Here is a 144,179-nt window from a genome sequence, read left to right on the forward strand (position 1 = left end):
GTCGCCCTAAATTGTGTGTGTATGCCAGAAGGGCTGCTAGTGGTGTTTGGCAAAAGGGCATAGTGTGTTATAAGTTGTGCATATATTCTGTATAGTGGTTTCTGTATTATGAAATATATAAGTTTGTGTAAACAGAAATATATACTCTGTTGATTATGTGCTGCAATAAATATGCTTTGTGCTGATTTTTTGGTGTGTGTTTTGTTCTGGGGGTGTGTGTAGACTGCATACAAGTGTGTTTATTCACTCTCTCTTGATCTGTGTGTGTGTGTGTGTGTGAGGAAATCTAAACTAACAACCTGTCTGCTCGACCGAATTCCAGCTAGACTGCTCATTGAAGCTTTACCGTTAATAGAATAATGTAAAGGCGATCTTACTCCAATCTGATTGTCCAGCAGGTATTTCACTCCAGAGATCGTTGTATGACGAACATTTAACATTTATTGTATTTGCTTCTCAACTTAGCCAATGACGGACCAATTGTACATACAAATTTAAGAACAGTAATCTCACAAACACATTCAGAAACAGTTTCATACATGCAAGCTTTTCAAATTATGGCTGAATCCACAGAACTCAATAAGAAGCCATGTGCCTCCAGAGCTGCACACTGAACCTTTCGCTTCTACCTTGTTGCAGTCCCAATTACCTTGTAGTCAGTCCCTGTGCTCCAGTTACAGTGTCATGCTTGCTCCCTTCAGTAGCTTAGCTGAACTGCCTCTCTTATAACAAAACCTTTTTTTACCTTTATCAATTGTTCCCTTGACCACTTCAAAGGCAACCATCAAAGCCATATGATGTCACTAATGACAACATCACTACACCTAAACGTAACACAATACATTACGGTACACAATACACAACATAAAAACAGAGGAGACCCTGGTTAGCTCATACATAATCGGGCCCCAATTGTGCTCCAATATTAGAAACCTTCACAAACTTAATGTTGGAAATAATTACTAAATTACTTATGCACAAAACACAAAAACACATCAACCAATAACCTAAAAACATCATGACTATTCTTCTATGGTGTTCTTTCTTCTTGTGTCATAGGTTACCAGCACTTAACACACCGTAGGAGTATAAGAGTCTTTACCACTGTCTCATTCTGATTCCTGGAGATGACAGACCTTAGTTATGGGTCTATTGAACTCGTTGATCCTCGTCTTGATATGCACCTGACGGATTCGCTCATTGTTTATTGCATGGATGATTCTACAAATCACCCAGGAGTTCGGAGGCGCTGACTCATGAACTATCAACACAATGTACCCAGGAAGAAATTGCGTGTGTCCTTTTTTGCCACCTTTGGAGCTCAGATAGATATTCTTTAACCCAACAAAGGAGAGGACAAGCTCTTCCAGGGCCAGAGTTTTTAGCCTCTTTAATGTGTCCTTTCACATTGTCAATAATTAACAAGGCCAGCAGGGTGGGATTTGGGTGAAATAAAAGCCCTGAAATTTGAGATTAAAATGTGATGACTGGCTTTGTTCCATGCCAGTGTCAATATGCTTCAATGCTCAAAAGAGGGGAAGATAAATCGTTCCTGCCATATACGTGACTTCATCTACTGCAGGCGTTAAGATCATCTTTATGGAAAATTCCTGGAGGAAGAAGGTGATTTGGTATCAAAGCCTCCAAGTCATTTGGTTCGTTGGATGTGTAGTTATTGGCCAACTATTTATAATGACTTCCACCTCACAGAGTAATGTCTGCAGACCCTCTTCATCCAAAAGTTGTTCTTTCAATTTAGCACCAAGAACCTTTTTAATGGGAAGCAGATGGAGGATTAAAGATCCACCTGATGCCATGCTGAGTCAGCATATTTTCTACTTTGAACATGTTCGATTCTTCTAGAGACCTTTTGAGCTCTCGCTCAGCACCAACAAAGTTTGTTCCATTATCTGAACTTAATTCCAAAACCTGACCTCTTCTTGCAATAAAGTGCATTAATAAACGAGTCCATGTCCAATGACGCTGCCACCTCTATATGGACAGCTCAGATAGCCTGACATGTAAATATGACACCATATCTTTTTGCACTGGAGCAGAGGAACTGACTACAAGAAAGCATGCAGTTCAGCTCAGCTACTGAAGGGTGATGACGTGACACGGTAGCTGGAGCAGAGGAACTGACTACAAGGTGGTGTGGACCACAACAAGGTAGAAGAAAAAGGTTCAGTGTGTAGCTGTGGAGGTACACGTTTTCTTACAGAGTTATGCGAGTTCAGTGAGTTCAGCCATACTTTGAGAAATTTGTGTGATGAATCTCTTTGTGAATGTGCTTGTGAGATTACTGCGCTTAAGCTTGTATGTACAATTGACCCATCATCAGCTAAATTGAGAAGCAAGTACAATAAATGTTCAGTGTTCATCATACAACAATCTCTGGAGTGAAGTTTTTGCTGGAGCGTCAGATTCGTCAGTTTTGAGTAAGATCGCCTCTACGTACTTAATCCAGTGATTCCAGATGATGTACATCCGAGCTGCTCCTGCTATTCTGACTAAAGATCATAGAGCACTTAAGCCTATACTGTGGGACATCCATGATCGGATACGCCATGGTGGTCGCAACCATGTCTTGTCCACTTTGCGTCAACGAAACTCGATACCAAATGCAATCTCAGCAATAAGAAGGATTGTATCTAGGTGTCGAACCTGTCGAAGACTAGATGGAGCAACCGGGTGGCAACAAATTGCAGAGCTCCCACATAGTAGAGTCTTAGTGCACCTCCATCCTGTAACTCCATTCTGTCACCATCTGGCCACCATAGGAATCTGAGTAGGTCAGCGTCGGCTGACGAGACCTTTACCTGGTGGAACATAGTTTCACATCTGCCATTATTGCCTGACGAAACCTAGTCAGAACACCAATTATTGTACTAGTAAGATTTGGTCCTTGAAGGAGCTGCTCAATTAATGCGCTGCTGAACTGCCTTTCTTGCCCAAAACCCTTTGCATTGCATTGTTCCCTTGACTATCCTTGCTTACTGCCAGCTGTAAGCAAGAACATTCATTCTGAGATTTCTTTTGACCTCAGGATCCGCTATATTAATACCTTGTAATTCTGGATTCCTTCGGCACTTCTCGACTGCCTGTATAAGGAAATCAGGTCCAGATACCCAAAGCTTATTTCACAGAATGGCTTTAACGTTCTGTCCCCTTGTTGCATCATCTGCTGTATTAAGCTGAGAGTTTAAGTGCCACTGTGAGACTGTATTTCAGCAACACTATACTGTCAGTCCAATACACAGATTACTCCAGTGGTAGTTCCAACTCCTTCCCTAGCATTTTGTCCATACGAACTGTTAAGTTTGCTGCAGTAAGCTCCAAACGCTGGACTAAGTATGTTACTGTCGCGTAGCCATCTTCGCTAGCGTCTGCAAAACAATGCAGTTGAGAAGACAGGGTCTGAACAAAGGCTTTTGTTTTGAAACATCTCTCAATTCTAAAGTCATTTAACTGCTCTAGGACCCCTCGGGACCTTTACCTGGTGAAACATAGCCTCCACATCTGCCACTATTGCCATGACGAATCCTAGTCAGAACACCAATTGTTGTGCTAGTAAGATTTGGTCCTCGAAGGAGCTGCTCATTTAATGAGGTTCCCTGATAAGACACGCCACAGTCAAACCCCACACGAAGCTTACACTTTTTAGGATGATAAACCCCATGAGGAATGTACCAATGTAAATCTTTCCCTCACTTCGGCTAAGGTCCTTATTTGGAACCTTCACTGTTTTTTTTTTTTGGTGATCGTATCATTCATGAAGGCAATATAATTCCTAAGAAACTTCCTCTTCAGAGTTGTAGCACGTTGTTCTGCTAAGGCACGATTGTTTGGCATTTTAAGTCCAAATCCTTTACTGGGAGATTAAGGCAGTAGTGTCCATTTACCAAGTTAGCAGTTCATAACGCTCTATCAATTAACAGACGATCTGCCTTAGACATCTCACACTCCTCCTCTTGACCACCCTCAGGAGGGTCATACTGTAGGTCATACATACCGATTTGAGGCAACTTGCGTTATTTCATCTGAGGCCAATTGTTGACGCTAGGAATGACTTCCTCTGGTTGCCCTTTTTGGCCTTCACTCGGATGGGAACTATGGCAAGAATGCCCTCAGACCTGTCATCAAAGGTTTGATTTAACCCAACGGACAACATCATCACGAAATGATAGAAATGATGGAAAATGGAGGAAAGTGGGTATTTGGAGGCTAATTGGAATTAATTTGAGCAGGAGAGTCACAGATGGCTTAAATTAAAGAGGAGGATGAAATAGAAGTCTATGATAGAAAAATAAGAGAGTTTATTAGGACAGCAGCACATAACTATAACGAAGAGCAAAAGATTAATCAAATGCAAGATTGTAACCCTGGTAGAATGCTAAATGCAAAGAAGCAGTGAAGGACAGAAATTGAGCTTTTAGAGTAGTGAAAAGAACTCGGGGCAGCTGTAGCTCAGATGTTAAAGGCAAGGCACTGAACCCCTAACAGCCCATTCCCATCCCCAGCTGTGCAGTGCTGGTCCAAGCCCGGTAGAAATTGGGGAGGGTTGCGTCAGGAAGGGCAACCATCGTGAAAACTGTGCCAAATCAACATGTGGACAATGGTCCGCTGTGGCGACCCTAAACTCACAGGATAAGCTGAAAGGACAAAAAAAAAAGGGTAGTGAAAAGAACTCATAACTTCCAACATATGTTTGGTTGCAAAAAGGCACAAGCTATAGTGAATCTTACAATAAGGGAATCAAAACTGGACTGGTACCAAGGTTTGGGTTTGGGATTTGAACCCAATGCTTTACCACTGATCCACAAGGCCCCCTGAGAAAAGAACAATATATTACTTAAAAAAACGACATATTGAGCAGCTGTCAAAGGTGCTTTAGGAAAGGGAGGTGCACGATGGACTCGCAGGTCAATAAAGAATCTGTAGCAGCAGTGTTCTTTGATGTAGAAAAAGCATGCGATATGTTGCTGAAGGAGGGATTGATGATAAAGTTGCATTTGTTAGGAATTAGAGGGAAAATGTTTCACTTGATAACCGACTTTCTCGATAAGAGAACTATTCAAGTTAAAGTATGAAAAGAGATATGGAACTCCCTAAGGAAGCATAATTAGGGGCGACTGTGGCACAGGAAGGTAGAGCGGCTATCCACCAATCTCCCAGTTGTTTGTTCAATCCCCGGCTCTTCCGGTCACATGTGGAAGTGTCCTTGAGCAAGACACTGAACCCCGACTTAGTTGCTCCCGGTGAGTGTTGGCCAGCTGCAAAGCAGCTTCCCCATCGGTGCATGAGTGTGCATGTGATTGTGAGTGCGAATGTATAATGCGAAGCAGTGTAAAGCGCTTTGAGTGCCAATAGGTAGAAAAGCACTGTATAATTCCAGACCATAATAAGCCTAAACTCTATTCTCAATTGTAATAAATTATAATTTGATAGTGTAGCACCAGATATGGGAAGATCCCTATTTGCAGATGTTGAAGCGTTCTGGAAAAAGGTAAGAAAGGCCCACTATATTGTTCAAAAGTTGCAAGAAGGAATAACTAGAGAAATGGGGGATGAAGTGGGGCTTTAGGTTTTCAACTGAAATGACAAAGGTAATGGTGTTTATAGCAATATCAATTTAAGTTGTATGGAAGCAACTTAGAACAAGTGGATTCATTTTATTTTCATTTTAGAACAAGTAGATTCAACATGGACAGAGCATATTTCCCTTATTATGGATAAGTGCAAAAAAGTGTTAGCATAAGCATATGGCTCTGCATCACAATCCAAATTAAAAGTGCTAGATATTATTTATGCCCAGGAAATGCAGCTCTGTTTGGGAGCAGTTAGGACATCTGCTATACGGCAGTACAAGTAGGAAATTACCAAAGTTTTGAATGGATAGGTGAGGCGACCGTAAGAGATTTAAAAGTGTTGGAAATGGAACTGGCGACTGTGGCTCAGGAAGATAGAGCGGTTGTCCACAAATCTTGCAGTTGTTGGTTCAATCTGCGGATCCTGTGGTCACATGTCGAAGTGTCCAACCTGGCTATAGTATGCATAGAGAGAGGACATGATGGGTGAGTGGAGAAAGCAAGGAGTGTTGAAAGTATTGTAAAAGAACATACTGGAGCCAAATAATCAATGACAACAGAAAATTACTGTACAACCAGTTCCCACATAGGCTCAACATTGTCACTGGCAGAGTTTATTATCTAATTATTTAGTTGTTTTATTTATTTAATGAGTTTGCTTGCTGGGGAGGTGGGGAAGGTAAAGCCAGTAAGGCAAAGTGAAAACGAAGCCATACAAATGAATACAGATATGGGTAAAAACTTTGTATTTTCTTCTCTAAACAAGCTCACATTTCTGATTTCATTTAAATGTCCAAACCTTAGCAGATACATCAGAATGAAGTTAAATAATAAGAAAACGAACGTTCTCCAGCAGAGGGCAGATTATGTTCACTGAAAACTTCCTCATTTATTCTTGGGTACTGCAGGCTGCAGTTTATGCAACTGTGCTTTGTTATCTATCTGTCTTTGATGATTATGATTTTTATTTGTAAATATTTTTGTAGAATTGCATATGAGCTGCTTTTTAAATTTACATCCTCCCTTAATACTTAATGTGAATGAATTATAAGGACAAGGTTTTACAAAATTACATAATTTGACATTAAAAATTAATAAGTGATGTCATTATAATTATAATAATGGGTAAGATATTTACCCATTATTATTATTATTATTATTATTATTATTATTACATTACCTACAAACTCCGTCCGTGGCTTGTTGACAGTCCAGCAGTCCCATGCCCCGATTTTTGTTTTTTAACCAAAACAAAGTAAACAATCGCTGCAATGTGTGCATGGCAAACTCAATAATTAGCATAAATAATATGTACAATAATAAACATGTGGGCTGCACGACATATATGTTGGTTTCTACATGCGGTCCCTAAGTAATTCAGTGTACAGCCAAAAAACAGAAGAGCACTGACATAAGTCTAATGTATTCAAACACGCACTAACTTGTCGATCTCTGATGAAGATGCTAATAAAGCAGGAACATTACCATTTAATGGAAACAATCGATTTAGAAAATGTAAACTTAGGTTTTAGAAAGCTCGACTAATTTGTATTAAAAAAATAATCTCTTTTTCAGACTTTATTGAGGTCATTACATTAAATGTACCCAGTGGCCGAATAAAACGCTACCGCAGAACACTTTCCCCCTGTCTGTAAACACATGAAAATATATCTGTTACGTGTCATCTTCTGTGTCCTGTTGGGGTCTGTGGTACTGTTTCTGGGATGGCTGAGTGACGCAATAGCAGGAGTCAGACTCGCCGCAATAAAGAGGCGGTAGCAGCTGTGGAGTATAACAGTGGAGCGGAGAGGAGTCCTAGCAACTACACCTTCCAGAGTGCCTACTCAGCCCAGCCTCATTTCTGAGCTGACACCGGACAAAAGTTCCAGCAGCGGAAAACATGTTGCCCCAAAGGCCGTCACCTTAACTCTTCTACCAAGATAACGGCTGCTCTGCGTTTTTCACAAACTGCAACACCGACGGGACCCCCAAGCTGGAGAAGGTGAATTTTTAAAATATATTTAATTGATTTATCGTCAGTTTGTTTCTTAATAAAATGCACATGCTTCGTAACGTTCAGTGAAACAACCAAAGAAGACCTGAAAGATTTACTACAATAATTTACTAGGCTACATACTGTATCTACTGTCAGAGTAGGTTTTTCAACAGGTGTAAGTTAATTTAAATGAGGTACATTGCATTGTTAGGCCTACTGTTAATATTCGTTAATACAGCCCTTGTCAAATCAGCACTAATACATTTATGTAGCCTATAAGTTATACTAAATAATACAGGAGTTTCAAATGATGTGGTTAACGAGGATATAGATAATAGTGAGACTTCCACTTTTAGCCTTACTTTTCCCACAGAACTTTTGTATTATCACATTGGCTATATTAATATTGATTCAACATTTAAAAAAGCACAAAAGACGCCTAAATGTGTTTATGCTTGTTATTTCCCTTCTATACCCTGTCAATTATCAACACATTATTACATACATTATACATCTCTCTACAGAATGACATGTTGTCATGGCTGTTCAGTTTGATCAATTATCTTCGTTTGCAAATGCTCATTAACCTGCTTTGATGATAATAATATGCATCAAATAGGGAGTCTGTGAAGGAGGTATGATGGGAGTTTCAGTGGTATTTTCGCATCACTTCAGTTTATGGAGATTATACTGTAGTGAATGCAGTTGCACAGAGCGTGAACACTGTGGCTGCCCACTGGAAAAACCCAGTTCTCTAAAATAGCTGACAATGTGTAAATACTCAAAGGGTACTCCGATTAGGGGTGGCTGTTGCTCAGTTGGTAAAGGCAGTCGTCCACAGGTTCAGTGGTTCAATCCCCAGTCCTGGCTATATATGTCAAAGCAAGACTTCCAACCCACCCAGTAGAAATTGGGGTGGGTTGTGTCAGGAAGGGCATCTGGCATAAAAATTGTGCTAAATCAACATGTGGACAATGATCTGCTGTGGCAACCCTGAACTCAGGGATAAAGCAGAAATGGTACAAGGGTACTCCGATTATTCACTTTAATAGCAACTCCAGGACTCCACTAAAGTCTCATTTAACCTAGGTGAGATTTCATTCGTATTTTTACTTAAAGAACCCTGTTTAGCCATTAAAACCATTGTAGAATGTTATAATTGATATTTTAGTCAAAAGTGGCTAGTAAAGATATTATCAATTTTAACCCCTTTTATTCCTATTACTGGTTGCTTCATTTTGGAAATGTGTAACTCCTTTATGGTGGTGTGGGAGAGTTGATATACCATGTTTGTAGGTTAACAAATCATGCAAAGTTTCACTTACACTAGCTTAGTTTGTTTTTATTATATGTATTTGTAAATATGATAAGACAATTAAGCAAAAATCACCCAAAGTTTAGGTGGAAGTGAAATGTAAAAGGGATCACAGATAAAATTAAAGTTGGTGGACTTGAACATCCAGAATGACAATATTTCCTACTGTATATACAGTACCTTTTATTTATTTCTAAAACTAAGGTGTTGTCTTTACTCATTCATCTGATGGCCAACACATGTTTGTGTTTTGTCTATTTGCATTTGTTTTCTCGATTTGCAGTGCCATGATCTCTCAGGGTCAATGTAACAAGATTAGTGAACACATGCATTTAGACAGGGAAAAATAATGATTTAAAATCAATGTAATACAGTGTATAAATTAGGTATTACCAGTAATACTTTTCGAGCATATGTTTTAATTCGCATTGAGGATGATTAATTCCCTTCTCAAATTTGCTAGTAAAAATCTTAAGCAGTGCAGCACTGATCTCGTCTAATAACCTCAACTAAAGAAAATTAGTTCTAAGTCATGATCAGAAAGGAACAGACAATAGTGGGTTGTTTTGGGTCTCGCTCTTATCTATAAAACCACTTTACTGCAGTTTGTTTGATGAGCAACTTATCCTCAGGCTTACGGTCTCTATTACATATGTAATGCTGTAAAAATTTAAACTTTACTTGTAATGTTCAAATTGCTACACCCACACTGCAGGACATTGTTATAATAATTGCAAAGAACTAATCAAGTGGCAAAAAACTCAGTATTTATTTGGATTTTTTTTTAGAAAGTGTCTTTTAGGGGCGACAGTGGCACAGGACTTCTTTGTGGTCTTCCACAAATCCCACAGTTTTCGGTTCGATCCCTGGCTCCTTCAGCCACATCTTATAAAGTGTCCTTGAGCAAAACACTGAACCCCAAATTTGTTGCTCCCAGTGAGTGTTGGCCAGCTGCATAGCAGCTCCCCCATCTGTGTGTGTGATTGTGAGTGCAAATAGGTGAATGAGAAGCAGTGTACGTTTTAGTTTAAATGTTGCCTGATAAAATCATTAAGTGTGTTAAAAATACTTAAAAACAGAGGAACAGTATTCAAGTATAGAATTTGGGTAAATGCATGCATGCCACTTGTGATGGTGACTTTTTAAGGGGGAAGTGAAACACTAAAATCTCTTTTATGAGATTATGACGTAAGAAGAGTGGCTTGTAGTCTTCACTGTAAGAACAGAAACTTGGAGCTGCTATGGGTCTTGTCCATCAGAGTGTGCGTCAGACAAAGATACATTATTGTCTATTGTTATTCCTGCTTATCAAACCTGATTCAACAGCTTGCAGGTATGTCTCTTGCTGAATGCTGTCATTATGTTTCTCTGGCCTAAACAGCTGCAGGCATGTTCCTAGGACCAGGAAAAACCCAATCCCCCCCCCCGCACACACATGCATGCATGCACACACACTGCGTCTAACCCGTCCTTCAACAGTATTGTTTTTTTTTTTAACACTACTACACTCTTAGCATGCCAAATGAACAAAATGGAAGAATGATTTCAATAAAGTCTGACTGTATGAATACTATTTGCAAGTCTGAGTAGCATTATCAGTATTTGTTAAAATAGATTTTTCATTCAGAGTTTCTTGATGAAAAAATAAGTATAGCTTTTTAAAAATAGAATGACATTTCCCCCCAAAAAGCATACTGTCGTTGTCATGTGCTGCAGCAAACTGCTAGACTAGTTTCTGCATACTACTGCAGAGTTTCTCTGATTGAGATATGCTGCAGGTGGCTTTTATTGTCATGCATTTTATAGTGTTGATCTAACAGCACAAACTTTTCACATGCACATCCTTAATTTATTCACATGCAACTCCACTTGACTTGGACTTAATGACCAAAGACTTGATACTTGACTTGGAAGTGACTTGTAAACATCTCAACAACTACGGTAGTTTGCAGTAAATGTTTACAAAAGCACAGAAAACACAGGGCAGGTTTTAAAGGACCATGTACACTATACTTGCAATCTCAATGTAAGGCAATCTAACAGTCAGCTAGAACAAATGTTTATCAGAAGTAACAAAAATGGACAGGGAGTGTATATGAAAAAGTTTTACGGCTAATGTAGCTAGAAGGGTGGGAGGAACAACCCATATGCTCATTATATATACATACATGTAACTTGCAAAACATTGTAGAGTCTTAGGAAACAAACCAAGCAACTAAAAAAAAAGAATGGTAAAAAGGAAGTGTAATTTTATGTTTTGATTTTTTTTACTGTCTCTACCAGAAAGTCTGCAGCATTTCAAGTAGCAGCCATGGGCAGCAAAACTCTACCAGCACCAGTCCCTTTTCATCCATCCCTCCAGGTGGCCAACTACTCCGTCTTCCAGAGCTCCTCAGGCCTACAGCTGCCAGCAGATCAATTTCACAGCATCTACAGCTTTAGTGCCTTACATGCAATTCATCTACATCAGTGGACTCTTGGCTACCCAGCTTTGGCTGTGCCCCGTTGCACCTTTTCTAAACTGCCTGCCCACTTGTCTACCATGGCATCTTTACCCATAATCCCTCACCTTCTGCCGGCAAAGCAGGACTCAGCAGGGCTTCTGCAGTGTTCCAACAACAAGCCCCGCTTTGACTATGCTAACCTGGCTGCTGCAGCCACCCAGGATGATCATCTGAAAGCAGAGGATCTAAGTATGACAGATTCTGCCAATGCAACACAGGCTTCAACTCACCACCCTAACGTAGCTGGCCTGGGGTGCCTTCTGGATATGACCAAACTCTCCTCGCCAGAGCGCAAGTCCAGTAGAGGCCGACTGCCCTCCAAGACCAAGAAAGAGTTTGTCTGCAAATTCTGTGGCCGCCATTTTACCAAATCCTACAACCTTTTAATTCACGAGAGAACCCACACAGATGAGAGGCCGTATACTTGTGATATCTGCCACAAGGCCTTCAGAAGACAGGACCACCTACGGGACCATAGGTGAGTACCAGGCTTTATCAAAGGACGTAAGGTCCAAAAATATACAAAGAATATCATTGTGTTCGTGGCATTAATACCGTAAATCCTGCAACCAAGCACACCTTATGCAGCACCCACATGTGTGGAAATGAATGATATCTGAACTTCCCAAAGCTCTTTTTAAAACAGGATGGCTCTTCCTCCTCTCATAGTAAACAATTTTTACACAGCAAACTTCTTTATTGTCCAACATCTGAGTTCTGGCAGCCCTCAGATTTCAAGACAATGAATGTAGGTACTAGAGTAAAAAAGTATTAAAAGTACTCTTCAAGACAAGTTTACACACAAGTTTAACCTAAATGTAAACTAATTATAATAGAAGCTTAACTGGGCCTATGAGAGATGACAAAAATATTTCTGAAACACACCCTCATTAGGTGTGTAAAGAAAGGTTGTTAAATACTAATACTCCGGTGTAATAGTGTAAAGTTTAAATGTTCTACAAAAATTGTGTATTTGATTAACAGAAAAAAAAATGTATACTGGAGAATTTTCCAGTATTAAAAAATGATTCGAGTACGTCTTTGTTTAGGGTGTGACTGGGTTGGTAAGAGATTTTACATGTAGCAGCTTTTTGTGTAAATTTGTCGAGGTTGTTTTGTCACTGTAACAAAGGTTACAAAATTGGATACTTTTAAGACTGCTCAGTCAGCAGTAACAGGAGCTTTTACTGACAGCACATTGTCTAAATGTGTAATCACATGAATGGATAAACGTTAGTAAGCGCTGATTTAGTGTAAAACAGCAAGGGATGTTTCTGAAATAAGGCTGGGTATCCAGCTTTGATACTTTCACAGCACAAATCCAATAACTTTCATCCTACCTAGTATTGAAAATGCAAAGGAATAATTTCAGCTATCCCCACGGTCTCCCATCCACCTTGGGTATGTGTCAATATAGTTGTTAGCTTGTTCACTAATCTGTAATTTACGTTGACCCTGAGAGATCACAGCACTGCAAATTGAGAAAACACATGCAAATAGTCAAACACAACCAAATTAAATAACCAACTTCCATTAATTTGACAACACAGGTGCAGCATTAAAAAAGGCACTGCAAAAGCCACAAAAAACAAACAAACAAACAAACAACTGTCATAGCAATGTTTACAGCCTTTCTCAATTTGGTTGTTTTGTGGCTTTTGCAAGTGTGTTTCTTATAGCTGCACCTGTGTTAATAAATTGATGAACTTGTTTTATTAATTTGCTTGTGTTGTCTATTTGCATGTGTTTTCTCGATTTGCAAGTGTGCTGCAAGCTTTCAGGGCCACCATGCTAAAATCAGAGCTGTATGTACAATCAGGTTCAGTCTGAAACTGAAGTTCTAGTGAGTTTGTCCTCCACACAGCAGCTCCCACACAGCAGATCCTCCTTACTGACAGAGGATCAGTAATTGATTTGTATAGTTTTAAAGTTCACCCAGGTCTATTTCTCATTTTAGTCAGATTCTAAATTTAAGGGAGTCTAATTTTGGTGTTTGTGAAATACATTTTTTGCTGTTGTCAAACTAAATCACCTAACTATGTAACTAAAGAAACTTCTTAGAGTGAAAACTGCTTTCAGATAAAATGCCAGTGTGCTAAAAATAAAACTAAAGTCTTGTAGCATAGTGAAATTTTAATTTTGTTCATTTCAAAAATAGGTATCAATCATTTAGGAGCTGGTATCGAAGTTTAGATTCCGTTTTGGTATAGCTTAAAAAATTTCAGCAATACTCAGCCTTATTCTAAAAATAATATTTTCCTTGTTTTGTTTAGAGGACATGTTGGATCATTCATGAAGGATGATTACAATTACTCATTTAGCAGATGCTTGTATTCAAAGGAACTTACAACTAATCAGCATACACAAGGAACAACTTGGGGTTTCAGTGTCTTACCCAGGGACACTTTGACTTGTAGCCAGGCGACCAGGAATCAAACCACTGTAATGTGCTAGTTTTAGGGTTGGACCCAATAAGGTGCTTGACACAACTTCTCAGTTCTAATAAAGTATATTAGAATGTTATTGTTGGCAAAGCACGATGATGATGTGGTAAGTCTTCTGACTTGCTAGATCTCGCTGATCTCCAGTCTATGAGGGAGGAAACAGATGAGTACTTAGCACTGACTTGTGGGATATGGAATCTAAACAAGAGACAAGATTTACTAGAATGCGTGAGGAGACAAGCCAAGTCTGGAGGGGACAATGGAGTATGGTCCTGGCAGTGTTGTAGATCCGTAGATACAGCAGGGATGAGTAGCTTGAAGAAAGGGTAGGGTCCACTGGGCAAGATGTAGTGGTCTGGGTCCCTAATGCAGAGATCAGGTCTGGTAGTGATTGCGTGGAACATAGCTGTGGTGGATCTTCAATCCCTGACGTGAAAAGAACTCCAAAATCCTCTTGTGAGACAATATCAAACTCCAATGATACAAGGTGCACAAAACCAAGAGCAATAACTCAATTCCACAATCCCATAATCTGTTCATGACATCAAAGTGATTCACAATATTGGTGTGCATGAAAATTCTTTTCAGTACATATATTTTTGGTAATACTGAAGAAGACTGTGACGCTTGATTCAATAAGTCAGTGTAATTCATTACCACATAGTCAAACATTCGTCTGAGCTTCACAGGCAGGTAGTCAAATGGATTGGCAAATACATATGCATGGCATGAATCAAAGCACAGGTGTAGCATTGAAAACATTCTCGTTACAATGGGTCCATTATGATCTTGATTCCTTATGGGCATTTAGCATTACTCATAATTTTTAGTGTAATTTGTATAGTCAGCAACAAAGATAGGGAGCTGTTACTCACTAAACCAGAGTGGCAGGCAGAGTCAGGTCAACAAACGTACCTTGGTCCAAACCATGGATAGCAACAATAAACTCTGATAAAAGCTGGAAAGTCACTGTGACAAAGCAGACAAATTTGGCAGCTTGGTGAGGCAACTGAGGAGGTATATAAGCAGCGTGGTGAGAGCAGGTGAAACTGATAACCGGGGATTAGTAAAGCGGAAAAAATGTGACAGGACTAGGAAACAGGAAGTGGCTGCAAAATAAAAGTCATGAGGGAGGAACTGAATTTGGGGATCCTGACACACTGACCCTTTTGGTTTATGGACAACTGCTCTATCAACAACCCTACATCCTCCCCATCACAGATTGACCAGCACAAATGAGGATGTTATGAAATCTGAGATGGTTCTCACAAAACACTGACTATGTTGTGTTACTCCTGCAGGTATATTCATTCCAAAGAAAAGCCCTTCAAATGTCAAGAGTGTGGAAAGGGCTTCTGTCAGTCCAGGACTCTGGCTGTCCACAAAACATTGCACATGCAAGTCAAGGAACTGAAGCCAGCAAAAATCAAGTGATTCACTCTACCAGCAAGGAAGTGACAAGGACACTGGAATAATATGACTAAAGACAACAAAATGCAAGGAACAACCAAAGACTTGGCAGAACCTTCAGACCACTTCCCAAATATGAAACATTTTATTAGCCAATTTAAAAAGTAAACACATAATAAAAACTCTTAGCGTAGACAACTATACTTAGTTATCAAAATCTTACTTGCAAGAGAAAGAATTGGATGTGTGGAATATGAAATTGACCTAAGGAAAAAAAATCTGAAATGTGAAAAGACTTCACTCTTAAACTTATAATTCAAAGACTCTGAAAGGCTCATTAAAAACTGAAGATGATCAAAGCCATGTTAGAATACACGCATTTTCCTCCTTTTCAATGTTGCATTCCAATGTTATTTTTATATAGATGCATTATATCAAAATGTATTTTTGCACTTTAACCTGATGATTATTTACATTATATCACTGGATTTTCTAAACTTATTTTAAAAATCGATAATCATTTATTAATAAAATATTTTACTGTAATTATTGGTGGTTGTGTTTCTAAGTGAAATGTTATAACAGGGTGCAATTTAGGTAATAGTCATTAGAAACTTCACTACACTGATGTACAGTTTTAACCACTATCAGGATAGTAGGCGGTCTTAGCACTTATATTGTGCTTTACTACCTTATCAGTACCCAAAGCACTTCACACTTTACACTTTGCTCATTCACTCATTCACACTTAAACACTGAGAGGGGAGCTGCCATGCAGCTGGCATGCACCTCCATGCAGCCTACGTTGTCCAAAAATTATTACAAACACATCAGACATACATCTCCACTGGTTGACACTGGGTGTTTCTTTATTTGAAAAGCAGTGATTGCTGCAGATATTGCCTAAACTGATGTGAGTCATAATTCCACCAAAAATTTTGTGTGGTACAAGAAAATGTTAATTCAGTACATGTTGGCATGTTGTTATGTATACATGATCACAGCTTATGGAATGAAGAAACATATCACCCAGTGGAGTACAAGTTGTGTGGACTTAATACTGTAGTCTTCGCTACTGCACTGATTGCAGAGTTAAGACACTCATTCATTCACTCATTAGTTTGGTTTGGTCCTGCAGCTTGACTGTCTGCCTACCGTTTGTGTTTGCATTTTTAACATCATTAAACACAGAATCAGTGGTGGTGGACTGCTGGAGCTTGAACACAAAACAAAGACAAGCCAGAGACAAAAAGTCAGTACTCATGTACAGGTGTAAGTAACATACTTGCATGAATAAATAATAAATAAATTATATAAGTAGGCTAGCACATCAAATTCTGCACTCATAGTCATATACATATTAAGTGCTCTAAAAGTCTACATCTACCACTACCACACTAAGAAAATGAAATCTTGGAGCATCAATCTGACTAAGAAACTAATTTTTTTTTAAAAGTAAACATTTGATGCTGTTGATAACTGGTTGACATGTGTTTGTGTTGTTTAATAGGGGAAAATATTTGTTGTCATTTTAAATTTGGGCTGTAAACTGTCAAAGGTGGAAAATATGACAAAAAGACGGCACAAACTCAGGGTGTACAAAAACAGCTCGGGTAACAGTGAAACGGATTTTAACCACTCTGTGCTTACTAATTCATCCATAATAATTGTCAGTTTTTGTTACTTGTGTGTTGAGTCTGAAACATCATTTTTGAGACTTCTCATTAGTTTTGGTGGGCATGTCTGATCCAAAAGTCAAGGGCCAAATTTTATTTCCACTCCAGTCCCGCTTCTGAGGACAGAAAGAATGGGACTTATACAAGAAGATTTAGAAATAGTAAAAATGTTGGTAGATGTCAAGTCAAGTCAAGTCAAGTGGCTTTTATAAGCAAGTGGCTTTTATTGTCCTCTTAAATTTTTCATTTCCAGTTAAAAAAAGTGTTTATTAATAAACATGTCCACAGTCTGCGGGATTAAGGGCTTTATCTATGGCTCTGATTTGAATCAGTTGACCAGTTTTTACTGTATACTTAGTCTGTTTGCGTTTAGTTCACTTTCCTTTCACACATGGAAAAATCAAGTGAACCAAAATGCATCATGAAGAAGTCATGCAGGTATTGTCTTGCCCATTCATTGGTTAAACGGATCGGGGGTGTGAACATGAAAGTAGGGAAAGGAAATAGATCCTGTTGAGTACTGGTGACTATTCTGTAATTACAAAATGCTCGACAACATGAAACAACTGTACAGTCAGCATTTGTTTATAACTGTTGTGATTATCAGGGCAATAAACCAGCACAATTTTTCATCAGATGCTGAATGCCCTTAAAAGAAAAAACAAAGAACACAAACAAATACATATGTATTTTGTAAAGAACATGAGCTGTCAACTACTTGTCTAGCTAAAATATACAATTTTGTGCTGGATTGATGTCTGATCAGGGTTTCACCGCAGAGAAAACCCTCCAGAGATCATTTGGTATCGATCACATCACATCCAGTTAAAGGTCTTTGTGTTGTTGATGTGCTGGGCTACTTTCCTCTTTTGGACACTGTGGCGTAGGAAGGTAGAGCGGTTGTCCACCAATCTTGTTGTTGTTGTTGGTTCAATCCCCGGATATGTCCTGGATAACCAATCACAACTTCATCGTTATATATAGAAATGTTTGAATTTCAAGAATTTAACCTTGTACTCTTGTAAAATTGTAATTGTGGAGAGTGTAGAATCCCTAAAAAACTTCTGTTATCACATTAGTTGCCTTCCCATTGAGGCCATTAATGAAGGTAACAGTCTGTCTGCTACTTAAAAAAGATGTGTAGAGTTTATTCTTATTTCTTGTGAAGCCAAAAATGTATTTTAAAAAATCAAGTTTGTTGATTTTTGTTGCTCTGTGGGGTCAGTCAGAAACAGATGGATGCTGTGTATGTGTTTCATGTCTACATGGGGATTGACAGGATGTTGATAGCTTTAAAGGAAGTGGGGGAGTGTATGTGTGTATGCACAGGGTGGGGGTAAGGAGAGGGTGCACTTTTGGAATGTGTGATATTATTCAAAACGTAACATATTGTAGTTTTGATTTGTGTTTATAAAACTATGATTCGATTGTTTCAGAGACGGCAGATGGAAACTGGCTATTAGCTAGCTGTGAGGGATCTTTTCTCATTGTGTGAGAGTAATGTTACCTGTGCATGGTCTCTGAAACAAAAACAAATAAATAAAAAATAAGTCAAAGTAATTTATGGTGCGTGCTTGTCTTTCTCTGGTGGTTTGGAAAAATCTGTTAGTTCTTGGCCATTGATAGGATTTTGGCACTTTAAGGATACTTTGTCCGGGCCTAACAAGTTCAAAGGGCTGGGATTGGGCTGTGGTTGGGATTTGGAATTTTGTTATAGTGGTTAACGTTAGGATAAGGGGCAAAGGAATGCATTGTGTTAAAGAGTGTCTTCACAACTATAGTAAAACAAATGTGTGGGTATGTTTATGTGTGTTGGCATGTTTAGTGTGTCATGCAGGAAGAAGGCTCTGGTCCAGAAGAGCTGAACGGATGGTTGGTTTGTTTCACTGTTTCTCTCTGTAGTCAGGAACTCATCAGTCTGTCATGAACTCCCTGAACAGCCAGGGAAACACACACAGAGGTGGCCAACATGAGATGACAGGGGAAGGTATACGTGACATTAGGCTTGTCACATTTGTGAGAGATGAGACACTTCTGCTCCATGACCTCTTGTCCTTTGGCTGCTGGCTAATATTACAGACAAAGTTACAGTACAGAGGCAATAGGGAACAAAGAGGACCACTACCAGATATTGGCTCTCATTGTAACTGAGAACACCTGTTTACCTGCCTTTTGTTCAATACTTTGCCAGATTGTCTCCTGTTTTCACGCATAGTGATGCTCCAGCAGTTTGTGTGTTTTTCCAGATTTTCCAGACTTGGCCTGCCCCCTACTTAACTTTGATTTATTGAACTATTGGATTTTTGGCTTTTAAACATTTAAAGACATCTCATGGTTACTTTTGTCATGGATAGATTATTGGATTTCAGGATTGGATGTTGGAAATTGTCTTGCTTACTGGAATTTTGGACCTTAAAATATATTATTAGACTTTGGGCTTTGCTACCTTTGTTGGACATCCTGACCTGGCTCACTGTTCCCTGAAGTCACCTGTAGTTATGGGGTGACTGTGGCGCAGGAAGGTAGAGCGGTTGTCCACCAATCTCACAGTTGTTCAATCCCCGGCTCCTCCGGTCACATGTTGAAGTGTCCTTGAACAAGACACTGAACCCCAACTTAGTTGCTCCTGGTGAGTGTTGACCAGCAGCTCCCCCACCAGTGTATGAGTGTGTTATTGTGAGTGCGAATGGGTGAATAAGAAGCAGTATAAAGTGCTTTGAGTGCCAATAGGTAGAAAAGTGCTATATAAGTGCAGAACATTTACCATTTACCTGTCACCATTTACACTATGTAGATTACCTCTGCTTGTATATACTTTCCACCCCCTGGATAAAGATCCCATTCAATCACCTTTAAGCTTTGTTTAACTCCTTTTTTGTTCTCAAGCTCGCTCTGTCTCCCTAGTCTGATCACAAGATATTCTAACACCTCCCTACCAACTTCATCACTCCTCCGGCACTGCCACCTTAACTGTTTCATCACCCCTCCCAGCAAGTATTCCTACCTCCAATGCTCCAGACCACCTGGAAAGACTGACTACCTTACTCCCAGTAATTTTCCCTGTTTTAAATTATGCCTACTTTATTATTGAAGTATTAAAGCTACAGCTATTAAATCTAAGCCTGTTAAAGCTACAGTGTAAAACTCAAGCTGAAGCTAATGTGAGACCTAGTCTTGCCCAGCACTTCTGAGCACTTCACTCCTCCCCCTTCCCCTCAGTTTTTCTACATGCCATTATACAGTCATGTCGTTGATAACATTACCTTGGTGTCTTCTTCACCCCATAGCGGTTCTTCTGCCTCTCCTTGTACCTTTCTGCAGGTATCCCAGTACCAAAACAACATCTGAGGTTACATCAAGTAAGATTATGAAAAACAAAATGTCTGTGGGAAACTCAATGAATTTAACACTAACCCTTTAGCCCACTAACCCTACCATATTTATTATTATAAATATAGTTATCATAGTTCAAACTAGCACTTTTGTTGTGATAGTATAAAACAATTATATTATATTATATATTTTATATATATTTTAATAAACAAAAAGTTGTGTTTTTAAAGACAGTGTGGCTGCCCTCATTCACCGTCTCAAAGGGGCCCTCTTAGAGCCTCATTTTTCGGATACTATTTTGTTGTTTATGTGAATGTTTTAAATACATTTGTTTCGTGTCGTGATTGTGGCAGATACGAATCTCAACCACTGCCAAAGGGTTTTTATCTAATGCCCTGGGAGTAAAAACATGTGACCAGATCTCATCCACTCCGTAACCCCTAATAGCGCTTTTGTAACAAACTGAAATGTAGATTAGAATGTTTCTGTAAAAAATTTAGAATCAAGAGCTGACTCAATGTCTTGTTGTCTCTCTCCGTCTGTTTGTATGTTTGTATGTAGATCATTTACTAAAACATGGTCTCTGACTCTCTCTGACTTTGAATGTTTATTGTATAGACTCCCTGAACATTTTGGGGAAATGTATCCCACCCCGATTCTTTGGCATTACCTCTGTGTCCTCTGGGCTTAACGGAAATTTCATTCACTGTAAGTGTCCTAGCTGAATGATTTAGAGGGGGCTGCCAAAGGGCATGAAGCCGGTAAGGTGATTCTTCACACAGTAGACGTTCTGGGGCACTAACACATTTATGGTTTCCGACCGACAGAATGAAATGGAGGGTGGAAGGATGGACACACAGTAAATTGACAGATACAGACCTGAAGGGGACCAGCTAACCCCCCTCCATGCTTCCTCTAGCAAGGGAGGAAAGGGCTAGGGAAAGCCCCCTTACTCCCTACCCCACTCCTTTCCAATAATTACGGAAAAGGATCAGAGGGATCACCATTATCCAGGAAATTGAAAGCAGGTTTTGAAAGCAGGTTTTCACATTTTTCTTCACTCTATTACACTCTGTTTAGTCAGACTTAATGGCAGAGGACTCCTGTAGTTACACCTGCATCCATGGTTGACCATAGCAAACAGACTGAATAGGATTAAATAGGTGATACAAATTTGTTAAAACTAGGCCCTGGTAGTAGTTTATCAATTATTTTACAGTCTATAGATACTGGCCACTCACATTCAAAATACACAGAAAATGTTTCCCAAAGCCTTAATACACTTTGTTTAAGTTATCAGATTATATATTTAACAGCTAAAAGAAGCTTTTTGGTAATTCTCACTAATGCTGTTTCTGTACTAAATCCCAATGGGAAATCTTCAAACAAGTTATTCCCCAGGGATCACATAATTGCTTTACAACAATTTAACATTTTTTTTAATGATTTTATAAATAAAAGGGACATTGGGTATTGTCTCTATTTGGCTAAAATGTCTGGATCAATACAACGTTTTTTAAATTTTTTAATGATTCTTTAGTACCAGAAATGAATGTTATGTTTAGAGGTCATGTAAAAAGTTACTATAACATGTGTTATTGAAATGAACTAACTTTACTTAGACAGAATTACAACACTCATGATAAGATGGCCTGTATACACGGTACTTAGAAGACATTCGACTACTGAAATTGTTTTTCAGAATAGCGAAAAGATTTTCAATGTTCAAAACACCACAAGAACATTTTGGTGCAGTACATTATTACCATAAAAAAACTGACTTGATCTGCAAGTTTATGAATTTATTTATTCTTTTACATGTAAACAAAGCTTAAGATTTATGATAATATGTTATGATAAGTCTTAAGATATATCTTGCAGTATGTGTTACCAACGCAGAGGACTAGTTTTCTTCTCCGTTACTGTGAAGAGACAAATTTGTGATTCTTTATTATTCTTCTACTTCTATGTAGAGTTGGTCATCTGGTCCAGGATTTTGTTGTCTTTCTAATTTGAAGGAACCTCTGGTCAGACACTCTTTCAATTCAATTCAATTTAATTCAATTCAATTCAAATGCATTTATATAGCTCCAATTCACAACAAAGTCATCTCAAGGCACTTTACAGAATAAGATTATGAAGATGTATAGTGAGAACCCAACAATTCCCCCTTGAGGAAGCCCTAGGCAACAGTTGAGAGGAAAAACTCTGTTTAACGGAAGAAACATCCAGCAGAACCAGGCTCAGGGTGTGCGGCCATCTGCCTTGAGCGGTTGGGGTGAGTGGAAAGTGAAGAGAGAAAAGAAAAGGAGGAACAAAAGCAACAACAAAACATCAGGCAAGTGGGTGGGACCAGTAGCTGCAAACTGAAAAACACACAGCTTCAAAGCCTGGGGACACCTGCAGAAAGGGACAGAGAGAGGGGGACAGAGAGAGGGAGACATAGAAGGAGAAAGACAACTACGGGGGAAAACACAAACTGTCACACTGTATGACATTAACACACAGAGTTAATGTCATACAGTGGTGACAATTGTGGGGTGAGAGGAGAGGAGAGAGGGACAAGCGGAGGAAAGCAGCTCAGCGCATTGGGGGATGGTCCCCCAAGCAGTCTCAGCCTATAGCAGCATAACTATAACTCCCACTGGAATTGCACTGAAGTCCTGAACTAATTAAATAATGAGGAATCGCAGAACCACTACACAGTGACCTTATGGCAAACTGGCCATAATCCTCACAAACAGAATAACTGCAGAGATAAATTGTCCCAGCTGATAAATGTATATAACTAAAACACACTGTAGGATAAACTAAATTCATTCTCCTCGAATCCTGACAAAAACCACATAAAATCACACTTCTAACATTAACCCTAACTAAACATGATGCTTATTAGCACAGAGCATTAATGAGCTTTAGTTTAATACATCTCGCTTATATGTATCAAAGTTATCCTTAGATATCAGTGTGAGATTAATTTTCAAACAATAAATACCTCAAAATTACTACTCTTTGTTTGAAATCCATATTTTTCAGTTTTTCCAATACAGTAGATACTGTTTCACTGTTTAGATTGTGTGGCTACACAATGCATAATCAGCTAGTATTAATAGCCCTGCTGTTTTTAATTCAGCATTTTAAAAAAATTCAAAACAAAGTTTTTCATATCCCCACTGGCAAAGTTACACCATGTAAAGTTCTGTGTTTTATTAGAAACAAGCTGCGGACATGGAGAGGAGGCGTGGTAGTTTCACCTATAAAAAAGGCAGGGATGAGCAGCATTGATGGGAGGCATACAGACAGGAAGAGGATGGAAAGTAAGATTGGGGTGAAACAGAGGTAAACAAGTGAAGGATGAGCAGAAGGATGTCTCAGAGACAGCTAGAGAACTGGCCTAAATAGAGGTTTGTTTCTGCTAATGTACTGTTAAAGCTTTTGACATCTTAAGAGCTTTATAACTTTACCTTTTGCTAACTAATCTGAAATAAGTCCCATTTGTCATCAGAACTTTTTGCATACTTGACTACAGGTTATGTAAAAGAAGAAACTATCAACATTATGTGAATGGATTTGGCCTGTTCATTCACATTTTTAGCAAGATTTCACTTTGGGGCACCTAAGTTAATAATTATGAAAATGCAGCACCAGAGCCAGTGACACCACTAAAAACCTTCAGAACTTACTACAGCTAGGAAAATAGAACCCAAAAGTTTAAGAAAACAATTGTGGAAATAATCTTTATTGAAAACCAATATGTTGACGAGTGGGTGAATAGGTGGGGCAACAGGCAAGGGGTTAATGTAATTCCAAGTGAGTAGTGTCAAGGGAATGGGAGAAGGATTCTGGAACACTTGAACAGAAAAACAGGTGAGTGTGAGAACAACACTGAGAAGTAATGCAGTCAGAGATGTAAGCAGGGTGGAGTAAGGGTCAAGCCAAGTTTTAAAGACAACTGGTCATCCATGATTTCGATGTCCACAAAAGATGGTTGACTGATGGTTTGAGTGGGAAGGTGATTTTGTGCCTGAAGATACTCTTGACAACAAACGTTCAGATGAACACTCCTCTTTTTCTTTTCAGAAAAGGTGGGTTCTGCCAAGCTGCATGGGCTTCACCTGATCAGCATGTGCTGAAGGGAAGGAACAATGCCCAAATAAGGACATGAGTTAGTGGAAAGAATAACAAGGGTGAATAGTGTAAGAGCCTTATTCTCCCTGCCTCTGTTTGAATCTGCTATTGTGGGGGAATCGAGTAAATTTAGTCAGATAGTTAGACAATTACCAAACAGGCAACCAAGATGGGTTTATTGAAGGTTACAGAGAGGACAATAAGTTACAGGGTGTGTCATGTTTAGAGAAATGTTTAAGAACTGTGTTATAAGCACCAAAACAATGTAGTAGATAGTGGGTCCTGGGTTTACAAGATCTACAAGAAGAGGAAATAAAAGGGTTTTACAGCCACAGTTGAAATTATTACCATAACATATGAAGTCAAAGTGCTTCTCTAAGTCTCTACTAGGTTTCTCTGTCTGGTAGCCAGAAAAACACCCAGACTTGTCAGCAGCACCATCAAATCAGCAATATTAGTCTAGTTTTTATAAAGTGTGGTTCATATGCAAAGACAGATCTTTGATGCAGAAAAACTAAGTTTCAAAAGCTGTGTCTGGCACATAGTAATATCCTAAAAATGCACTGTTGCGGCCAGTGCTCATATTTAGTGAAAATAAAACTTTGCAGCTCGATAGACTATTTTGCAATGAACAGGGTGCACAAAACTTCACAGTATTTCTTTATATTTACTGTGACATCCAGTAGTCCATTCTTTGCAGAACCCCCTGTAACAGTTAGAGAAACTTCCCAATGATATCACTTCCCAGGCTAAAACTTTAATCAACCTAAATACCGGTCAGTTACAGCACTTTGTTGCTGTTTGGATACCATGTCAGAGAACAAAGCAAGTTATTAGTGCTGTGCTTAGCATACAAAATACATTATGAAATCTACCTTGTTGCAAAATGTACATAAATGTAGACCAATAGCATTATTTTAATATACTACTCAAAAAATTAAATGCATTTATTGGTTTGTCTTTTTATGTTAGCCCTGAGATAAACTGGTAACCAGAGTGTACACTGGCTTTTCGCCAAACACTGCTGGTGTGTGCTCCAGCCCCAGAACTCTGAACACAATAAGTGGTTAAAGTTAAGGGTTGAATGGACATAGGACTTACTTTACTCTGCAGGGGGCTGTCATTGCTCATATACTGTATCTTAAGAGATCACATTTCCCATAAACCTCATTGCTTCCTGTCACATTTTCTTAGCCTTTAAAAAAGATTTTAAAAATGTTAAAAGTCCACCATTTGTCATTGTCAGAAGTACTGGATTGTTTGGGTTTGGTAGTTTTGGGAGAACATGGGCCTGCTACTGGTTAATATCACTCTTTTCCCAGAGGTAATGTAAAGACATTAGGAGGAAGAGTAGGAAATCATGTGATGACAACTGGAATTAATCACTGCTGACATGCATAATACATATAATTTAACCAACTCCAGCAGAACAAGGGCCATTGTTGATTACATCTCAGATCTAAGCATATGTTAATTTTAAATTGCTATCCATTATCCCCCAAAAACCAGACATAACCTTCTTGGAAATGTTCCCACTATGGGACGAATAAAGGTTTATCTTATCTTGTCCATTTCCTCCTCATATATATTTCAACACTATTATTATTATGTAACTGAAAAGTGGAAATGGTCAAGACACATTTAGATAAAATACAATAGTTGGGATGAGATTAGGGAAAAATTTAAAAACATACCACTTTCCTTTAATGTTTTCAGCCTAACTTAGATTTTTGTTTGCCCCGCACTTTGGATAAAAGTGCCTGCCTAATGACTAAATACAAATGTAAATGTAAGATGACATATATCACTACAGTCTTCCTTATAGAAGTTACCAGCAAATATCTATGTGTAAAACAATTTGTGGTAACTGCTAACTACTAGAGACATATAATATTTGACAATCCAGCAGTATAAAGGTGTCCTACTTGGATGTTACTGTTAATCCGCGATGGGGTAGCTGCAGCTCAGTTGGTAGAGCAGTTGTCCATGAACCACAGGGTCAATGGTTCGACTCCTCTTTCAAGTGTCCTTGGTCATTGAACTCCTAATTGATTGAATTGACTCCTAAGTGTTTCTTCATCATCACAAAAAAACTAGAAGTCAAGGAGTTTACCAAAAGATAGGTATATTAAAATATTGAAAATTATAATAGTGCAAAAGTTGAAAAGTCAATTTCTGTCTAACTCAATAAAATATTATATTAATGAAAAAATATTATTTTTCTTTCTCTTTTTGTTATTTAAAAGTAAAGGGATGCAAACATTTGCATTATCGTTCATTAGTACTCTTTAGATTCTTTACATCACCCAGAAGCTCAGCATTCCTGTGCAGTGCCAAAGAACCTACAGTAAATACAAGGGTGTAGACATCCCTGTTTCTTTGAGAAAATCACGTTTGTACGAAGAGAAAAAGAAATCCTATTAATGTTACTGACTATTGATAAAGGTAGGGGACCTCTAAAAATGTGTCTGGTGGGTACATGTTGTACAATGCATTTATTAAAAAAGAATAAACTAAACAAGACAGGAGAAGGCAGCTATAGTATCAAAAATCTGTGATACTATATAAGCACATGCTCATGTGAAAAGAGAATTTAATAACAAACACTCTGTGTGGCTTATTTGCACTACAGGCTTGTTTGCTGACTCTCTCTTCCCTGCTGTGAACTCAGAGCTCATGTTCCAATTCAGCTGGGACTTATGCTATGCTGCAAAGAGATCAGATAAAGCAGCCTTATCAAGGTCCTCTTTTCCACAGTAGTCTGTACATTTACTGGTCCCTGGACTGGTTGAAGAGATCACAGTTTCATGCACCATACATGCTGTAGGTGGAGGTTATGTTCTGGAGGTGGCTAAATGCTTCCTGTAACCAGGGACCCGAAGAGATGAAGCAAAGTTCAGCAAAAAAAACATAGGTCTCTCCATATTCAAGTGTTTTCTCTAAAAACCTCAGAGACACTTGAGATAAGTTTTCACCCTGAAATGCATCACAATGTCTTCCCTGTGCCTTCCCTTCATGAGCCCAGCAAGCAATGGCTACAGGAAACTCCACGACCTGAGGAGATAGTGGGTGGTGGACAGTGGACGCACAGTAATGCTCAGGAAAAGCATCCCCAGAATCCTTTAGACACTGCCAAAGTTAACATACACCAAGGGATTTGGTATCAAAGTTTCCAATATTTGGCTCCACAAACACAATAGTCACTACAAAAACACAAGCCAAGGAGTGTCCTGCTGGCTATTCAAATAAAAAATGTTTAATTATGAACATTGGGGAAATCAATCTTGCTATGCCTTGGGTACTTTGCACCAGGCTCCCCCCATGCATGAAAGCATAGCTCTAAGTCTTTCACCAACATCCAAATTCCACCTAGTTTCACCATGGTCATCCCACTCCATAGGGTTTTTTTTTGACTTCATTTATGTACTTAAGATGAAGCAGAGCCTGTTGAAAGACCCACTGTGTACAACTATGAAATTTTTAGCAAAGAAAAAAAAAGTCCTCTAACTCAAACTGATCCGTTAACTGGATTTACTAACCATACTGACTTACTGACAGAAAACATACTTAAAAAAAATTAAAAGCTAAGAAGTTTTACAAAAGTATTAACACTTTCAATTAAGACAAAAATTAAAACTTGAGTAAATCTCAACAACCATCTCAAACCCCAGCCTCAGGTCTCAGGCACTTTGGCGCTAGTTTTCTTAAAAGAACTTTACTCTGCTTTCAACACTGATCACAGCCCTGTCTCTGTCACTGAAACTGCTTTGAGTTTGTCCTTTAAGACTTTAAGACTTCTGTTTCTATGTCAGAATCTGGTTTTGTGTTGTTATGGTATACAGAAAGCACTTGCACAGCATCCACAGATGGCCTCTCCTTAGCCAAAGACAACAATGGTCAGGCCTATTTACAAGCCTATGTGCAGAAGCTTCTATAGTAAAGTGAGTTGCTTGAGTGTACTTGGGAACACCCAGTGTACCATGTTGATTTGTGTAGATGAGGTTTTGATTATCTGCTCAAGTTGCAGATCCCTTCCATAATAACAGTCATCTGTCAAATGAAGACAAAGCAACTGTATTTTGGTTCTTTATATATTTCACAGTTAAAAAGGCCTCTGTGATTACAAAACAAATTTAATAACTTCCATTCTGACCTTGACAATATCGAAAACTAATGCAATATATTAGCATTACTTGTCCTTTCATTTTTAGTAAATATAATAAACACTATTGCAGTAAAACAGCAGTCCTGCAATGATTTTTACCATCTTATGGTCAATATGGTTATTTTTTGTTAAGGCTATTGTGGTCTTCATTTATGAATGTCATTCATGCCACTTAGGATCCTGCAGTTTGTAATGTTGTTGAATTTTATATATATATATATATATATATATATATATATATATATATATATATATATATATCCTCCATCCTCTCTGCAAAGTCTACTACAATCTGTCATTCTGCGTTCTTGTCCTGAAGACCAAACCTGCCCATCACATTCTAATCACCTCTGTTCCATTCACCTACATGTCCATTGAAATCTGCATCAATCACCACTCTCACTTCTGGGGATGCTCTGCATCACTTCATCTAACTCACTCCAGAATTTCTCCTTCTCTTTTAGCCACATCCTACAACACTGAACATCACGCCTTCAATTTCTAGCTTCAGATTCATCATCCTGTCTGGAGTAGGAATTACAGGATAATTCCTACTACATTTCTTTTCCTATCTGACCCATGGTAAAACAACTTGAACCCTGCTCCTAAACTTTGAGCCTCGCTACCTTGCCACCTGGTCTCTTGGACACACAATATATCCACCTTCCTTTTCTGCGTCATGTCAACCAACTGTCTAGCCTTCCCTGTAATAGTCCGAACATTCAATGTCCCTACTGTCAGTCCTACACTCTCACAGGCTTTTCTCTCTGCCTACGAACACACCTTCCTCCTCTCCTTCTTTGCCCAATTTCCACTGGTACCAGGTAGGTCAACAGCACCGTTGGCAGTCCACCAATACTGCAGTTGTTGATTTGAAAGTATGAAAGTAATTTTCAGTCTGAAAATCGTGATTCGCATTTTTAATTTGGCATGTGTTTAATGTGGGATCCTCTTCCTGACACAACGCTCTGCATATATCCAGACTTGGGTCTGGCACAGGAAGACACTGCCTTGTGTCCCCTTCCAGTTGCATTAGAAACAGCAATGAGTAAGGTCAATCATTTCCACAGTTAATAAAGTTGGATAGAAAGATACTATTGGCAATATGTGATAAGGTAAGTATCAACTGCAAATAAGAGTGAGGTGACAAGCAGGTCTGCAGAGAAACAGCTGGTGGCAAAACTGGCTGATGAACAGATGGGTGAAAGAATTACTACAGGTAGCTAAAGAAAGTACATACCATAATGGATGGCATGATGATTGCCCAGAGGGTAAGCTCTTGACCTAAAATAAATAATCACTATAGATAATCCGGAAACAGGTAAGTGTGATTGCTGGTAAACACAGAAACAACAGAGTAACTTAGCTTTTCAAGTCTAACACTGGGTTGACTAAAGTCTGCATTGGGAAAGGACGACCAGGCAAACAGGTAAATGGTAAAATAGTTATAATTATAATAATACTTAATATTACTATACTATAATACTTATAGTAATACTTATATAGAGCTTTTCTACCTATTGGTTCTCATTCACCTATTTGCACTCACAATCACACACACTCACACACCATTGGGTGACCTGCTATGTCTCACCGGGAGCAACTAAATTGGGGTTCAGTGTCTTGCTCAAGGATACTTCAGCACTTCACTTCACTTCAGTCGGGGATCAAATCAACAACTGCAGTATTGGTGGACAACCGCTCTAACTCCTGCACCACAGTCACCCCACAGGGAGTTCATGATGTCAGTATGATGTCTTATAAAGTTACGGTAGTACAGTACAGTAGTGTTCACTCTGCTGTTTTCTACTGTGTTTAGGAGCTGCCCCCACTTTCCCAGACAGAGAGCAGACACACGCTCACATGCACGCACACACACACAAACACACGCACACACACACACAGGTGGAACACTAGTTTACTTTAAAGGGCAACTTCACCAATTTTCGACTTGCTTTCTATGGCTTTAATTTACGATGTAAATGTACATTAGTACTTTCAAAATTTCCCCTGACTTCCCTATATTAAAATATTTCTCTCCTTATACCTGAATAACTCCAAGTGACATCATCTGGAGGAGTTTTTCATCCTTCAGATGATGTCATCTGGTTCTGGAAAAGCAGGTTGATTATAAAACTCCATTGCATTAGCAACAAGATGATCTTTAACTGACGTAATCTGGAAGCATTTTTATATTAGAAGTAGAGAGATATTTTAAAGTAGGGAAAGTCAAAGGGAAGGGAAGTTTAAAAGCATTTATGTATTTTTACCCAAAATAAAATAGATACCAAAGAGGGTGTACTACCTTTTGAACATTATTGTATGTGTTAATGACAGTGTAACTGCTAATTGTTATAAATAACAATACTGTTATCATACTCTAAACAACAGTTGACAGTATGACATGCTAACCGCTTAGCCTGTTGTGTCACATACCTTGATAACTGAGCAGGTTCTGGTTGAGGATATTAGCCACATCCAAACTAAACCTGTACCCCTTCCTCTACCAGGTGTACCAATAAACCACATCAGTGAACCACAAATTATTAATATAAATATATAAATATAAATATATAAATTGGTTCATTAGCTTGGAGAGGCACATGACCAAAAATCAATTAAAATAAATTAATTTTAAGTACATACATTACTGTATGTAGCCATGGTCATTTGGTTGTGATACAGTCTGACAGGACTCACAGTGAAAATTTAAAACAGTTGCATAGCAACACAGTTGGGCTGCACAATATTATTAGTCATCAAAACGTGGACGAGTGACAACCTACTAAATACATAGTGGCGTATCATCAAAGTGATGAAAAAGCATTATTTAAATTAATATTAACAAATTGGTAATGCTTTTGTGACCCTTATTGTAAGGTCACAAATGTGTATTTCTTAAGCAGCATTATATAAATGCATTACAATGGTGAAAAAGCATTACGCATAATAAGCATTTTCTAATGCTTTTGTGATAAAGATGTGCAATACAAAACATATTTTTTATATCTATAATTTGCAAAATATAGTTGTAAATAAACTTATTGTGTTTAACATTAAACATGTGTCAGTTAACTGACACATAAATGAACTAAGGTTAGTACCACAATTATATTTCCAAATGAATGGGAATTGATTTATATCATCCGTGACTCACATGAGATATGCTTCCCTTGTTGTCCTACTAAACAGGATGTTGTGACTTCAGTAGAATCACTAAATAATCACCACCTCTATGTAGGTAAACCCCAATCTGGCATATCTGTATTTAATCCCTTATTGTTATAGGGTTAATGGTGGTAAATAGAAAATAGTTTGAGGTCAGTGTTGGTAACTCAGCTCAACTGGATGCATTTATTGGCACTTGATCAGACTAGAAATATTAGTTTACCTGAAAATATAATTCATGTTGCATATCCCGTCACTGAGCGGATAAAACATGCAAATGATTTGACATTTATCGTGATTAACTTTGGACAGTCTAAAAGTCTTCGATCTATTGACAGCCTTAGTTGTAACTTGTACTGTTGTTGTTGTCGTTGTTGCTTCATTCTCAAATGAAACAGCTGTGCTCAATTCTGTGGTGTATTCACAGTAATAAATGTAGCTTAAGTATGTTGAAAAATATTCTTTATCAAAAACAGAAACAGAAAAATTTTTTTAAAGGAGTTTTTGTAGCTTGGTCCAGATCCTTTTGATTGACACATTCTGTTAGACTGCAGAAATGTTCTGCACTTATATAGCACTTTTCTGCCTATTGGCACTCAAAGCACTTTATACTGCTTCTCATTCACCCATTCACACTCACAATCACACACACACACCGATGGGGGAGCTGCTATGCAGCTGACCAACACTCACCGGGAGCAACTAAGTTGGGGTTCAGTGTTTTGCTCAAGGACACCTCCTCTGATAGAGAGACACTGGAACAAAGGCAAGCGACATGTGTGAAAATAGACAATGTAGGATCAGCAAATATATACTCAGTCTCAAGCTGTTGATTGGTGGAATAGTTTGTTTTGAATGCAGACTTGACCATCAAATACAAATTCTTTGTCACTTGTAGCCAAGGAGGGCCACCAGAATTGTTGTTTCACCATGGCTTGGGTCCTACCAACTCCTGCGTGAGATGCATGTGTGACAAATGTATATAAGGAGTACAATATTTTTTCAAATGCCTGAGAATGCTACAGATTTTGAAAAAATGAAAATGTTGACATAATGTGTGATGCTTTTTAGAATTATTTGCTACTACTGTTAGCAAAACTGACTCTTCATATAACAGCTACTATAATATTCAGGGGAGTTTAAGATTTAATGTGAAGTGTATATTAAATATAGGATCATGGCTTTTTTGGACTGTTCCTGATGCAACCCTCCCCAATTTCTACCAGGCTTGGACCAACACTGCACAGTGTGCACAGATGGCTCTTAATTTCCTCCATTGTAATGAAAAAAGAAAGAGGTTATTGTGTTAGTACCCAGCACCAGCAGTGACATTTGCTCAAGGACACTTTGATATGAGACTGGAGGAGTCTGGGATTGAACCAACAACTACAAGATTGGTGAACAACTACCTTACGTTCCTGCGCCACAGTCACCCCAACCTGGCTGCAGTGGGGGTATAGAGAGTGCTGTATCATGTGTTTTTCTAGAGACATGGCTGGCTGCAGTGACACCTGACTCTAAAGTTTACTTAGAGGGATTTAAACATGCGCGGGTGGACAGGCAATTGAAAGAGTGCAGTAAAAAGAAAGGAGAGCGACTGGAAGTGTTTTTTTTTTTTTTTTACAAGAGATGGTGCAACCAATGCATATCTCTGTTAAGGAACACCTCTGCACTAGCAATGGGTTACCCTGAATACACAGTCAGGGTAAAAGGAAAGCCTGCACAGAAAAAGAACACATCTTTGAAAGTGTGGACTGACGAGGGAAGTAAGAGACTTATAGACTTCTTCCAGACCACAGACTGGGAGACACTGTAGAGCTCTCATGGTGATGACATTAACATCCTGACCCACTACTCCAAGGACTATATATACTTCTGTGCGGATAACACTGTGGGTTGGCTGTAGCTCAGTTGGTAAGGCAATTGACCAAGTTCATCAAGTTCCCCGCTCCTGGCTACAAGTCAAAGTGTCCTTGGGCAAGACACTGAACCTCAAGTTGTGTCAGGTGAGCACCTTGCATGGCAGCCACTGCCATTGGTGTGTGAGTTTGTGTGAATGGGAAGCCACATTGTAAAGCGCTTTGGATAAAATAAGTGACTATTTACCATTTAACACTGTGGCAACATCATTTGACAACACACAACACATTTGTCTAATAATAAACCCTGGATGACCTCTGAGCTTAAAGCCCTACTGGTTTTTGTTTCTTTGTTTTAGTAATAAATGCTTTAGGATATACCAGGTATATTCCACTTTTCAAGTTCTTTAAATACTTGAAAACTGCTGTTTGTACTGTACACCATCCTTTAACAAGTGAATTTCCCTGCTGCTGGATATAAAAAGTTTGATTTTATCTTATCTTATAGTTCAATACTCTCAATTTTTTAGGTGCCTCTTTTTATTCATAAAAGGGATATGACTTTGGAGGATACAAATCCTCCAAAAAAAAGACCACAAAAACTATTTCTCCAAATGACTCAGCAGAAGCATTTCCCATCTGCCTTGGCCAGTTGGGGTGAGTGGAAAGTGAGGAGAGAAAAGAACAGAGCAACCAAAGGCAACAACAAAACATCGGGCAGGTTGGTGGGACTAGTAGCTGCACGCTGGAAGACACACAGCTTCAAAGCCAGGGACACCTGCATAAAGGGACAGAGAGAGGGTAACAGAGAAGGGAAAAGACAACTACGGGAGAAAACACACAGAGTTTATGTCATACAGTGGTGACAATAGTGGGGTGAGAGGAGAGGAGAAGGGGTCCAGAAGAGGAAAGGAGCTCGGTGCAAGAGGAAGGTTTTAAGCCTAGACTTAAAACTTGAGAGGGTGTCTGCTTCCCGAATCAATACTGGGAGCTGGTTCCACAGGAGAGGAGCTTGATAGCTAAAGGCTCTACCTCCCATTCTACTTTTGGAAATTCTGGGAACCAGAAGTAGGCCTGCATTCTGAGATCGAAGTGGTCTACTGGGATGATATGGTGCTATGAGGTCTTCTATATATGATGGAGCCTGACCATTCAGAGCTTTATATGTAAGAAGCATGGTTTTAAATTCTAATCTAGATTTAATGGAAAGTCAATGGAGAGAAGTTAGTGAAGGTGGCATCACTTTGAGACAGGATGCTCCTAATTTTGGCAATGTTCCGTAGGTGGAAGAAGGCTGTTCTAGAGATTTGTTTTATATGTGACTTAAAGGACAGATCCTGATCAAAAATAACTCCAAGGTTCCTTGCAGTAGTACTGGAGGCCAGACTTATGCCATCTAAGGTAACAATATGGTTGGACATCATATCTCTGAGATTTTTGGGCCCAAATACTATGACTTCAGTTTTGTCTGAGTTTAAAAGTAAAAAAATTTTGTGGGACATCCAGGCCTTTATGTCTTGTAGGCATGCTTGAAGCTTTATTAACTGATTATTTTCATCTGGTTCCATAGATAAATATAGCTGGGTATCATCAGCATAACAGTGGAAATTTATGGAGTGTTTTCTAATAATGTTGCCTAAAGGAGACATATATAAAGTAAAAAGTATTGGTCCTAACACAGAGCCTTGTGGAACTCCATAGCTAACCTTTGTGTGCATGGAGGATTCATCATTAACATGAACAAATTGAAATCTATCAGACAGATAGGATTTAAACCAACCTAGTGCAGTTCCTGTAATTCCAATTTCATGTTCCAGTCTCTGTAATAAAATGTTATGATCAATGGTATCAAATGCGGCACTAAGATCTAACAGAACAAGTATAGAGATGAGTCCATTATCTGAGGCCATGAGAAGATCGTTGGTGACTTTTACCAGTGCTGTTTCTGTACTATGATGAACTCTAAATCCTGACTGAAACTCTTCATACAAATTATTCCTATGAAGGTGATCACATAATTGTTTTGCGACTACTTTTTCAATTATTTTAGAAATAAAGGGGAGATTAGATATTGGTCTGTAATTGGCTAAAACACCTGGGTCAAGACAGGGTTTTTTAAGTAATGGTTTAATTACAGCTACCTTATAGGCCTGTGGTACATAGCCTGTTTCTAAAGATAGATTGATGATATCTAATATGAACGTATCTATTAAGGGTAAAGCTTCCTTGAGCAGCTTAGTTGGAATAGGGTCTAGCAGACAGGTTGTGGGTTTAGATGAGGTAATAATTGAAGTTAGCTCAGTAAGATCTATGGGTAAAAAGCAGTCTAACAGGGAGTGGGGCCTTATCCATGATTCTAGCACTGCTGTACATGAAGATCTATCTGTAATTTTTGGGGGGAGGATCTGGTGAATACTTTCTCTAATAGCTACAATTTTATTCATAAAGAAGGTCATGAAGTCATTGCTGCTCAAAGTTAAGGGAATAGTAGGCTCAACAGAACTATGGCTCTTAGTCAGCCTGGCTACAGTGCTGAACAGAAACCGGGGGTTGTTCTTGTTTTCTTCTATTAATGATGAATAATATGCTGTTCTGGCATCACTGAGAGCTTTTTTGTACATTTTTAAACTATTTTTCCAGGCTAAATGAGATTTTTCTAACTTTCTGGAACGCCACTTCCTTTCTAACTTTCGTGTTTCCTGTTTTAAGTTGCGTGTTTGTGAACTATACCATGGAGATCACCTCTGCTGATTTACTGCCTTCTTTTTTAGAGGGGCAACACTATCAAGTATTGTACGTAGTGAGGCTGCAGAATTGTCAACAAGATAATCTACTTGTGCAGGAGTAACATTAAGGAGACTACTTCCCATTGTATTAACATATGGTGAAGCAAATGATGAAGAAATAATTTCTTTAAATTTGTTGACAGCTTTTTCACTTAAGCATCTGCTATAGTGGAATTTTTCCCTAACTGCTATATAGTCCGTTATTGTAAATTCAAATGTTATTAAAAAATGGTCAGACAGAAGAGAGTTGTGAGGGAATATTGTTAAATTATTCGCTTCAATTCCATACGTAAGGACAAGGTCTAACGTGTGACTAAAACAGTGAGTGGGTTTATTTACATTTTGGGAAAAACCAATTGAATCTAATAATGAATTAAACGCAGTGCTCAGGCAGTTACTGTCAGCATCTACATGAATGTTAAAGTCACCCACTATAATGACTTTATCTGTACTAAGCACTAAATCAGATAGAAAATCAGAAAATTCAATCAAAAACTCTGAATAAGGGACTGGAGGACGGTACACGATAACAAATAATAGTGGTTTTTGAGTTTTCCAGTTTGGGTGTGAAAGGCTAAGAGTAAGGATCTCAAATGAGTTATAACTATGTTTAGGTCAAGGGTTTATTGATAAGCTAGAATGGAAGATTGCTGCAACTCCTCCACCTCGGCCTGTGCTTCTAGGAACATGATAATTAATATGACTTGGGAGGTTTGACTCATTTAAACTGACATATTCTTCTGCTGCAACCAAGTTTCAGTGAGACGAGTCGAATTGATGATCGCTTATTAAGTCATTTACTAACAGAGATTTAGAAGAGAGAGATCTGATATTTAATAATCCACATTTAATAGTTTTGGGGTTTTGTTCTGTAAGAGGAGTAGTCTTAACTTTTATTAGGTTATTATGATTAACTCCTCTTGTTGTCATATTTACTTTAAGTAATTTAGGTCGGGGAACAGACACAGTCTCTATAGGTATGTGGGAGTTGTGGGGAGGTGACGGTTGTAAGGACACTGCAGAGAGGTGTGTAGGACTGGATCTCTGCATCCTAGGCTCAACTCTGGATTGTCATACTTTTGGTTGTCTAATAAAACCAGCCATATTTCTGGATAAGAAAGCTGCACCATCTAAAGTAGGATGGATGCCATCTCTCCTAATCAGCCTAGGTTTTCCCCAAAAACGTTTCCAATTGTCTATGTAGCCCACATCGTTTGCTGGACACCACCTAGACAGCCAGCGGTTGAATGACGACATGCGGGTGTACATGTCGTCACTGGTCAGATTTGGCAGGGGACCAGAGAAAATTACGGAGTCCGACATTGTTTTTGCAAAGTTACACACGGATTCAACATTCATTTTAGTGACCTCCGATTTACGTAATCGGGCGTCATTAACTCCCACTTGAATAATAATATTACTGTATTTACGTTTATCCTTAGCCAGGAGTTTCAAATATGATTCAACGTCGCCCGCTCTGGCCCCAGGAAGACATTTGACTACGGCCGCTGGAGTCTCTAACTTCACGTTTCTGACTATGGAGCTGCCAATTACCAGAGTTGGTTTCTCAGCGGGTGTGTCGCTGAGTGGGGAAAATCGATTAGAAACATGAACCGACTGGTGGTGAACCTCGGGCGTCTGTTTAGCATTAGATCTCTTACGAACCATCACCCAGCCGGACTGGCTTCCCGGCTGCTCGGGAACTGCCGGGGGACAGCTAGCAGGGGCTACGCTAGGTCGGCCCGCACCAGCTACCGGGGCCTGACTAGCGGAGTTGTTTTCCATGGTGCGGAGCCGTGCTTCCAATTCCGTGAGCCTCGCCTCCAAAGCTGCAAAAACCTTACACTTATTACATATACCATTATCACTAAAGGAGGCAGAGGAAAAACTAAACATGAGACACACCGAGCAAGTGAGAGAAGGAGAGACAGAGGGAGACAGAGAAGCCATTGCTAATGTTTAACTGCTAAGCTAGCGAAGCTAATATAAGTGAAATGTGGAATTTGTAAACTTTAGCTGGTTATGTTTTGCAAAAGCAGGTGCTTGTGTAATACAAGCGTATGTTACGACTAAGTATTAATTATTGTGTGAAGAAATCACTTATTTAAGTAAAAATAAGAGCTACAATTAATCAGTAAACAGTCCCTCGGTAGAAACCCAAGAGTGTGCAGAAACAGGAAGTGACGCAATACGCTTACCGCAAATTTGGGATGGTTTGACATCATATTTCTGAGATTTTGGGACCCAAATACCATGACTTCAGTTTTGTCTGAGTTTAGAAGTAAAACATTGTGGGACATCCAGACCTTTATGTCTTGTAGGCATGCTGGAAGCTTGATTAATTATTTTCATCTCGTTCCATAGATAAATATAGCTGGGTATCATCAGCATAGCAATGTGCTTTCTAATAATGTTGCCTAAAGGAGACGTATATAAAGTAAAAAGTATTGGTCCTAACAAAGAGCCTTGTGGAACTCCTTTGTTTGCATGGAGGATTCATCGTTAACATGAACAAATTGAAATCTATCAGATAGATAAGATTTAAATAAACCTAGTGCAGTTCCTTTAATCCCAATCTCATGTTCCAGTCTCTGTAATAAAATGTTGTGATTAATGGTATCGAATTCAGCACTAAGATCTAACATAACAAGTAGAGATACGAGTGCATTATCTGATTCAATTCAATTCAATTCAATTAAACTTTATTTATATAGTGCCAATTCACAACAAAGTCATCTCAGGACACTTTACAGAATAAAGTCAAGATTATAGATATATAAAGAGAACCCAACAACTCCCCCTGGAGCAAGCCATAGGCAACAGTGGAGAGGAAAAACTCCCTTTAACGGAAGAAACCTCCAGTAGAACCAGGCTCAGGGTGGACGACCATTTGCCTTGACCGGTTGGGGTAAGTGGAAAGGGGAGAGAGAAAAGAACAGAGCAACATGCCATGAGATGATCATTGGTGACTTTTACCAGTGCTGTTTCTGTACTATGATGAACTCTAAATCCTGACTAAAAGTCTTCATACAAATCATTTGTATAAAGTTGTCACAAAATTCTTTTACAACTACTTTTTCAATTATTTTAGAAATAAAGGGGAGATTAGATATTGGTCTGTGATTGGCAGACCAATCACACCTGGGTCAAGACAGGGTTTTTTAAGTATTGGTTTAATTACAGCTACTACATGCTACCTTGAAATTATCATAAATTGATTGTTATTAACTTTTTAAAGAAACATTTATCAAACCAACATTTCTTTTGGAAAGAGACTATACATTTCCTGTAGTTTTAGCTCCAGTTTCAGCCCCTTGGTTTGATTCATTTCTCAAAAGAAGCATTGTAGATATGTGAGACAAAGCAAATATACCCCTTCTTTGATTGGACAACAAGAATAGTTCATCAGAATCACTTCCTAATACTTACTAAAGATTCTGTTGTGATAACTTTTAAAATGTAAAAAAAAAAAAACTGAAAAATTAAATCTTGTTCCAGCTGTTCATTTAAATGCACAATCTATGATATGAGCAAATAAACAAAAAAGTCCATAATATGAAAAATTAAATAAATTAATTAAAATAAAGTCCAAAATAATAAAACAATTTTTGGCAATTTGATTACAACACACATCATATAGCATTATTTAACAGCATGTCACCTTTGATAGAACTATCTGACAGTTAAATTAGCTTTAGGTTATTGACACTGAGACAGTAGTAAATGGTCTGCACTTATTTAGTACTTTTCTACATATTGGAACTAAAGGCAGTTTACACCGATAGTAGTGGACAGTCGCCCCTAGTAGTGGCCATATTAATTGTAAACAAATTCATTAATAATGTTGGCATCACTGGGTCAGCTTTTAATCAGTATTATTAGACTAATAATACTGATTAAAGAAAAAGAGGCTAGACCAATTAGATTTTGTTCTCAGAAAAATGATATTATATTAATTAATATTACATTATTATAAATCAAACAATATAAGCTGAATTTTCCACGTAAAATAGTCTGGTCCTTTATCTTCATGCATATTAAGCACAGAGGCTTTAGGCATATTATTAATTGCCTTAGATCAGACCTCAGGTGTTAAAGCTATACACATTTACCCAAATGTATAAAACATAGAGCTATTATTATCCATGTATTTATTATCTGTAACTACTTATCCTGTTTAAGACCAGGGTGTGTGAGATGGAATATTTAATTGGTACACATTTTAGTATTTTAGTTTAGTATATTTCAGCTGCAGGTATAGTCTCTTGTTCACAAACAGCTGAGAATGTGTGCACATGTAGTAGCTAAAAAACACGCAGATAACACATTTCCACAATATGAATGAACCTGGGTTTGTAGTTATCTGAGGTCTGCAGAATGGGAGTTTGTTCTGCAGAGTCAGTGTAAACCAACCACAACTTCATAAAGGCTACAGTTCTGACAAGATTGCTGGATTAGAAATTATTCTGCATGGGGAACAAAGAGACAGATTTTTACTTCTTCAACTTATTAACATTTTCTGGTTACTATTCACAGGGCACGAAGGGAAAAGCTCTCTTTTCCCTATAACAGATATTTTACATATTGTAAAATGCCCTTGATCTACTTTTAGTATATACAAAATAAAAACTCAATTCTGATGATACCCAGCTATATCTATCTATGGAACCAGATGAAACTGATGGAATCAGTTAATTAAGCTTCCAGCATGCCTACAAGACATAAACGTCTGGATGTCACACAATTTCTTACTCCTAAACTTAGAAAAAACTGAAGTATCTGGGCCTAAAAATCTCAGAAATATGCTATCCAACCATATTGTTACTCTAGATGGCATAAGTCTGGCCTCCAGTACTACTGCAAGGAACCTAGGAGTTATTTTTGACCAGGATTTGTCCTTTACCTCACATATAAAACAAATCTCTAGAACAGCCTTCTTCCACCTAGGGAACATTGACAAAATTAGGAGCATCCCTATCTCAAAGTGATGCAGAAAAACTAGTTACTAAAAGCCTAGCTAGGGTGCTGACTGGAAGTAACAAGAGAAATCATACTTCATCTTCACTAACCTCTCTCTATTAGCTTCCCATAAAATCTAGAAAATAAATTAAAACCCTGCTTCATACATATAGAGCTCTAACAGTCAAACTCCATCATATATAAATTACCTCATAGTACCATATCAACCCAGTGGATCACTTAAATCTCAGAATGCGGGCCTACTTGTGGTTCAAAGAATTTCCAAAGGTACAGTGGGAGTCAGAGTCTTTAGCTATCAAGCTCCTTTCCTGTGGAACCAGCCCACCCTGAGCCTGGTTCTGCTTGAGGTTTCTGCCATTAAAGGGAGTTTTTCCTCTCCGCTGTTGCCTAGTGCTTGCTCAAGAGGGATTTGTAGGGTTTTCTCTATTCATCTTTATAGTCTTGACTTTATTCTTTAAAGTGCCTTGAGATTACTTTGTTGTGAATTTAAAAAAAGTTGAAATGAATTTAATTGAATTTAATAGTTAAGACAGATTCTTAAAATAACCCATCCACCTGATGTTCTACCCTTGACAGTATAACTTTATGACAAATTAGTAGTTAAAATATACCTTGTGTTTGTCTCCTATTTTCCCTATGTATCTAAATATTGTTTAATATATGTAGTTTCAACTAATTCAAAAAATGTTTTGCTGCAACCTGATAACTTTGTTTTATGTGAAAATAACGCATTTCATGTAAAATATGAGTCATGTGAAGCTTAAAAGTATAAACACAGACTTCACACCACCCCCCAAGTGCCTGTGATTAATTGTGATAATTAATGGCACAGGGGAATGGGAACATCACAAGCTGTAAACAGCTCTCACCTGCTCTTAACAGCTCTGAACTGGATGAATTTTTCAGGTGTTCAAGGGGCAAAACATTTTTCATGCACTGAGGGGTTGCCACTTTTCTTCCCAGTTCATAGAAAAGAGCATTTGGGTGAATATACTATATGATGATGTTGCAACCACAGTTGTAATTCAGTTGATACAATGCTTCTGAGCCATAGCCTATTAGCATAATTTCAGGTTCACTTTCATTCATAAAATCATGTCTACATACCTGCAGTTGTTAATGCACCGGATATGTTTTGTCCCTCTTCTCGAAAATCTAATTTTTACGTTTTACTTCATCACATATCAATCAGTTTCCTTTAAACTTATCTATAAATATCTGCTGTTTATTGTATCTGTATGCCTTAATTTTCACTTTCCCAGATTTGTTTAAATCATTTATTAAAACACATTGGCTTCACTTTGCCAACCAAGTCTATGTCCTATTTTTCCAAAGAAAATAAACTTTATAATGATAAGCAGCTAGTTCAGATGTTGTAATCATACCCAGTGTTTAAAGTCTTTGTAATATTCTGGAATTACCACCCACATGGTTCACTTTATATCTTTGTATCTGTGACAAGGAATTTTAATAGTAAGTGATTGGCAGTCCCTATGTTATAAGTAGTGCTTAGGTTTAGTTGTGGTTCATATTAGCCAATCTAGCATAGGTGCCCCATTTCTAAGTCTGTTTCCTCTGGCTGTGTCTTATCTAATTTCTCTATCTATGAGATGAAGAAACAGAGAAAGACAGACAAATGTTATATTGTCCAACTCTGGCAATAAGCAATACCAAAAAGTGCCAAAAGAATGAAAGGTGTTTTCCAAACTTGCGTCTTTGACAACCAAGCATTGTTCAAAAATTGGCAGGTAAGCACTGTAAAGGATTCCACTGTACAAAGCATTCCTTCATATTGTCACCAACACCCGCAGCTACATTCCTCATTAAACTAATAAATCATTGATGGCATAGCTGTAACAGAGAAACAGAAAAACATGTCCTAGCCATGTAAATGATCATCAACACCTGCAGAGGAACTGAACCTGCAGTTTCTAGTATGACAAACACCATTACTTTCATTGTACTACTGTCTGAATGTCAGTTGTGTGTTTTTGATAATTCTTGTCTTGAAGTATCATTAGTTTGTGAGAACAACATAATCTAGAGCAAGTGGAGAAAAGTTTTTGGACCAATGGAGGGGTTTTTGTTTACTTAAAGCTATTTTATAGCTATTATATACAGCAGTGTAATATAAAAAGAAACACAAAGAAAAAGTCTTATGATCTTTCATATTTTTACTCATTCAGTGTGAAACCTGGGCCTGGTTGGATGAACACAGAGCTGATATCCTGGCAGGAATTGAAGAAAGACAGACACAAAGCTCCTCAACAGATCTAATTTTCTCTCTGTTTTTAGTTTTTATAGCAGTCAGGCTTGATAAGCTCAGCTCACAAATATGTCATGGAAAATGGGAGCAATATAAAAATAGCTTTGTTTGCCAGAATGGGGAACTCCTTGGCAGTAGCCAACCAAAAACTGTCCAAAGGTAGATCAGCAAAGCTCAGCTTTAAACCACAATTTTTTCTTAGTTCAGTTAGGTCCTCCTGCTCTTGTAAAGTAATTTTCATTTCCAACAACTGATGCTGAGCTATATGGGTCCCTAACGCAGTCAAGGCATTCAGTGAAGGTTGAAGAGAAGTAAAATGACATGTTTTCAAACATTCACCCATTGTTTCGCACAATGCAGAAGTGTTAACATCTTGCCATTTCTTGGCAAGTGGGAACATTTCAAGGTTGCCTCTTTCCATATGTTGTTGCCAGAGGTACACGTTTTAACGTAATCCATTTATTTTATCTGTACTTGTAAGCAGGTTTTCATTTCGCCCTTGCATTCGTGTGTTTAGTTTATTCAGATGATGAAAAATATCTGCCAGGTATGCCAGCCTTGCACACCACTCATGACTTGTAAGCAGCTTTGTCAGAATTAATCAGCTTTAATCAGACCTCTCATATGTAAGAAACACTTTAAGTTCCCCCCATAGGTTAAACACACGGCCAGCACTTTGCTATGTGACAACCATCGGACCTCCATATGAAACAGCAAGGATTTATGCTCTGTTCCCATTTCCTCACACAAAGATGCAAATATACGTCTTTTCACACGTCGTCTCTTCACAAAGTTTACCATGTGCACAACATAGTCTATCACAGGAACTAGGTCTGTTGGTAAAGTCTTGGCTACGAGGGCCTCACTGTGTAAAAAACTGTGAGTAACAATACCATCTAGGTTTCTTTATTTGACTCTTTAGTGTCTTTAGTGTGCCCGACCCAGGCTGCAGCTCCATCAGTTTTCCCACATAAGTCCTACTTTTTCAAAGTATTCTGATGTGACCTAAAAACTTTCCTCCCCTGTTGTTTTTCTGGCAATGCCTTGCAAAATAGAAAGTTTTCTCTGATTATGTCTCCATCCAAAAAATGCACATTGGCCAAGAGTTGAGCATGTCCACAAATATCACCAGACTCATCAAGTTGCAATGCAAATTTCTTACAGAAATGAATCTTTTCCAAAACCACACTTTCTATGTCTGCAGACATGTCATCAATACGTCTGGAAATTGTGTTATCTGAGAGAGGGACTTTGGCTATTTCAGGTCCGAGCATCTCATTTACAATGGCTTTGCAGGCGTGAATCATTAATGACTCTGCCATAGTGTGGGACTTTTCTGATTTAGCTATAATTTCAGAAAACGTTGTAGCTAGTTTTGAGAACTCTCTCATTTAGCTTTGTGGTTTATCTCATAAAATGTGCCTGTTTCGAAGGGTGTTTCGTTTGGAGATGGTGTTTAAGCTTCCTTTGGACCATAGTACTATTGGATAGCTTTTCATCACAAATCGAGAACAACGCAATCGGTAACGTTGCAGCCCCGGTAAGTAAATCCAAATTAAATATAGCTTTCGCTGTATTGCCTCACGCAAGATAATTTCATACTAGGGCCTTCATCTGGGTCCGAATTTGGTCCAAAGCCTAGTTTGGAGTTAGCATTTTTCCTTTTTAGAAACTTCTCCATCACTTTCACCGTAGTCTCACTAGCCACAATGCCACCTGTCGCATCCATGAATCACTAATACTCTTGTCTGAAAATAGAAGGCAATTAGCTACCTGCTGATAACTATAGGTACACACACACACACACGCATATATATATATATATATATATATATATATATACACATACACAGAGACACTTGACAAGGCCATATTATTTGCAGACAATTAATGCATTTTCAAAAAATGTTTTTTGGACAAATTAGGTGACAGTGACAGCCTTGGATATAATCTTGACTTTATTCTGTAAAGTGCCCTGAGATGAATTTGTTGTGAATTGGCGCTATATAATAAAGTTGAAAGTTGAAAGTATGTCAGCTCACTTTCAGTGAAGGTGATACTCCTTTTTGTTACTCAAAGTTTCAAAATAACCCATGTGTTTAATCAGTCTCTCGGTGGGGAAATTATAGCATCTGCACACAAGACAGTAGGTTTAAAGGGAGACATAGATATGATTTATGTGAAACAAGAACTTTGCCTGTATACATGTGGTCAATGAACCCATAAAAATATCAAATTAAGCACAAAAAGTGATCTAATATTTAGTAACAGACCTGAGAGAATTTTTTAATTATCTTGTTAAGAAATATCAATGATTTTAAAATACTAAAAACAAACAGAAAATATTATAGTATTAAACAGGTACTGTAAAATTGCATGATCTGTTGCTGAGAACAGACCTTACTAACGACAGATTTCTTAAAAGTAATACAGTTCACCATTACAGATTTAAGCTTTGTAAATAAACACAGGAATAAAAACAATTACTCTGTAAAGTTCCAACTTTCTGCTGCCTGTGGAATATTCTTCTGGTAAGGGACAGTTAACCTCAGAGATGCAAACTGGACAATTTCCCTTACATACAGTATATTAGGCAGTCTGCTGTCAGACAAAAGCACAAACATTCCTGGATAGTGACATCAATGCACTGTGTATTCCTGCTTTACCATGAGCTCATAGAGGTATCCCCAGCCACATACCTTTAAAAACCAGATAGTAATTATGCAGTGCTTTAATGAATTCAGTTTAAGTACAGTAACACTTAATACATATTCACAATGTTCTAGACCATTCTTGGAGGTTGTATTGTCCAAGTTTTGTTTTAAGCAAGAATAAAATTGAAGACTTTTCAATGTGCAGTTCCCAAGATCAAGAGTTTTTCTCAAGCACAAATATGCTTCTGACATGTTGAACTGTTTTAATTATCATAGTGAGTATTTGCTTAAACAGCTGAAGGTCACTATGGTCCACCCTTGGACAGGTTGCCACCACCTTGAAACCAAAGGATTTCCCACTACTTCTTATTGACCTATTCACAATCAGACACACACTCACTCACCATTGGGAGAGTTGCTACGTATATAGCTGACCTGCACTCACCTTGATTACTCAAGTTGGGGTTCAGTGTCTTGCTAAGGGACACTTCAACACGTGACAGAAGGAATTGGGAAGGACTGGAGCATATCCCAGCTGTCATTGGGCAACAGGCTGGGTAAATGGTAAATGGTAAATGGTCTGCACTTATATAGCGCTTTTCTACCTATTGGCACTCAAAGCGCTTTACACTGCTTCTTATTTACCCATTCACACTCACAATCACACACACACTCATACACCGATGGGGGAGCTGCTATGCAGCTGGCCAACACTCACCGGGAGCAACTAAGTTGGGGTTCAGTGTCTTGCTCAAGGACACTTCAACATGTGACCAGAGGAGCCGGGGATTGAACCAACAACTGTGAGATTGGTGGACAACCGCTCTACCTTCCTGCGCCACAGTCGCCCCCACACACCCTGGACAGGGTGCTAGTCTGTCTTAGGGCAAACACAGCGAGACATGCACAGACAATTTACACTCAGATTCACATCTACAGACAATTTAGAGTCTCCAATTAACCTAACATGCATGTCTTAGGACTGTGGGAGGAAACTGGAGTACCTGGATGAAAACCCATGCAAAAGCATGGGGAGAACATGTAAGCAATTATAATGTTCAATTCAAAGCCTGTCCTGCGCTAAGCGTATTGTGTCACTTCCTGTTCTACATACTATGTTGAGTTGTTGCTGAAGGACTGCTCAATATTAATCCTAGGTATTATTTTACTTAAATATGTGTTCTCTACACAAGCATTACTACTTGAGATGTAACATACGCTTGTATTACACAAGTACAAAAATATAACTAGCTAACGTCAACTAATTCCAAATATAACCTATCTATCTTAACTATGGCTTCTGGGTTTCTTACTAGCTCTAATGCTCTAATTTGCGCAATGTGTCTCATGCTTTTGCTCTGCCTCCTTAAATGATGGTATTGTAACAAGTTTAAGGTTTTTGCAGCTTTGGGGAGATGAGGCTCACGGAATTGGAAGTGCTGCCAGAATTAAAAGCATCCTGTCTCAATGTGATGTAGAAAAACTTGTCCATGCATGTGTTACTTCTAGGTTTGACTACTGTTAGTAGTATAGAAACACTATATAAGCAGCCTGGACTACTGTAATGACCTACTTTCGAGATGCTGGAATTAGAAAAATACATCATATTTCACTTTTATTATCTTCCATTGGCTTCCCATAAAATCTAGAATAGCATTTAAAACCCATTTTTGTCGCTATCTGTTAGGGCACTAATAGACTGATTAGGAAAGCTTGCTCTGTACTGGGGACCTCTATGGAAACTCTGGAGTTAGTTGTGGAGAGGAGGATGCTGCCCAAACTGTCAGACATAATGGAATAGCTCACATCCTCTCCACAAGCAGCTGGTCAAACAACAGAGCAGCTTCAGCGAGAGGTTTTTATAAATCCCCTGTGACAAAAATCTATACAGGAGGTCATTTCTGCCAACAGCCATAAGTCTGTACAATGACTCGCTGCAGTGTCAGGAGACAGACCTTCACCACTTAATCACAAAATAACTAAAATAAATTACTTCAGTGTTTTTGCAAATGCACATGAGTACAAACAGTATACATCATGCAACAAGGCATTTCAATATCTCTGGCTTTTTAGGGATGTTCATAGGAAATTAATTTCCTACAGCATTTTTATTAGATTAATTTGTAGCAGATCAATTTTGATGTTTAGGTTTACTGTCCTGCTGTTTGAAACACATCTTACTCATATGTCAATTATTTATCTTAGATAACTGTTATTTTTACTCACAATGCGAGAAGTATGCTTGTTTAATTACATTTAATATATATATATTCATATATCATCTATCTTGTTTGTTGTACATGTGGGTTAGGAGCTGACAGAAATTAAAGATTTATATCACTTATGTCACTTATATCACTTATGTGATATGTGATTAACCTGGAAAGGCCTGTGTGTTCCAGTATGATATTAAATGTTAAACCTTCATGTGGAGACTGTTTCTGAATGAATTAAAACCCACAAAGGCTACTGCCCCTGAGCAGGTTCACTAAATATTTCTGACAAACTCCTTAAAATAAAGAGTTTACACTTAGAGGACATCTTGATTTATAAGAAATCCATTTCGTTGGTACAAAGCCCAAAAATAATTTCCCCACATTCAAATGTCTTTCTACTTCCAACTGAAAAACACCTCCAGATGCCATCCATTGGAGGAACATTTAGTTTATATTATGTTATCTTGTTGCTCACACCATGGAGTTTGTAATCATGGTCAACCTGTTTTTCCAGAGTAGAAAAGTGCTTTGTGAAACAATTGGTTTTAAGCAGATTTAAATATTAAAACATTTTGTCCAATAGACACTAATAAAGGTTTTGTAAATGCTCTCACAATGCCCTGTTTGTTTTAGTTAGTTTGGCACCCCAAAACTGCATAATTGTTAGCACCAACTGCCACTGGTTCCAGGACTTCCTTGGCTAACAACGAATAAAGTTAATGCTATCAAATAAAAGCTGAGATTTTTGCCTTTCATCTGATATGCATAGTTTAACCTTAAACCCATACTGTAACAAATTGCTGTAATTTCTACAGTAAATTTTTACAATAACTTCTTGTTCTGTAATTTTACAAAGTTTAACTTTATATTACAATGCACCATGGGTAAAAAAAAATCACAGTTGCTTACAGCATTATACCACAATAACATGTTGTACAATTACAGGCAAGTTGTATCTTGACTTTAGATGATGACATTTTGGTGGTTAAATTTGAATAAGGAACAAGAGCATTTGATGACCAAAGCAGAGGAGCAACAGTAATTTCTATTGAGAACAAAATTAGTCACTCATTGTGACTATAATTTCCCATTATTTTAACTAAGCTGTTATGACCCAGCAACACTGTGTGGTGGACTGTGTGGTGGACAAAGACAGCATCAGGAAAGACACTATAACTTACCCTAATGCTTTATGTAAACAACTCCATACTTTTGCATTGTGTCAAATTAATACTACCTAGTTTAGACCTTATTGCAGTTTCCAGAAGGTAACTGTGTACATGAGTAAATTGAAGTAGCAGAGTAAAGGACATTGAGTACCAATAGGTTGAAAAGCACTATATAAGTTCAGACCATAAGTTCTATATGAGTTAGTGATCGCTGCTAGCTTGCTAGATACCGAGCCTTGTAAGCCAATTCACAGTACATATGCTCTAAGATAGCTAGTGAGATCACGTAGAGTTAGAGCCCTAGAGATAGATAAGTTGCAAAAGCAAGGGATCAAAAACAATGGTGGGTTAAATGATTCATGTAGGTTTGAATAACTCCAAGATTGATTTAAAATATTTGATTCATTTCAATTCAACTTTATTTATATAGTACCAATTCAAAACAAAGTCATGCCAAGAAGAGAAAAGAAAAGAGCAACAAAAAACAACAATAAAACATTGGGCAGGTTGTTAGGATACACAGCTCCAAAGCTGGGGACACCTGCAGAAAGGGACCGAGAGAGGGAGACAAAGAAGGAAAAGGACAACTACAGGAGAAAGAGCACAAAAAGTCAATGTCATATACTGGTGACAAATAAAGGTGGGGTCATTTGCTGATAAATCCTACAAGATCTTCTCTTGGCTTCAGAGAATGGGCTTCAGAGAATGAGCATTACTGTTGACACCCTTCCTATATTTTAACCTTATTACAACATATACGTTTTCTATAAAACAGATTATTAGTATTTTAAATAAGATATTTGAATATTGGCCAAAATATAGTGTAGGAATCATAAAGCATACAGGGATATTCATCCTTGAAATGCTCAGACTGGGGCTCTGGCCTTCACAGCAGCTCACAACATGTTCACTCGTGCATGTATCTGTCAGAGCAAGCAACAGCATGAAAATCAGGTCTGTAAAACAATTCTTTGTTATTTTAACCCTCCATTGACAACTGTCCAAATACCTGCCTTAAACGTTCTGCTACATGCGTGTTCTCTGACAGATATGTTCACATTAAAACATTTTTCTTTCATTAACTCAGTCTTGGTGGCTAGTATTTCTTATCAGCTATGGCATGGGCAGAGATCCTTTAGCCAGCTAAGTGCAGCTCCTCCTTCAGTAATAAAAGTAAAGCAAAATTACAAACCAAACTTTTGTATTGTCATATTCATTTATGTAAATTTGTGTGTGAAAATAAATTCACATAGAGTAACAAGGTAGGACAGGAAAAGTAGAAACAGAGAGAAAAATGGGATCATATAAACAATAAAAGAATAAGATAGGCACTTATAATACTAAACTCATGACATATTAAGTTAGAGTAAAATGAAGGACATTCAAAGTATAAAGATATGAGGGTACTACTAAGGTTCGGTTTTGATTTCACTGGCACTAGTGTGTTTTATGCACACACTGCAATGTGTTTATTTCTCGTGACTTTGGGGGGGGGGAAATATTTCTCTGTAATTCAGAATATACAGTGTATTGGTTTATCATTTTTAATTTAAATAAGCACAGCTGCAGCAGATTTCATCTGAATAAACTGAATGCTAGTTAAGGCATGATGCCTTGGGCATGTGTGGAATGCAAAGGACTATAAAAGCCAATGGCGCTTATCTGTTTGAAATATTGCATAGCTATCCAAGAAGTAAAACTGTCCCTCCTTCTACTCTCTGTTATTAGGACACCTCAGCATCACAAGCAAGTGCATTCAGGTCTGTACTCAACTGTCCTGACACTCCCATTAAATGAGATTCAGGTGTTGGCAGTTACTTCAGTGAGCTGCGACCTGTAAAATATGTTCATGTTCTTTTACTACTACTAGGACCAAGGGTAATTAGTCTTTAAATTCTTTACATTTACCTTTGCTTAATTATTAGATATAAGTGTATTTTGATATTAGTATCACATCACAACAGTTCTCTCTCTGTGGGCACTTTTTATACCTGCAGCTATTTTGTATATGGTTGTATAAACAATAATAGTGCGTCAGTGGAGTATTTGCCTGCGGTGATTCAGACTCCATGACAGACAGACAGACCTCCTTTGTTTCATCTCAAGAACAGAAGTTGTATTGTGGTTAAGCTGTTTCGTTGTGAGGAATGCACTGTTGACAGAAGCCAACTGCAAACACACACCCAACTGCTTTCCCTACAGATAGCTTCACTGGTGTCATAATGATGAGTACAAAAGTTTTGGGATGCTCAAATATAAATATAAAATGTTCTTGCTGATGTACAGAACAGACAGAATGAGTCTTATTGTCTGCAAACCAAAGCTACTTCTTTTAATGTTCCATACTTTAACTTAATTCGTATTTGTCTTTTCTTGTTTTTTGTCTCCCTAACTGCTTAACCTAACTTTCAGGATAATTACTTTCAATGTATGCATTCTGCATGTGTGCTAGAGTACTATGCTATAATTCTGCTTCCTAAAATAACTTTATACACATCAAATTCAGATTGGCAAATGCATTATGTGCCAGTGCTGGATGCAATGGGATTTTGATTGAACACATTACATTGAAGTTACCAAGATTACCACCATGTGGAGCGGCACTAAAGAGCAGGTAGACATGTACTGTGAAAAATGTTCATTGCTACAATAGGGTTGTATGTTTGGTTGATTGGTTTTATCAACGTCTTCAAAACCTGGAGATATACATTTAACTACATATTTGTCTGTGCATCATGTCGACCTCATGTATCCAGCATTTGTTTGGTGTTTTGGTTGTTGAGCAAAAACGCACTTCATTTCTGTGATTGTTCTTCTTTACTAACAAGGTGGCAGACAGACGCTCACAGTTCTCTCCTCCAGATGATGATGTCCTGCTAACTTCTTCCAACACTGTATCGCTCTCATCATTTTCAATTCTGACTAAGGATGATGTATCCACCTTCCTCCTCTCTAACCATCCGACCCGGTGCTCTCAGGATCCGATCTCTCCAAGCAGTTGCACCCACACTAACGCCAGTTATTACACAAATCATCAACTGATCTGTCACAGCAGGCACTTTTCCAACCTTTTTCAAGAAGGTCCACATTACCACATCACAGCTCAAGAAGCCTTCTCTTTATCCCTCCCTTGTGGAAAATTACCGACCTGTCTCTTTTCTTTCGTTTCTGGCCAAGACAATGGAACGAGCAGTCTTCAATCAATTCTCAGGCTTTCTTTACAAAAACCACTTCTTCGATGTCAACCATTCTGGCTTCAAGAGGGGTTACTCCTGACTGTTGTGGAATCTGGCTTCGGTCTTACCTTCCAGGACGAACCTTCTACCGGTGTGCCATAGGGTTCAGTTCTTTGTCCTCTTCTTTTTTCTGTCTATACTACATCCCTGGGTTCTATCTGCTTACATAGCCTTTGTTATTACTGCTTTGCTGATGACACACAGCCTCTTCCTGTCCTTTCCACCCAATGACTCCACTGTCTCATCACGCATTTCTGCCTGTCTCTCAGACATCTCTGCCTGGATAAGAGGGAGACATCTTCAGCTCAAGCTCTCCAACACCGAAGTCCTTTTCTTCCCACCCAGACCTTCGATTCAACACAACATCAGCATCAACATTGGATCTACACTGATTGTCCCCACTAAGTCGGCCAGAAATCTGGAGGTCATCATTAATGATCAACTGAGCTTTAAGGCCCACATCTCCTCAGACTCTATGGCATGCAGATTTGCCCAACATCAGAAAGATCAGACCCTACCTCACAGAATATACAACACAACTCATTGTACAGGCGCTGGTCTTTGTCTTGATTACTGCAACACCTTGTGAAAGGGGTTACGAGTATGCACAATCAAACCCTTGCATATGATCCAAAATGCGCAGCATGCCTAATTTTTAATCAGCCAAAAAGGATGAATGTCACAACACTCAATAGATCTCAACACTGGCTTCCCGTAGCTGCTCGCATCACGTTCAAAGCTCTGTCTCTCGCCCACAGGGGGATCAAATCAACAGCTCCTGCTTACCTCAACTCCCTCATTTAGGTCTACAATCCTTCCCGTACAGGTACAGATATGCACAGTAAACCTAAATGGTCACACAAGCAGAGCAGGTCAGTAAAATGTGTGTGCACATATATGGAGCAGAACTGAATGGCTGTAAACAATAACCAGAACATGAATACAGGTAAGAGAATCCAATTGAAGATTCAGGCAGAAACTGGGCTTTAAACAGTAAAAACAAAAATAGGTAAGAATCTAGCAAGGAGTGAATCTCCCTGAGGATTTAAATGGACAGGGGCACAGTTGAAAATAATTAGGACTGATAAGGTGTGTAAAGTGGCTGAAATTACTATAGGCAGGAAGTGAAATTGTGGAACTACATATAAAAGACAGGAAAAAGGAAGCAGGGCTGGAAAAAACAGAGCCGGCAGAAAATAAGTAATGCATGTATATGTATGAAACTTTAAGAAATGGGTGCTTGGGGGGTGGAAATGATAATCTTGTATCTCAAAATAATTACTAAAGTAAATTAAAAGTGAAAATAATGAGAAACTTTCTCAATATCATGACTTACTAAGTCAAAATAACTACATACTATCTCAAAATAATGACTTATAAGGCAAAATAATGAGATACTATCTTATTATTAGAAGTTACTAATGAGACCAGCAGGAAGTACTGTGCATATCTTCCTGTCATTGGATAGCTCTCAATAATGGTATCCATTTGAATTTGTATGGACGTCCGTTAAGCTTTGTCTCACCCATTTGCTTGTGTTGCATATGAGGAAAAACCAAGCAAATTTCAAAAACGCTTCTTGCTCATTTGAGTTAATAAGTCCAAAGCTGGCTGTAGCCATTTCGGAGCCCCAGGCGAGATCATGGTTTGGCGCCCTCCCATTCAATTAAAAAACACAAATAAAATGAGAGCTCCTGTTCAGGTTTTGTGCAATTACGTATAAAGTCCTGACAGCTCCCACAATACAAATACTAAAAAGGTGCTATGCTCAAACGATACAAAATATAATATAAAAATGGAATACAAAAGTTGCAGTCTGGGTTTAATTCACACTCAGTCCCAGTGACAACAAATATTATTCCTTTTTTTATTCAAAAACATAAAATGGAAAAGGTGCTATGGTCAGTGAATAGTTTGTACTTGTATATGGTAACAATGGGTCTTGTAAACAACATAAAACTAGTGTAGCACTAAAGGTTTATCCAAATACTCTGATACTGATAGCTTTCATTCAAAACTGTACAAGTCTGGACTTCCTTGCTGCAAAGACATCTATGATATCATGATGATACCTGAAACCTCACACATCTGAGGGCCTTTTTCGGCCTTTTCATGATGAAAATATCAATATGACAAATATAGGAAAAACATGAGATCAAACTTTATTGATCCCACAGTGGGGAAATTCCCTCATTAAGCAGCTCACAGGAATTAAGTACTTAGAGTCAAAGGTTCAGAGCAACGGAGAGTGTGGCAAAGAAGTGAAGAGGGGAGTGCACGCAGGTTGGAACGGGTGGAGAAAAGTGTCAGGTGTGTTGTGTGACAAAAGAGTATCAGCGAGAATGAAAGGAAAGGTGTTCAAGACCAGCGATGTGGTGAGACCAGCAATGTGGTGAGACCAGCGATGTTGTTCGGATTAGAGACAGAGGCACTGAAGAAAAGACAGGAGGCAGAGCTGGAGGTAGCAGAGCTTAAGATGTTGAGCTTCTCTTTGGGAGGACAAGGATGGACAGGATCAGGAATGAGTACATCAGAGGGACAGCTCATGTTAGATGTTTTGGAGATAAAGTCAGAGAGGCCAGATTGAGGTGGTTTGGACATGTCCAGAGGAGAAACTGTGAATATATCGGTAGAAGGATGTTGAGGTTGGAGCTGCCAGGCAGGAGGTCTAGAGGAAGACCAAAGAGGAGATTTATGGATGTAGTGAGAGAGGACATGAAGTTAGTTGGTGTGAGTGAAGAGGATGCAGAGGACAGGGTTTGATGGAGGCACATGATTCGCTGTGGCGACCCCTGAAAGGTAACAGCCGAAAGGAAAGGAAGAAGAAGAAGCAGCTCACAGGAACAGGAATGGTATAAAGTGCAAAAACTATTTTAGAATAGTAGAATAGTAGAATATACAATTCATATCCAAAAGTATGTATAAACTAACTCACAGCCAAGAGAATTAACAGTATTCAAGCATCAGAAATGTTCAGCTGAACTGTTGAGTTGTACAGTCTTACAGCGGTTGGAATGAAAGACCTTCGTTAATGCTCCTTCCTATACTGACGGGGCATCAGTCTGCCATTGAAGGAGCTGCACAGTGTCCACTGTCTGATTCAGCAGCTGAGAGGTATTGTCCATCCATCCACAGATACTGTCAGCTTGACAAACATCCTCCTCTCATTCACCTACTCCACAGATTCCAGTGGGCAACCCAGGACAGAGCTTGCCCTACCTACCAGCCTATTCAGTCTCTTCCTGTCCTGGTCAATGCAGGGTTTACCACAGCATAATATGTTCCACACGTTGATTTGGCAAGTTTTTTTAGGCTGATGCCCTTCCTGCCGCAACCCTCCCATTTGTTTCCGGGCTTGTATTCCAAACCCCAGCAACATGACTTGTTCTTGAGGTCTGTCAACAGGAACCACTACCTGAGATATACAAGAATACTTTGTCCTATCCCAATCAATCAACTAATGAGAAACAACAAAGGTGAGTCTGTTCTTGTTCATTGTTTTTGTATTTGTATATTTTTTATTTTCAACATAGAATACACGGAAAGGTCGCCAGTTAGGGCTGTCCTCCAGAAGGGGGCGCCCTAGGTTAACAGCTATATGGCCTATAACAAAAGCTGGCACTTGCCAAATCACAATATTGAGAAAGTATCTCAATATTTTGACTTAGTAACTCATAACATTAAAAAGTAAGTTTAAGTAAGTAAGTCATTAAATTGAGATTGCTCAGTGGTAAAGAATTGTTTTGGGATGTAGAAGGCCACAGGTTCGAATCCCACCCCAACAGGTGTTGCCACCAAGGACAACCTTTTTGCCGGTCCCCAGCCCCGATACAAATTGGAGGGTTGCGGTAGCAAGGGCATTCGGTCTAAAAACACATGCCAAATCAACGTTTGGAACATGCTGCACTGTGGGAACCCCTGAAGGGACAAGCTGATAGCTGTTGATCTTCTGAAGTCATTATATTGAGATATATATATATATATATATATATATATATATATATATATATATATATATATATATATTTATTAAGACAACGTCAAAATTCCAAATTTCTATTTCATACTGTTGAGGCTGGTTAACCTTACCCCCCCCATGCCTTTGGCAATTGATTGTGTTGCAAATTGCATTAAGTTTTTATGTGTGTGGCTTCAGTCCCAGGCATTTTGTTTAAGTAAGTTAAGTTTGGTATCCATAGATACCATAGATACCAAACTCTCTCTTCATAAGATTACCAAATGTCTCAGACTAGTGATAGGATGCGCTCATGTGCATGGTTGAATATGGGTTCGGATGAATAGCGTAAGGAAGATAGATGCGTGGTCACTGATTATGATTGGGTGAATTGTTGTTTCAGGTACTTGTTGGATGAGTGAGTTACTGATAAGGATAAAATCAATTTGTAAAAAGGTCTGATGTAGAGGGGAAAAGTAAGTATATTTTCTAGATGTGGGATTATTCAGACTCCAGATGATACTGGATACAGATAATTCATATACTGTTTAATATCTCTGTAGATTGGCAATTTCTTGTGTTGTCAGATGTATTTGAGCGATTGATTTTGGGGTTTATTAAAGTCTCCAGTGATGATGATGTTTGTTGAGTCACATAATAATGAAAACACATTATAGAAAAAGGATGGATCGTCGTTGTTTGGACCATAGATGTTAAGTGTAGATGTATTAGTGTAGAAGATAGTGAAGGTGTAATATGATCTCTCTTGCTAGTTCCAGTCAGCACTCTTGCTGCAGTATTTTTGATTAATTGCAGGCTCTTTAGGGAGTTACTGGGGCATCCTGAAAGAAGGGAATTACAGTAGTAGATTAACAATAAGGTTGGACATCATATTTCTGAGATTTTTAGGCCCAGATACTATGACTTCTGTTTTGTCTGAGTTTAGAAGTAAAAAATTGTGGGACATCCAGGCCTTTATGTCTTGTAGGCTTGAAGCCTAATTAACTGATTTTTTTCATCTGGTTCCATAGATAAATATAGCCGGGTATCATCAGCATAGCAATGGAAATTTATAGAGTGTTTTCTAATAAACACTGTTGCTCAAAGGAGACATATATAAAGTAAAAAGTATTGGTCCTAACACAGAGCCTTGTGGAACTCCATAGCTAACCTTTGTGTGCATGGAGGATTCATCATTAACATGAACAAATTGAAGTCTATCAGATATATAAGATTTAAACCAACCTAGTGCAGTTCCTTTAAGATTCAAAGAATCAAGATACAAAGATTCACAGTGTTTGTTGTCATATGCACAGATAGAACGCATGTTTCCTTGTACAATGAAATTCTTACTTTGCCTTCCACTCTGAATGTCACACAGTAAGTAAAATGAGAATTGACAAAAAATAGAAATAAAATAAAATACAAATAAAATAAAAATAAAAGCAAACAAAATAAGAGCAATAAGGCAATAAAGTGAGGTAGTGCCGTTCTTAGTGCGGTAGTGCAATTCTGAAAAAAATTAGTGTGCAAATACAAAATGTGATTCGTAAGCAGTTGTGTCCATGTAAACAGTTGTGTCCATGTAAACAGTTGTGTCCGTGTAACAGTTATGTTATGTTATGTTCATGGATGCAAACTCCTGTCAGCTGTTTAGGAGTCTGATGGCAGAGGGGAAGAAAGAGTTCTTCAGCCTTGAGGTTCTGCATTTCACACTTCTGTAGCTCCGTCCTGAGGGTAGAAGTGTGAACAGTCCATGCTGGGGGTGGGAAGGGTCTTTGAGTATGGAAGCAGCTCTCCTGTGGACTCTGCGGTGGTAGATGCTCTGCAGAAAGGGCAATGGAGTCCTGGTGATCTTCACCACTCTCTGCAGGTGTTTGCGGTCCATGGCAGTAGTGCTGCCGTACCACACAGTGATGCAGTTGGTCAGGACACTCTCAATGACGCAGCTGTAGAAGTTGTTGATGATCTTAGGCGACATGCCAAACTTCCTCAGCCTACTCAAAAAATACAGCCACTGTTGGGCCTTCTTGACCAGCTGCGTGACGTGAGGTGTCCAAGTGAGGTCCTCAGTGATGTGGACACCCAGGTATTTAAAGCTGCTCACCCTCTCCACTTCAATTCAATTCAATTCAATTCAACTTTATTTATATAGCGCCAATTCACAACAAAGTCATCTCAGGGCACTTTACAGAATAAAGTCAAGATTATAAAGATATATAAAGAGAACCCAACAATTCCCCCTGGAGCAAGCCATAGGCAACAGTGGAGAGGAAAAACTCCCTTTAACGGAAGAAACCTCCAGCAGAACCAGGCTCAGGGTGGACGGCCATCTGCCTCGACCGGTTGGGGTGAGTGGAAAGGGGAGAGAGAAAAGAACAGAGCAACAAAAAGCATCAACAAAACATCGGGCAGATTGGTAGGACCAGTAGCTTCACGCTGGAAGACACAGCTTCAAAGCCGGGGGACACCTGCAGAAAGGGACAGAGAGAAGGGGACAGAGGAGGACAAAGACAACTACGGGAGAGAACACACAGAGTTAATGACATACAGTGGTGACAATTGCGGGATGTCTGTTTCCCGAATGTGAACTGGGAGCTGGTTCCACAAGAGAGGAGCTTGATAGCTAAAGGCTCTACCTCCCATTCTACTTTTGGAAATTCTGGGAACCACAAGTAGGCCTGCATTCTGAGAGCGAAGTGGTCTACTGGGATGATATGGTGCTATGAGGTCTTCTATATATGATGGAGCCTGACCATTCAGAGCTTTATATGTAAGAAGCAGGGTTTTAAATTCTATTCTACATTTGGAAGCCAATGGAGAGAAGCTAGTGAAGGTGAAATATGATCTCTCTTGCTAGTTCCAGTCAGCACTCTTGCTGCAGCATTTTGGATTAATTGCAGGCTCTTTAGGGAGTTACTGGGGCATCCTGAAAGTAGGGAATTACAATAGTCCAACCTAGAGGTAACAAATGCATGGACCAGTTTTTCGGCATCACTTTGAGACAGGATGCTCCTAATTTTGGCAATGTTCCATAGGTGGAAGAAAGCTGTTCTAGAGATTTGTTTTATATGTGAGTTAAAGGACAGATCCTGATCAAACATAACTCCAAAGTTCCTTGCAGTAGTACTGGAGGCCAGACTTATGCCATCTAGTGTAACAATATGGTTGGACATCATATCTCTGAGATTTTTGGGCCCAAATACTATGACTTCAGTTTTGTCTGAGTTTAAAAGTAAAAAATTGTGGGACATCCAGGCCTTTATGTCTCGTAGGCATGCTTGAAGCTTTATTAACTGATTATTTTCATCTGGTTCCATAGATAAATATAGCTGGGTATCATCAGCATAACAGTGGAAATTTATGGAGTTTTTTCTAATAATGTTGCCTAAAGGAGACATATATAAAGTAAAAAGTATTGGTCCTAACACAGAGCCTTGTGGAACTCCAGAGTTAACCTTTGTGTGCATGGAGGATTCATCATTAACATGAACAAATTGAAATCTATCAGATAGATAAGATTTAAACCAACCTAGTGCAGTTCCTTTAATCCCAATTTCATGTTTCAGTCTCTGTAATAAAATGTTATGATCAATGGTATCAAATGCAGCACTAATATCTAACAGAACAAGTATAGAGATGAGTCCAGTATCTGAGGCCATGAGAAGATCGTTGGTGACTTTTACCAGTGCTGTTTCTGTACTATGATGAACTCTAAATCCTGACTGAAAGTCTTCATACACATTATTCATATGAAGGTGATCACATAATTGTTTTGCGACTACTTTTTAGGGTCTAGCAGACAGGTTGTTGGTTTAGATGAGGTAATAATTGAAGTTAGCTCAGAGAGATCTATGGGTAAAAAGCAGTCTAACAGGGATTGGGGCCTTATCGATGACTCTAGCACTGCTGTACATGAAGATCTATCTGTAATTTTTGGGGGGAGGATCTGGTGAATTCGTTCTCTAATAGCTACAATTTTATTCATAAAGAAGGTCATGAAGTCATTGCTGCTCAAAGTTAAGGGAAAACTAGGCTCAACAGAACTATGGCTCTTAGTCAGCCTGGCTACAGTGCTGAACAGAAACCGGGGGTTGTTCTTGTTTTCTTCTATTAATGATGAATAATATGCTGTTCTGGCATCACTGAGAGCTTTTTTGTACATTTTTAAACTATTTTTCCAGGCTAAATGAGATTCTTCTTTTCTGGAACGCCACTGCCTTTCTAACTTTCGTGTTTCCTGTTTTAAGTTGCGTGTTTGTGAACTATACCATGGAGATCGCCTCTGCTGGTTTACTGCCTTCTTTTTTAGAGGGGCAACACTATCGAGTATTGTACGTAGTGAGGCTGCAGAATTGTCAACAAGATAATCTACTTGTGCAGGAGTAACATTAAGGAGACTACTTTCCATTGTATTAACATATGGTGAAGCAAATGATGAAGAAATAATTTCTTTAAATTTGTTGACAGCTTTTTCACTTAAGCATCTGCTATAGTGGAATTTTTCTATAACTGCTATATAGTCTGTTATTGTAAATTCATATGTTATTAAAAAATGGTCAGACAGAAGAGAGTTCCGGATGAACAGTGGTTGATGCGTTCTCCTCTCTTTCGCATGTCCACTATCATTTCTTTCGTCTTGTCCGTGTTGAGGGTGAGGTTGTTGACTCCACACCATGACACCAGACTGTCTACTTCCCTCCTGTAGGCTGCCTCGTCACCGCCAGCAATGCGTCCTATCACTGCGGTGTCGTCCGCGAACTTCAGGATGATGTTGTGCTTGTGGGAGGCAACACAGTCATAGGTGAACAGGGTGTAGAGGATGGGGATGAGTACACAACCCTGCGGACTTCCAATGTTTGTGATGCGTCTGGCTGAAGTCCTGTTACCAATCCTGACAGACTGAGGCCTGCCAGTCAGGAAATCTAGGAGCCAGTCACAGAGGGTGGGGTGTAGACCAAGTGTGGACAGTTTGTGGGTGAGTTTGTGGGGGATGACCGTGTTGAAGGCGGAGCTGTAGTCGATGAAAAGTATCCTCAGGTATGAGTCCTTATTTTCCAGATGACAGAGGGAGTAGTGGATGGCAGCAGCAATGGCATCCGAGGTGGACCTGTTGGGCCGGTAGGCATACTGCAGGGGGTCAATAGTGTCAGGTATGCTGCTCTGAATGTGGGCCAGCACCACTCACTCAAAACACTTCATAATGATTGGAGTGAGTGCCACTAGCCTGTAGTCATTCAGGCAGGTGGGTGGGCTCTTCTTAGGCAGGGGGACGATGGTCGTAGTGTTAAAGCACAAAGGAACGGTGCACTGGCTGAAGGAGAGGTTAAAGATGGAGGTGAGAACGTCAGCCAGCTCGTTGGCACATGCTCTGAGGGCCCGCCCAGGAATGTTGTCAGGACCTGCTGCTTTGCAGGGGTTGATCTTCCTCAGAGCTTTGTGTACCTGGGTCGTTGAGACAGTTGGTGGAGGGGAGGGGGGTTGAGTGGTCCAGGTGTGTGTGGGCCCCCTCTATGCAGTGTAGCTGGGGGCCTCAAAGCGGGTGTAGAATGTGTTGAGGTCGTCCGGCAGGCTGTCTGTTGAGGTGATGGTGTTGGTCCTGTAGTCTGTAATGTGCTGCAGGCCTTGCCACATCCGCCCTGAGTCAGCAGTAGAGTAGAAGCTGTCCAGCTTCTCTCTGTACTGCCTCTTGGCCGCTGTGATGGCTTTTCTCAGTCCGTACTTCGCAGCTTTTTACTCGGTGTCATTGCCTGATCTAAATGCAAGAGAGCGAGTACGCAGCATGTGACGTACCTGACTGTTTATCCAGGGCTTCTGGTTTGGAAACTTCCTGATTTGTATGGTGGGCACGATGTTATCAACACAAGTGCTACCCAGTGTACCCAGTCACATACTCAGCATAGTCCTGTACACTGATGGAAGAGTCCTGCAGAGTGGCTGCAGCTTTAAACACATCCCAGTCTGTCAGAGCAAAACAGTCCTGCAGGGTGCTCTCGGTCTCTGGGGTCCAGAGTTTAACCTGTTTGGTGACAGGGTGTGTTTGTTTCCGTCTTTGTCTGTAAGCAGGGTACAGGAACAAAGAGATGTGGTCTGAGTGTCCGAAGTGGGGGCGGGGTGCACCCCTGTATGCACCACGTATGTTACTGTAAACATGGTCCAGAGTGTTCTTATCACGGGTGGGAATGTCTACATGCTGGTGGTATATGGGGAATACAGTCCGTAAACTACACTGGTTGAAGTCGCCAGCAACAATAAAAACAGCGTCAGGATGAGCCGTTTCTAACGCGCTGATGACATCATGGAGTTTGCTGAGTGCTACGTGGAGTTAGCTCACAGGGGGATGTAAACAGCGGCCAAAAACACAGCAGTAAATTCCCTCGGTAGATTATAAGGACGGCACTTCAGCAGTAGAAACTCCACATCTGGCGAACAGTGTTCATCCACCGTCTGTATGTCCCCACACCACGAGTTGTTGACAAACACACACACACCTCCCCCTTTAGCCTTACCAGACACGGCCGTTCAATCGCCTCGGTGAACAGAGTGAGTCTGTAGCTGAATTGCGTCCTCTGGGACTTTTTCTGAGAGCCAGGTCTCGGTGAAAATCAGTGCGCAGCACTCTCTGATTTCCCGCTGGGTTGTATCCTGGCTCGTAGCTCGTCCAGTTTGTTTTCCAGGGACCGCACATTTGCTAGCAGGAGACTCGGTAGCGGTGGCCGGCTAGCGCGAGCTTTTAGCCTAGCATGGAGCCCTCCCCTCTTGCCTCGCTTGCGTCACCGTCTCCGAAGCGCTCTCCTGGGGTCAGCTAACTCACTCGAGCATGGTGCTTCATGGCCTCCGGGGTGGTTACGGTGGTGACTCTGGGAGCGAACAATGAGTTGTAGCTCCAGCGGAATAAAACTAGCAAAGTCAGTGTGTTGGCGATGTCCAGTAATGCCTGTCGGTTGTATGTTAGCAGTGCATGGCATTTGTGCACTGCAGAAAAAACAAGAAACACACAAAAAAGGAGTAAAAGCCGACATTCGAGCGCGGAGCGAGCAAACACATCTTCCACGGAGGGTGCCATGTTGTACATGTATCAAAATATGTTGATCCCAATTTAATCCCAATTAATCCCAATTTCATGTTCCAGTCTCTGTAATAAAATGCTGTGATCAATGGTATTGGATGCAGCACTAAGATCTAACAAGTACAGAAACTAGCCCATTCTGATGCCAAGAGAAGGTTGTTGATGATTTTTACCAATGCTGTTTCTGTATTATAACGAACTCTAAATCCTCTTCATACAAATCTTGTCTTCATACAAATTATTCCTGTAAAGGTGGTCATATAATTGTTTTGCCACTACTTTTTCAAGGATTTTAGAAATAAAGGGAAGATTAGATATTGGTTTGTTATTGGCTAAAACACCTGGGTCAAGACAGGGTTTTTTAAGTAGCAGTTTGATTACAGCTACCTTATAGGCCTGTGGTACATAGCCTGTTTCTAAAGATAGATTAATGATATCTAATATGAACATATCCATTAAGGTTAAAGATTCCTTGAGCAGTCTAGTTGGAATAGGGTCTAGCAGACAGGTTGTTGGTTTAGATGATTAATTAAAGTGAGCTCAGCAAGATCTATGGGTAAAAAGCATTCTAACAGGGATTGGGGCCTTATCGATGACTCTAGCACTGCTGTATGTAAAGATCTATCTGTAATATTTGGGGGGAGGATCCGGTGAACGTCGTTCTCTAATAGCTACAATTTTATTCATAAAGGTCATGAAGTCATTGCTGCTCAAAGTTAAGGGAATAGTAGGCTCAACAGAACTATGGCTCTTAGTCAGCCTGGCTACAGTGCTGAACAGAAACCGGGGGTTGTTCTTGTTTTCTTTTATTAATGATGAATAATATGTTGTTCTGGCATCACAGTGAGCTTTTTTGTAAATTTTTAAACTGTTTTTCCAGGCTAAATGAGATTCTTCTAAATTTCTGGAAGGTCACTTCCCTTCTAACTTTCGTGTTGCTTGTTTTAAGTTGCGTGTTTGCGAACTATACCATGAAGATCGCCTTTTCTAGTTAACTGCCTTCTTTATCAGAGGGGCAACATTATCGAGTATTGTACGTAGTGAGGCTGCAAACATTATCAACAAGATAATCAACTTGTGCAGGAGTAACATTAAAGTGGCTACTTTCCATTGTATTAACATATGGTGAAACAAATCATGAAAGAATAATTTCTTTAAATTTATTTACAGCTTTTTCACTTAAGCATCTGCTATAGTGGAGGTTTTCCCCCCTAACTGCTGTATAGTTCGTTATTGTAAATTCAAATGTTATTAGAAAATGGTCAGACAGAAGAGAGTTGTGAGGAAATATTGTTTTATCTGCTTTATTTACATTTTGGGAAAAAACAATTGAATCTAATAATGAATTAAACGCAGTGCTCAGGCAGTTACTGTCAGCATCTACATGAATGTTAAAGTCACCCACTATATTGACTTTATCTGTACTAAGCAAAAAATCGGATAGAAAATCAGAAAATTCAATCAAAAACTCTGAATAAGGGACTGGAGGACGGTACACGATAACAAATAATAGTGGTTTTTGAGTTTTCCAGTTAGGGTGTGAAAGGCTAAGAGTAAGGCTCTCAAATGAGTTATAACTATGTTTAGGTCAAGGAATTATTGATAAGCTAGAATGGAAGATTGCTGCAACTCCTCCACCTCAGCCTGTGCTTCTAGGAACATGATAATTAATATGACTTGGGGGGGTTGACTCATTTAGACTGACATATTCTTCCTGCTGCAACCAAGTTTCAGTAAAACAAAATAAATCGAATTGATGATCGCTTATTAAATCATTTACTAACACAGATTCAGAAGAGAGAGATCTGATATTTAATAATCCACATTTAATAGTTTGTTGTCCAGTCATTAAGGAAACAAAGGATAGCAATGATTTTGTTACAAGAGAGTGCTATTCAGCTCAGCTACTGAAGGGTGCTGACGTGACATGGTAGCTGGACTAGAGGAAATGATTACAAGGTGGTCTGGACTGCTAAAAAGTAGAAGAAAAAGGTTTGGTGTGTAGCCTTGGAGGAATACGGTTTCTTACAGAGTTCCGCGGGTTCAGTGTTTTCAGCCATATTTTGAGAAACTTGTTTGATAAAGCTGTTTGTGAACGTGCTTTTGAAATTACTGTGCTTAAACCTGTAGGTACAAATGACCCGTCATCGGCTAAGTTAAGAAGTAAGTACAATAAATGTTCAATATTCGTCATACCACGATCTCCGGAATGAAGTATTTGCTGGAGCGTCAGATTCGTCAGATTCAAGTAAAATCGCCTCTACATTAATTTTGCGTTGAGTCCACATTTGGTTTCGTTTTGTTCTTTTTCTATGCTCTTAATCAGTTGTTTGTGTTTATAGTGTTCAACTTTGGCAATGATGGGTGTTCTGTTCAAACGTGATCCGAGACGATGAACACAGTGATCTGATTGACTGTGTCCAGTGCTAGCTTGAGTTGTGTGAATTCTTGAATCAGCACTTTGGGGTTGTTGGATGGTTGTTCTGGGATGCCGGATAATATCAGGTTGTTGCGAATGCTTCTAGTTTGAACGTCCAGTAAAGTTTTTTCCAGCTTTTTTTTTTTTCTTTTGTGACTTGAAAGTAGTTTGGAGTGAACTATTTGACTGTGTTAACTTTTAAATGTAGTTGTAAGCGAATTCTAGGCTTGTTTGGAGTTCTTTTATTCTGTCATGAAGTTTGACCCGTAGATTTAATTTTCTATTAATGGATGTGAGTTAAGTCTTTCAGTGTAATGCTGCCATGTTACTGTCCTGGTGCCGCCCTCTCCTGTAACATCCTGCACTCTGTCAGTCTCTCTCACCTGTCCGCCTCTTTCGGTCAGCCTCTTTTATCATCTTAAGAACACTGCAAAAGTCAGACCTATGTTAAATCTTAATGATGCTGAGACTATTATTCATGCTTTTCTTTCCTTTTGTTTAGATTATTGCAATAACCTATTTTCTTTGATTTTATATTTAACCTTATTTTATTTATTTATTTATCTTTATTTTCCTTTTAATATACAGCACTTTGTACTTTGTTTGATAAGTGCTCTATAAATAAAGCTGTTATTATTATTATTATTATTATTATGACTTAGTAACTCATAATTTTGAGATACAGGATGATAATTTTTTTTTTCCCCCAATGGTGGAAACAGGCTTCCATATAAATCAGTGTTATTGTAAAAAAGTATAAATAACAACTGTGCATCCCCAGCCAATTTTAACAAGCATGAGAAGGCCACCTGCACTTAACTTCCCATTAACCCTATGCATTAAAAGTACTACAACAAATATCTATTTACGAGAGAGTAATTAATTACTTATAAGCTTTTGTTTCTCTTCAGAAGAGCCAAATTTGCTTTTCTGAAGTAGACATCAAGAGTGATGGGGAAACAAAGTGGACAGTGCATCCAGAAAGTATTCACAGTATAATCTTTTTCCACATTTTGTTATTTTACAGCCTTATTCCAAAATGGATCAAATTTGCTATTTTCCTCAAAATTCTTTAAACAATAACCTATAATGAAAACATGAAAGAAGTTTTCACTCATCATCCTTGAGATGATTTTACAACTTGACTGGACTCCACCTGTGGGAAATCCTGTTGATTGGGCAAATGATTTGGAAAAGCATACACCTGTCTATACAAGGACTCACAACAGTGCATATCAGAGGGCAAAAAAAGGCATGAAATTGGCAGCATCATGCATGTCGGGATGTTTTTCAGCGGCCGGAACTAGGAGAATAGTCAGGATTAAGGGGAGGATGAATGCAGCAATGTGCAGAGACAGCCTTGATGAAAACCTATGCTTTGGACCTGGGGCGATGGTTTATCTTTCAACAGGACAACAACCCAAAGCACAAAGCCAAAATAACAAAGGCGTGGCTAAGGGACAACTCTGTAAATGTCTTTGAGTACTTCAACAAAGTATTTAGCAAAGTGATTACTACTACTACTTTTTTACCTTGCTGAGTAAAAGCGGTAAGAATGCTTAATTTACCCTGGGGGCAATGCTCTTTTCACCTCAAAATGGGCCTTTCATTTTTGCCATACTTAAAGACCTTACTCTCATAAGAGTGCATTGTGCGTTGTTGTCTATAGTTTGTGTAGCAAATAAAAGTAAATGAGTGCACACAAACTGGTTTGAAAGTGGGATATCTCAGGGAAGGTGTAATACCTGCAGAGTTGTAGCCTAGGGGAAGAGCTTTTTTTTCTGATCATAGAACCATGTCAGTGTACTGGATACCTAACCCTAGATAACCCTAGATTAAACATGTCTAAGTAATGAATTTACATGTTCTTTGATAACAATTGTTGTTGGTTGTGTTTGTGTATTTGAGAGAAGTCTTTGATAGAGATAGATACTTTGGTCATCCCAACAGGAAATTCACACAGAGCAAAAATCAATGGTGTTACATAGGCGGTAGACCCCATCTTGGTAAAAAATTAATATTAATTAATATTAAATAAACTTAAATAGAATCGTTTTCAAGGTAGGACAGAGGTAGAAAGGTAGAACAGAGACAGAACTCTTCAGCATCTTCCTATGCACTTAAATCTAAAAAAAAAAAAAAAAAAAAACTCATCTTAAAAAAACTAAATAAAATCCTTTCTGCTCTTTCTTGCACTTGCATCTCGTAAACTGTGAACACTTTTCTGATAGGACTTTGCTTTGATATTTTTTCCTTGACTTAGATTTTTGCTTGCCTTGTACCTCGCTTGTAAGTCGCTTTGGATAAAAGCGTCTGCTAAATGACTAAATGTAAATGTTAAAGTAGAGGCGATCTTACTCGTGTCCGATTGTCCAAAAATTATCAACTCCAGATAATTTTTTCTCAACTTAGCCAATGACGGATTAATTCTACAATTCACGTTTACGAATAGTAATTTCACAAAGTGTAGTGTATCCCAGAGGCGATGGAACTGGGGCTAGAGGGTGTGAAGGGAGCATGTTCAGCGGGAGGCAGGCAATTGGGTGCCCTAAACACTGCAAAGCCAATGGAAAGGTATCCTCTGATTAGGTACCTGGTCAGAGGATCATTTCTTAACTCTGAAGATGAATATTCATTGGTGGAGTATGGTTTGCATTCTGTCAGTCACGTGTTTCAAGCCCATTCTCATTCCAGAGGCGTCCAGTCCCTTCCACGTTACATGCTGGCGCTTCAGGTACCTGTTTACATCAGTGATTGACCCTCGGAGTTTCTTTGTATTTCAGTGGAAACCCCGACTTCAATATTTGACACTTCAACTAATAACGTAGAATACGAAGTGAAAAAGTCTCATGGGAAGGAGGACAGTGTGGTGGGTTGTATAACAAGACACAGGAGACGAGGTTTGACTCTAGTGTGAGATGTGGTGCATTTGATCATAACTTGATGATCGTAACACAACATGGCACACATGGTTATTATAGTAAGTAAGTACGTGTGTGACATGACATGGTAATGGGGGTAGAAGGAACTGACAGTGGCGCAAACAGTAAGTTATCGTGTCCAATTTGTTTCCCTACCACTAACAAATCATCACTCCGTTACACCATGACACATCAACTGAGGTGGCTTCTCGGAGGACACCATCCTCCAGTAAATGACCTGCAAATGGAACTAAGGTACAGCAATCAGCAAACCAAATAAGTGTCCTTTATTAGTAAGGACCTCCATCTCAAAAACAGACTGCAGTGAAATAGCATTAAAGCTTTTTTATTTTTATTTCCATGTGTACCTGCACTTGTATTGCTAAATGAAGCATGCATTAAAATGGAAAATTTTCACACTGCACTCACTTTATTTTACATGTCCAGTCTGGAGAAATTAGGCAGAAATATTAGGCAGGTCTTTCATTTGTAAATCCTTAGTAAGACAAACCAGTGCAGCTGAAAACTACAGGTAAAAACTACAGGTACATGCAATTCATCTATCCATCCATTCTTGATCTGTAACCATATATCCTCTTTAGGGTCCCAAAAAGCTTCATGCCTATCCCAGCTGTCATAGAGTGAGAGGTGGTTGCACCCTAGACAGGTGACCTACATTCACCAATTAACCTAACATGTATGTCTTTAGACTGTGAGAGGAAACCAGAGTACACATAGGAAGCACGGGGAGAACATGCAAAACTCCACACACGATCATGGTTGACTTATCTGTGTGGAGTTTGTAACATCAATTGTTTTCTATTTTCAATTATTTACTGGATAATTTCTTTAATTTTTGTTAACCCCTGTCCCTGTTAATTTACCCTTTTTCTAGTGTGCCTCAATGTTAATTACAGTCTTATCCCTGGGTGTAAACTACTTTTAGTTCGGTCTAGTCTTGATCCTGTCTGTCTAGTATGTATGCACCTCTTTTTGGTTAGTATTGATTGCAAAGATGTCTTCAAATGAAACCTCCAAACACAATTTTGTTGTGTTGAGCCTGGGATCAGCTGCTACACATCTGTGACATATTTGGTATAAGTGTGTAAGAGGATCACTTGGTTTAAAATGGTGAGGGTCAACGATAGTCACCTGGGCGAATGATTGCATGTTGTTAATAGGTGGTTTTTCCAGTTTCTTATGGCCCAAATAACTTCTTGTGCATGGAAGTGGGGGGAGTAGAACGAGAAAAGGAGATGTAGTAATGGAGAGTTGGTAGGAGTAAAAACAGATTGACTTAAGAACAAAATGGTGGGCGACTGTGGCACAGAAAGGTAGAGCGGTTGTCCACCAATCTCACAGTTGTTGGTTCAATCCCCGGCTCCTCTGGTTACATGTCGAAGTGTCCTTGAGCAAGACACTGAACCCCAACTTAGTTGCTCCTGGTGAGTGTTGGCCAGCTGCATAGCAGCTCCCCCATCGGTGTATGAATGTGTGTGTGATTGTGAGTGTGAATGGGTGAATAAGAAGCAGTGTAACAATGTGTACTTTGAGTGCCAATAGGTAGAAAAGCGCTATATAAGTGCAGACCATTTACCATTTAAAGTAGTAATTTTGTGAAGGTGATGTTTTTGAATTTTGTGTGTATGGCCAAGTAGTTTGTGATATTGTGTGCAATGCTGGGAATTTTAACAAGTTTTTTGCGTGATTACACTAATTTAAGCCCACTCTACTTCATTATACTTCAGTCAACCAAACAGTTTAAGGTAGATGGCTGCCCACCCTGAGCCTGGTTCTGCTGGAGGTTTCTTCCATTAGAGGGGGTTTACCTCTCCACTGTTGCCGATGACTTGCTCAAGGGGGATTCGTCGGGTTTTCTCTGCGTTTCTTTGTAGTCTTGACATTGTTATGTAATATGCCTTGAGATGAGTTTGTTGTGAATTTGTGCTATATAAATAAAGTTAAATTTAGTTTGAGTTAAATTTATGCAGAAGAGGAAATTTGAAATACTGTATATTAAATTGCAATCGCAATATTATTGTAACTGAAATTAACTAACCTTTCTATATTGTTCAGCCCTACTTTAGCCGACGTTAATTAAGAACCAAACATTGTGCTACATCATACTTCAGAATCAGAAAACTGTTTATTACCAGGCACAGCTAAGAACAGTTTACAGTACTAGAAATTTGTCTTGGTGTCATGTGCATACACATAATCTAAAATATAAAGTTAAAATTCAAAGGTATGACACACAATGAATGTGAAGTATTTCCACAGACATAGAATAAAATACAATAAAAGTAAAATAAGAAGCTATCTACAGAAAGTGTGCAATGGGAGGTAGTACATCATGAAAAAGTGAGAGTGACTGTTCGTGGTGGGGTGGGGGGGTTATCTGTGGGGGATTTGGGCACTGTGCAGCTGGCTGACTGCAGTGGAGAGGAAACTTTTCTTGTGACGCAAGGTCTTAATAGACAGGAGGGGAGGGGCTGAAACAGTTTGTGTCCGGGATGAGAGGGGTTGGCCCCAATCCTCGCTGCCTTTCTTTGGGTCCTGGAGACGTACAGCTCCTGGAGAGATGGGAGGCTGCAACCAATAACCTTTTTAGCTGAGTGCAACTTGGCCTTTTCCCTGGCCAAGGCTGCAGCAAACCAGACTGTGATGGAGGATGTAAGAATGGATTCGATGATTCACCAACATCTTTACAGGGAGGTGAAATTTCTTTAGCTGCTGCAAGAACTAAAGCCTCTGCTGAGCTTTCTTGGTGAGGGACTTGACAGATGTCATGGGAGTGTTGGAAAGGGTGACAGGGGGAGGGGGGCCGGGTCTTTCCTGAAATACACTATCATGCCCCACTGTCTTGAGAGCGTGAGTTCCAGGTTGTTCATACTGCAGCATGACACCGGACCATCCATCCACCTCCTGTAGGCCGACTCATCTCCACAGAGGTGAGGTCGATGAGGGTGGTGTCATCTGTGATCTTTGGGAGTTTGACTGACTGTTGACTAGATGTGCAGCTGTTGTTGTACAGGGAGAATGATAGAGGAGAAAGAATGTGGCTTTAAGTTAGAAAAAGACATAAATAAGTAAGAAATAAAATGAATAATTGAAATATAAACAAAGAGCTGTAGGCCACTATAACATTTGCATACATCAGGTTCAATCTCTTCTCCCTCCTGGTATGACAATTCATACACTATGTAAAGGTGGGGAGGGTCTTGGAGAGGGTTGCATGATAAAAGTCATCTGAGATAAAAAAAAAAAGAGGGTATCAGGATGTCTGGATTCTTTTGTCATGAGTGTATGACATCACATGCGCCATCTGAAGAGGCATAGGGAGGAATATAGACAGCGACCAATATGGCAGGTGAGAACTATGCACTCCATGCATATAAGAATGGAGGCCCACCGTCAACAGTTCAATGTCCAGGCAACAGACTTTTTCTTTTACAGTAACATGTTCCCCTCTCCTCCAATCTGCCTGCACTGTACAAGACAGGCATGGTAGGTTAATTAGTGAGTCTAAATTGCCTATAGGTGTGAATGGGAACATAAATGGTTGTCTGTATATGTCTTTCTGTCTTGGCTCTGAGATAGACTGGGACCTGTCCAGGATGGACCCTCCCTTTCTGTCACAGATAAAGTCGACATAATCTGAGCGTCTCACTCGAACATTTGCATTCTCACACACTACTTCCAGATATTGTCAGAATTTCAGGATTCTATTGCAAAAAAGAGGTTATCCACCACCTCACCTTCACCTTCACAATGAACACCCACTGATTACATTTTTGTGCCTCTCTTTCCACTACATTGACAGTAGATCTGTACAATGTCAATGTGCTTGCGGATTAGTAATTTTTTTCTGCTAACATCACTAAATGGGAAACAGACCTGAAAGGAGCTTATTTTTGTACATGTTTGTTAGTTTTTCTGAGTCTTGTTAATTACCAAATTGTTTGATTTCAAATGCATCAGAGGGTATATCTGTTCTACTAGATATAAACCATTAGAATAAGGCAAGGAGGAATCAGAGGGAAGCCAGATATTTTTTATAGCTTTTCAGAAGACTTTTCTTATCTGTCGATATGTCAGTACAGGTACAGCAGAATATTGAGCTACAATAACAGGATAATAACCTACAAAAAGAGCATAAGTTCACTGAGTCTTAAAGCCGATTACATAGAGGGCAATTCCTTTGGTCATTTAAATGTGGTTGCTGTAGAAACAGGACTGTTTTATGTCTGTCACACACATCCTTTGGCTAGGAAAGACACTTGTGGAACATCTGGCAGTTTCTTTCCAGAACCTTGTGTTTTGACAAGAAATTCATTCTGTGAGCCACCGTCCCACTGTCAAATGCTGGACTGTGTACACAGTGGGAGTCTAAACCCCTGTATCATACTGCTGCTGACATGGACTTAAGAGACTAAGCTCACTGAATGGCTGTGTTTGTTTCCAGTTAGTTACTGTTTACACAGACCATGTAAGTAATAGTAATCCAATAAATAATGTTAAATGTGGCATTAATGTTTTACACACAATACAAGATAAATTAATTAAATTCAATTCAATTCAATTTTATTCACAACAAAAGTCATCTCAGGGCACTTTACAGAATAATGTCAAGATTATAAAGATTGCATAAAGAGAACCCAACAATTCCCCCTGGAGCAAGCCATAGGCAACAGTGGAGAGGAAAAACTCCCTTTAACGGAAGAAACCTCCAGCAGAACCAGGCTCAGGGTGGACGGCCATCTGCCTCGACCGGTTGGGGTGAGTGGAAAGTGAAGAGAGAAAAGAACAGAGCAAACAAAAAGCAACAACAAACATCGGGCAGATTGGTAGGACCAGTAGCTGCACGCTGGAAGACACACAACTTCAAAGCCGGGGGACACCTGCAGAAAGGGACAGAGAGAGGGGGACAGAGGAGGACAAAGACAACTACGGGAGAGAACACACAGAGTTAATGACATACAGCGGTGACAATTGCGGGGTGAGAGGAGAGGAGAGAGGGACAAGAGGAGGAAAGGAGCTCAGTGCATCGGGGGTTGGGTCCCCCAGCAGTCTAAGCCTATGGCAGCATAACTATAACTAACTATATGCTTTATTAAAGAGAAGGGTTTTAAGCCTAGACTTAAAAGTTGAGAGGGTGTTTGCTTCCCGAATCTGAACTGGGAGCTGGTTCCACAAGAGAGGAGCTCGATAGCTAAAGGCTCTACCTCCCATTCTACCTTTGAAAATTCTGGGAACCACAAGTAGGCCTGCATTCTGAGAGCGAAGTGGTCTACTGGGATGATATGGTGCTATGAGGTCTTCTATATATGATGGAGCCTGACCATTCAGAGCTTTATATGTAAGAAGCAGGGTTTTAAATTCTATTCTACATTTAGGTGAAATGAAGGTGAAGGTGAAATATGATCTCTCTTGTTAGTTCCAGTCAGCACTCTTGCTGCAGCATTTTGGATTACACAATATTTTTTTGTTATTTTTAAATAAACTTACCAAATAACATCTCTATAACACACAGCTGGTTAGCTGTGTTAAATCGAATTTTTTGAAGGCAAAAAAGTTCTTCATCAAGTATTTATTTTGATATAATAGCCAGACTATTCAGTAGGTGGCAGCAGGATCTTGGGCAGCTTCTTGAGACTCTCCTTTGTACCCTTTTTGGATTCTTTCTCATTTTGCAAGGAAAAGCCAATGTGGAAACAGCCTTTAGGTGCCTTGTTATCCGTTACACCTCAGATAATGGTATAAAATATTTTATTGTTTGGAAAGATGCTGATGGGATATGTGCATTAGTTTGAACATGTTTCAGCTGTTATTGTGATAATGTTGTGAGACCCCTATTGACACATGCGTTTCATCTACAAGTATGTTCTCCAAAGATGTTATTTTGTCTTTGAATTCCCTCTATGCATGGGACATGGCTGTGTGTTGTGTTGTGTACTTTGACATCTGCTACTTATAATCGCCTTGCACCATAACTCTAGCAAACATTGGACAATTTCTTTATGGACAATATGAAGCACCACCACACCTATAAAAACAAACACTACTGTTTACACATCCCACGATCCGTTGCTCAGCAGGATTCCCATTCGCACTCACAATCACACACACCAGGCGCTCTCTAAGTTGGGGTTCGGTGTCTTGCTCAAGGACACTTTGACATGCTACCAGAGGAGCCGGGGATCGAATCAAGAACTCCGGGATTGGTGGATGGTGGATGGCCACTCTTACTTCATGTTTGTCTTAATAACACAAAAAAATTACAAGTTGTTTGAATGGGAAATTATAAACTTTTAAAACATGATTTACAATATTTCTTTATACTAAACAATCAGTCCTGGGTTATGGTTGGACACAGTTTTTATATACCACAGGCTTATTGTTCAAGAAATGTATTATTTCAAATTCTCTTTCAAATTCTCAGTAATATATTTAATTACATAGCTGAGTAAAAAGTATTTTAAATACATTTCTAAATATGTTTCCAGACCAGCAACGTAAAATCAACTTAATATTAGTAACAACCTACATCATATTAGTGAGTTAATTCTTGCACAAAATAAAAAAGTTTTGTGCAAATGCAGAAAAAATAAATAAATTTAGTAAAGAAGAAGAGAAAGTATGAAAGGGGAGAGGGGAGTTTTAAATTTCTGTCACAATTTTGCTAGCTGTATTTTTAAAATAAATCTTGAATGAAATAGTAGTAAAAATAGTAGTAGTAGTTTCTGATACATCAGCAATGACAATAGAAGTGTAGCAAAAGTCTAATTATAAAAATAAAAATTGGTAAAATTCCAAAAGTACCATCTTGCATCCATCCATTACTTTAAACAGCTTATCCTGTTCAGCATTGCAGGGATGCTGGAGCCTATCTCAGCTGTCACTAGACAGACAACCATTCACAATTTAGAGTCACCAATTAACCTAAAAGTAAAATTAAATAAGTTGAAACAAAACCATCTGTTAAAGTTTATATTAATGAGGAAAATAGAAAAGTTACAGAAAGTATAGTATTGGCAGTTTTGTAGAATAAACAGCTGAGCAGAAATAAGGAGATGACTAAAAAAAAAAAAGAAACAAGCTACACTGATAAGGTGACTTTTAAAAAGAGCACAGGGAACATTTTATAAAAATGATGTCAGATAGATCAGATGGATAGAGAGATGGATGAAGAAGGGAAGGAAATAGATAGGATAGCCGGAGGAATAGTAGGGCTTTGCCATGCAAAATTGTCAAGAATTAAAAAACTATAAGCCACGTCACAAAAAATTTAAAACCATGAGGCCTCAACAAACACCGTGATACCTTTTATTTGGAGGTACTCAATAAAATTAAGGCGATGTCATAATTTTTAAACCACCCTTATCTTTTATTTACAGAGTTTATGACCTTTGTTATAATCAACACGTTCCTATCCCACAGATTCAGATACTGATGCTTCCTAAGGCGTAAAATTTGCCACTTTGTACATCCTATGGTGTATCATATTCATGCAACCGGTACCCTTTGGTGTTACACTTTAACACTCCAGGATTGCCTGGACCCCCTGTGCACAACGACATCCTTTATTGATGCTACAATACAGTAGCATCAATACAGAGGTGGCTCCTCGTGCGGTAAGCGTATTGCGTCACTTCCTGTTTCTGAACACTCTTGGGTTTCTACCGGACTGTTTACTGATTAATTGTAGTTGTTATTTTTACTTAAATAAGTGATTTCTTCACACAAGAATTAATACTTAGTCGTAACATACGCTTGTATTACACAAGCACCTGCTTTTGCAAAACATAACCAGCTAAAGTTTACAAATTCCAGATTTCACTTATATTAGCTTCGTTAGCTTAGCAGTTATCCATTAGCAATGGCTTCTCTGTCTCCCTCTGTCTCTCCTTCTCTCACTTGCTCGGTGTGTCTCATGTTCAGTTTTTCCTCTGCCTCCTTTAGTGATAATGGTTTATGTAATAAGTGTAAGGTTTTTGCAGCTTTGGAGGCGAGGCTCATGGAATTGGAAGCACGGCTTCGCACCATGGAAAACAACTCATTTTCCCCACTCAGCAACACACCCGCTGAGAAACCAACTCTGCTAATTGGCAGCTCCATAGTCAGAAACGTGAAATTAAAGAATCCAGCGGCCATAGTCCAATGTTTTCCTGGGGCCAGAGCGGCCGACGTTGAATCATATTTGAAACTCCTGGTTAAAGACAAACGTAAATACAGTAACATTATTATTCACATGGGAGTACATGACGCCCGATTACGCAAATCGGAGGTCACTAAAATTATGTTGTTGAAGCGGTGTGTCTTCTTCTTTTCCTTTCGGCTGCTCCCTTTCAGGGGTCGCCACAGCGAATCATGTGCCTCCATCTAACTCTATCGTCTGCATCCTCTTCACTCACACCAACTAACTTCATGTCCTCCCTCACTACATCCATAAATCTCCTCTTTGGTCTTCCTCTAGACCTCCTGCCTGGCAGCTCCTGGCTGATACTCTTTTATCACACAAAACACCTGACACTTTTCTCCACCCGTTCCAACCTGCCTGCACTCGCCTCTTCACCTCTTTTCCACACTCACCGTTGCTCTGAACCGTTGACCCTAAATACTTAAAGTCCTGCACCTTCTTCCCTCTGCTCCCTGTAACTTCACCATTCCACCTGGGTCCCTCTCATTGACACACATGTATTCTGTCTTGCTGCGGCTAAGCTTCATTCTTCTGTTTTCCAGAGCAGACCTCCACCTCTCTAGATTTTCCTCCACCTGCTCCCTGCTCTCACTACAAATAACAATGTCATCTGCAAACATCATAGTCCAGGGAGATTCTTGTCTAACCTCATCTGTCAGTCTGTCCATCACCAGAGCAAACAAGAAGGGGCTCAAAGCCGATCCTTGATGCAGACCCACCTCCACCTTGAACTCCTCTGTCACACCTACAGCACCTCACCACTGTCTTACAGCTCTCATACATGTCCTGCACCTCTCTAACATACTTCTCTGCCACTCCAGACGTCCTCATACAATACCACAGCTCCTCTCTCGGCACCCTGTCAGACGCCTTCTCTAAATCTACGAAGACACAATGCAACTCCCTATGACCCTCTCTGTACTTCTCCATCAGCATCCTCAAAGAAAATACTGCATCTGTCGTACTCTTTCTAGGCATGAAACCATATTGCTGCTCACAAATACTCACCTCTGCCCTTAGCCAAGCTTCCACTACTCTTTCCCACAACTTCATTGTGTGACTCATCAGCTTTATTCCTCTGTAGTTGCCACAGCTCTGCACATCTCCCTTGTTCTTAAAAATTGGTACCAGTACACTTTTCCTCCAGTCCTCTGGCATCCTCTCACTCTCCAAGATCTTGTTAAACAAACTAGTCAAAAACTCTACTGCCGCCTCTCCTAGACACTTCCATACCTCCACAGGTATGTCATCAGGACCAACTGCCTTTCCACTCTTCATCCTCTTCAATGTCCTCCTCACTTCACTCTTACTAATCTTTGCTACTTCCTGCTCCACACCAGTCACCTCTTCTACTCTTCGTTCCCTTTCATTTTCCTCGTTCATCAACTCTTCAAAGTACTCCTTCCATCTTCCCATCACACTCCTGGCACCTGTCAATACATTTCCATCCTTATCTTTAATCACCCTAACCTGCTGCACATCCTTTCCATCTCTATCTCTTTGTCTGGCCAACCTGTACAAATCCACCTCTCCCTCTTTAGTGTCCAACCTAACATACAAGTCCTCATATGCTCTTTGTTTGGCCTTTGCCACCTCTATCTTCACCTTACGCTGTATCTCCCTGTACTCCTGTCTACTCTCTTCAGTCCTCTCAGTGTCCCACTTCTTCTTAGCTAACCTCTTTCTCTGTATACACTCCTGAACTTCCTCGTTCCACCACCAAGTCTCCTTGTCCGCTTTCCTCTTTCCAGATGACACACCGAGTACCCTCCTACCTGTCTCCCTGATCAAATTAGCTGTAGTAGTCCAGTCATCTGGAAGCACCTCCAAACCACCCAGAGTCTGTCTCAGCTCCTCCCTGAAAACTAAACGACATTCTTCCTTTTTCAACTTCCACCACTTCGTCCTCTGCTCTGCCTTAGTCCTCCTTATCTTCCTCACCACCAACATCATTTTCGCACCACCATCCTGTGTTGTCTGGCTACACTCTCCCCTACCAATGCTTTACAGTCACTGATCTCTTTCAGATTACAACGTCTACACAAGATGTAGTCTACCTGAGTGCTTCTCGCTCCGCTCTTGTACGTCACCCTATGTTCCTGCCTCTTCTGAAAGAAAGTGTTTACTACAGCCATTTCCATCCTCTTTGCAAAGTCAACCACCATCTGTCCTTCTGCATTCCTGTCCTGAACACCAAACCTGCCCATAACAGTCTCATCACCTCTGTTCCCTTCACCTACATGCCCATTGAAATCTGCACCAATGACAACTCTCTCACCTCTGGGGATGCTCTGCATCACTTCATCTAACTCACTCCAGAATTTCTCCTTCTCTTCTAACTCACATCCTACCTGTGGGGCATAACTACTCACAACATTGAACATCACCCCTTCAACTTCCAGCTTCAGACTCATCAACCTGTCTGATACTCTTTTCACCTCTAGAACATTCCTCACAAAATCTTCTTTCAATATAACTCCTACTCCATTTCTCTTCCTATCTGACCCATGGTAAAACAACTTGAACCCTGCTCCTAAGCTTCTAGCCTTGCTACCTTTCCACCTGGTCTCCTGGACACACAGTATGTCCACCTTCCTTCTCTGCATCATGTCGATCAACTCCCTAGCCTTCCCTGTCATAGTACCAACATTCAAAGTCCCTACTGTCAGTCCTACATTCTTAGCTTTCCTCTTCTCTCTCTGCCTACGAACACACCTTCCTCCTCTTCTTCTTCGTCTTCGACCAACAGTAGTCCAATTTCCACCGGTACCCTGTAGGTCAACAGCACCGGTGGCGGTCGTTGTTAACCCGGGCCCCGACCGATCCGGTATGGAAGTCTTTGTCACGATTCGCATGTTTGATTTGGCATGTGTTTTACGTCGGATGCCCTTCCTGCCACAACCCTCTGCATTTATCCAGACTTGGGACTGGCACAAGAAGACACTGGCTTGTGCCCCCTTGCGGTTGCATTTGTTGAAGCGGTGTGTAACTTTGCAAAAACAATGTTGGACTCCGTAATTTTCTCTGGACCCCTGCCAAATCTGAGCAGTGACGACATGTACACCCGCATGTCGTCATTCAACCGCTGGCTGTCTAGGTGGAGTCCAGCAAACGATGTGGGCTACATAGACAATTGGAAACGTTTTTGGGGAAAACCTAGGCTGATTAGGAGAGATGGCATCCATCCTACTTTAGATGGTGCAGCTTTCTTATCCAGAAATATGGCTGGTTTTATTAAACAACCAAAAGTATGACAATCCAGAGTTGAGCCTAGGATGCAGAGATCCAGTCCTACACGCCTCTCTGCAGTGTCCTTACAACCGTCACCCCCCCACAACTCCCACATACCTATAGAGACTGTGTCTGTTCCCCGACCTAAATTACATAAAGTAAATATGACAACAAGAGGAGTTAATCATGATAAACTAATAAAAGTTAAGACTACTCCTCTTACAGAACAAAACCCCAAAACTATTAAATGTGGATTATTAAATATCAGATCTCTCTCTTTTAAATCTCTGTTAGTAAATTACTTAATAAGTGATCATCAATTCGATTTATTTTGTCTCACTGAAACTTGGTTGCAGCAGAAGAATATGTCAGTTTAAATGAGTCAAACCTCCCAAGTCATATTAATTATCACGTTCCTAGAAGCACAGGCCGAGGTGGAGGAGTTGCAGCAATCTTCCATTCTAGCTTATCAATAAATCCTAGGCCTAAACATAGTTATAACTTACTCTTAGCCTTTCACACCCAAACTGGAAAACTCAAAAACCACTATTATTTGTTATCGTGTACCGTAAGTTTTTTATTGAATTTTCAGATTTTCTATCTGATTTAGTGCTTAGTACAGATAAAGTCATTATAGTGGGTGACTTTAACATTCATGTAGATGCTGACAGTAACTGCCTCAACACTGCGTTTAATTCATTATTAGTTTCAATTGTTTTTTCCCAAACTGTAAATAAACCCACTCACTGTCTTAGTCACACGTTAGACCTTGTCCTTACATATGGAATTGAAGCAGATAATTTAACAATATTTCCTCACAACTCTCTTCTGTCTAACCATTTTTTAATAACAATTGAATTTACAATAACGGACTATATAGCAGTTAGGGAAAAATTCCACTATAGCAGATGCTTAAGTGAAAAAGCTGTCAACAAATTTAAAGAAATTATTTCTACAATATGTACAATAATCGATAGTGTTGCCCCTCTGAAAAAGAAGGCAGTAAACCAGCAGAGGTGATCTCCATGGTATAGTTCACAAACACGCAACTTAAAACAGGCAACACGAAAGTTAGAAAGGAAGTGGCGTTCCAGATATTTAGAAGAATCTCACTTAGCCTGGAAAAATAGTTTAAAAACGTACAAAAAAGCCAGAACAGCATATTATTCATCATTAATAGAAGAAAACAAGAACAACCCCCGGTTTCTGTTCAGCACTGTAGCCAGACTGACTAAGAGCCATAGTTCTGTTGAGCCTACTATTCCCTTAACTTTGAGCAGCAATGACTTCATGACCTTCTTTATGAATAAAATTGTAGCTAAGAATTCACCAGATCCTCCCCCCAAATATTACAGATAGATCTTCATGTACAGCAGTGCTAGAGTCATCGATAAGGCCCCAATCCCTGTTAGACTGCTTTTTACCCATAGATCTCTCTGAGCTAACTTCAATTATTACCTCATCTAAACCAACAACCTGTCTGCTAGACCCTATTCCAACTAAGCTGCTCAAGGAAGCTTTACCCTTAATAGATACATTCATATTAGATATCATCAATCTATCTTTAGAAACAGGCTATGTACCACAGGCCTATAAGGTAGCTGTAATTAAACCATTACTTAAAAAACCCTGTCTTGACCCAGGTGTTTTAGCCAATTACAGACCAATATCTAATCTCCCCTTTATTTCTAAAATAATTGAAAAAGTAGTTGCAAAACAATTATGTGATCACCTTCATAGGAATAATTTGTATGAAGACTTTCAGTCAGGATTTAGAGTTCATCATAGTACAGAAACAGCACTGGTAAAAGTCACCAACGATCTTCTGATGGCCTCAGATAATGGACTCATCTCTATACTTGTTCTGTTAGATCTTAGTGCCGCATTTGATACCATTGATCATAACATTTTATTACAGAGACAGGAACATGAAATTGGGATTAAATGAACTGCACTTGGTTGGTTTAAATCTTATCTAGCTGATAGATTTCAATTTGTTCATGTTAATGATGAATCCTCCATGCACACAAAAGTTAGCTATGGAGTTCCACAAGGCTCTGTGTTAGGACCAATACTTTTTACTTTATATATGTCTCCTTTAGGTAACATTATTAGAAAACACTCCATAAATTTCCACTGTTATGCTGATGATACCCAGCTATATTTATCTATGGAACCAGATGAAAATAATCAGTTAATAAAGCTTCATGCCTACAAGACATCAAGGCCTGGATGTCCCACAATTTTTTACTTTTAAACTCAGATAAAACTGAAGTCATAGTATTTGGGCCCAAAAATCTCAGAGATATGATGTCCAACCATATCGTTACTCTAGATGGCATAAGTCTGGCCTCCAGTACTACTGCAAGGAACCTTGGAGTTATTTTTGATCAGGATCTGTCCTTTAACTCACATATAAAACAAATCTCTAGAACAGCCTTCTTCCACCTACGGAACATTGCCAAAATTAGGAGCATCCTGTCTCAAAGTCATGCCGAAAAACTGGTCCATGCATTTGTTACCTCTAGGTTGGACTACTGTAATTCCCTACTTTTAGGATACCCCAGTAACTCCCTAAAGAGCATGCAATTAATCCAAAATGCTGCAGCAAGAGTGCTGACTGGAACTAGCAAGAGAGATCATCTCCATTGGCTTCCCATTAAATTTAGAATAGAATTTAAAACCCTGCTACTTACATATAAAGCTCTGAATGGTCAGGCTCCATCATATATAGAAGATCTCATAGCACCATAACATACCAGTAGACCACTTCGCCCTCAGAATGGTAAATGGTCTGCACTGATATAGCGCTTTTCTACCTATTGGCACTCAAAGCGCTTTACACTGCTTCGTATTTACCCATTTGCACTCACAATCACACACACATTCATACACCGATGGGGAAGCTGCTATGTAGCTGACACACTCACTGGGAGCAACTAAGTTGGGGTTCAGTGTCTTGCTCAAGGACACTTCGACATGTGACCAGATTGAACCATAAGAGGAATTGAACCAACAACTGTGAGATTGGTGGACAACCGCTCTACCTTCATGCGCCACAGTCGCCCTACTTGCAGGCCTACTTGTGGTTCCCAAAATTTCCAAAGGTAGAATGGGAGGTAGAGCCTTTAGCTATCAAGCTACTCTCTTGTGGAAACAGCTCCCAGTTCAAATTCGGGAAGCAGACACCCTCTGTACTTTTAAGTCTAAGCTTAAAACCTTCCTCTTTAATAAAGCATATAGTTAGTTATAGTTATGCTGCAATAGGCTTAGACTGCTGGGGGACTCACCGCGCAATGCACTGAGCTCCTTTCCTCCTCTTGACCATCTCTCCTCTCCTCTCACCCCACAATTGTCACCACTGTTTGTCATTAACTCTGTGTGTTCTCTCCGGTAGTTGTCTTTGTCCTTCTTTGTCCCCCTCTCTCTGCCCCTTTCTGCAGGTGTCCCCCGGCTTTGAAGCTGTGTGTCTTCCAGCATGCAGCTACTGGTCCTACCAATCTGCCCGATGTTTTGTTGTTGCTTTTTGTTTGCTCTGTTCTTTTCTCTCTCCCCTTTCCACTCACCCCAACCGGTCGAGGCAGATGGCCGTCCACCCTGAGCTTGGTTCTGCTGGAGGTTTCTTCCGTTAAAGGGAGTTTTTCCTTTCCACTGTTGCCTATGGCTTGCTCCAGGGGGAATTGTTGGGTTGTCTTTATACATCTTTATAATCTTGACTTTATTCTGTAAAGATGACTTTGTTGTGAATTGGCGCTATATAAATAAAGTTGAATTGAATTGAATTGAATTACAAATAAACTTTGAGGTCGGTATTGGTTGCTCCAGGATCGTCACCATTTGGTGGTGGGAAACGACTTTATATACACACAAACTATGATAACAACTATGACAACAACCGTTAGGGTTAGGCACAAAAATTCAGGTTAAGGTTAAGTTTGAGGATAAATTACATTAGCACAAAACGCCACAAACAGTGAAAATGGTACCCATGTACTTCCTTAATAGAGTAACCAAATGCACCACGTTGCGTAATGATCATCATTAAAGCACATGATCTCTCGCATCAGTCAGATACTGGTGTCCTAGGGAACTCACCACATAGGAGAATGTGTGCGGTTGTGAGTGCGAATGGCTGAATGAGAAGCAGTGTTAAGCGGTTTTAGTGCCAATAGGTAGAAAAGCGCTATATAAGTGCAGACCATACCATGATGCAGAAGGGATTGGACAAAGTAGCACTTTTTGACGACTCAGAAATGAGAATGGTCAGTCTTGACCTGGCTCCATAGCTGTGACAAAGATGGAAGAATGCAAGGTGAAGGCAAAATAAATGAATAATTTATTATAATAAAAACACATATAACAGAACCACCAGTTCAGTAATTCATGAGTGTGTGCATGGATGAGTGAAATAAAAAAAAAAAAAAAACAATATTGGAAAATAAAGAAAAAAGCAAGCCCAAGAAGAGAAGAATTTCTCTCAAAGTGGTCTGGCAAGGATTTTTAGGCAGTAAAACAATGGCTCCAGGTGCCTTCAGCCACAGTTATTATGCCACTGATCATGGCTGGTGCAGGCTTTGTGCACCTGTTTTTGAGAAAAAGTGAACTTAAAAAGACAGACAAGTAATTGTTTTTGTAATGGAAAAAAGTTAGGGGCTATCAAGTAAATTTCCAGCCAAAACACAGGTGGCACTGCCCAACATGGCTAAAACCTTTTGGAAATGCTCCGACAACTGTCATGAAACAGTTTTTTGTATTATTCTATTATTAAACAACAAAATCTTACTTCAACAGCAGCACAAAAAACAGCCTCCAAAACGGAATCAACTCCTTTCTCAGTTCAAACAGAAACTAAATATTGTCAACTTTATGAAGGAGGATTACAACAGTCTATTAAACTTACAACAGAGGGAAATTTCCAAATCTATATTACATATGTACAAGAGCAAATTCACCACATACACGTAATATCTTCCTTAATTAAATGGAAACTGGGTGAAGTTTAAGAATAAACTTTAAATCAGTCACTATGTCTGGCAGCTTCAGCTGCTACAGGTGCCTATCTGGTTTAGGAGCGTGGGTGGTGCCTGCTGTCTAAAGTCTCTTTCAGACATGCATTGGAATTCTGACATTAAAATCTGGCATGTGTGAACGAAACTGTCAGAGTGAAACCCTGACAGTAGTGCAATGTCTGTATTGTGTGCATGAGCTTGTGGTTGTAGCATGCTGCTCTATCACTAAACTGCCATTTTACTCAAGTAATTTTTTTGCAGTGATCACGCATGGAAGTGGATTTTCAAATGAGGACAGTTGCGATCTTCACACATACATTTATGTACACTAACATGGTCATAGCAGTTAGCAATTAGCCAACAATCGTGTTGCTGTTAACATATGTTGGGGCAAATATTTTTTTTTTGTTTTTGCTGGTTAACATTTTACAACAAAATGCCATGCACTTTTGGATAATTTATTTATTGTCCCAAAGTTGTCCCAGATTTCATGAGATAGTTTATTTAAAGCTCTGTCTGCAACAAAAGCCTGGGTGAGGTTAACTCGTCAGACCGGGTAATCCACTGTGATTCCACCCACCACAGAACTGCTCATTGGTATCTTATCATATTCATGGATTTTGTGGACAATGCATCCACAAATGCCTTAACCTTGCAGTGTGGGATCAGCAACACACAACAGGTACAGCACATCTCACAAGGACATCTTTGTTAAACTGGTGCCCTAGCTGTGTGGAATGAAAAAGACAGGGGTTCCTGTCTAGAGGAGGATTAATAGTGTTCCTGTCCCCATTGCCGTGGTAAAAGGCGCCTAGGAAAAAATGACACTAGGCCAGAAGACCAGCCAGCACTGCCTACAAGTGGACAGAAAAACAGAACCAAAAGTCATGTGGTAATGTCCTCTGTGTCATTTTTGACTGTTTTGAGGAGTGGCACATTTAGGAGTGGCATATTTCTTAAAAATAATTGTATGTAGTTTAATTTGAACTTTTATCTGTTTATCACATCCACCACATAGTTATTAACAGTGTTAAAGTAAAAAAACAAAACAGCCTATAGCCACAATTTTCTTATTCATTTTGGAAATTGTTAATATGCAATCTGCTTTTGTCTTAACCTGTATTATGATGTATTGTGGAACCCACAATACTGATAATAATGAGAACACAAAGACTGTTGTAGGTTGTACAAAGGTTGTAGAAAAAAAACACCCAAGGCACGCTTAGACTTCCAGTCTAGAATTCTAATTGCACGTGTGGCAGTCACAGAGCATCATGATTGCACTCCCTCCAGGAATTTGCAATGTTGTAATTGCAGCTATTATTTTAACCAATTCCCTGTGAATTCTATGCTGCATTGCGATTTAAAACATCATTAAAACATCACAACATAGTTAACAGTATCTTTTTAGAAAAGCTCTCATGAAATCAGAGATTTTAGTCAGCAACAATCACAAAACGATTTGCAAAATCCTGTAATGTGTTAAGCACTATTAAAGCGTTATTAAAGCAATAAAGCTTTTCGTTTCTAGTTGTCCTGCTTTATCAGTTCAGTACATTTCAAGGGCTTTAAGGAAAAAATAAGTGTGGGGATTTCATTTTAAAGATTTCTTTTCCTCCCAAATTGATTATTGAAATTGTATTTAGATAAAGCTTAGGAAGTCATGAGCTTGATGGACATTGTTAAAATTGTTGCAAATGCATGAAAAGTATGCTTGAGAAGAACAATGTCTTGAATGTTTTGATCTGAGATGTATGATCTACCTTGCAGTGTAAGCTGCACCAAGGTCTTGGGGAGGGGCATTGGAGGCATACCCGGACAGTGGTTCAGTGGGTTGAGGTAGGTATCGAGACAAAAAATGTAGACAAGGTATGAAATTCCTAGTTGGTCAGTTTCAGTTCTGCTGAGTCTAACTATGATCAAGAGTGTGGATATTTAAGATCTGACTGGGACAGAGAGAGGGATAGATTTTGATCGATAAAGCTGTAGGTAATTCAGCAACACAGTGCCTCACAGCTAGAAGGTTGCAGGTTTGTGACTGACCGTGGTCTGACTGGGGACACCTGCAGAAAGTGACAGAGAGAGGGAGACAGAGAAGGAGAAAGACAACTAGTGGAAAAAACACACAAAGGTAATGTCATACAGTAGTGACATTTGGGGGATGAGAGGAGAGGAGAGAGGGTAAAGAGGAGAAAAGGAGCTCAGTGCATTGAAGGGTGGGTCCCCCAGCAGTCTAATCCTATACCAGCATGACTATAACTACTATAAGCTCTATCAAAGCGGAAGGTTTTAAGCCTAGACTCAAAAGTAGAGAGGGTGTCTGCTTCCCGAATCAATACTGGGAGCTGGTTCCACAGGAGAGGAGCTTGATAGCTACAGGCTCTACCTCCCATTCTACCTTTGGAAATTCTGGAAACCACAAGTAGGCCTGCATTCTGAGATCAAAGTGGTCTATTTGGATGATATGGAACACAAAATATGTTTTCTTTATTATGCGTAACTTTTAACTACTCTGGCCCATGCAACTTGCTTTTTGTATTTGTATTTGTAGAATTGTACCGTTTTTTCGTTGTGAATTTAAAAAACAAAAGATTGAACATGTGCCTGGCACTGACACAAATTCAGGTGTCACATAACTTTACATAATATGGGGATAATAGACTATCTTCACTCGTGCACTACAAGTTCTCTGTTTAGAAAGAACACTGAGAAGAGGATCGAGGAGCCATTAGGAACGTGTTGGATGAGAGAGAACCGCCATTCCAAACACCAACAAAAAAAACATTGTGTTATCAATGTGTAAGATAGCTTCATGTATCAAACTCTTTTCTCATGGGATTAAAAAATTAAAAGGAGTTCAAGTCTAATAGTACTAAAGGTTATATTCAGTTGAAGCAGTAATTTATAAAAAACAACATTTATGGTTTAAACTTTTTTTTAATTGGTGTATTTCTCTGTTTTTTGTAGAAATGCTTTGATTTAGAAAATTTCAATAGATAATTTAAAATAAACACTGAACCGAAATTCTTAAAAATAGACATTGCACATAAAAAGTGCTTTGAGTTGCGTTTATGTGTGTTTAGTGCAGTGACCAGTGAGTGGACATGCGATTAGTGAATAGATTGTTTACGAATACTGGCAGTGTACACACATCTGAAAAACACAACAAATTTCTCTGCATAAACACAATGTAAATGTTCCGGCCTTTTAATAAGTTTTATTTTTTTCTTTGCTCATCTCCGTCCAAGGATCCACCCCGTGCAGGCTGGAACAGAACTTATGTGCCACTATGTGATTCATGAATCACTGGTAGGCCGGGAAACAGCTCTGTCTGTTGTGGCAAACAATCTGCTTGTAAAAAAAAAAAATAACATGGATGGTTTTCTCTGTGCATTTATGACAAACACTGCCTGTAAAAATAGTGGATCACTTTGGGTTCAACCTCCCAGGGAGTGAGTTGTTGGCTCATTATGCCTTACCTTCTATACAAATATCTAGAGCTCTTACAATTAAATAGTTTTTTTAGTCATCTGATTAAATACTAATTAGAAACAAAAGGAAAATTATTATTATAAGACATTCCTAACAGGCTGACAATTAGGAGATAATGCTTAAAGAGACGATCATCTTGTCAGATGACAAATTTTAAATAACAATGTTTCTGTCTTGGGACATTTCTTGGGACTGGTTACCCGTTTCTGTCCCTGCCTGCTGTCTGCCTTTCTAGCCACCCATCAACCTGCACAGGTTCCCTGCCATATAACCCTTTAACATCTCAGACAGCCCCCTGAGTTTCTCTTGCCATGCACATGCTTCATGCTGCAGCCACAGGATGCTTGTTTTTATATCCAGTTTTCATTCTATCCTGCAAATGCAGTGACGACTGAAAGCGTGGTAAACAACATATGATATTTGTTTAAAGAAAGTAAATAAAACTAGTGGGCCCGCGTACAGTGTTAAAACACCTTCAGTTTGAAATCTGTACCTAGCTGCTATCATTCCTACACCCCATAAATGATGAGGTGGAGGAATGACATCATTGTCCATCTTCACTATTTAACCATTTGCTATCTCAAAATTTGGGTTTAGAAAAAGCTCTTAAAACCTGCTTGTGGACAAAGTGGGAAATCTCTCCAATGTCACGAAGATGGCATGAACAATAGAGACCACCTGTCTTGTATTGAGGGCAGTTAACAATGAACCACAGCTTTTCATGGAAGAAAAAGTGCCAGATTTTCCAGATGTCTACCATTTCTGCTCAGATTAATTGGACGAGCTGAGTGTAAAGAGCATTTTTTTTTAAATTGCCAATATGGGCTTTTAGCAACAGAAACAAATCCAACATAGGGCCATTGCTTAACATGAGTTATATTGTTGTTACGTATTTGATACAATGGGAATTTCAGTAGAATTTGAAACATTAGATGAACATCTTTATTCTCTAATGTCTCTAAAACAGCTGAGATTCTAAGTAAGTTCTGTTTGGCCAATGTGTTAAGGTGCTGAAATAAAAGCAGCATGAAATAAGAACTACAGGGTCAATTTCTCTATTTACTGATCTAAAAAATGTTAATATCAGTAAAAAAAAAACACATGAGCATCCTGGCTGTGTGCCCCTCTCTTTCTATCCCTAAATTTTTAATTTGAAAGAAGGTTTGGGGGTGGCAGGTGGTTTTGGTTTTGGGGGCTCTCAGGTCAGGTTATATTCTGACATCTCTGAGAGATTAGTTTTTGTCAGAGTAGCTGGCTAGGGCATCTTATCCACTGTCTTCCTGAACCAGAAGGTATAGCTATCTTTATACAGTGTTAATGTCTATCTATCTTCATACTCATACCATCATCTTGTTAGTTGACTTTGACACAGATATATTTGTTTGTATATTATTTATGTTGTACAAATACAGGGACTATTACATTCCTTAAAATTACTACATGGCAAAAATGTTTCGGACTCTGAGTGCAGTGTTTCAGTTGCAAATACACTTAAATGCTTCCTGCTGTGTTTGTGTGTGTATGTGTTTGCACACTAACTGATTCTTTGGAGTGGTTAAACAGTATGTCAGGGGTATGCTTAAGAAGTCTGTGCTGGAATACTCCCAACACACCTGTGTTTTCATTGTGCTTGGATTCTCTGCCCAAGGGTCTGTGAGGTCATTACTGCAGACACAAGTACATTGTAAATAAATACATTGGCATACTTCATTAATTAAGCAGACAGCAAGGTCGGTATTCAAATCACCTAACAGGAACACATGTTGTGAAAGAAAACAAAGAATAGAGTACAGTTAACCACATATTGTCTACTGCTTGAAAAGTCTGTATAAGAGTAATATGTCAAAGTATCATTTTATTTCTGGTCTTTACTGGATAAAACAAGCACTAACAAGCCAACATCCAACAATCTGGTTGTATGGTTTTTCTTAGCAAGAAACAAGGTAACCTACAGAGAGGCATTGAAAGTGTCCCACTCTGCTGTCAAAATTGGCCAGTTATGCTAGTACTATTCAATGATTGCGCTGCAGCATGGTATGTGACTGCAGTATCAGAAAGGTCTGCTTAATTTACCATACAACCTGATGTCCCATCAGTGAGGGTTTATTACAAGTATGACTGTCATAGCTGTGACTCTGATCTGTGTTGCCCTGGTGACCACCTCTGTCTCTCCGTTCCACTGTGTTCTTGCCCTCTCCGTCCTTGCTGCGCTGCCTAATCAGTCATCATTCACTTCACCTTTTGCCTCACCTATATTATATCTATCTTTTTTAGTGCCTAGAAGATAGAGTTACCTACTGTAAAGAGATCAAGATTGAGGTAGATAACAGTAACTGTCTCAACCCTGGATTTAACTCCTTTTTAGAGTCAGCTTTTTTCCCGAAAATCTACATAAACCCACTTACATTTGAATTTACTATAATAGACCATACCGCAGTTGGAAAAATGTGACTTACAAGCAAGTAGTAGACACTAAAGACAACTGTGGTGTTCTGTGTCTTCCCCAGAGACACTTCAGTATGTAGCCAGGAGGACCGGGAGTCAAACCACTAACCCTTTGGTTCATGGACATCGGATCTAAGAACTGACCACAGCTCCCCCACAACAGTAGGTGTTCATCTGGTTATATTGTTAACAAATTTTAGAAGATGATTATGTTATTCTTTACTTCACTGTCATCTGTCAATAGCAGCTTCCTTAACTTCAGTCCCATACAATTTGATTATCTTGTTGATTCTGCAGACTCATTATGTAGCATACTTGATACGATACTGTTTCCCCTCTAAAAAAAATGCATTTAATCAGAGGAACCTCTGGCAACCTCAATGATGCAGTTTACTGGCGTGTAGTTTAAAGTAGGTGTCACAAGAGTAAAGGAAGTGACATTTCATTAATTTAGAAGAATCCCGCTTAGCCTAGAAAAACAGTTTAATGTATTTTAAAGAAGCCGTCTGTACCACTAGAACAGTATATGATTTATCATAATAAAGGGAAAACAAGAACAACCCCCAGTTCCTTTTCAGCATTACCCAGGCTGACAAAGATCCATAATTCCGTTGAGCCTAGTATTCCCTTAACTTCCAGCAGCAATGACTTCATGACTTTAAAATTACAATTTTGACTATTAGAGAAAGAATTTACTAGATCCTCCCCACTATTCTCACAGAGCTTTATGTTCAAAGGCTCTAAAATCATCAATAGGATCCCAGTCCCTCTGCTTTTTACCAATAGACCTCACTGAGCTAACATCAAGATCCGCTTAATTAAAACTAACATGTCTGTTAGACTCTTTACTGACTAGACTGCTCCAAGATGTTTTACCCTTGTCCATATTAGATTTGATGTATCTTTAGAAAGGAGCTACTGTATGTACCAAAGGCCTATAAGCAAACTCCTATCTAAACAAATTCAAAAACTTATGTTGACTGAGGTGTTTTGGTGAATTAAACACCAATATCCAATCTTCACGATCCAATTTAATCCAATTTTGACATGTGACAGGAGAAGCTGGGAATTGAATCAACAACCCTGGGGTTGGTGTTTGACTACTTCCTGAGCCCCATATCTTATTTTTTTTGCCACTGTCTCTTGCTGAATTTGCTACCTCATTTTCTTTCTCAGCTACTTGGGTATTTAGTGTTCAAGAACAGTAACAATTTTATTTTAGGTATGAAATTTTAGGCAAAAACATGAGTGATACCTTAAATTTAAAATTCTCAGAAAGTTTATCAGTTTTAGGATGGATTCACAAATAATTGCAATCAACCATCAAATAATTTTTTGTCTAAAGTAATGAATTATACAAATGATAAAATTCCTGGCATGATGACTTTGGTTCATTACAGAAAACTTAGAAGCTCACTGATTTTACAACAGTCAGTAGACCACAGCACACAGTACAGGGTCAGAGCAACCCACCTCAAATAAAGTCACCTAAATGCTGGATAATGCATAAGATAAGCCGCACTGCTTACATTTATATTTAAAAAAGATAGAGGAGCACTTTTCCAACTCCAACCCTCGATGCATGTTGCAGGGCATCCAGGCCATTAGTGTCTACAAAACTACCCACTTAACCCCTGCAACCACTGATGTCCTCTTCTTAAACAAGCTTAATGACTTTTATGCGCTTTCAAGCTCAAACCCTCACTTGACCACCCACCAATCAAACTCTCCACCACACAGACGTCTGCAGCACACTGCAACACACCATCGACTACAGCTCCGCCTTCAACACGTGTTATAAGTTGAGGTTTTGGAAGGGGTGAAGTAAATATTTATTCAAACTGGGTCTTTTTCAAAATCACATTCTCTTGCCAGTCTTGCCTTTTGTGAAACAGATTGGTGATGTCACTTCCCCAACTTTCCATTATTTGCAGCCACGATTTGACTAGGATTTTCACAATGCTTTGGAAGACTCCACATTTTGACTTAAAACGCTGCAGACATAATAACCCATCTTCCCCGGAATTTCCAGGAAAAAAATTGCCGTTATTTTGTAATATAATTTTCCCAATGGTTTTGTCTGTGTTGCCCAAACGGCCTTAAACACATTCTCAAACAATTTTGTCTTAGTGATGATGCAGGGAAGGGGGAGTCATTTTCCAACTGTCGACTTTTATCTCCCAGTCTCACTACTCATTTTTACTTTCTTACGAGGGCCTAATTCTTCCCCCAGTGACCTAGATCTGTCAAGTTTGATTAAAAGTGGGTTATATACTGTGTTATATACTCACTATGTGCAGACATACAAAAAACTCATTGACAGAGACAAAAATATGAACACATGCAGAAAAAAACGTGAATCTTGTATGTGTTTTGAGACTTCATCTCATATAACAAATTAAAAAAAAATGTTCTATAGTTACTATTCATGATTGTGTCCTCTTCAAAAGCTTTCTGATTATTTTACATATATGAACACTGCAATAAAAATAATAATTTCTAGTTAAGACTGTTTACTTGTAATGTGCATTGTTTAATGGACATGGAAGACATCCCCGGCCCTGGCTATATATGTCGAAGTGTCCCTGGGCAAGACACTGAACCCCTAACAGCCCATTCCCCTCCCCAGCTGTGCAGTGCCAAGCCCAGTAGAAATTGGGGGGGGGTTGCATCAGGAAGGGCATTCGGCGTAAAAACTGTGCCAAATCAACATGCGGACAATGATCCGCTGTGGCGACTCTGAACTGACGGGATTAGCTGAAAGGACAAAAAAAAAAAAAAAAAAAAACAACTAACCAGACACAGGAGGTAGTCAATATGTGTCAATTTCCAGAACCTTTTTCAAGTGAGATGGGTGTAAATACATATCTAATGACTGGCTCGTCTCAGTGTCGGACATATTTATTAGTAACAGGGCAGCTATGGCTCAAGAGGTAAAGTCACATGTCAAAATGTCCTTGAGCAAGACACTGAACCCCAACTGAGTTGCTCCCAGTGAGTCTAGGCAAGGTGTGTGAGAAAGATTGTGAATGGGTGAATATGAAGCAGAGTAAAGTGCTTTGCTTACCAATAATGTAGAAGAACACTATTTACAATAATGGACTCATTAATAAAGTTACCACTGCTATGTGTTTTTCATGAGCTCTGCAGTGGTGTGTCAGTGTCTCTAGTTTGTTTTGGTTCTTTTTCACTCTAATCATTGTGAGTTCTCAAAACTTCTTTACAAACCTGCTGGGCAGGGAGTAGGATAGGTAACCATGGAGATGGCCTCACACCTGAGAGGTGTGAATAACAGACATACACTATATTGTCAAAAGTATTCGCTCGCTCATCCATCCAAATAAATGAATTCAGGTGCACAAAGCAAGGTCCATAAAGACATGGATGAGTGGGTTTGGTGTGGAAGAACTTGACTGGCCTGCACAGAGTCCTGACCTCAACCCGATAGAAACCTTTGGGATGAATTAGAGCGAAGACTGCGAGCACTGTGTATTATGTTTTTAATAAACACACTCCTAAACCTCGTGGAAAGCTTTCCGAGAAGAGTTGAATATACATAATATTAAACCCTATGGATTAAGAATGGGATGTCACTAAAGTTCATATGGGTCTAAAGGCAGGTGAGCGAATACTTTTGGCAATATAGTTTAAAAAAAAACACCTCTTGCAGGCAGTCAGGCTGGTTCTTCTATTGTCCTACTTTTTCAGCACAATCAAATTCACTGAGCTGGTGCGTTGTACTGTCACTAATTTATGACTTTACAACAAAGAGAGTTACTTAATTTAACACTATACAGGACTACAGACTTACCATCCCCTCAGCATCCAAGCTGCTAACTGAAGCTGTTGTAACTGTGAGCTGTGCGGTTGGGGGAGTAGTGGTATCTACTCTCAGCTGATTCCAGTTATAAACCTTACTTATTGTCTCTTGCAAGCAGAAACCCATTAAATGTGTTTCTTTAATTTAATAGCATTAGCGCAATGTGATCAGACAAACACCCTGATATATCCACAGCCTTTAAGCCCAGTAGACTCTGGGGAACTTCACAGCTTTGATGTTTAGTTGCACATGCGAGGGTGAACTTTGCTGTTTGCTTAACAATTTGTATATACTTACCTGGGATCTGCTGCCCCCCTCTCAACACATACACACACACGCTACTTGATAAGTTATCAGTCATTATCAGTGATTGTCACAAAACTGTTATGAGTAAATTAAAACATTGAACTAAATGTAAGGAACATATAGGCTAATCTTGCAGTTCTCTGCATGATGTCTTATGAATTAAGAATGTACGTGCTTATAGTGGCCTTCAGCAAGGTCCTTAACTTAACCTTAACACCCTAACCCTTACCCTATCTGCCACTGCTAACCATCAACAATGGTGGCAAATAGTTTTTTAAAGTGCTTTTTTTCTGGTAAACTGGCAACCAAGACAACCTGGCACATTTTGTGATCAGAGGTCAGCAGAGTGTTCCATGGAGGGAACCCCAGGAAAACAAAAGCAAACAAGCAAACACTTCTCCAAAACATTTTTTACACTTTCAAATTCAGAGGAACGTGCATCTCCCAGAACCTCACACATCAATGCCCTTGGAACTTCTGTTGTCTGTGGAGAGTATCATCACCCATGACATCCTGGTGTGTTTTAAAGGCTGCACTACGACTCAGGAAGTCAGCACAGAAAAACTTTTTTATCTGTTTTACCACAAATATGTTGCACTCAGATTTTGTTGTACACCTGTGCAATTACAAACCAGATTCCAAAAATGTTGGCACACTGTACAAATTGTGAATAAAAAACGAATGCAATAATTTGCAAATCTCATAAACTTATATTTTATTCAAAATACAACATAGATGACATATCAAATGTTTAAACTGAGAAAATGTATCATTTTAAGAAATAAGTTGATTTTAAATTTCATGGCATCAACACATCTCAAAAAAGGCCATGTTTACCACTGTGTGGGATCCCCTCTTCTTTTTATAACAGTCTGCAAACGTCTGGGGACGTAGGAGACAAGTTGCTCAAGTTTAGGAATAGGAATGTTGTCCCATCTTGTCTAATACAGGCTTCTAATTGCTCAACTGTCTTAGGTTTCCTTTGTCGCATCTTCCTCTTTATGATGCGCCAAATGTTTTCTATGAAAGAGCTGGACTGCAGGCTGGACATTTCAATACCCGGATCCTTCTTCTACACAGTCATGATGTTGTAATTGATGCAGTATGTGGTCTGGCATTGTCATGTTGGAAAATTCAAGGTCTTCCCTGAAACAGACAACATCTGCATGGGAGCATATGTTGTTCTAGAACTTTCAGCATTGATGGTGCCTTTCCATGTGTAAGCTGCCCATGGCACACACACTCCTGCAACCCCATACCATCACAGATGCAGGCTTCTGAACTGAGCGCTGATAACAACTTGGGTTGTCCTTGTCCTCTTTAGTCCAGATGACATGGCGTCCCAGTTTTCCAAAAAGAACTTCAAATTTTGATTCGTCTGACCACAGAACAGTTTTCCACTTTCCCACAGTTCATTTTAAACGAGCCTTTGCCCAGAGAAAACGCCTGTGCTTCTGGATCATGTTTAGATATGGCTTCTTTTTTTACCTATAGAGTTTTAGCCGGCAACAGCAAATGGCACGGTGGATTGTGTCCATCAACAATGTTTTCTGAAAGTATTCCTGAGCCCATGTTGTGATTTCCATTACAGTAGCTTTCCTGTATGTGATGCAGTGGCGTCTAACGGCCCGAAGATCACGGGCATCCAATATGGTTTTACGGCCTTGACCTTTGAGCACAGAGATTGTTCCAGATTCTCGGAATCTTTGGATGATATTATGCACTGTAGATGAAGATAACTTCAAACTCTTTGCAATCAGAAACTCCTTTCTGATATTTCTCCACAATTTTTGCCGCAGCATTGGGGGAATTGGTGATCCTCTGCTCATCTTGACTTCTGAGAGACACTGCCACTCTGAGAGGCCCCAGTCAATGCCAATTGACCTAATAAGGTGCAAATTGGTCGTACAGCTGTTACATATATGTACATTTAACTTTTCCGGCCTGTTATTGCTACCTGTCCCAACTTTTTTGGAATGTTTAGCTCTCATGAAATCCAAAATGAGCCAATATTTGGCAAGACATTTCAAAATTTCTCACTTACAACATTTGATATGCTATCTATATTGTATTGTGAATAAAATATAAGTTTATGAGATTTATAAATTATTGTATTCATTTTTCATAAACAATTTGTACAGTGTGCCAACTTTTTTGGAATCGGGTTTGTACAATAAAGGTAATCTGTTTCTGATACTGATGAAAAGCTAGGAAGATTGTGTCAGAGTTAAGCAGAATGTATATGCACACACACTTCCCTGGTCATATGCAACCATGAACATCAAGTAAGGGTAACATCTGGGTGAAGTTCGTAGTCTTTGTCTACTTGCTCACTCCCCTACCCATCCAATGTTAGCTTTTGCCGTAATCCCACAATAAAAGCTTCAATATGCAACTTTTGAAAATCAACCTAGTGTTAGCATAATACTAGGTTGATTAAGGTTTTTCAGCCATGCTATGCACTACACAACTGTTGAACCCCTTAAGCAGGTGTAGATGTACCAGTAATAGTGAAGTCACTCCTTATTATTCATCAGATATATGTACAAGACCAAACTAAAGTCCAGCAGCAACTAAACAAACACAGATTCTTGAAATGTACTTTTTTTTGTTAAACAAACCTCCTAATGTGAAGTGTAAAGATCAATTTACATGATTAAAGCAGGTAGTCTAAAACAATATGTAATCTAACCAATCACTTTATTTGTAAATTAATGTAATTAATTCTGATACATTCTATTGACAATTGCTAAATACTACTACCAACATATTATATTGAAATTCTTAACTGTAACTCAGTGTTTGAGTTTAATACTACTGTTATTTTATGTTGGAGCTACGCAGATGAAAAGAAAACATTGAACTTGCCTGCTTTTTATTAAGCATTCATTCCAAAGCAGAAGCAAATGTTAGCTTTTAAGAAAACATTCTAAATTGCAAACATTACTCAAAGTGTCATTTGCAATGTTAATGTTTTTCCTGTCCACACAGCTCAGACTGTACTGAGTAATGTCGTGGTTTGTAAAGAGAATCCTGCTTTGCTGCAAGCTCCAAGAGTTTAATTACAGTCACAGAGTCTGCCAAGCAGCAATTTCTATTGTTATTAACCAAAAGAAAATATGGTCTTTTCCAGGTCTCCCATGACGTAAGCCAGGGGTGTCCAATGTGTCGATCAGGTAGTGTGCGTAGATCGCATGGAATTACCAAAGTAGACATCAGCCTATCATCTGTCCTCACTATGAAATGTGTCACTTGATTGACGTACAGGGCAGCCAGTCTGACATGGGACCTTTTCTGAAACCTGGGTCACTGCACATGCACATGCATACAATGGCGCCAAGTGCTGCAAAGCTCTAGGAAGCTAGCAATATAGCCTGCAATTTATTTCTTTTAAAGTTAAGAAAGGGTATTAAAATGAGTGGGGGAGCTGGACAAAGTAAAAAGTCAAAAACTTACCACTTCCATACGGAGTGGGAGTTGGATTTGCTTTTTACTATGTCATTTTCGAAGTGGGTTTGCCTCATCTGCCAGGCTCTCATCGCTACACCAAAGAACGGAAACATGGAGAGGCATTTTTGTACTCTTCATAAAAACTATGACTTCCCTCCAAAAAGCGAACTGAGAAAAAGAAGGGTAAAAGAAGTAAAATCTTAGTTGTTCGGACAGCAGTCATTTTTCTCACAGCTAACTTCAAAAGTAAAGGTAGCCACCGAAGCTTCGTTCCAGGTGAGTCACCTCATCGTTAAGAACAAGAAATCCTTCCAAGATGGAGAGATGATAAAAGAGGCATTCGTTGAAGCAGCTGACTTGTTGTTCCGAGACTTTAAAAACAAACCAGAAATACTATCTTCAATCAAAGCTTTGCAGCTATCAAGAAGTACAGTTACACGGTGCAGTGAAGCCATGGCCGAGGATTTGACCCAGCAACTTTGGAAGGACATCACAGATTGCGAGTGTTTCTCACTGCAGTTGGACGAGTCTACAGACATGAGTGACACAGCCCAGATGTGCATTCTTATTCGGATGGTGTTTACTCTTCAAAGACAGCTATTACTTGCGCATCTAAAGAACGCCGACTGTGACCACTGAGTTGTTGTTGCACACTGATGGTTTAGTCGAGGGAAATTCCTGCAAAGATATCGAGAACTCTGTCCAGAGATTGAGGAGTTTTTCCTTGTAGGTAAACATGCAGAATACAACTAACTATATGACCATCAGTGGCTGCTAGACTTGGCATTTGACCAACATGTTGAATGACCTTAATCTAGAGCTGCAAGGAAAAGACAAAACCGTGATCAATATGATCAGCTCAGTTAATGCTTGAGGTGGAGACTCAAGGGAAGTCATGTGTGCAACTTGACAATGCATTTTGACACTAGAAGCAGACATTCAGCTAAAATCCAGAGCTCATGGACAGTTCTAGAACTTACTCACAGAGGAAAAGTACCCCAACATGAGGAAATGTGCTAGCTCCTTGACTGCATTATTCAGCTCCACTTATTTATGTGAGTCAGCCTTTTCCCACATGAAGATCATTAAGTCCAAGTACCGTTTGACCATGACTGATGATCATTTGGAAGTGTGCTTGAGGCTGGCTATCAGCAGCTACTGTCCGGACTATGCATCCTTGGCCGATTCTATTAAGTGCAAGTCATCAGAATAAGGTAATGACAAAAAATGAAAAGAGTTGTACTGTGCAATGTGGGTTCATGTAGTTATGCTAACTACACCAACAAATATTGTGCATATAAAGAATTCTCAATATATTGAGAAATAAATATATGTTTTGTATTTTTATAGTAGGTAGATCATTTTGACTTGGTCATTTTATAAGTAGCGCACAAGCCAAAAAGTGTGGGCACCCCTGAGGTAAGCTTTTTTAACATCTCTATATTTTAACACAATTATATAGTTTTATACTTTATACACTATAAGTGTAAATATTATTTATTTTTTGGTAATTATTATAATCAATTCATCAATTTTTTTTTTCAGTTATCACAATCTCTTTTAAAAGCAGATTATCATGATTCCAGTCTGAATGCCCTTTATGATCTTTTTGCCATTTTTGTCTCTGTCTCTGTCTACCACATTCTGTTTACCCTGTAGATTTCCCTCTAATCTCACAAGCAGTCTTTGGTTAATCACTCCAATTCCTTACACCTGTTTCTCCTCTTACATTAACCCTGTTTTTTGGCAGCCTCCCTGCCAGTATGCCCTCTGCTTCTACTGATTTACTTTGGATGGACCGCCTGGTGTTTTAATGAGGTTTATTTCTAAGTTTTAAAAGTGTGATTTGATTTTCAATATTTAACCATTTCCACCATATGTAGTCTATCTTTAAAACAAAACAATTTTAAAACAATTTTACTCAGTTAAAAGTAACTAGGTAACTATTTGTATGCAAAATAGACTTTCCACCTACTGCCCTATTTTAGCAAGCCAACTTCTGATAGGACTTTGTTGTGATGTTTTTCTTTTTAATTTTGATTTTTGCTCGCCTTGTACCTCACGTGTAATTCGCTTTGGATAAAACCGTCTGCTAAATGATTAAATGTAAATGCACCTACTGCCCTGTTTTAGCAAGCCAAATAACATGCTGCCATTTTGTCTTCTCTTTTTACTCAGATTTTATCTGTCTGTACAGGTAACTGGCAAGCTTCATTAGGCTCTCTAGTTTTTTACGTAAGTATTGTTATATTGTATATTTTACTTTAACATGGTCCTATTTACATTTTACAATGTGTTTTGAATAAAACACTAGTTGGATAATGTTAGAAGCTAAACTGGGGATCTTGCAAGAGGTTCATAAATATTACATACTTTACAGCATTGTCAGAACTGGAATTAACAATTATTTTCATTTATTAATCTTCAAAGGTTTCTAACCAAGCCTACAAATTATCAGAAAATTGAGACAAATGATATTTCCTAATGAAAATCTACTTAATTTTCACATTGGTGGGGATAAAAATTGTCCAAATGTATCTATTTAGGACTGTTTAACCATTGTAGTGCTTTTACAAAGGATACAAACAATGTCAACCTTAAAGGGCAGCAGTCCTTACAACACTTTGCCTCTACTTTGTTGAAGATGGGGATCCTATACAGGAGTATATGGGAAGTCTGTCTTAATGCCTTTTTTCACATGTTTTATAGTGTCTTAAAGAATAGAGTAGTAACAATGGGTAATGCGAGCAATTGCTGTGATTCTATGTTAACTCTTCTTTGTCTTGCTCCTGTTTAGTTCCATAAATTAGTAAGTCTTGCTCACATGTTGTCTTTCTAGTTTCTCATATTTAAGCTCATGTTTAGTTTCTTTAATCATTTCAGTCAAGTTCTAGTTGAGCTTTTCCAGCTTCCTTTGGTTGGCTCACATTTAGTCTCTCCAGTTCCCCTTCATTCTATTGTAGTAATAGAATGATTTAACTTTTTTGAAGCTTATCCTTAAACTGATGGTGAATAAAGCCTACAATATGATCTGACTGCACCTACTTGTTGCCTTCTTGTACCTCCTATTACGATTTACTTTGGTAAATGAAATCACTCAGTTAATCAATCAAAATCTATACAGAGAAAAGGGCATCAAGTCTACAGCCCTTTACAAGGTGAAGGAGACCCTCTGCCACGTTGAGCCTCAAAGTTAGGCATAGAGACACATTACACACAGGTTGGATTTACTTAATTTACAAGACCATTCCCCTTATGTTTCACTGAAACAGGACTGTAAGGGGAAAAACGTTAAAAGTGAAATGAATTGAATTTCCTACCACTGTCTTCCTGCTACACTCAGGCTCCCTGAGGAACCAGCAACAGTACAGTTTGAAATCATAGTCTACCAAAATGCCAGCTGTCTTGCACTTAACAACTCGTGACATAATTGTTTTCTTCAAAATCTCACGAACTGCACAAACTATTTTTACATTACTGACTGATGAATGCTGGAAATGTTTAAACTGTTCCTTTCGCAAGGATAAAAGCAAACTGTTTCCTCTTCCCAGAAACAGATGGGAAGATTTGATTAAAAATACTCAAACCAACAAGATATCATGTTGGAACTGCAAAGTGCAGAAACTGCAATGATGTCACAATGCTCTAATTTCACATGATTAAGAGAATTGTCTTCTCCTTTCTCACATTACATTCATTAGACAGCATTTATCATAAATCAAAAGTCAGCATCACCCTTATTGACACCAGTATACTGCAAGGTTAAACCTGTAGCTGACAGAGAAATTACACAGGCCTGATCTGTTCTCTTCTCTTTGACCTGTGCTTTCATAGTAACAGGCCCAGGAGGCCAGCGGCTGCTCAGAGGTTTCCAAGCTGCATAAAAGGAGCAGTCAACACATAAGCTATGTGACAAATGGCTTCTGATATGTGAAAATCATAAAGAAAAAATAATGGGAACAATGATGGATGAGTTTCTAGTCACAAAGTGACGACTGTCCACCAACTATCGCTACCCATTGTTAATACAGTTTGTATAACAAACAAAAATTCTTTGTTTGTTATTCTCAATTCTTGAGCTTTTAACAATTGCGAACCTTGTTTTTGTTGTTGAGAAATTGTTTTTCTCCAGCAATGAGACAAGAATCTTAGGTATATTGTGTCTCTAGCAGGATTCATTGATCTCTCACCTGCACCAAACTGTGGCGCAGCAGGTATAGCGGTCGTCCACCAATCCCCCAGTTGCTGGTTCAATCCTTAGCTCCTCCAGTCACGTGTCAAAGAGTCCTTGAGCAAGACACTGAACCCCAACTTAGTTGCAACAGGTGAGTGCTGGCCAGCTACGTAGCAGCTCACACATGTGTTTGTGTGTGTAAATGGGTAAACGAGATGCAGTGTAAAGCCCTTTGAGGAACAACGGGTAGAAACGCGCTATATAAGTTTAGACCATTTACCTTTCGAGTCAGGTTACATTAACCATTTCTGTTTTCCGCATTGCTTATATGACATTAAAAATATGTATGAGTACACTGAAAACATACAGACAAAATCAGGGAAACTGATTGTGCCTCAGGCTTCCTTCTTTGTTTAGAGAATGATTCTCCATGTGGACATAAATGGCTTCACGTACTCGTCTCTACTAACATCTGTCTTCTCTGTCCAAAATCTGTACATTGTCAGCCTCAGATGTGTGTCCTGTGTCCTTCAGGTCTAGGTACACTGCTGATTCTGGCCCTGAAGATGGCCTAGCACATGAGAAGCAACTCCTAGGGGCCACACCTAACGATTCCATCTTAGGGGTTTTGGGGGGTTAGGGTTACATCTTGATGACTCGAACCTGTTCCCACCCACCACCTTAATGAGCCTATTTAGGCCAGGGTGGAACATACGTCTACTGTGGAGGATATAACTTGGTTTCCTGGCCCTCTTATTCAGACTGAAGAAGCTGCTTGAATAAGTAGCGAAACACCAAGAAGAAAGAAGTCCAGTTGACATGATTCAATCTTTGGATAACTAAACCTGAATGACTGAGAATCTTCAACATTTTGAATGTCTGAACAACTCTCTGAAAATATACTCTTTGAGTGTATTTTCTTTTTGTTTTAGAAACATTAGGGGCATTTCTCTAGCTTGTTGTTCTCAATTTCAACCACTGGCTTTCTAGGTGTTGTCCAGCAAACAATATTGGCTACATAGACAATTGGAAATGGTTTTGGGGAAAACAGGCTGATAAGGAGAGATGGCATCCATCCTACTTTAGATGGTGCAGCTTTCAAGAAATATGGCTGGTTTTATTAAATAAACCAAAGTGTGACAATCCAGAGTTGAACCTAGGATTCGTAGATCCAGTGCTACACGTCTCTCTGTAGTGTCCTTACAACAGTCACCCCCACCCACAAGTCCCACATACCTATAGAGACTGTCTGTTCCCTGGCCAACTAAATTACATAAACCAAAAACGACCATAAGAGGAGTTAATCATGATAACTTTTATTAGGTTATCATGTTTAACTCAAGACTACTCCTCTTACAGAACAAAACCCCAAAACTATTAAATGTGAATTATTATATCTCTTCTAAATCTCCATTAGTAAATGACTTATTGTTAAATTGTCATATTGTCATATTGTCTTACTGAAACTTGGTTGCAGCAGGAAGAATGTCAGTCTAAATGAGTTAACTGTCCCAAGTCATTAACTATCATGTTCCTAGAAGACCACTGTTCCCTCTAAGCTGCATGGTTCCTTGGCGCACAACAGTGATGGGAAGTTCGGCTCTTTTCAGAGAGCCGGCTCTTTTGGCTCAGCTCCCAAAGAAGAGTCGGCTCTTTCGACTCCTGAACGGCTCTTAATTTAGGACTTTTTATAGGCCTTTATTTTACCATAACTTTGCAAAAACTCATGGTTTGTTTGTTGAAAACCCTTTCATGTGCAGTGTTTTTATGAGAATCCTTATAATTGCCTAATTTTATGCATTTATTCTGGTACAAAACCATTCTTTTGTTTAATATTTTAATTAAACATTTTATTGCACAAATTAACAACAAAACAGCAAATAAATCCACAGAGCACAGTTGCTCACACAGCACCACTTTTTCCTCTACTTGACACTCTTACTAGCTCCTCTGCCAGGTTTTTCTGCAGTCTCTGTCTGTGAACTCAAAGCAGTCCAGAAGGCAAGATGTCATCTTGTAATTTTCAGTGAAATGGCAAGTGACAGCCATGAAAGAGCATGTGGTTCTGGAGGTCCAGCAGTCAGTTGTCAGGCAAACTGATGGAGCTTTTTTCACCCTTTCTTGCCATAATGCGCGTTCTGTGTCATATAGTTTAGGTATTGTTGTTTGGGACAATGTTCTTCTACTGGGTAGATTGTATGTGGGATTTAAAGTTTTGACAAAACTTTTAAAACCTCTGTCCTCCACAATGGAAAAGGGTTGGAAATCAGTAGCTATGATTTTAGCCAACTCTTCATCAATACTGTGCTGTTTGGATGGGGTCATCACTTTGGGTATAAACTGGCTTATTTTGCTTTGAGTTACAGTAGGAGAGGTTATACCTGCATGTGTGGGGAAGCCTGTAGATGCTGCTGCACTTGCTGTTTTTTTGGGATGAGACACACCAGGATCTGTAGATGGTTTGCTAGCTTGCCCTCTCTCCTCTAATTGCACTGACGGACAGTTCTCATATGTCTATGCAGGTTTGTGGTGGAACCTGCTCCTAAAGTAATTTTCATCTTGCAGTGAACACACTCTGCTTTGCTGTTTCCATTATCTTTAAACTGGAGCCAAATGCTGCTTCTCTTTTGGGTGTCACTCATAGTTTCAATTACGCCAACAGTACACACTCTCCTCACCGCTATCTGACAGACAGTGAGCGCCGCTCCACTTCTCGGCACCCGACTCTCTGTTTTTACATAATGGTATGATCCCATATCCTCACATCTGATTGGCTGCGATGCCATTGCTGACCAATCCAAACAAAGTTCTGCCTTAAGCAGAGATCAGGCTGAGCACTGAGGTAAGCAGCGAAAGGAAAAAAACTGGGAGCCAGCTCTCGCTCGATGCGAGTCGGCTCTTCTGATTCACTACAAAGCATCGGCTCTCAGAGCAGCATCTTTTGCTCATGACACATTAGTAGCGCACAAAAAAAAAAAATCCAACCTTATTCTGTGCTGTTTTGCAATGTGATTCAGTGAGTGACTGGCCGCTCCAGCCAATAATGAGATTCACATGCGTATTTACTTATGTGCTGGCACTGGTGTTTTAGCTTGCAAAGCGGTGTGGCCGATGTGGAGTGAAGACACGCTACTGATGCTAAGTGCTGCTTATGGTGACCCTTAATAATAATGGCAGCTTTATATTAAAAATGTAAGTTGTGTTTTCAAAATTGAAGTTTATGGTTGGCTTGGTTTGGTTGGCAGTTCATGTTTTGCCATAGTTGAAATTAAATATTTATACTTCCATTAGCGTTAACATACTACACAGGTCATGAACAAGATTTTTGTAATTTTCATTGTAAGTGGGCTAAAGCAACAAAACTGTCAATGCTGTAATTTAATTGTTTTAATAAACCATGTGACCATGTAACTATGCTGGCATGAGCACAGTGCACACATCTGATGTATCTCACAGTGGTCTAAAGGACTGCTCAGGGAGTTTCTGTGTTCCTCAACCAACTAAATTACATAAACCAAAAATGACCATAAGAGGAGTTAATTGAATAACCTAATAAAAGTTAAGACTACCCCTATAACAGAACAAAACCCCATAACTATTAAATGTGGATTATTAAATATCAGATCTCTCTCTTCTAAATCTCTAGTGTAAATGTTAGTAAATGACTTAAAAAGCGACCATCAATTCGATTTATTTTGTCTCACTGAAACTTGGTTGCAGCAGAAAGAATGTCAGTTTAAATGAGTCAACCCCCCCCAAATCATATTAATTATCACGTTCCTAGAAGCACAGGCCGAGGTGGAGGAGTTGCAGCAATCTTCCATTCTAGCTTATCAATAAACCCTAAACCTAAACATAGCTATAACTCATTTGAGAGCCTTACTCTTAGCCTTTTACACCCAAACTGGAAAACTCAAAAACCACTATTATTTGTTATCGTGTGGAAGTGGATAATTTAACAATATTTCCTCAAAACTCTCTTCTGTCTGACAATTTTCTAATAACATTTGAATTTAAAATAACTGACTATACAGCAGTCAGGGAAAAACTCCACTATAGCAGATGCTTAAGTGAAAAAGCTGTAAACAAATTTAAAGAAATTATTCTTTCATCATTTACTTCACCAAATGTTAATACAATGGAAAGTATCAACCTTAAAGTTACTACTGCACAAGTTGATTATGTTGTTGACAATTCTGCAGCCTCACTACGTAAAATACTTGATAGTGTTGCCCCTCTGAAAAAGAAGGCAGTAAACCAGAAGAGGCGATCTCCATGGTATAGTTCGCAAACACACAACTTAAAACAGGCAACAAAAAAGTTAGAAAGGAAGCGGCGTTCCAGAAATTTAGAAGAATCTCATTTAGCCTGGAAAAATAGTTCAAAAATGTACAAAAAAGCTCTCAGTGATGCCAGAACAGCATATTATTCATCATTAGTAGAAGAAAACAAGAACAACCCCGGGTTTCTGTTCAGCACTGTAGCCAGGCTGACTAAGAGCCATAGTTCTGTTGAGCCTACTATTCCCTTAACTCTGAGCAGCAATGACTTCATGAGCTTCTTTATGAATAAAATTGTAGCTATTAGAGAAAGAATTCACCAGTGGGGTGGCTGTACTCAGTTGGTAAGGCAGTTGTCCACAGACCACAGGGTCAGTGGTTTGATCCCCAGACCTGGCTATATGTTGAAATGTCTCTTAGCAAGACACTACACCCCCAACAGCCCCTTCCCATCCCCAGCTGTGCAGTGCCAGTCCAAGCCCAGTAGAACTTATGGAGGGTTGCGTCAGGAAGGGCATCTGGCATAAAAACTGTGCCAAATCAACATTCAGACAATGATCTGTGTGATCTGCTGTGGCAGCCCTGAACTGATGGGATAAGCCGAAAGGACAAAAAAAAAAAAAAAAAAAAAAAAGAGAGAATTCACCAGATCCTGCCCCGAAATATTACAGATCTTCACGTGCAACAGTGCTAGAATCATCTATAAAGCCCCAATCCCTCTTAGACTGCTTTTTACCCATAGATTTCACTAAGCTAACTTTTACAATTATTACCTTATCTAAACCAACAACCTGTCTGCTAGACCCTATTACAACTAGACTGTTCAAGGAAGCTTTACCCTTAATAGATACATTCGTATTAGATATCATCAATCTATCTTTAGAAACAGGCTATGTACCACAGGCCTATAAGGTAGCTGTAATTAAACCACTACTTAGAAAATCCTGACATTTTATTACAGAGACTGGAGTATGAAATTGGGATTAAAGGAACTCCACTAGGTTGGTTTAAATCTTATCTATTTGATAGACTTCAATTTGTTCATGCTGATGATGAATCCTCCATGTAAAAGGAGGTTAGCTCTGGAGTTCCACAAGGCTCTGTGCTAGGACCAATACTTTTTACTTTATATCTCCTTTAGGCAACATTATTAGAAAACACTCCATAAACTATGGAACCAGATGGAAAAAAAATCAGGTAATCAAGCCACAATTGTCACCACTGTATGACTTGCTCCAAGGGGGTAGTCTTGACTTTATTCTTTAAAGTGCTTTGAGATGACTTTGTGGTGAATTTGTGCTAAATAAATAAAGTTGAATTGAATTGATTAAAAAGCTATTATCCTGGATGGAGATCAGAGGACTAGCTTGATCAGGAAAGAATACCCCAATTTTGTTGTCTTAATAAACCATTGGGTAGCTTTTTCTGTGTGTTTTGGGTGAAAATCAATCTGCAATATCAAGTACCATCCTGTGCTTTTTGCAGCATTTATCTAAATCTGAGTAAAGAGTATAGGATACTCATCCTGCTACATCTATCAGTACTTAGGTTGTCAGTACAAAAACTTGTATTTTTTCTGTACCTGCTTATCTTATTTAGGGTTCGGTTAGCAAAGAGTCTCTCTTAGAGAGACATACACAAATAGACAATCATTCACACTCACCTAACATGCATATCTTTGGACTGTCGGAGAAAACCAGAGTGCAGGAAAGTGAGGAAAGCATGCAATTATGGGGAGATTAGGCAAACTCTACACAGAAAGCCCACAGTTTGCCAGGGACACAAATCTGCAACTTTATAGCTGTGAGGCAGCTGCACTAACCACTTAACCACCATGGTGCCCACAACAATTCAATTCAGTTCAATTCACTTTATTTATCCCCAGGGGGCAATAAACGAGCATAAAAGTAGCTTAAAAATACACACTCAATAACATAGACACACAATAAATACAATCAACACACACCGTACAACATCAACATTTCAAATAAAACTCATAAAAATAATTTAAAAAGTGCTTAAATTATAGTTTGTTAAAATGTCCATTTAGGACCTTGACCGCCCTAGGGACAAAGGTCATCTTTCTTTTCTGTGTCCTGCAGCCTGGACCACAAAGTCTTTGTCCCGAGGGGAGCCACTCAAATTCAGGGAATAGAATGTGGTACGGGTCCTGTAGAACCCCACATGCTGATTTCCCAGTCCGCTGGTCACATAAATCTGTGAGAGCACAAATAGGTTGTTCAATGATTTTTGAGCAGACTTTAACCATATTCAGCAGGCGATTTCTGTCTTTCAGATAAATGGAGTGAAACCAGCACATGAACAAAAAGGTTATTATATTCTCAATGAAGGCATAATAGAAGGGGGTGAGAATGTCCTTGTTAGTCCCAAATGATTTAAGCTTCCTAAGAAGATACTTTCTCTGAGGGGATTTTTTTTAAAATTTCATCTGTATTAGATAAAAACTTTATATTAGCTATTTTTATTTATTTATCCTCTTCCACAATCACCAATGGCTTCCCCTGTATGATGGTAGAGACTGCTTAAGCCATGTGTCTCTGCTTGGAGGAAAAGGTCACTATCATCTCCCTAGTTTTATTTGTATTAAGATCAAGGCACGAGTTTTCACACCACTCCACAAAATCCTGCAGAGCTGCTCAGACACAGCTCAGAGCTGAGCTGTGATGCTGTATGAGGCCAGAGAGCAGAGACAGGAAGACGGTGTCATCAGCAAATTTTACGATGTGACAATTTGACTGGACAGATCTGCAGTCATCTAATAATAAGTAGTGGGGAGATAACACAGCCTTGCGGAGACCCAGTGGAGGTGCCAGCACAGTGCCTTAGGGTCCGCCCACAAATGTAATCCGGTCCTGGTGCTGTATTCATTTTAATCCTTTTAAGAGCTCTCACATCCTCTGCTGTGTTAATGGTGAAGACAGAGTTGTCAGGTCTGTGTGAGGAGATGACTGCGTGCTGTTGTCCTTTTCAAATCATGTGAAAAAAAGAATTGAGGTCATTGCGGAGTGAAGTGAAGCTGCTGCCTGTAACCTGGATGGGCTTGTGGCTGATGGAGACACAGTTCACTGCTGCCATGTTTTTAAGGCCCTGCCAAGCTGAGTGGAGATTCCATTTTGCTAAGAACTGCTCCACTATGTCTATTTTATGGCTCACTTGACCTCTATGTTAACCTCCTTCTTTTCAGTTTCTTCTTCTTTTCCTTTCGGCTGTTCCCTTTCAGGGGTCGCCACAGCGAATCATGTGCCTCCATCAAACCCTGTCCTCTGCATCCTCTTCACTCACACCAACTAACTTCATGTCCTCCCTCACTACATCCATAAATCTCCTCTTTGGTCTTCCTCTAGACCTCCTGCCTGGCAGCTCCAACCTCAGCATCCTTCTACCGATATATTCACAGTTTCTTCCCTGAACATGTCCAAACCACCTCAATCTGTCCTCTCTGACTTTATCTGCGAAACATCTAACATGAGCTGTCCCTCTGATGTCCTCATTCCTGATCCTGTCCATCCTCGTCACTCCCAAAGAGAACCTCAACATCTTAAGCTCTGCTACCTCCAGCTCTGCCTCCTGTCTTTTCTTCAGTGCCACTGTCTCTAAGCCGAACAACATTGCTGGTCTCACCACCGTCTTGAACATCTTTCCTTTCATTCTTGCTGATACTCTTTTGTCACACAAAACACCTGACCCTTTTTCCACCCGTTCCAACCTGCCTGCACTCGCCTCTTCACCTCTTTTCCACACTCTCCGTTGCTCTGAACCATTGACCCTAGGTACTTAAAGTACTGCACCTTCTTCACCTCTGCTCCCTGTAACCTCACTGTTCCACCTGGGTCCTTCTCATTCACACACATGTATTCTGTCTTACAGAATACAGCTTCATTCCTCTGTTCCAGAGCAGACCTCCACCTTTCTAGATTTTCCTCCACCTGCTCTCTGCTCTCACTACAAATCACAATGTCATCTGCAAACATCATAGTCCATGGAGATTCCCGTCTAACCTCATCTGTCAGCCTGTTCATCACCAGAGCAAGCAAGAAGGGGCTCAGAGCCAATCCTTGATGCAGACCCATCTCCACCTTGAACTCCTCTGTCACACCTACAGCACCTCACCACAGTCTTACAGCTCTCATACATGTCCTGCACCAATCTAACAGACTTCTCTGCCACTCCAGACGTCCTCATACAATACCACAGCTCCTCTCTCGGCACCCTGTCATACGCCTTCTCTAAATCTACGAAGACACAATGCAACTCCCTATGACACTCCCTGTACTTCTCCATCAGCATCCTCAAAGCAAATACTGCATCTGTTGTACTCTTTCTAGGCATGAAACCATATTGCTGTTCACAAATACTCACCTCTGCCCTTAGCCGAGCTTCCACTACTCTTTCCCACAACTTCATTGTTTGGCTCATCAGCTTTATTCCTCTGTAGTTGCCACAGCTCTGCACATCTCCCTTGTTCTTAAAAATTGGCACCAGTATACTTCTCCTCCAGTCCTCGGGCATCCTCTTACTCTCCAAGATCTTGTTAAACAAACTAGTCAGAAACTCTACTGCCACCTCTCCTAGACACTTCCATACCTCCACAGGTATGTCATCAGGACCAAATGCCTTTCCACTCTCCATCCTCTTCAACGTCCTCCTCACTTAACTCTTACTAATGTTTGCTACTTCCTGCTCCACACCAGTCAGCTCTTCTACTCTTCGTTCCCTTTCATTTTCCTCATTCATCAAGTCTTCAAAGTTCTCCTTCCATCTTCCCATCACACTCCTGGCACCTATCAGTACATTTCCATCCTTATCTTTAATCACCCTAACCTGCTTCACATCCTTTCCATCTCTATCTCTTTGTCTGGCCAACCTGTACAAATCCACCTCTCCCTCTTTAGTGTCCAACGTAACATACAAGTCCTCATATGCTCTTTGTTTGGCCTTTGCCACCTCTACCTTCACCTTATGCTGTATCTACCTGTACTCCTGTCTACTCTCTTCAGTTCTCTCAGTGTCCCACTTCTTCTTAGCTGACCTCTTTCTCTGTATACACTCCTGAACTTCCTCGTTCCACCACCAAGGCTCCTCGTCCGCTTTCCTCTTTCCAGATGACACACCGAGTACCCTCCTACCTGTCTCCCTGATCCAATTAGCTGTAGTGGTCCAGTCATCTGGAAGCACCTCCAAACCAACCAGAGTCTGTCTCAGCTCCTCCCTGAAAACTACACAACATTCTTAATTTTTCAACTTCCACCACTTCGTCCTCTGCTCTGCCTTAGTCCTCTTCACCTTCCTCACCACCAGCATCATTTTACACACCACCACCCTGTGTTGTCTGGCTACACTCTCCCCTACCAATGCTTTACAGTCACTGATCTCTTTCAGATTACAACGTCTACACAAGATGTAGTCCACCTGAGTGCTTCTACCTCCGCTCTTATATGTCACCTTATGTTCCTGCCTCTTCTGGAAGAAAGTGTTCACTACAGCCATTTCCATCCTCTTTGAAAAGTCTACCACCATCTGTCCTTCTGCGTTCCTGTCCTGAAGACCAAACCTGCCCATCACATTCTCATCACGGACTCTGTTCCCTTCACCTACGTGCCCATTGAAATCTGCACCAATGACCACTCTCTCACCTCTTGGGATGCTCTGAATCACTTCATCTAACTCACTCCAGAATTTCTCCTTCTCTTCTAACTCACATCCTACCTGTGGGGCATAACCACTCACAACATTGAACATCAATTTCCAGCTTCAGACTCATCAACCTGTCTGATACTCTATTCACCTCTAGAACATTCCTCACAAACTTCTCTTTCAGTATAACTCCTATTCCATTTCTCATCCTATCTGACCCATGGTAGAACAACTTGAACCCTGCTCCTAAGCTTCTAGCCTTGCTACCTTTCCACCTGGTCTCCTGGACACACAGTATGTCCACCTTCCTTCTCTGCATCATTTTAATCAACTCTCTAGCCTTCCCTGTCATAGTACCAACATTCAAAGTCCCTACTGTCAGTCCTACATTCTTAGCTTTCCTCTTCTCTCTCTGCCTACGAACACACTTTCCTCCTCTCCTTCTTTGTCTTCGGCCAACAGTAGTCCAATTTCCACCGGTACCCTGTAGGTCAACAGCACCGGTGACGGTCGTTGATAACCCGTACCCCGACCGATCCGGTATGGAAGTCATTGTCACGATTCGCATGTTTGATTTGGCATGTGTTTTACGTCGGATGCCCTTCCTGCCACAACCCTCTGCATTTATCCAGACTTGGGACTGGCACAAGAAGACACTGGCTTGTGCCCCCGTGCGGTTGCATTCTTCTTTTCAGTTTCAGTTCCAGTAAAAAAAGATTCTCTTTTTCTTATTCAGAATGTCTTTCAACTCTTTAGTCACCCAAGGTTTATTTTTGGGGAAGATAATCTCAGCATACATCTCCTTCTGTGTGGACAGTATTATTCCATCAAAAAGGTCACTATTTCCCCTTGCTCACTGATATTAGTAGAAGAGGACGTGACTGGAAACCACTGACCTGAGTCAGTCAAAACACCCCTGAAGCCTGTCAATACAGTCCAGGGTCCACTGTGTGATGTCCCTGGTGACTTTCTGTGTCCTCCTGACTACAGGTGAGTAGGCAGGTGAAAGCAGGGTGCTATGGTGGTCAGAGGAGCCGAGAGGGGGTTAGGAGACAGCTCTATAGGCATTCAGGACTGAACCATAGCATTTTTCCAGTGTTTCACCAGGCGGGTGGCAGAGTTGACATACTGATGGAATCCCTTAAGTAGTTTGTCAGCTGAGCAGTGATTGAAATCCCTCTTAATAAATTTGGGGGCATCAGGGGATATCATATTATATCATATATCAATACTTCATATTTGTCAAGCATATCTTTTATATGTTCGCTGTCTGCAGAAGCGTTTGCTCTAGGGTTGATATAAACCAAGAAGAAGAACAGTTGTGGAAATTCCCTGGGAAGGTAGAATGGACGCAGAGAGACAGCCAGGAGTTCTATGTCAGTGTTACACAGTTCTTCCCTGATAATGACAGCTGTTTTACATTGGTGTGGATTAATGTAGAGGCAGACCCCACCTGCCCCATCTGCATCATGGTATGGTCTGCACTTATATAGCGCTTTTCTACCTATTGGCACTCAAAGCGCTTTACACTGCTTCTTATTCACCCATTCACACTCACAATCACACACACACTCATACACCAATTGGGGAGCTGCTATGCAGCTGGCCAACACTCACCGGGAGCAACTAAGTTGGAGTTCAGTGTCTTGCTCAAGGACACTTCGACATGTGACTGGAGGAGGTGGTGATTGAACGTACAACTGTGATATTGGTGGACAACAGCTCTAACTTCCTGTGCCACAGTTGCTCAGGGTCACCTATTCCTTACAGGAAAGCCAAATCCTTCTATGTACAGGTTGTCACTGTTATCGTTCCTATTCAGCCATGTTTCAGTAAAACAAGAATGGAAGCAGTCCGATACTCATACATTTGAAACATTGGGTTGCAGGTCATCAGTCTTATTGCGCAATGAGCGCACGTTAGCAAGGATCACTGACGGAAGTACACGGTATTGTTTACTTTTTCCTCGCTTCAGTCTTTGATCCCACCCTTCTTTTTTCCCTGTCTTGTTACCTTCTTTTTGTCGTTGTGAAAGGTGTCCGTCTGACCGGATGGGTCTGTACGTTTTAGCTCCTCCGGTAACTTGTGTGCGGCAGTAACTTGGTGAAAGTGATATTGCAGCTGTAACAAAAAGTCAGGAACGTAAAAATCCACAAGGTCCCTGTGTAATCCATACTCAGCAAAAGTTAGGCTAATGCTAGTTGGCTAACTAGTGTTAGCTTGCTAGTCTGGTGTATATGAGGTTGTCACAGCATGCCCCCAACTGTAGTAATCAGTCCATAACATATGCAGCATATTAAGAAAACATAAGTTCGCAGTCTCTCCACGATCACATAACAACAATACGAAAAATTAAAAAAAAAAACATACAAGCTACTCTTCTTCACCAACCGGTCGAGCAGTGACCCGGGAACCACACTAGTGTGCCGATACATACCATAATTCTGCCTTTTTTGCTTGCTTTGATTTGATTAGACAGTCATATTGCAATTATTGTGGATATTTAGATATGAAATTACAGTAATAAACAAATAGCATCATTGCTCTACTTACTGTTTGGCAAGGAAAATGTACAGGCTACTAATAATTTTGAAAGACAAACTAACATAAACTCTACAAAAACAAAACAAAAAATTTTGTCTTTCCAAAATACAATTATTTAAAAAAATAAAACATCCCAATCATTACTCTACTCTATTTCTAATATCCGAAGCTTTTCATGTAGACTGTTGCACAAACTTAAGTATCATTAACAGAATGAATTCAAATATTAGGAATTAATCTTCCTTTGAGAAAATAAAGATATAATAAATGGTAAAATCACATTTAACTTGAAAACTTCCTCTGCCTATTTATACCGAGCCCTCACCACTGAACTTCCAGCCAGTCTCAACATCACATTTGGATCTTGGTAATTTATCTATTTGCTATCACCTGCCTGAGATCTGCCTGAAACCTGTCTGCCTATTACCTACCTTGCTAACCTGCTTGCCTGCCTGCTAACCTTTCTGCCTATTGCCTACCTGCTGTGGCGAATCTGCCTGCTGCCTGTTTGATCAACCTGCCTGCTGACTTGGACTGCACTTGTCTCTAGTACGCAATCATCCTGCTCTTCTCAACTCACCTGGTTGTCCATCATCTTACCTCCCTCCTGGGTTCTACATTGTGTTCGGCTCCCGATTTACTCATCTGTCCCTCCAACTGCAGTCAGCAATCTATTCCATCTCCTCTTATCTCCACCTACAAGTAAGCCCCTTCTTGATTATCTGCATCTGTTGCCCCTGAAGATATATATTGTACTCCTCACCTATGTCTATTGTTCTCATTGTCTCTTGTTCTCGACCACTTAGAGTACTGCAGTCCTGATACCATGTTTGCCAGCCTTCAGATCAGTTCAGTTCAATTCAACTTTATTTATATAGCGCCATTCACAACAAAGTAATCACAAGGCACTTTACAGAATAAAGTCAAGACTATACAGATATGTATGTAGAGAAAACCCAACAAATCCCCCTTGAGCAAGCCTATAAGCAACAGTGGAAAGGAAAAACTTTGTTTAATGGAAGCAACCTGCAGGAAGGAAGGAAGCTGAGGGCACCTGCAGAAAAGGATAGAGAGAGGGAGACAGAGAGAGAGAAGCACAACTACTTAAGAAAAAGATACAAAGTTAAATTCATGCATGGGTGGTGTATTGATGCGGGCTGAGAGAAGAGGAGAGGGGGGTGGTAGAAAGAACAGAGTAGAGTGCATGAGGGGCTGGGTCCCCCAGCAGTCTAAGCCTATAGCAGCATGACTATAACCAACTATAAGCTTTATCAAAGAGAAAGGTTTGAAGCCTAATGCCTTAAGGGATTTACTGAGGCATGCCAATAATAGGGAATTATAGTAGGCCAACCTAGAAGTAACAAATGATGCACTAGTTTTTCTGCATCACTTTGAGACAGGATTCTCCAAATTTTGGCAATGTTGCATAGGTAGAGGAAGCCTGTTCTTGAGATTTGTTTTATACGTGAGGTAAAGGACAAATCCTGATCAAAAATAACACCAAGGTTCCTCACAGTAGTACTGGAGGCCAGACTTATGCCCTCTAGAGTAATGATATGATTGGACATCATATTTCTGAGATTTATGGGCTAAAATACTATTACTACTACAGTTTTGTCTGAATTTAGAAGTAGGAAATTATGTCTTTTAGGCATGCTTTAAGTTTGACTAATTGGTTAGTATCACAGATAAATAGAGCTGGTATCATCTGCATAGCAATGGAAATTTATGGAGTGTTTTCTAATTATGTTGCCTAAAGGAGACATTTATAAAGTAAAAAGTATTGGTCCTAACACAAAGCCTTGTGGAACTCCACAGCTAACCTCCGTGTGCATGGAGGATTCATCAATAACATGAATAAATTTAAGTCTATCAGATAGATAAGAGAGCAAGTATAGAGACTTGTCCATGATCTGAAGCCAAGAGAAGATCATTGGTGACTTTTACCAGTGCTGTTTCTGTACTATGATGAGCTCAAAATCCCGCCATAAGTCTTCAAACTAATTATTTCTGTACAGGCAGTCGCACAATTGTGCACCTGGGTCAAGACAGGGTTTTTTAAGCAGTGGCTTAATCACAGCTAACTTATAAGTCTGTGGTACATAGCCAGTTTTTAGAGATAGATTAATGAGCTCTAAAATAGATGTGTCCAATAAGGGTAAAGTGTCCTTCAGCAATCTAGTCAGGATAGGGTCTAACAGACATGCAGTTTTTGATGAGGTTATAGTTGAAGTTAACTCAGGTCTATGGGTAAAAATCAGTCTAAGAGTCATTGGGGCCTTATTGATTATTTTAGTACTGTTGTACATGGAGATCTATCTGTAAAATTTGCGCGATTTGCAGCTACAATTTTATTCATAAAGAAAGTCATGAGGTCATTGCTGCTAAGAGTTATAGGAATACTAGGCTCAACAGTACTATGGCTCTTAGGCGATCTGGCTACAGTGCTGAAAAGCAATCAGTGGTTATTCTTGTTTTCCTCTATTAATTAATATGCTGTTCTGGCATCATGAAAGGCTTTTTTGTACATTTTTAAACAGTTTTTCCTGGCCAAGTGCGAATCTTCTAAATTAGTAGAACGCCACTTCCTTTATAGCTTTTGTTAGTGTTTTAAGTTGCGTGTTTGTGAACTATACCAGGGTGACCGCCTCTTCTGGTTTATTACCTTCTTTTTCAGAGGGGCAACACTATTGAGTATTGTATGTAGTGAGGCTGCAGAATTCTCAACAACATAATCAACTTGTACAGGAGTCAATTTAAGGTGGCTACTTTCCATTGTATTGAAACATGATGAAGCACATGATGAAAGAATCATTTCCTTACATTTGATCACATCTTTTTCAGATAAGCACGTACTGTAGTGGAATTGTTTTCTAACTGCTTTATAGTCCAGTATTGTGAATTCAAAATGTTATTAGAAAATGGTCAGACAAAAGAGAATTATGAGGAAATAGTGTTGAATTGTCAGTTTCAATGCCGACAAGGTCTAGGGTGTGATTAAAACATTGAACTAAAACTAATAATTATGGACTAATAATTAAATAAATGCAGTGTTGATGCAGTTATTGTCAGCATCTACATGAATGTTAAAGTCACCCACTATAATGACTCAAGTCTGGATTGTAATACTTTTGGTTGTTATTAAAACCAGCCATATTTTTATATAAGAGAGCTACATCATTTAAATTAGGGGGGATGGCATCGCTTGTAATAGGCCCAGGTTTTCCCCCAAAAGGTTTCCAAATATCTATGTAGCCCACATCGTTTTCTACCACCTAGACCTATAACCAGTGGATGAATGATGATATCCAGCTGTACATGTCTTCACAGGTCAGATTTGGCAGGGGTCCAGAGAAAACTATGTAGTCCGACATCGTTTTGGCAAAGTTACACACCGGTTCAATGTTAATTATAGTGACCTCCGGGGCCTGACTAGCTGGATTATTTTCCATGCTGTGGAGCCATGCTTTTAATTACGTGAGTCTCACCTTCAAAACTGCAAAAACCTTACACTTATGACAGATACCATTGTCACTAAAGGAGGCAGAGGAAAAACTGAACATGAGACACCGTGAGCAAGTGAGAGAAGGAGAGACAAAGGGAGACAGAGAAGCCATTGCTAACAGCTAACTGCTAAGCTAGTGGAGCTAGGATAGGTTAAATTTTGAATTAGTTAACGTTAGCTGGTTATGTTTTAGAAGAGCAGGTGCTTGTGTTATACATGCATATGTTAAGCCTCCGGTATTAGTCCTTGTGCAGAGAAATCACTTAGGAGCTACAATTAGTCAGAGAACAGTCCTTCAGCAGAAACCCAACACAACGTGAAGAAACAGGAAGAGACACAACACGCTTCACGTAGGACATCATTCATCTATTTAGGTCATGTTAATAATATGTTACCAAGTGAAACGAAGTGAGTTAAATTACAACGGACGAGCCCCCAAATCATGTTATGCCCCTGGTCTAGGGGAACCTAGACATAACACAATGCCAAGTACCAGACCAAGTGTTCTAAACGGTAGCTATTTTATTTACTTCAGATGTAAGCAGTGCCCAAAACAACAGCAAAACCTCTAACACCATCCCTGTGTTACCTAAGCAACCAAATAAATACAAAACAAATGACAGGGTGCCTACCATGAACTCCTAACCCAAAACAGGAGAAAAGGTAGTAACAAAAAAAAAAGGGCTTCTCACTCCTACTGTGGCTACCTGGTGCTTATGATGTACAGTGAGTTATATTTACAATTATTTACAGAAATATCAAATCCAAAAAACAAAGTTTGTGGAGCTCCTGTAAGTCCAGTTGAGAGTCGCGTACAAAATGCTGGGTTGGTTGGGAGTGGCAGAGGTGGATCAGCTGGGGCTGCTGACATCTTGTTATATATGGAGGAAGACACTCCATCCTGTCCAATCAGGTGGCGACAACGAGTTTGAATGGCTCAATCCGTGCCGACCACCTGTGGCTGTCTTTGTGTATTGTTGTTTTGTTTGTTTTTGGCATTTGCCAGTGCCAAGGTATTGTCTGTACTAACTGTAAAAGAGGCCCTCCATGTGCGCCCTTCCGTTACCCCTCTTTCCCTGTTTGCTTTGTTTGTTACATGGTGTTTTTCTCAGATTTTCACAGATCAAATCTCTCACGGGCTATTTAACGTCACCTTTTAATCAGACTGCATGCCATTAGACTGTAGAAGGAAACCAGAGCACCCTGGAAAACACAAGCATATGAAGAAAAAGTGCCATGGTGCTAAAATGGGAACCTTTTGTTCCTTTGGCAGTGTTCAGGTCAATATTGACCTGGGACAATTTTGAGGTTTTGAAAACAAACATAAATTACTTAACATAACAAAGTTATTAATGTTTCTTTTTTTGAACTTTTATATAAAAAATATATATATGTATATATATATCAAATCTATAAAATATAAGAATATATGCCCTCCATGGATAACGCTATGTAATGTATATACAGTATAAATATACATCATATGTTGTGTGTAGAATGAGATCTAGAGATTGATTTTCTACATGCAGTTCAAACTGACCCAGACATATGAGGAACATAAGTGTGTGGGGGTGTTAGTATGTGTAATCTGTGATCTTTACCTATATTACAAATTCTTCACTGAAAATACATTAAGGCCATGGAGTTACAGGTCTTTTTTATTATTATTATTACTTTATTTATTATTATTATTGTTATTATTACTTTTATTATTTATTGTTATTATTTTAGTAAAATATAAAATGGGTCAATTTGACCCGAACACCACACAACAGTTAAAATGTGTAATGAGCTGCTTATATATTTAGTTGGGAGTAGGGTAGTTGTAGGGATTTTAAGACAACCCCAAATGGGCCAGATCTCAATTAAAATTATAATCAGGATGTTCTCAGTTGGAGTGAAAAAGGAGTGAATGTCAGATTTCCTTTATTTTCGTATTTAAAAAATGTACTTTATCATTATAAATGATTGTATATATAATAATGGGAACAAAGGAAACTTTTCAATTTGAAAAAAAATTAACACCATAATGTGTAAAATGTGAAGGCATATAAAGACTGCACATATGATGAAGATGTTTTGTAAATAAATTAAATGAAAAAGTTGGACAAAGGAGCTTTGCTAAACCACGAGTCCAATGTTATCTTGAATTCTGTATTAAGTGGGCATTTTCAAGGATCAAATGGAACCACCATGAAGTTTTTTGGTTATTGAAGTCTCTCCATGGGGCCATCAAGAACAAACAGAGTGAAAACACAGCTGTGGATAGCCACTCTCGTGATGGAGGCCGGAGTATCCATCTGCCTTAGGGGTCTAAACCCTACATCCCTGCCCCATGTGGTTATCTTTATTTACTCTCTGGTCACATGTTCCCTGCATGGTCACAGCGACTCTGGCAGAAGCATCGGCTTCCCTGTGCCTCAATTCTTTCTGTCTGCAGATGTTACAGAAGTTTGTTTGTATTTAGTGGGCCGTTGTTTTCTCCAGTTGCATCAGTAAGCTGATCCCTAACTGGTGGGGTCACATGCTTTGTGTAAAACTGTTTCTAACAGTTGGAAAACTTAATCTTTTGAGACCAGTGCTCCAGTGAAACACCTCAGAGGAGTAAATGGAAACACAGCAGTGCATAACTGAATTATGGGTTTTACTATTTGTTGTAATTAAAAGGAATGTTAAGTTATTATTTTTCTGCGATTCATTGGAACAAGACCCTTTTGGTCCACAAAACTCATTTTGGTAAACAATGATACATACATTTACAGATAAGGGATTTTCATTCAAAATGTATAAGGCATAAGACAAGAGTTATCTAAAGTTAGAAGGCATATAAATAGAGTACAAGTCAATTATTAATGCAGAAGGTAAAGATGAGGAAAATTAAATGGGAATATAGGGTTTATGTCACTGATTCAAACTATTGGGTAATTAAATCCTAGAAGATAGTGTGTTGTCTTTTTTTACACATCAATTTCAGTCTTTTCACAACTCCAGAAACCTCCACATGTATGTACAGCATCATGTAACTTCCTCCAGGGAGTTAAAAGTCAAAGAATCTACATAAGTTTTTTCACCTGCTGCTCTGCTTGTGGTGTGAGGCCTGCTGGACCAAACTGACAGGAGTCAAAGCCTGCATGTTGATTCAGCTTCCTCTCTTTCAAAGCATTCCCTGAGGAACAGATCCTGTGTGTGGGACACAAGCCAGGTGGGGGGTGGATGTGGCCTCGAGTGATCCAGATGACTGATTTAAATAAAGTTTTAAATAAAGCTGAAATGCATTCTTCAAGTAAGAGTAGAGACCTTGCCTTCTAGAGTCACACATAACTGACTGTTTGTAGTCAGCTTCTGTGGTGTTTATATGACACCATTAAACCAAAAATCACATCTTTCCCACTTGGATTCAATTATACCAACTTATATCCTCAGGAACTCGAAAAAAATACTGATGGGTCCAAAAAAGGAAAACATAGCTTTCATCACAGACTAAAAATATTTCTAGTCCATGATGAAAGGAGTGCTGTCTTGCAACTAATTTAAAGTAAAAACAATAAAAATCATAAATTCATCAACAACTTTCCCTTATAGTTGGAAATTTAACACCTGTCTCAAACAACCTTTTTGATCCATCTTTTTATTTATTGTTTGTTCATAAAATCTAAGTAAATCTGAAACCCACCTTTTCTCAAATGGACTACCTTGTAACATGAGAAACAGCTGACGGAAGCCTTTACATGCTGTAGCTCAAATTGCATTTCTTAAAATGCACAGCAGCACAGAAGTGACACATCCTAATTGTTATGATCTTAGTTTCTGCACCATTCGCTGTGCCCTGTAGATGATATCGACCAGCGACAGTGAACTGTGGTTTCTGTTTTCATTTGTTTTTGGGAACGGCTGCTCGTGCGGTAAGCGTATTGCGTCACTTCCTGTTTCTGCACACTCTTGGATTTCTACCGAAGGACTGTTTACTGATTAATTGTAGCTGTTATTTTTACTTAAATAAGTGATTTCTTCACACAAGAATTAATACTTAGTCGTAACATACGGTTGTATTACACAAGCACCTGCTTTTGCAAAACATAACCAGCTAAAGTTTACAAATTCCAGATTTCACCTATATTAACTTCGTTAGCTTAGCAGTTATCCATTAGCAATGGCTTCTCTGTCTCCTTCTGTCTCTCATTCTCTCACTTGCTAGGTGTTTTCTTATGTTCAGTTTTTCCTCTGCCTCCTTTAGTGATAATGGTTTATGTAATAAGTGTAAGGTTTTTGCAGCTTTGGAGGCGAGGCTCACGGAATTGGAAGCACGGCTCCGCACCATGGAAAACAACTCCGCTAGTCAGGCCCCGGTAGCTGGTGCGGGCCGACCTAGCGTAGCCCCTGCTAGCTGTCCCCCGGCAGTTCCCGAGCAGCCGGGAAGCCAGTCCGGCTGGGTGACGGTTCGTAAGAGATCTAATGCTAAACAGACGCCCGAGGTTCACCACCAGTCGGTTCACGTTTCTAATCGATTTTCCCCACTCAGCGACACACCCGCTGAGAAACCAACTCTGGTCATTGGCAGCTCTATAGTCAGAAACGTGAAGTTAGAGACTCCAGCGGCCGTTGTCAAATGTCTTCCTGGGGCCAGAGCGGGCGACGTTGAATCATATTTGAAACTCCTGCTAAGGATAAACGTAAGTACAGTAATATTATTATTCACGTGGGAGTTAATGACGCCCGATTACGCAAATCGGAGGTCACTAAAATGAACGTTGAATCGGTGTGTAACTTTGCCAAAACAATGTCGGACTCCGTAATTTTCTCTGGCCCCCTGCCAAATCTGACCAGTGACGACATGTACACCCGCATGTCGTCATTCAACCGCTGGCTGTGTAGGTGGTGTCCAGCAAACGATGTGGGCTACATAGACAATTGGAAACGTTTTTGGGGAAAACCTAGGCTGATTAGGAGAGATGGCATCCATCCTACTTTAGATGGTGCAGCTTTCTTATCCAGAAATATGGCTGGTTTTATTAAACAACCAAAAGTATGACAATCCAGAGTTGAGCCTAGGATGCAGAGATCCAGTCCTACACGCCTCTCTGCAGTGTCCTTACAACCGTCACCCCCCCACAACTCCCACATACCTATAGAGACTGTGTCTGTTCCCCGACCTAAATTACATAAAGTAAATATGACAACAAGAGGAGTTAATCATGATAAACTAATAAAAGTTAAGACTACTCCTCTTACAGAACAAAACCCCAAAACTATTAAATGTGGATTATTAAATATCGATCTCTCTCTTCTAAATCTCTGTTAGTAAATGACTTAATAAGTGATCATCAATTCGATTTATTTTGTCTCACTGAAACTTGGTTGCATCAGGAAGAATATGTCAGTTTAAATGAGTCAACCCCCCCAAGTCATATTAATTATCATGTTCCTAGAAGCACAGGCCGAGGTGGAGGAGTTGCAGCAATCTTCCATTCTAGCTTATCAATAATTCCTAGACCTAAACATAGTTATAACTCATTTGAGAGCCTTACTCTTAGCCTTTCACACCAAAACTGGAAAACTCAAAAACCACTATTATTTGTTATCGTGTACCGTCCTCCAGTCCCTTATTCAGAGTTTTTGATTGAATTTTCTGATTTTCTATCTGATTTAGTGCTTAGTACAGATAAAGTCATTATAGTTGGTGACTTTAACATTCATGTAGATGCTGACAGTAACTGCCTGAGCACTGCGTTTAATTCATTATTAGATTCAATTGGTTTTTCCCAAAATGTAAATAAACCCAATCACTGTTTTAGTCACACGTTAGACCTTGTCCTTACATATGGAATTGAAGCAGATAAGTTAACAATATTTCCTCACAACTCTCTTCTGTCTGACCATTTTTTAATAACATTTGAATTTACAATAACGGACTATATAGCAGTTAGGGAAAAATTCCACTATAGCAGATGCTTAAGTGAAAAAGCTGTCAACAAATTTAAAGAAATTATTTCTTCATCATTTGCTTCACCATATGTTAATACAATGGGAAGTAGTCTCCTTAATGTTACTCCTGCACAAGTAGATTATCTTGTTGACAATTCTGCAGCCTCACTACGTACAATACTCGATAGTGTTGCCCCTCTAAAAAAGAAGGCAGTAAATCAGCAGAGGCGATCTCCATGGTATAGTTCACAAACACGCAACTTAAAACAGGCAACACGAAAGTTAGAAGAATCTCATTTAGCCTGGAAAAATAGTTTTAAAATGTACAAAAAAGCCAGAACAGCATATTATTCATCATTAATAGAAGAAAACAAGAACAACCCCCGGTTTCTGTTCAGCACTGTAGCCAGGCTGACTAAGAGCCATAGTTCTGTTGAGCCTACTATTCCCTTAACTTTGAGCAGCAATCACTTCATGACCTTCTTTATGAATAAAATTGTAGCTATTAGAGAAAGAATTCACCAGATCCTCCCCCCAAATATTACAGATAGATCTTCATGTACAGCAGTGCTAGAGTCATCGATAAGGCCCCACTCCCTGTTAGACTGCTTTTTACCCATAGATCTCTCTGAGCTAACTTCAATTATTACCTCATCTAAACCAACAACCTGTCTGCTAGACCCTATTCCAACTAAGCTGCTCAAGGAAGCTTTACCCTTAATAGATACATTCATATTAGATATCATCAATCTATCTTTAGAAACAGGCTATGTACCACAGGCCTATAAGGTAGCTGTAATTAAACCATTACTTAAAAAACCCTGTCTTGACCCAGGTGTTTTAGCCAATTACAGACCAATATCTAATCTCCCCTTTATTTCTAAAATAATTGAAAAAGTAGTTGCAAAACAATTATGTGATCACCTTCATAGGAATAATTTGTATGAAGACTTTCAGTCAGGATTTAGAGTTCATCATAGTACAGAAACAGCACTGGTAAAAGTCACCAACGATCTTCTGATGGCCTCAGATAATGGACTCATCTCTATACTTGTTCTGTTAGATCTTAGTGCTGCATTTGATACCATTGATCACAACATTTTATTACAGAGACAGGAACATGAAATTGGGATTAAATGAACTGCACTTGGTTGGTTTAAATCTTATCTATCTGATAGATTTCAATTTGTTCATGTTAATGATGAATCCTCCATGCACACAAAGGTTAGCTATGGAGTTCCACAAGGCTCTGTGTTAGGACCAATACTTTTTACTTTATATATGTCTCCTTTAGGCAACATTATTAGAAAACACTCCATAAATTTCCACTGTTATGCTGATGATACCCAGCTATATTTATCTATGCAACCAGATGAAAATAATCAGTTAATAAAGCTTCAAGTGTACAAGACATAAAGGCCTGGATGTCCCACAATTTATTACTTTTAAACTCAGACAAAACTGAAGTCATAGTATTTGGGCCCAAAAATCTCAGAGATATGATGTCCAACCATATTGTTACTCTAGATGGCATAAGTCTGGCCTCCAGTACTACTGCAAGGAACCTTGGAGTTATTTTTGATCAGGATTTGTCCTTTAACTCACATATAAAACAAATCTCTAGAAAACCTTCTTCCACCTACGGAACATTGCCAAAATTAGGATCATCCTGTCTTAAAGTGACAATAAACTGGTCCATGCATTTGTTACCTCTAGGTTGGACTACTGTAATTCCCTACTTTCAGGATGCCCCAGTAACTCCCTAAAGAGCCTGCAATTAATCCAAAATGCTGCAGCAAGAGTGCTGACTGGAACTAGCAAGAGAGATCATACCTTCACTAGCTTCTCTCCATTGGCTTCCCATTAAATCTAGAATAGAATTTAAAACCCTGCTTCTTACATATAAAGCTCTGAATGGTCAGGCTCCATCATATATAGAAGACCTCATAGCACCATATCATCCCAGTAGACCACTTCGCTCTCAGAATGCAGCCCTACTTGTGGTTCCCAGAATTTCCAAAAGTAGAATGGGAGGTAGAGCCTTTAGCTATCAAGCTCCTCTCTTGTGGAACCAGCTCCCAGTTCAGATTCGGGAAGCAGACACCCTCTCTACTTTTAAGTCTAAGCTTAAAACCTTCCTCTTTAATAAAGCATATAGTTAGTTATAGTTATGCTGCCATAGGCTTAGACTGCTGGGGGACCCACCCCCCAATGCACTGAGCTCCTTTCCTCCTCTTGACCATCTCTCCTCTCCTCTCACCCCGCAATTCTCACCACTGTATGTCATTAACTCTGTGTGTTCTCTCCCGTAGTTGTCTTTGTCCTCCTCTGTCCCCCTCTCTCTGTCCCTTTCTGCAGGTGTCCCCCGGCTTTGAAGCTGTGTGTCTTCCAGCGTGCAGCTACTGGTCCTACCAATCTGCCGATGTTTTGTTGTTGCTTTTTGTTGCTCTGTTCTTTTCTCTCTCCCCTTTCCACTCACCCCAACCGGTCGAGGCAGATGGCCGTCCACCCTGAGCCTGGTTCTGCTGGAGGTTTCTTCCGTTAAAGGGAGTTTTTCCTCTCCACTGTTGCCTATGGCTTGCTCCAGGGGGAATTGTTTGGTTCTCTTTATATATCTTTATAATCTTGACTTTATTCTGTAAAGTGCCCTGAGATGACTTTGTTGTGAATTGGCGCTATATAAATAAAGTTGAAAGTTGAAAATAAAAGTTGAATTAAAAATGTAATAAGCTACAGTTTAACTATCAAGGACCACAACACTGGGAGTTTAAAAGCTTTAATGAGCAGAGGTTGTAACAGATGATGGTGACGTTAGGAGTGAGGTTATCCAGCTAGGGACATCTAAATGGCTGGGGAGAAGGAAACACGATGTTGGGGTTCCATCTCAGAGATTTCTTATCTTGCAAGTTAATTAAGGTTCACCCCAAAACATAATGACAAAATTTTATAATACAATTTCTACACTCTTTAGCAGAAATAGCAGGGGGCTGCAGCCCTCGTAGCCTGGAGGTTTTTGCATCCAGTACCTTTAATGACCATAAATATGTCTAGAAAATGGCTCTACGCTCAAATACTATGAAATTTTCTTTTATTAAAATAAAATTCACTTTCCATCCAAAAATCATCACATAGAGAACCAAAGTGGGGGGCAAATGGCCCCCTATACTTGAACCATATATTTGTAACAAGAATTATATAAAAGAAAATAATAAAATAAGCCATTTCTAAAATGCACAAATTTAAGTATAGTCTTTTATAACCGTCTATGAAAAATGTATGTAAAATTTCTTTCCAAGAGAAAGAAAAGTGGATACTGTGATTAAGAGCAGCACCACATCTCCAGGAAAGTAACTGCCAGTTAGTACTCCAAACAAAATGGGGAGAGGAATAGAAAAAAAACAAAAAAACACCCCTGTTCAAATATATTCAATAGGAACAGGAACAAATTATCGTAAAAGACCTGCCATTTGATACATGACTCATTTACATATTGTTACCTTAAGTAATTATACTGTGTGTGTGTGTGTGTGTGTGTGTGTGTGTGTGTATATATATATATATATATATATATATATATATATATATATATATAGAGAGAGAGAGAGAGAGAGAGAGGAGTTATCCCTAAAGGACTCAGCTGGCAATGCTCCGTGTAGTTTATTATAGATCAGCTCAAAACATTTGGTGAATAAAACTTTAAAATAGTGAGAAGATTATTGTGACACATTGGAATTTTGATAGACTGCCTGTCTGCCCCTAGTTGTGTGTGCAAAATAAGAAAAAAGATAAAATTTTTGCACATGTTTGCAACAAGAATCTGTTCCGATTTAAATTTTCTTAGAGATGTGGGTCTTGTGGAGAAGTGTTGAAGGTATATCTAGAACTGGTGTGCCTAAACAGTGGCTTATGTGGGCTGGGAAAGGAGTAAAGATAAAGCATGAAACTCCTAGTTAGTCTGTTTTATTTCTTTGGAGTTTAAATGTTAGAAAGTCAGGCTGTGAATGCTAATATCTAAGAAACTAGGATTGAGAGATCACCACAAAGTCAAAACATTTGTTGCTTACAAAGTAGTTCAAGAAAAATGTATTTCAGTAAGTTGTGGTTGTGTTTCAGTTTATTTTCTTATCTTAAACAAAATCTGTGAATATAAAATGCATATAATCTTAAAATCTTTCAATATCATTTAAGATACTTTGTTTAAAGTTAGTACATATCATTGAATTTTTCACTAAAGGACTGTTGAATAAAATTTAAAATGTATAGGATGTTGCTCAATTTCACTGTCAACACTTCAATTTCTCAAAAATCTGACTATAAAGGTAAAATTGAAGCTGTCAAATAATTGTTGTTAATTGTTGAAACAAACAATACAAACAAAAACAATTTGATTTTCTCCAACTCCAACTCTTGCACTGCACTTCTTCTTCTTTTTCTTCTTCTCCTTTTGGCTGTTCCCTTTCAGGGGTCGCCACAGCGAATCACGTGTCTCCATCTAACCCTGTCCTCTGCATCCTCTTCACTCACACCAACTAACTTCATGTCCTCCCTCACTACATCCATAAATCTCCTCTTTGGTCTTCCTCTAGACCTCTTGCCTGGCAGCTCCAACCTCATGATTCTTCTACCAATATATTCAAAGTTTCTCCTCTGAACATGTCCAAACCACCTCTAACATGAGCTGTCGCTCTGATGGACTCATTCCTGATCCTGTCCATCCTCGTCACTCCCAAAGAGAACCTCAACATCTTAAGCTCTGCTACCTCCAGCTCTGCCTCCTGTCTTTTCTTCAGTGCTACTGTCTCTAAGCCGAACAACATCTCTGGTCTCACCACCATCTTGAACACCTTTCCTTTCGCTGATACTCCTTTGTCACACAACACACCTGACACTTTTCTCCACCTGTTCCAACCTGCCTGCACTCGCCTCTTCACCTCTTTTCCACACTCACCGTTGCTCTGAACCGTTGACCCTAAATACTTAAAGTCCTGCACCTTCTTTACCTCTGCTCCCAGTTACCTCACCATTTCACCAGGGTCCCTCTCATTGACACACATGTATTCTGTCTTGCTGCGGCTAAACTTCATTCCTCTGTTTTCCAGAGCAAACCTCCACCTCTAGATTTTCCTCCACCTGCTCCCTGCTCTCTCTACAAATCACAATGTCATTTGCAAACATCATAGTCCACGGAGATTCCTGTCTAACCTCATCTGTCAGCATGTCCATCACTGAAGCAAACAAGAAGGGGCTCAGAGCCGATCCTAGATGCAGAACCACCTCCACCTTGAACTCCTCTGTCACACCTACAGCACACCTCACCACTGTCTTACAGCTCTCATACATGTCCTGCACCACTCTAACATACTTCTCTGCCACTCCAGACTTCCTCATACAATACCACAGCTCCTCTCTCGGCACCCTGTCAAACACTTTTTCTAAATCCATGAAGACACAATGCAACTCCATATGACCCTCTCTGTACTTCTCCATCAGCATCCTCAAAGCAAATACTGTCTCTGTTGTACTTTTTCTGGGCATGAAACCATATTGCTGTTCACAAACGTTCACCTTTGCCCTTAGCCGAGCTTCAACTACTCTTTCCCACAACTTCACCTCTCAACGCCCCCTCTCCTGCACTGCTGCAACAAATAATATTTTGTAGTTTCACTTATTAAATTAATTAACAAATCCAGAGTTAACTGATTTGACTCTCATCAGCATTTCTCTTTCTCTAACAGGAGACAGGTCTGCTTGTTGGTCTTGTGGGGCTTTGAATCTTAGGTGAACACCCTGCTATTGACATTTGGAGGTATGTGAGAATGCAAAAGTCTGAGTCAGATAGTCCGGAGATTACCCAGAGTTTGTTCTGTGAGCCCCTCTTGCAAAGTCCAGATTATGAATGTGTGATTGTGCATGAATAGAGAACACTGCTTTTAAATTTAGTACAAAGAGAAGGAATAGCCCTGTTGGCAACATTTGCATCAGGCCACTGCTATAGCATAATTTTGTCATCATCTAGAGTTTATTTGTGAAAGAGACTTTTTTAAAAACTGACAGCTTTAGATCTGTAACTGAATTCAGATCTACTGAACTGAAGGCAGGACTAGTTATCTGTTCAGTGGCTATTGTAATCGATTCACTGCTGGATACAGAATTGCTTAATGTAATAGGAAAATGACTGTCATTTCAGTAATGTGTTTGGCTTTGTTTGGTCATCACAACAGCAATTACTTTAAATTCTGTTCCAGCTCATCCTGTTGTGTTCCTCCTCCTTCACATCTACAGCATTTAACATAACAGGAAAAAAACCAAGGCTAATAACCTGACAGGACCAAGCAGACAAATGAAGCAAGACATACCTATAAATTAACAAAAATGGCAGAGCAACATTTTACTTTAATTTCTAATGAGACACACAAGCCAAAGACATGTTGTATAGAGTGCAAGGGAGAAGCATGTTTTAAATTTGTAGTATTTGTGTTTTAAGTAATGAAACTCCACACCAATTTACCACTTTGTCACCCTCTATATGAAATTATATCTGATATTTAAGTGTAAATGTCTGGCATGGTAACATGAGAAACAGCATTAAGTAGATGATGCATTCCAGTTCTACTGGACTTAAAAGAGACCTCCAGCTTAGAATCAGATAGGACTTATCTTTCAGAAATGACATAAATTGGCTCCTAAGAAATTTTCTATGTGAATGCTTTTCTGTAACAGAGTGTGGACTTCTGAAGGGATTAAGCCCATTAGTTCCAAATATTAGATTTTAAATGCCAAACTAAAATTGCCATTGGCTGTGTATACACCAAGACTGAAATGTCTGCAGATAGTTGCACAGTTTAAGTAGTAGATTTCAGACACAAAAGTCTACAACCATTTATGATACTCAGAACAACTTAATTACCCAAAAATAATACACCAAAACATAAACAGCATCAACAGTCTCAAACAAACAATCCTAAAGTTGAACATCTATGAGGAAGTTGATAAAAATAGACTCTAGAAAGATGAACCACCCCTTTTCATATACTGCCAAAATCATGACTCTAATGTTTTTGTAATGGCCACTATAAAAACCCTTAGCAGGTAAGCTGACCTCGGTCGCATCTTCTGTAATTATATTTACCACAGCAACATCCTTTTTTTAAAATTTTTTTTTACTAATATATATGTCACAGCTGTGTTGTCGATCAGTGTTGTCTTGGTGATCAGCTGTCTCTCCTCCCCGCTTTGAATTCTTCCTGTCTCCTTTCTCTTACTTCTCTGTGTTGCTTAATCAGCACCAATTCAGTTCACCTGTTGCTTCCCCTACATATTCCCTGCTCACCTGCTTCCCTCTGCCAGATTGTCTTCCTATTTCTCCTGAGCAACAAGCTCAGTGACTTCTGATTGAACTGTATTGCACGGACTAATAAACTAATGGATTATGTATAAGAAGAGGATTTTGCGCAAGACAGAAGATAGAGTTTCTGTGTTTACGCTTTGGACTATTTCATTGTTATTTCTGTTTGGTTGTTACTTTGCCATTTTAGTTGTTACTTTGTTGGATTGCTTTTGTGTTTTCTCCCTGGTATTACCAATCGTTTGTCGTTCTCCATCTCCCTGGTTTCTTGCCGGCATTCACCCAGCTCATTCTGGCTCAGCCACAATGCTGCTATGTTCCACCTATATCAGTAAGCCTTTATCCTAAGAAATATTCTGTGTATTAACTGTTACTTACCTTACCTTTTATCCCCTCCTAGATTGCCGTACTGTTTCCTAGCCACATCAGCCACGCTCACTAACTCTGACCGCTACCCCATCTGTCCCATGTATTATTCTTATAATTAATAAACCTGTTACTGCCTTCCTACGTCTTCGTTTGTCTTACTCTTTTCTGGATCCAATAAATCCCCCCCCCCCCTTTATAGTACAATCTGGCAAACATGGACGCGGCAGACGCAAATGGCTGGAAGTGCCATGTAGAGGGCACTCTTTTCCAGCATGAGACTTATCTAGCCAAAATGTAAGCTGATATTAGCTCCATTCCCCATGTACTTAGACTGGCTTTCCCGGTTTCCTCTGCCACTTCTCCTCCTCCTCTAGCTTCAGCACCTGCCCCTCTTTTCTGTGAATCCTGTGTGGTGCCCCCTGACACTCGGGAGACCCTAAGGCTTGCAGACATTTTTAGTTAAGTCCAGTTTGCATTTGGAAATGCAACACTTACATTTGCCCACGGAATATTCCCATGTGGCTTATGCTGTATACTTGCTTTCGGGGCAGGCTGAAGTTTAGGGAATAGTCGAATAGGAGAGGGGCTCCAGAGTCAATTCTTTCAAACCCTTTGCTGAGTAGTTACTGAGGGTTTTTGTTCCTATAAAATCCAAGGGGGACGGATTACGCCATCTATCTAAAAACGCAGGGAGAGGGAACCGTTGCGAATTAAACCATTAAGTTTCATACTATAGCAGCAGACTGGTCTTGGAACGAGCCTGCATTAGTAGATTTTATCAGGGTTTATCGGAATCACTAAAGGATGAGCTTTACTTTCAGGAGGGACCTGACACTCTGAATGCGGTTATTGACATTTGCAGAAGAGGAGAAAGGAGGCACCTAGCCTACACGCACTCCAATTTATCCTCGGCCTTCCGATCTAATTTGACAGTAACGCTGCAGTTTGCTGGTCGCTCAGTGTCCCTCTGTGCCTTTATTGACCCTGGTGTAAACACGGAAATCGTGAATGAGGGTCTGGCTCATCGGCGGGGTCTCTAATTAATCCCAAACTATAAATCCATAACCATTTGTGCTCTAGATGGCCATCTGTTGAACCTTAGTTTCCTGCAGACGGTTATGCTCCATGGCAATCATATTAGCCATAGAGAATCACTGGGAAAAATTGTCATTCGAAATAATCTGTTGCTTCTACTGTTGGTCGAAGACGAAGAATGAGAGGGGGAAGGTGTGTTCGTAGGCAGAGAGAGAAGAGGAAAGCTAAGAATGTCTGACAGTAGGGACTTTGAATGTGGGGACTATTCCCTATACAGGGAAGGCTAGAGAGTTGATTGACATGATGCAGAGAAGGAAGGTGAACATACTGTGTGTGCAGGAGACCAGGTGGAAAGGTAGCAAGGCTAGAAGCTTAGGAGCAGGGTTCAAGTTGTTCTACCATGGGTCAGATAGGAAGAGAAATGGAGTAGGAGTTATCCTGAAAGAGAAGTTTGTGAGGAATGTTCTAGAGGTGAATAGAGTATCAGACAGGTTGATGAGTCTGAAGCTGGAAATTGAAGGCGTGATGTTCAATGTTGTGAGTGGTTATGCCCCACAGGTAGGATGGGAGTTAGAAGAGAAGGAGAAATTCTGGAGTGAGTTAGATGAAATTATGCAGAGCATCCCCAGAGGTGAGGGAGTGGTGATTTCAATGGACATGTAGGTGAATGGAACAGTGGTGATGAGAATGTGATGGCCAGGTTTGGTCTTCAGGACAGGAACGCAGAAGGACAGATGGTGGTAGACTTTTCAAAGAGGATGGAAATGGCTGTAGTGAACACTTTCTTCCAGAAGAGGCAGGAACATAGGGTGACATACAAGAGCGGAGGTAGAAGCACTCAGGTAGACTACATCTTGTGTAGACGTTGTAATCTGAAAGAGATCAGTGACTGTAAAGCATTGGTAGGGGAGAGTGTAGCCAGACAACACAGGATGGTGGTGCGAAAATGACGCTGGTGATCAGGAAAATGAAGACGACAAAGGCAGAGCAGAGGACGAAGTGGTGGAATTTGAAAAAGGAAGAATGTTGTGTAGTTTTCAGGGAGGAGCTGAGACAGACTCTGGGTGGTTTGGAGGTGCTTTCAGATGACTGGACCACTACAGCTAATGTGATCAGGGAGACAAATAAGAGGGTATTTGGTGTGTCATCTGGAAAGAGGAAAGTGGACAAGGAGACTTGGTGGTGGAACCAGGAAGTTCAGGACTGTATACAGAGAAAGAGGTTAGCTAAGAAGAAGTGGGACACTGAGAGAACTGAAGAGAGTAGACAGGAGTACAGGGAGATACAGCGTAAGGTGATGGTAGAGGTGGCAAAGGCCAAACAAAGAGCATAAGACTTCTATGATCAGAGGGACAGCTCATATATATCATATATTGGTAGAAGAATGCTGAGGTTGGAGCTGCCAGGCAGGAGGTCTAGAGGAAGACCAAAGAGGAGATTTATGGATGTAGTGAGAGAGGACATGAAGTTAGTTGGTGTGAGAGAAGAGGATGCAGAGGACAGGGTTAGATGAAGGCACATGATTCGCTGTGGTGACCCCTGAAGGGGAACAACCCAAAAGAGAAGAAGAAGACACCTCAAGTGTAATCAGTAAAGAAGCTTCAGGGTATGTCTTTTAGGGTTTTATCATCTTGCAAGATAGAAGAACATCGACAGAGTTTCAAGTCTCCATCCTATGCAGTTCTAAACTTCCTACATCGCACATTCGTTTTATAACCTTCTGTAGGTGGGCAGAACATTCTCCACCCTCAGGCTACTGCCCCCAGCCGTTTTCTCCTATTAGAGAAACCTTTTCCCTTTTCAGCACTTTGATAAGCACCTGTGAGCATGGAGTGAGTCTGGGTCACTACAGTGTGGGATTGTCTGCTATTAAACAATAACTGACCTTGGAGCAGTTCTGCAAATACTTCAAGACAAAACATGTATATGAGACAAAGTGTGAACAACATTCAAACATCCTTTAAAAGTACACTGAGTACAAGTTGTCATTATAGCTTGCTAAAATGCTAAGAGTAAAATGCAATCATTTAATCATACTTGATTTTCCATCACACCTAACCAATATCCAAAAAATCTATCCCGACCTATCACGCTGAGTGGAAGACTGCGTTTAAGATTAAAAATTCAAGAGATTCAAATTGTTTGTCATTTGCACAGACAGAAAGCATGTTTCCCTGCACAATGAAGCTCTTACTTTGCCATCCACACTAAATGTCATTGGTTAAAATTAAATAGAAAAACTAGGTATTTTGAATACCTAGTCAGGCCCTTCAGTCTAACTCATGTGCCAGCTTTCATCCAGTAAATGAAGTATTTGGAGATATGTTGAATAGATTTTTGTCTATTTTTAAGTCTAGGCTTAAAACCTTCCTCTTTAATAAAGCTTATAGTTAGTTATAGTTATGCTGCCATAGGCTTAGACTGCTGGGGGACCCACCCCGCAATAATATAATGGTTGTCCACTAGAAGCAAGACTGAAGCGAGGAACTGCAAGCCAATGTTTCAAATGCATGAGTATTGGACTGCTTCTATTTTTGCTTTTACTAAAACGTGGCTCAATAGGAATGATGACAGTGCCAACCTGTACATAGAAGGCTTTGGTTTTCCTTTAAGGAAAGGGCGACTGTGGCACAGGAAGGTAGAGCGGTTGTCCACCAATCTGTATTGTTGGTTCAATCCCCGGCTCCTCCAAGGACACTTCACATGTTGAAGTAAGACACTGAACCCCAACTTAGTTGCTCCCAGTGAGTCTTGGCCAGCTGCACAGCATCTCTCTGGTGGTGCTTGGGCATTTCGAGCAGGAGACGGGACATGAAGCAAAACTGTGGAAGTGACAATGTTGTTTTGTAATCTGGTCGTATACCACAGAGCTGGTGCTTGTGCTGTTCCTTGTATTTTTTTGACGAATTACAGGTCTGCTCTTACCGAAGTTCATTGTCCTTCTAGTTCAACACTGTTGAATAATGAGTTCTTCACTTTCAAGTTTTTGTGTTTGCTCGGTTTCACAGCAGGAAATAGATGTCATCAACATGCCCACTCACTGATGGTGAATTCTCTGAGTATTACCTCCTCTAATAACAAATTAGCTTGGCTGGAGACAGTCCAGACTCTGCTCTAGAGGGCTGGCTGGGTAAAATTTGAGTAATGTCAGGGCCAACAGACTTGAAAACATGAAAGGGGCTTATGATTTAGTACTGTGCACTGTGAATGAGAAGTGACTTTGTGACATCTGGTGGCTGAAAGGAGAACTGCTTTATTCAAAGTGACTTACAAGTGACAAGACAAGCAAAAATCTAAGTCTAAGAGAAAATATTAAAGCAAAGTACAATTTATTTCTTTTTTTATTTATTGCATAGGAAGTTGTGTAAGATTTCTGTTTTCAACATTTGTTTTTTTTTTATATTGGGAATGAGCCGTTAACTGTGCAGAGTTTGGTAACTCATTCTGGAACTGTGGGACCACTGAGCTAGAGTGTTGCTAGGGATCTTTCATGTGGTGGTGGGACCAACAGACAGAGCACATTGGACGGGAGGGAATAATCTGAAAACCAATACATTTTCTTTAAAAAGTAGGTGTATAAGGGGCCCTTTAGAAAATACATAGACCGTTTTGCACATACATGCTTATAAAATACATATACACATATTAAACGTCAGAATATTTGGAAGGCTATGACCAGATTTTGTCAGTTGTCAATCAAGCAAAAAGAAGATTACTAGGGCCACTGAATTTGTTCCCCCCCAAAAGACGAGGATGGCAATGATTAGCAAACCTCAAAGTTAGCATGCACGAAACTAACAAAACCTATAGTTACGATAGCACAAGTATGTTATACATCTAACAGGGTTTTCTTAAAAACACACTGATAATAGGCACCTTCAGAAACAGCCTTTTGGAGATTAGTCAAGAAAAGCTGCGCATTTTAGAAAAATTGTATAAAGCAAATTGTCAACTGTTTTAAAAAAACAGTGCTGACTCTAAACAGTCAACAATTAGTGCAATTCTAATATCATTTATCCGTGCAAATGAAGACTGCGTTGAGTTTGAACAGTGTGGTGTTTTTTTTTTGTTTTTTTTTTTTTGTCTTATAAATCATTACTTCAATTTTCTTGTTTGGTTGGTTGTTTGTTTTGCTTTAAATTTGGACACTCCTGCAAGTAGCTGCATAATGCCTGATTAGTGCGGTCTCTTTTATTTGGACCTGTCTTTTTTCCCTTGCTTCTTTTTTTTTAAAAAGATTTGATCCACAACATGAAAAACAAGGTAACGTTTTAAAAGCAACCTGATGGTTATTGTTTATGTTGTTCCAGATGGTCAGTACTGATTATATGTGAGTTTAAAATTGAGTAAGCTAGTTCCAAATTATCTTACACATATTTTGAATTATTATATCAATTGCTTAAGCAACTGGCTTTGCCAAAACAATCAAGTGTTGAAGGGCTATAAATGGAGCTGGGCAGAGCAGTGCTGAGGGAGTCAAAGCAAAGTTCAGGGGAGCCAGCCAGCATGCCAATAATTTTACCCTTTACTGTTTTGTCTAACCATAGACCTGCGAATTAAGATGAAATATTCTTGCTAAGTGACTTTAAAGACTTTCAAGATCTACCACAGAATCTGCATTCTCCTGAAGCAGAACCACTCAAAAGCCCTTTCTCTCTTTTTCCATTTTGTCTTTTCCTGTTTATTTGATTAACATCAGAACCAACAGTGAGATGGGGTTCAGAGTGTGGGTAACACACTTTTCATAGGATCACACTTGGGTGGAAGATGAAATGAGAAGGGGGTGGAGGGGTGCATTGCATGAAAGTCGGTCAAATCAGTCAAGCGCAATCAGTTGTCCCACACATACCATGGTTGCTGTTAAGTTGTTTACATGTCCTCAGAATGACTCCAGAGTGGATAAGTGAAAATCAATGAGCAGAGAGGGAGAGATTTGGGCAAATGCTTTAGATTCTGATGTAGCCCAGGCTGACAGTATACACCCAAATGATGGATTAGGGCAGCTGGAAAATTACATCTGTGTAATTGTTCACTGCATTACAATGTATCACTCTTGCTTTAATCTTTAACACACGGCTGATGTCTGATACAAGAAAGAAATGGGTAAACAAAGCACAGTTTACCTCTGGAAATGGATTTCTTGTTCAATTAAAGTTTAGTGAAAAGTAGAATCAGACATACATAAAAATATTTTCCGTTCCATATGTATTTGAACAGTGGCACAGTTTTCCTATTTTGGCTCTGCATCCCCACCAGGTACTGTACAGGCTGCAGAAACTGAATTGCCATTCACCCAGCTATGTCTGAGAGAAAGTATTTAATTTTTGCTGCAATTAAAAGTAACATGGATTGTATGCATTTGTATTTGGACCTCAAACACCAGGACAGCATTTTTGTCTAGGCTTTGCTTCCACTGAAGCAACCAGGTTCAATAACTGCTGCCAACAGCTGGCTGTCTGGGACACAGGTCAATTATATTACAAAAACAGACAGTAATGACTATATTGTACAAGAATGTTGATGCAGAACCCCAAACTGTAACTATGCGTGTCATTAAAACACTCAGTTATTAACAGCTGGCACACAGTCAGCTATGTCAGTGAGCTCCTGTAGTGTTAGTTTTGTGTATGACAACACAGTTGAAAGCTTACTACTGTAACTAGCTAGATAGCACATACTTTCTGTTGGGTTTGGCCTTTTTGTTCCTATCCGTCCAGTTTTTGTAGTTGAAAACAAAGGTCTGGTTGTTACAGTGCAGACTTTAAATAATTAATAGGCAGCAATAGCAAGTACTGTGGGTACATAAAAGCCTCTGGTTGTAGGCTTGCTGCATAAATATGAAAAGTTGCAAAATGTCTGTTAGTGTGGTTTCAACTCATATTCTCTATTGTGTTGCTGTTGATCTAACTATAAAAAATCAACGGCTTTTGACTTGTGAGGTGGGGTGGCCACATCGGACTGTAATCTGCAGATTAATTTGGCATGAGGATACCCTTTCTGCTGCAACCCTCCTATTTGTGCTTGTGAGAGGTTTTGCATTTACAGAACACAAACTGACCACTGTGAAACTCAATATGGAGATTTGTACTTTTAACATCAATTTTATATTTATAACAGTGAACACTATAGAGGATTTCACCTGTTGTACATTTATACCAAGCTTTGGAACGTTGGCTACAGTACGTTTGACATGAACATCAAAAAAACTGGGCTATTCTGAGCAGCTATGGTCTTTGCCCATTCCTCTTTGGAGAGACTGTGCCGCATGAAGGTCGAGCGGTCGTCCACCAATCCTGCAGTTGTTGGTTTGATCCCCGGCTCCTCTGGTCACATGTCAATGTGACTTGAGCAAGACACTGAACTCCAACTTAGTTGCTCCTGGTGAGTGTTGCCCAGCTGCATAGCAGCTCCCCCATTGGTGTGTGAGTGTATGTGTGATTGTGAGTGCGAATGGGTGAATAAGAAGCAGTGTAAAGTGCTTTGAGTGCCAATACGTAGAAAAGCACTATATAGGTGCAGACCATTTACTATTTTTGCTTTGACTGACCCACTAAGAGTTTTTCTGCGTTCCATTTGTAATACAGTAAATGCAATCATTAATTCTTTATAAAGTTTGTAGTGTGTCTATCAAAAATAAAGGGGGTTTTAATTTAAACAAAACAGATGTTTTCAGTTTCAAAACACATTGTGTTTAGAAGAATTACAAAAGTAAATGAAAAATATAGAAAACTGTGACTTTTATTTAAAACAATCATCATGACATTAAATGCCTGCAAAAACAGTTTTTTTTTCTTTGCAAATCCAAAGTATCAAGTGTGCTCTCAGGTTTCCAGGGCCTTTTTGGACTGTGTGGCAATCACAGACAAGGCCAATCGAGGTCAGGGCTTTCAACATGGCTCCCAGGAGAAGCAATGAAAGCCAAAAATCCAAATTATTTTAGAATTCTACTGAAGGCTGAGACTACTTCAGAATGACTAGCATAGGAAATTAATTAGTTCTCTAATTACTAATTAGTAGTTACTAATTAGTAACTTAGTTACTCCCAGTTAGTGTTGGCCAGCTGCATAGCTGCTCCCCCATTGGTGTGTGATTGTGCGGCAAATAGGTGAATGAGAAGCTTCTGCTTCTCAGACAGTGTAGCTGTAGGTGGCAATCACTGGCTGTACAGGTGAAAGCTGACTCTTAATGAAGCATCATCTGACATGTATCCATAAGCTGCAACAGGGAAGGCTTGGTGGGTCACACTGTTCAGGGCTGTGTGCAGATGAGAACACTGTAGAAGCCCTTAGCTTTAAGTGTTAGGTTCATCAATTAAGATATACCTACCCATATTTCTTCACCTCCGCACTGAGTACTGGCCTCCATTTATCAAATCCAAGTCTTGGCCCAGGCTATAGTGACACTCTGGGACTGGGTTATCATCTAGGCCATACATTATGTCAGTTAAAGCTGTATTTTATTAGCTAGGTGATGGATAGTTCTTTATTTTGTTTTATTTTTTTTTTTGTCTTTATGTGAGAAAACACAAGCCTGTACGTGGGAAAGGGTAAAGTGCTGTGGCTGTGTTTAGAAAGAAAAATACCTTATAGAACATATGGGAGAATATGCTAAAATGGTAGAATAAAGATAGCCATGTTAAATAGAAGACTCTATAAAAAAAATCAACAACTTAATTCAATTTTCAGGAGGCTAACATAATGTATGCTCTAAATTGAGAGGTTAAGGTTTACTTTCAGTCCCTTACAATATCACCTGGATATTTCAACCCTTCTAGTCTGATGTAGCAGTAGCTGACTTTTTAAACTGGTGACTACTTAAAATGGATTATGTCCACTTGGACCTAAGCGTCCCAGCTCACATTTGCTGTCTGTTCATCAAAGCTTGTTTTTCACCTCAATAAATAACTGTAGCTTTAAAGGATAATTTTGGTGATATTCTAAATAGTATTGTCCACAATCACAACACACATGATAAAGCCAACACTGAATCTGCTCTACTTGTGTTTGGTTAGTTGTCAGCCTGCAGGCTAAATTTGCTTGTTTGTTGGTGCCAGAGACCTCTGTTGTTGTTCAAAATCTATTGAAAACACATGAGTGAGACATACACTTTACTGGCATATTTCTTCATTCTAAAACAGACAACCTTGCAATTTTTAACAAACATATAACCATATGCTGCGATTCAGCACACCTTGTATTTCAGCAGAAGAACTGCGCATGCACAACATTACCCAGTGTGGTGTGTCTGACGGATATGTGTTTTTAATAGTCTTTGAACAACCATGAAGGTGTATGGCATCAACAAACAAGCAAATCCAGGCTGCCAGTTGACTAACCACATGTAAGTGAAGTAGATTAAGTGTTGGCTTAAGCCACTTGCTCTTTTCACCATCTGTTCATATTGCTATAAAGTGATTTCTTCCTAAAGCCCTTTTAACAGAAGTGATGAGGGCAAAATCTACAGTCCTTGTTCTGTGAATGTAAAATGTATTCAAATGTGTATACAAAGCCAGAATGGGCTGTGAGCAGACTTTACAGAGTTTATTAAATTAAGTTGATATAATCCATCATCGAATTATAAAGCAAACTACAAAGAAAGTTAGTATTGGAATAACCCCTAATGAGATCAAAATTACTTACAAATCCATATAACAAATAATGCCATAACGTGCATGCATGCAGTACTCACAAACTCACTAACTGCAGATGAGTAAAGTTCTCTCATTTAAGGTCATACTGTAGGTAAGTATGATTAAGTTTTTTTTTCTTGTGATGAATATCTGAATATTTCAAATAGATATGGTTGCTCCTTTAGAGAGCTGCTTTGTACATGTATTTTTATTACCTTACTTAGGCTGTGCACCTATAACTTTGTATATTCTCATCATAGTTCCTAAAAGGCTGTATTCTGAATTTGTCTGTTACTATGTGGTAGGTACTCATGTAATGGGAAGTGGCAGAGTAGATAAGCTTAACCTCTCATCTGCTGCAGAGTTGAAGCAGAGCCGTGGACGGGACCCAGTCTGTCATTTACAACTCAACTTTAACTCAGATGGTTTCCAGATGTTACAGATGTTACTACCACATTAATGCTGTTTGTAGAGCCCCAACTGTGAAACCAAGCACAACAGACCCGGCCTCAGCACCACTGATGGAAGTAGAAGAGTTTGCCTGTGTGTTGTTTTTTTTGGCTACAGGCCACTAAGGCATCAAATGGCTTTCATGGATTTATTTAGGAAATCTGGGGCCCCAGAAAAAAAATCCTGAGTTTTTTGAAGGCCTAGCGACTGATACATATTTATTTGTCCACATATTAGTGGTATACATTGGTATAAATTCCCTATAAATATGCTTACTGTTACACTTTGTAAAGGCTTTATTAACTTTCGGTCACACAATGTTTGTCCCATTATTTTAAACCACAGTTATGCTTGAACACAGATGCAGTGTATTTGCTGGAGATTGACTTTATTCACTGGAGATAAAGGGCTCTAACCGAGAGTCAGTGCATGACCGGAGAAGGTTCAAGGAGGACATACACATCCGATACCTGAGACAGCCTTTGAAAAAATAAAAATAAAAAATTGGGTTACATTGAGTGCTATAGGGATGGCATATTTTTTTGTAGGCCAACCCAGATTTTAGCACCTTCCCACTTCCCTTGACAAAAAGTCAGTGGGATTTTACATTGTTTGCATTTACATGCACTTAAAGTGACTCAGAGTAGGTTTCTCAGGTAATTGGGAAATGTTGCATTCACTAAAGCAACCTCATTACCAGATATCTACGCATACATGCTGCAGCAGAGTAATTTGAGGTGGAGTAACCACCTCAGATTTATTTTGAAACCTTGGTACACAGATTTTCCCTGTATAGTGAGAGAAAATGCTGCTTTCTAACTTTTCTTTCATACTTTCTTTTTGGCTGTGCACATGTTGCTGCAGTGTGACAGCGAAGACGGAGAGTAACTGAGAAAGGACAGAACCACAGTGCAAACTCTTAATTTAAACAAATCTGTTGTGCAAAATGACTTATTTTGATTTTGAAGCACACACAGAGACAGTATGTCAAAATGCTCTGTATGGAGCAACAGTAGAATGAAATCAACGGTGTCTGTGAGATGACCCTCAGAATGTAGAGC

At 39.5% G+C, this 144,179-nt stretch overlaps 1 protein-coding gene across 3 annotated transcripts; it reads left to right on the forward strand.

Annotated features, from left to right (window-relative positions):
* Positions 1–7,365: 7,365 nt before the first annotated feature.
* On the forward strand, positions 7,366–91,782 carry osr1 (odd-skipped related transcription factor 1). Of its 3 annotated transcripts, none has more exons than XM_067495480.1 (3): positions 7,366–7,590; positions 11,183–11,881; positions 91,697–91,782. In XM_067495480.1, exons 2-3 carry the CDS (start codon positions 11,211–11,213, stop codon positions 91,740–91,742), a joined length of 717 nt encoding a protein of 238 aa, XP_067351581.1. In that variant the 5' UTR covers positions 7,366–7,590; positions 11,183–11,210; the 3' UTR covers positions 91,743–91,782. The 3 variants fall into 3 exon arrangements, with proteins under 3 accessions (XP_067351581.1, XP_067351580.1, XP_067351579.1); XM_067495479.1 differs by lacking the exon at positions 91,697–91,782 and adding an exon at positions 15,149–15,803 and having other exon boundaries at positions 11,187–11,881; XM_067495478.1 differs by lacking the exon at positions 91,697–91,782 and adding an exon at positions 15,149–15,803 and having other exon boundaries at positions 7,367–7,590.
* Positions 91,783–144,179: the final 52,397 nt, after the last annotated feature.

Source organism: Channa argus, unplaced genomic scaffold (assembly GCF_033026475.1).
Source record: "Channa argus isolate prfri unplaced genomic scaffold, Channa argus male v1.0 Contig023, whole genome shotgun sequence".
Taxonomy (NCBI): Eukaryota; Metazoa; Chordata; class Actinopteri; order Anabantiformes; family Channidae; genus Channa; species Channa argus.

Coding starts and splice junctions, on each gene's coding strand:
- osr1 (XM_067495479.1), top strand. CDS start 11,211: ATGGGCAGCAAAACTCTACCAGCACCAGTCCCTTTTCATCCATCCCTC. Junction 11,882..15,148: donor GACCACCTACGGGACCATAG/GTGAGTACCAGG, acceptor TTACTCCTGCAG/GTATATTCATTCCAAAGAAA.